At 43.7% G+C, this 144,179-nt stretch overlaps 2 protein-coding genes across 6 annotated transcripts; one reads left to right on the top strand and one right to left on the bottom strand.

Moving 5' to 3' along the window:
- The first annotated feature begins 28,052 nt into the window (after positions 1-28,052).
- Positions 28,053-47,351, top strand: mrpl19 (mitochondrial ribosomal protein L19). 2 transcript variants are annotated; one of them, XM_085997095.1, is made up of 7 exons: positions 28,053-28,145; positions 29,998-30,121; positions 34,592-34,710; positions 37,257-37,391; positions 38,471-38,652; positions 40,353-40,600; positions 46,001-47,351. In XM_085997095.1, the coding sequence occupies exons 1-6, from the start codon at positions 28,091-28,093 to the stop codon at positions 40,572-40,574; spliced, it is 837 nt and encodes a 278-aa protein (XP_085853221.1). In that variant the 5' UTR covers positions 28,053-28,090; the 3' UTR covers positions 40,575-40,600; positions 46,001-47,351. The 2 variants fall into 2 exon arrangements, with proteins under 2 accessions (XP_085853221.1, XP_085853220.1); XM_085997094.1 differs by lacking the exon at positions 46,001-47,351 and having other exon boundaries at positions 40,353-40,906.
- Positions 41,553-120,902, bottom strand: LOC147112632 (intron Large complex component GCFC2-like). 4 transcript variants are annotated; one of them, XM_085997089.1, is made up of 19 exons: positions 120,502-120,900; positions 117,444-117,554; positions 114,330-114,470; positions 110,166-110,321; positions 88,378-88,605; positions 87,436-87,536; positions 86,013-86,131; positions 79,733-79,919; positions 76,618-76,741; positions 73,944-74,025; positions 73,733-73,848; positions 57,972-58,171; positions 55,132-55,282; positions 54,769-54,890; positions 47,530-47,606; positions 45,993-46,059; positions 44,847-44,993; positions 43,550-43,701; positions 41,553-42,414 (listed from the first exon to the last, which is right to left on the bottom strand). In XM_085997089.1, the coding sequence occupies exons 1-19, from the start codon at positions 120,833-120,835 to the stop codon at positions 42,297-42,299; spliced, it is 2,733 nt and encodes a 910-aa protein (XP_085853215.1). In that variant the 5' UTR covers positions 120,836-120,900; the 3' UTR covers positions 41,553-42,296. The 4 variants fall into 4 exon arrangements, with proteins under 4 accessions (XP_085853215.1, XP_085853217.1, XP_085853218.1 ...); XM_085997091.1 differs by lacking the exon at positions 114,330-114,470; XM_085997092.1 differs by lacking the exons at positions 41,553-42,414; positions 43,550-43,701 and adding an exon at positions 47,197-47,270 and having other exon boundaries at positions 44,871-44,993; positions 120,502-120,902.
- Between the last annotated feature and the right edge of the window lie 23,277 nt (positions 120,903-144,179).

Here is a 144,179-nt window from a genome sequence, read left to right as displayed (position 1 = left end):
TCATAGGGGGAAAAATTCAGTTGTTTGTGCCTCCCGTTACTGCCTTAAGAGGGCGCTAATGGGGCGCAAAGCAACTAGCGCCTGGGCGCGGCGATGTTTGCGCCATTCGCAAAATTAACTAGACATTTTGCGGCGGCACTAAACACTACCACCACGATCTCCTGCGCCAGCAGATCATGACATCAATCGAGTGCGCAACACCCCGGTAGTGCCCCGGACCGGATACTAAGTGGCGCCCCCTGCCTTGCTGCCTGCCGCTAGCAACGACAAGTTGAGGGGAGCGTTTTGCAGTCAGAAAGGGACTGGGGGAGCGCTATTTAAAGGCGACCGCTTCCTGCCTTTTTTGTTGGTGACATTTTTGCACCACGCATTCTGAGAGAGAGAGAGAGACTTCTGGAGAGATTCAACACTGTGTGAAGGAGTTTTGGGTACTGAGCAGCACTTTGCAGGTTCATTTTGATTTGCCCTTCCTTGTATTGATTTAGAAGAGACTGTGGGGGCTGCACTCTGAGCTCTTCCCTGGGTCTCTCCATTGTTCTTTCCAGCAGATTTGATGTACAGGTCTCTCCAGGCCGAGATTCAAGGCTGCAATGAGCAGGGTGTGGATGGAGAGCAAAATCAACCCTCCCCTTTAAGATAAAAACAGAAAATGCTGGAGAAACTCAGCAGGTCAAGCAGCATCTGTGAAGAGAGAAACAGAGTTAACATTTCAGGTCGATGACCATTCATCAGAACTCCCCTTTAAGAACTGGCCGCCGCCAGTGTGTCTGTGTTCCATTGCTGACTGACATCACATGAGCTTTGCCAGCGCTCTGAGATAGCGCCTCGCTCCTCGGCCTTTGCGCCTTAAGACAGGTGTGAAGCGCCTGATTTAGCGCTCCAAAGACCTCCAGGGGTGATAAAAGCCAAGTTTTCCGTTGGAGGCAATAATTTGCGCCAGGCGCTAAACTTTGCGCACGGCCGATAATGGCGCCCCAAACGGGGCGATACTGAATTTTTCTCCCATAGAATCATAGAATGTTGCAGATATAGGCCATTTGGACCATCAAGTCTGTGCTTATGTTGTCTTCATATTAGCCACTAGTCCCCGATATCTTTATTATTCCTCTTTTCCAATTCTCTTTTTAAAAGAATTTATTGACTCTGTATCAATAATAGTTTGAGGCACATATTTTGCATTCTAACTACTTCTGTGTAGAGATTTTTTCCCAATCTCCCCTTTATTTTTTTGTGTGATTATCTTAAATATGAGCCCTCTCGTTACTGTCTTGATAAGTAGTTGAAACAAACTGTCACTATTTACCTTATCAAAACCAATAGTCAAGTCTGGAGATGACAGCTTAAATAATTTTTGTAAATAATGGATTGGAGGAGCAAATACACAGGTCATTGAAGTTGACAGCACAAATAGATAAGGCCATATAAAGACAAACAGAATCCTTGGTTTTGCACCTAGCGGCAAAGAATAGAAAAAAAAGATAATATTGAACTTAGTTAGGCCACAACTGGAATATTGTGTACAGTTATCCCTTAATTTTTCAGCTCCATTGAAAGTCTCTCTTCATTACTGTAACCTCTCATCCCTGGTAATATCCTAATTAGTCAACAATGCACCTTTTCCATTGCTTTTATATCTTTCCTACACAATTAGGTGCCCAATATTCCAGCTATGGCCTAACTAAGGTCTTGTATTAGTTCAATACTTTTTTTCTATTCTTTGCCTCTAGGTACAAAACCAAGCATTCTGTTTGTCTTTTTATTGCCTTATCTACTTGTGCTATCAACTTTAATGACCTGTGTATTTGCTCCACCAATCCATTAAAATTGTTATTATTTAAGCTGCTGAAACCCTTATACATACCTTTGTCATCTCCAGACTTGACTATTCCAATGTTCTCCTCCACCCTCCATAAACACCAATTTTTCCAAAATTCTGCCGCACGTATCCTCCTGCACTGTTTCTTTTGCCCATCACCCCTGTTCTCTACACTGGGTCTCCATCCCTAACGCATTGTATTTAAAATCCTCATCCTCATCTATAAATCCCTCCATGACCTCGCCCAACAGATCTCTGTGATCTTCTCCAGCCCTATATCCCTTCATAAACACTCTATTCCTCTGACGCTGGCTTATCATGCATCGCCCCTCCCTTTGATGGCAGAGCCTTCAACTGCTTCAGTCCTACGTTCTGGAACTCCCACCCTAAACTTCTCTACCTTTCTCTCCAGCTTTAAAAACTTCTGAAAGCCCATCTCTTCAACCCAACTTTCGGTCACTCTTCACAATCTGTTCCTTCTTGGCTCAGTGTCTGTTTCCTTGTTCTAATTTATTACATGTCTTGGATCTTTCTTAATGTTAAAGGCACTGTATAACTCCAAACTCTTGTATTTCCTTTCTCTATCCTTACTTACAAAATGTATTATTTCATAGTTTTGTACATTGAACTGCTGAACAGTTCCGTTATTTATCCTATTTGTTACTCCTCCAAGAATTCAATAAGGTTGGTGAAGCATAGCCTGACTTTTAGAAATCTATTCTGACTATCTCTGATTAACTCATGTTTCTCCAAATGCTTAGTAATGTCATCCCATACTGTAGATTATAATAGTTTATCAACAACTGAGAAAAGATTAACTGGCCTATAATTTCCTGGTTTACCCCATTTCCTTTTTTGAAGTGGGAAGTCCCATTTGCCACCCTTCATCTTTTGGTACAATTCCTCAGAAATCTTTCCTAACACAGAATTTTGGAAAATTGTAGTTGCAGCCTCCATTATTTCTTCCCTAGCTTCCTTTACAATCTTCAAATGTAAACCTCAGGCTCCCAGTGATTTGTCTACCTTAAGTTTGTGTAATTTAAGTGATCGTATTTGGAAATGGAGGCAGAAAAACAGAAAACTCAAAGTGAAACAATTTTTTACAATTTAGGGTTAAATCAGACAATCACATCTAGATTTAAGGCACATTCCAGGAGTACAATCCTCACAAGAGCAAAAACACCAGATGGGACTCCGGCTAAACAGGAGTCATCTCATATCAAATTCACCACAGGAAAATAATCATGAAGATGAATCTACCTATAATGAACAAAAGGAATCAGCCAGCCACCAAACACTTGTAATTCAGTCACAGATTACTTAAGAATGAGGCACTGAATTTGATAAGCTAGTAGAAACTGGATATTGTGCAAGATCCAGATGATTTTTGAAACTATCATTTAGAATGGACCTTTAGAGGAACTGTTTTTCAGTAAACTCATAAAAAGGGATGTAGTATTAGGTGCTACTTTAAAAAGTAGCCATGACCTCAATGCAAACTGAGGAGGTAAAAGTATTTGTAAAGTGGAGGTTGGGAGATGAATGTCTCTAGATGCCTGCATTGGTTTGCTTTAGGTAAGCCTTAATAATGTAAATAGGTAGTTGTATTAAACCTATTTAAAGTAACAGAAGTCTGACTGAGTCTTTATGCAGAATGGTTAGAATTTTCTTTGGAAGCTGCAGAGAAAATTTCAGAAGTCAATTCAAATATATGGGCCTAGAAATTCGGTTGGCTTTGCGCCCAGTTTTCGCCCAAAGAGGGCTTTTGCGCCACTTGCTAAACTTCCCCTGATATTCAGCGGTGCGGTAATGGCGGCATTAGCCAGTAGCGCTGCGCCGCCACCGATGACGTCATCGGTGTGCGCAGTGCCCCGCTACCGCCCCGCTACCGGCCCGACCGCCATATTGAGTTGCGGCCGCCTCTTCCACAGCAGCCGCAAACAGCGACCAGAAAACGGGCCTACCTGATGCGGTAGTGGGGCGAGTTAAGGCGGATGTGCGGCCGGCCGCTTTTTCGGCGGCCGCCTGCCCGCACCTCCTTCCCTGGCCTCCTCCACGCCCCCCCCCCGCGGCATTGCCGGCTGTTTTCCGGGAGCCCGGCACTTCTCCGTGGTGCCGGGCTCATTTGCCGGCACTAGCGAGCGGCGATCGCGCTGTTGCAGGCACCTCCCCCTTAAGAGAGGGAGGAAGGCCTGCAGTACCGCAGCCTGCCGCTCCGCAGCAGGTGGCGCTGCGGCACTTAGCGCGCCGATATTCAGTTTCAGCGCCCCAAGCGGGGGCGCCAAAACCCTTGATTTGCGGCCGGCTTCGACTTGGGGCGCTGAAACTGAATTTCCGGCGGGCGCAAGTGGCTCCGCGCGCAGCGGTAATTTCTGGGCGCAAGCGAGCTGGCCGCCCCAAAGTCAATTTCTAGCCCATGATGTTTTATGCAACCATTTTGAAATCAAATGGGTAAAGAACAGCCCAAAATCCCAAAGATTAACTGGGTTTGCTGTTTTCGTGCGCATGTGCATTTCTCAGTTTGGAATCCAATTAAATACAAAAATTACTATCGATTTGTCATGCCCATTAGATTGAGAATTATTCCGCATACTGATTACCAACATGGAACGTTTAATTGCTACAGGTATCACATATCAGGTTTCCATTTACCTAGTTCTTTTGAATCTACCTTTCAAATGATCCCATTAGGTAACTGCTGGCACTTTAATGTATTTCCAAGCACTCTAGAATGTCTCAGAGGACCATGTACAGCAGGCACCTCAAAGCACTGGAGAGGTACCACCAACGCTGCCTCCGCAAGATCCTGCTAATCCATTGGCAGGATAGGTGTACCAACATCAGTGTTCTTGCTCAGGCCAACATCCCCAGCATCGAAGCTTTGACCACGCTCAAGCAGCTCCGATGGATGGGTCACATTGTCCGCATGCCCGATACAAGACTCCCGAAACAAGTGCTCTACTCGGAGCTCCAGCACGATAAGAGAGCCCCAGGTGGACAGAGGAAATGCTTCAAGGACACCCTCAAAGCCTCCTTGAAGAAGTGTAACATCCCCACCGACACCTGGGAATCCCTGGCCCAGGACCGCACAAAGTGGAGGAGGAGCATCCGGGAAGGCACCGAACACCTCGAGTCTCTTCACCAGGAGCAAACAGAAGCCAAGCGCAAGGAGCGCACGTCAACCCAAGCTCCCCACCCACCCGCCCCTTCAACCACTGCCTGCCCCACCTGTGACAGTGACTGTAGGTCCCGCATTGGACTCATCAGTCACCTGCGAACTCATTTTTAATGTGGAAGCAAGTCATCCTCGGTTCCGAGGGACTGCTTAAGAAGAAGAAGAGAATTATGCTTCATTGTCCTTTGCCACTTCATTGCACATTGCCATTGTATTTTTGGATAGCTTCATTTTTAAAATAACAAAAGTTTACTTTAATTCAACTTAAGAGCCATCTCTTTTAAAACAGTAGATGCGTCATACTTTGAGATAAACATCTTCAATATGATGGATAACTTACATTCTCATGGTAAAATAGACCAGAAGGAAATGTCTGTCATCTCTAGAATAGCCCAGTAGCTAATGGTGCAGAGTAAATCCATCATGCATGCCTGGGTTTACACGTTTGGGAGTGGAGCCCATCAAGACAGACCACTCATGTCCCCTCTTCTCCCCACCCCCTTGTGCATTGCCTAGACAACAACAAATGTATTATTATGATATTTACCATAAACGGATTCTTCTACAAATCAGAATTTACGTTCTGTATATATTTTTTCTTTCTCTGTTTCTAAATATTTTAAGCACCCCCTGCACTATGCTTATTCCTAAATAAAACATCAAGTGACCTGCTTCTGGTCCACTGCCAATAGCATCTGCTAGGAGATTCAGGAAAGTAGTACAGTTCAGTCTGTCATATAACTTTCTCAATTCCACTCAGTGGTTTCCCTTATTGGCTTGGGTAAGATCTTCTTTCCAGGAGGATAATCACATGTACCGACCAGGGGATGTCAAAAGAAAGCTGCTATTCTCTTCCTAAGCCAATACGAGGAGATGTTGTGCCATGTACTCAGTTAAATATCAGCACAGCTCAGCAGGTATTGCTGCACACAGTGAATGATGTTTCCCTATCAGCAAGCAGCAATGAAATGTATGCTGATCTTCAAATTGACCAGCAGGCACAATTGCTGATGAGACCCAAGGCAGGTGCCAGGGGACTGCCTCTGCTCTTGTAAAATATCAATGGAGTAGCCAGTATGTAAAAGATTATTTTTCAGCATTAGATGTTAGTTTAATAGCATAACCTGTGGAAGACAAAAGGTGGTCATTCCATTGAGAGTACATTTTTGCAGGCATCTTCTTTCATTACCAACTCTTTGATTTTATCTAATTTTAATTTTTCTTCCATCATGATTCTATTTTAATTCATGGCATTTCTTTGTGTCCTTTTCTGATTCATTTTTGAAACTACAGAAGTACCAAATTGTAGATAATGGAACTATATGTAGTATGGAGCCATGTAGATCAGAAAGGTTCCATACCTGCACTGTGCTAAGTTAACTGATTACAGCGGGGATGGAGGCGCTTTTAAATTTTGTATTTGTACAACTGTACATCAATGGGACAGTTCAAACACTGATTGATTAGATTGCATTAAGTAAACAGATGCAGTATATCACAGGAGGTCGACTGAGTGATTAGCTGTCATGAATATGGTATGGAAATTCCCATTAAGTACAAACTAGCAAATGCAAGCCATCATTATTAGTCACCTTCCCCAGTACCACAAAGGTTGGAGTGCCCCCTGGTGAAAGCAAAACATAGCACCACAGTGTTTGAGTATTCTGTTTTGAGTGGAGGAATGTTACAAAAAACTTAAAGTCACTGCTGTCAGTGCTGCAAATCTAATGTTTCTCTTCACACCAGTTGTTCATGCTAAGATGATGTTCTGTTTCTGACTATGTGTTCAAGATCCTTCAAGGCAATAATCTCCATTTTCAAAGTATGGATTCGACACGTTGCATGAGTAGATCTTGCAATCTGAGGAGAATTTTATGATGATAAAGACTTAGCCAACTATCAAATGAATGAAATATAGTGAAATTGGCTGGGGAATTTAGGGGCTGCTTTAGGCCCCTGGAATATGTGAGCTGTTACAAACCTTTCAATTATTCTGTATAATACTTAACATACCAATAAACTAAGCAATACATTTATGTACATTAAATAGCAGGTGATGGTTCATAAATAAGTGTCATCCTGAAAGAGTCTAAGTTGGAAGGTTTGCATAAATGAGTGGCAATAGTAGGTTTACGGTTATTTTCAAAATGGAGGTAACTTCTTACAAGAACTCTTATATTTTCATAAACTATTTTTTAATTAATTGGTTTACATTTTTAATTTGTTTTGAAAGCAGTGGGTCTTTTCTGGTTTCATACTTTCTTAATTTCTATATCACTGGAAGCCTGAGCATTAACCAGGACCTGTCCCATGTTGCAACTGATCATATATAAAAATAAAAATCAGTTAAGAGTTTACAGATTTATTTGAAAATAAATTTTATATATGAAAAAAATACAATGTAACAACACAATAATGAACATTCCCTGTGCCTGAATGATGAGGCCCGAGGTGCCCACCATATTCAGCTGCGGACCTTATTTCGATGGAGCCGGATTGGCGCGAACAGGCAGCAGGCGAAGAGGAAACTAAGATCGGGCCACTGCTGACATCGTAGTGGCCCTCAGATAAGTTAAGTCAGGGGTTGGGAGATAGGTAGCCAGGAGTGAGATCAGAGGTCGGGAGGTGGAGATCAGAGGCTGGGTGTAAGGTGATAGGAGGCAGAGGGTGGAGATCAGAGGCTTGGTATAGGGTGTTAGGAGGCGAGGGGGGTGGAGATCAGAGGCTCGGTGTAGGGTGATAGGAGGCGAGGGGGGTGGAGATCAGAGGCTGGGTGTAGGGTGATAGGAGGCGAGGGGGTGGAGATCAGAGGCTGGGTGTAGGGTGATAGGAGGCGAGGGGGTGGAGATCAGAGGCTGGGTGTAGGGTGTTAGGAGGCGAGGGGGGTGGAGATCAGAGGCTGGGTGTAGGGTGATAGGAGGCGAGGGGGTGGAGATCAGAGGCTGGGTGTAGGGTGATAGGAGGCGAGGGGGTGGAGATCAGAGGCTGGGTGTAGGGTGATAGGAGGCAGAGGGTGGAGATCAGAGGCTTGGTATAGGGTGTTAGGAGGCGAGGGGGGTGGAGATCAGAGGCTCGGTGTAGGGTGATAGGAGGCGGGGGATGGAGATCAGAGGCTGGGTGTAGGGTGATAGGAGGCAGGGGGGTGGAGATCAGAGGCTGGGTGTAGGGTGATAGGAGGCAGGGGGGTGGAGATCAGAGGCTGAGTGTAGGGTGATAGGAGGCGAGGGGGTGGAGATCAGAGGCTGGGTGTAGGGTGATAGGAGGCGAGGGGGTGGAGATCAGAGGCTGGGTGTAGGGTGTTAGGAGGCAGGGGGTGGAGATCAGAGGCTGGGTGTAGGGTGATAGGAGGCAGGGGGTGGAGATCAGAGGCTTGGTATAGGGTGTTAGGAGGCAGGGGGGTGGAGATCAGAGGCTGGGTGTAGGGTGATAGGAGGCGAGGGGGTGGAGATCAGAGGCTGGGTGTAGGGTGATAGGAGGCGAGGGGGTGGAGATCAGAGGCTGGATGTAGGGGGATAGGAGGCAGGGGGGTGGAGATCAGAGGTTGGGTGTAGGGTGTTAGGAGGCAGGGGGGTGGAGATCAGAGGCTGGGTGTAGGGTGATAGGAGGCGGGGGGTGGAGATCAGAGGTTGGGTGTAGGGTGTTAGGAGGCAGGGGGGTGGAGATCAGAGGCTGGGTGTAGGGTGATAGGAGGCGATGGGGTGGAGATCAGAGGCTGGGTGTAGGGTGATAGGAGGCGGGGGGTGGAGATCAGAGGCTGGGTGTAGGGTGTTAGGAGGCAGGGGGGTGGAGATCAGAGGCTGGGTGTAGGGTGATAGGAGGCGGGGGGTGGAGATCAGAGGCTGGGTGTAGGGTGTTAGGAGGCAGGGGGGTGGAGATCAGAGGCTGGGTGTAGGGTGTTAGGAGGCAGGGGGGTGGAGATCAGAGGCTGGGTGTAGGGTGATAGGAGGCGAGGGGGTGGAGATCAGAGGCTGGGTGTAGGGTGATAGGAGGCGGGGGGTGGAGATCAGAGGCTGGGTGTAGGGTGTTAGGAGGCAGGGGGGTGGAGATCAGAGGCTGGGTGTAGGGTGATAGGAGGCGAGGGGGTGGAGATCAGAGGCTGGGTGTAGGGTGATAGGAGGCGGGGGGTGGAGATCAGAGGCTGGATGTAGGGTGATAGGAGGCAGGGGGTGGAGATCAGAGGCTGGATGTAGGGTGATAGGAGGCGGGGGGTGGAGATCAGAGGCTGGGTGTAGGGTGATAGGAGGCAGGGGCTGGAGATCAGAGGCTTGGTGTAGGGTGATAGGAGGCGGGGGGTGGAGATCAGAGGCTGGGTGTAGGGTGATAGGAGGCAGGGGGTGGAGATCAGAGGCTGGGTGTAGGGTGATAGGAGGCAGGGGGTGGAGATCAGAGGCTGGATGTAGGGTGATAGGAGGCGGGGGGTGGAGATCAGAGGCTGGGTGTAGGGTGATAGGAGGCAGGGGGTGGAGATCAGAGGCTGGATGTAGGGTGATAGGAGGCAGGGGGTGGAGATCAGAGGCTGGGTGTTGGGTGATAGGAGGCGGGTGTGGAGATCAGAGACTGGGTATAGGGTGATAGGAGGCGGGTGTGGAGACCAGAGGCTGGGTGTAGGGTGATAGGAGGCAGGGGGTGGAGATCAGAGGCTTGGTGTAGGGTGATAGGGGCCGGGTGTGGAGATCAGAGGCTGGGTGTAGGGTGATAGGAGGCGGGTGTGGAGATCAGAGGCTTGGTGTAGGGTGTTAGGAGGCAGGGGATGGAGATCAGAGGCTGGGTGTAGGGTGATAGGAGGCAGGGGGGTGGAGATCAGAGGCTGGGTGTTGGGTGATAGGAGGCAGGGGGTGGAGATCAGAGGCTTGGTGTAGGGTGATAGGAGGCAGGGGGGTGGAGATCAGAGGCTGGGTGTAGGGTGATAGGAGGCAGGGGGTGGAGATCAGAGGCTGGGTGTAGGGTGATAGGAGGCAGGGGGTGGAGATCAGAGGCTGGGTGTAGGGGGATAGGAGGCGGGGGATGGAGATCAGAGGCTGGGTGTAGGGTGATAGGAGGCGAGGGGTGGCGATCAGAGGCTGGGTGTAGGGTGATAGGAGGCGTGGGGTGGAGACCAGAGGCTGGGTGTAGGGTGTTAGGGGCCGGGTGATATGCCTATCAATTAGTCCAATAAAAGGCGACGAGTTAAGAACGTAACTGAAGGTTTTTATTAGCTAAATAACAGAGCCCACCCTCGTGGGTGATCCGATCCAACAGGGAGGAATACTAGCCAGTCAGCTACCTTTATACCTGGGCAGGTAATGGGCGGAGTCGGAGGTGGTCAGCCCAGGTATAACAGTGCGACAAGAGGCGACCTCGTGTAGTGATGTGACAGTGAGAACAGTGAGAACAATATACAGTGATAACTATAACAGTGGTTTACCACACCGGGTTTGGAGACCAGAGGCTGGGTGTAGGGTGATAGGAGGCGAGGGGGTGGAGATCAGAGGCTGGGTGTAGGGTGTTAGGGGCCGGGTGTGGAGATCAGAGGCTGGGTGTAGGGTGATAGGAGGCAGGGGGGTGGAGATCAGAGGCTGGGTGTAGGGTGATAGGAGGCAGGGGATGGAGATCAGAGGCTAGGTGTAGGGTGATAGGAGGCGGGGGTTGGAGATCAGAGGCTGGGTGTAGGGTGTTAGGGGCCGGGTTTGGAGATCAGAGGCTGGGTGTAGGGTGATAGGAGGCGGGTGTGGAGATCAGAGGCTGGGTGTAGGGTGATAGGAGGCAGGGGGGTGGAGACCAGAGGCTGGGTGTTGGGTGATAGGAGGCGAGGGTGGAGATCAGAGGCTGGGTGTAGGGTGATAGGAGGCGGGGGGTGGAGATCAGAGGCTGGGTGTAGGGTGATAGGAGGCAGAGGGTGGAGATCAGAGGCTGGGTGTAGGGTGATAGGGGCCGGTTGTGGAGATCAGAGGCTGGGTGTAGGGTGATAGGGGCCGGGTATGGAGATCAGAGGCTGGGTGTAGGGTGATAGGGGCCGGGTGTGGAGATCAGAGGCTGTGTGTAGGGTGATAGGAGGCAGGGGTTGGAGATCAGAGGCTGGGTGTAGGGTGATTGGAGGCAGGGGGTGGAGATCAGAGGCTTGGTGTAGGGTGATAGGAGGCGGGGGATGGAGATCAGAGGCTGGGTGTAGGGTGATTGGAGGCAGGGGGTGGAGATCAGAGGCTGGGTGTAGGGTGATAGGAGGCGGGGGTTGGAGATCAGAGGCTGGGTGTAGGGTGTTAGGGGCCGGGTTTGGAGATCAGAGGCTGGGTGTAGGGTGATAGGAGGCAGGGGGGTGGAGACCAGAGGCTGGGTGTTGGGTGATAGGAGGCGGGGGGTGGAGATCAGAGGCTGGGTGTAGGGTGATAGGAGGCGGGGGGTGGAGATCAGAGGCTGGGTGTAGGGTGATAGGAGGCAGGGGGTGGAGATCAGAGGCTGGATGTAGGGTGATAGGAGGCGGGGGGTGGAGATCAGAGGCTGGGTGTAGGGTGATAGGAGGTGGGGGCTGGAGATCAGAGGCTGGGTGTAGGGTGATAGGAGGCAGGGGGTGGAGATCAGAGGCTGGATGTAGGGTGATAGGAGGCGGGGGGTGGAGATCAGAGGCTGGGTGTAGGGTGATAGGAGGTGGGGGCTGGAGATCAGAGGCTGGGTGTAGGGTGATAGGAGGCAGGGGGTGAAGATCAGAGGCTTGGGGCAGGATTTTCATTCAGGAGTCGGGTTGGAGCCGGGTCTACAGCTTTCGGGATTGTAGTCCCGCCTCCATCGAGATGCGGCCAATCCACGTGATTTTAACTTGATTGACCTTGTTGAGCCCGCTGGGTGGGCTCAGCAGGCCAATTAAGGGCCACCAGGCAACAGGTGACGCCACAGACTGAAATTTCATCTGTCAAGAGGTTTTGACAGATGAAATATCAGTGTTTCACAGCTGTTTGAAGCTGTCAAACACTGACAGTCTTACTTCTAACCTGAGTCCTTCTACACAGACTCAGTTAGAAATCTCTCCTGCACAGTAAGCTGAAGGCTGTCACTTTTGACAGTTCGCAGCCATTCTGCTTTTTGTGCCGGTGAGATGAGGGACTCCCGAGGCCTGAAGGAAGGAAGGCAGAAAAGGTATGTAAAACTTATTTAATCACTTTAGACAAACCAAACACACTTACCTTTGCACTCATGCACACATCACTCACCTGAACACCGACATCTCGACCCCTCCAAGTCCTTCAACCCGATGGCCCGCCTCCTCTAACTTGGTATGGTTTGGAGCCGTCGGGAATCCCACACTTCAACCTTAAAAACAGTGATTAGGCTAAAAACTGCCTGTTAACTACCTGTTAACAGGCAGGTAATTGGCACTAATCCCTTCCCGCCTTGGGTAGGTGGGTCCCAGTGCGGGGCAGGTACCCGCCTCCTTTGAAACTGGCATGGAGGCAGGTTTGGGTGCAGGATGGGATCGGGACCCCTGATTTCGGGATTTTAACCCCCCGCACGCTTCAATCCCGACTCCACGGCCCAATGAAAATCCTGCCCTTGGTGTAGGGTGATAGAAGCAGGTGGGGGGGGTAGATCAGAGGCTTGGTGTAGGGTGATAGGAGGCAGGGGGCTGGAGATCAGAGGCTGGGTGTAGGGTGATAGGAGGCAGGGGGTGGAGATCAGAGGCTGGGTGTAGGGTGATAGGGGCCGGGTGTGGAGATCAGAGGCTGGGTGTAGGGTGATAGGAGGCTGGGGGTGGAGATCAGAGGCTGGGTGTAGGGTGATAGGAGGCAGGGGGTGGAGATCAGTGGCTGGGTGTAGGGTGATAGGGGGCGTGTGTGGAGATCAGAGGCTGGGTGTAGGGTGATAGGAGGCAGGGGGTGGAGATCAGTGGCTTGGTGTAGGGTGATAGGAGGCAGGGGGTGGAGATCAGTGGCTTGGTGTAGGGTGATAGGGGGTGTGTGTGGAGATCAGAGGCTTGGTGTAGGGTGATAGGGGCCGGGTGTGGAGATCAGAGGCTTGGTGTAGGGTGATAGGGGCCGGGTGTGGAGATCAGAGGCTGGGTGTAGGGTGATAGGAGGCAGGGGGTGGAGATCAGAGGCTTGGTGTAGGGTGATGCGGCGGGTGTGGAGATCAGAGGCTGGGTGTAGGGTGATAGGCGGGGGTGGAGATCAGAGGCTGGGCATGAGATTGGAGGCTGGACGGGAAATGGGGGCAAGGAGACTGGGTCCGAGGGGCGGGGAGGGTATCAATCAAGAGGGGAGGGGGAAGCAGTGGCCCATATTCTTGAAATGTGGAGTCGGGAAGAGTACTCCTCCTCCCAGCTCCTCATTCAGGTAAGTACAGTAAATTTCAAACACTTACCTTTTTTGTTGCAGGTGGTCCCAAGGTCTGGTCTTACACAGGGCAAACCAATCTTGTGGTAGGGGGGGCCTCAAACAGACGTTAGGCCCCTTATTTGAATAGCCAAATTTATAGGCCCTTAAGTTTTCTGAGGACTTGGCATGGGTCAGCAGTAAATATGCAAAAGAATGACAGACAACATTTTGTTGCATTCATAGTTGAAACATTTACCTAATATGATACATTTGTGTATTCATATCGTGAAAGCTTTCTTATGGTCTGTCATCTTCGGTATCTGTTCCTAGCTTCTGCTGGTTCTATACTGATGACCTTCTGGGAGGGTGACCTGGAGTGCTAAACCAGGCAACCCTCCTTACTTCCACCTCATGTAGCAGCACCTCCACCTTATACATAAAACAGGAGATTCAGGTGCTGTGTTATTCCATCACTTACCAAGATGAGTTGGGGGCGGGACTGCTGCCTTCCGGGTTCTAGTCCTGCCCCCATTGACGTGCAACGCACAGACTCTATTTTTCCCTGATTGGCCTTCTTAAGCCCGCCCTGCGGGCTTGCTGGCCAATTAAGGGAAAGCCGGTGTCAGATGTCGTCAGTAGATGACGTTTCATCTGCCAGTTTTCTTAAAGGCACATGAACCATAAATGTTTGACAAATGATTTGACAGTGTTTGACAGCATTGAGGCGTTTGACAGCATTGAGGTGCTGTCAAACACTGACAATCACTGTACAAAGGTGAGCCCTTGTACCCAGGCACTCCAATGACTCTCTCCTTAGGATAAAACAGATAGCCACTGCAGGTGAGGGTACAGAAGCGATCTGTCACTTGTCCCAATGAGGTGAGGCCACACAAACATTTCAAAGCTTGTCACCTACAGAAAAATCTAAACACATTAAAAATTACTTTCCCAACATTTCCTTACCTCTGATACTCACCAGTGTCACATTGCATCGACCTGAAACGTTAACTCTGTTTCTCTCTTCACAGATGCTGCCTGACCTGCTGAGTTTCTCCAGCATTTTCTGTTTTTATTCCTGGGAAGATTGGTTGGAGGCAGGTTGGGAGCGGGTTCAGGACCCGCTCCCATTCTTTTTGATTTTCCCAGCAGTCTCGCCTCCAACCCCGCCTCCTCAGGACTGGTAAAATCCAGCCCTCAGTTTCTTGTGTCCACATTTGTTTTGCCATCCACTGATAGTTTGCTAACCTTCTCTTTTGGTCTACACAACCTTCTGACAGGCAGCCAATGTTTTTAATCATATATGTTCATTTACTTTCATTTGCCTGCAGCCCTTTTAAAAACTACAACTGTGTTAGATAATCCACCCCCTCTCCCTTTGGCTAATTTCTGTAAAAGGTGCAACCTAGGCCAGAAGCTCATTCTGCATATCTAATTTGGGCCAAACCCAGAAGGCTTGGTAGGGTCAGCTGTTCCTATTTCCAGTGAGTGCAATGCTTGCAGCGCATCAGTCCAGTTTTTTTTATTCATTGATGGGATGTGGGCGTCGCTGGCTAGGCCTGCATTTAGTGCCCATCCCTAATTGCCCTTGAGAAGATGGTGGTGAGCCGCCTTCTTGAACCGCTGCAGTCCATATGGTGTAGGTACACCCACAATGCTGTTAGGAAGGGAGTTCCAGGATTTTGGCCCAGCAACAGTGAAGGAATGGCGATACAGGTCCAAGTCAGGATGGTGTGTGGCTTGGAGGGGAACTTGTAGGTGGTGATGTTCCCATGCGTCTGCTGCCCTTGTCCTTCTAAGTGGAAGAGGTTGCGGGTTTGGAAGGTGCTGTTGAAGGAGCTTTGGCGAGTTGCTGCAGTGCATCTTGTAGATGGTACACACTGCAGCCACAGTGCGCCGGTGGTGGAGGGAGTGAATGTTGAAGGTGGTGGATGGAGTGCCAATCAAGCGGGCTGCTTTATCCTGAATGGTGTCGAGCTTCTTGAGTGTTGTTGGAGCTGCACTCATCCAGGCAAGTGGAGAGTATTCCATCACACTCCTGACTTGTGCCTTGTAGATGGTGGAAAGGCTTTGGGGAGTCAGGAGGTGAGACACTCGCCGCAGAATTCCCAGCCTCTGGCCTGCTCTTGTAGCCACAGTATTTATATGGCTGGTCCAGTTCAGTTTCTGATCAATGGTAACCCCCAGGATGTTGATAGTGGGGGATTCAGCGATGGTAATGCCATTGAATGTCAAGGGGAGATGGTTAGAGTCTCGCTTGTTGGAGATGGTCATTGCCTGGCACTTGTGTGGTGCGAATGTTACTTGCCACTTGTCAGCCCAAGTCTGAATGTTGTCCAGGTCTTGCTGCATATGGACACGGACTGCGTCTTGAATGGTGCTGAACAGTGTGCAATCATCAGCGAACATCCCCACTTCTGACCTTATGATGGAGGGAAGGTCATTGATGAAACAGCTGAAGATGGTGGCACCAGAGAATATAGGTCTCCAATCTTAAGGTTAGAGTTGTTTCAAGATATACTACATGTTGGATATTCTAGGTGTTGCATTATTTTTATACAGTATATCATAAAAATGTCAAGGCTAACTCCTTTGGATTTAAAATGTAACCTATTTTGATGAATCGCTCTTTAAAACATAAACACAGCCAGAGAGGCCGAAAGCAGAATATAGTTGGGGGATGACAGGCTGTATAGCACAGTTGAGCCCTACAGAACAGAGCGGTGCAGGGCCAATCAAGTAAAGTACAGATAGAACTCTGGGGCGGGGGGAAGAACACAGAATAGTGAATAAGAGTGGGGGAAGTAGAGCACAGATATATGAGTTGGGTTTAAAGGCTCCTAGCACAGGAATAAGCTTCTGTAAGAAAAAACATTCCAGGAATTTACAATGCAATATTGGCAACTCTGAGAAAGAAACCAAGTTTAGAAAATTATTCAGACCAGCTGATCTCCTTACACTTGTTATAAAGTGCTGGAGAAGCTACTACTCCACAGACTAGCCCCCATCATCGAGTCAACCATTCCTAAGCAGCAAGCAGGCTTCCGGAGCGGCCGTAACTGCTGCGACGAAGTGGTAGCTTTAACAACGCACATCGAAGCAGGCTTCCAGCGCCAGCTCAAGACCGCCGTAGCACTCATGGACCCGTCAGCGGCGTATGACACAGTATGGAAGCTCTTATGTTCATTAATAAATAAACATTCTTATTATGAACACAGCTAGCTTTTGCTAGTTACTTTATTGAGCACATGTGGACTGGTACAGTATCTGTAGAGGCTTCCATCTTGACTGTTGCCTTGTGGGTAGCCTAGTGCCTCATGGGTAATGTAGTGTTAATATATATACAGCTGGGTAGTGTAGTCTTATATACAGCTCTACACAGCTCTACGGCTCCACCTAGTGTCCACTATAGAATGACATGTTATTGATCATTACATCCCCCTTTCTTTGAGGTTTAACAAAATCAATATCAATCAACTTTCAAGAAAACAATAAAGATAATATCAGTAACACTTTTGTTAGTGCTCTATAAACATAAACATTTTCAAAACAGTCAACACATTTTCAAAGCTTTACATTGTACCAAAGATTAAGTCTATCAGGCTCTTTTACTTCACGTGTGGATCTTCTCAACACGGGTAAGTCTGATGTGTCTTCATGAGATTGTTCTGGCGGTGAATGACAAGATGCAGTTGCGGCATTGTCATCAATCTGGCCTTGAATAGTCTCTTGTGTTTTTAGGAGGGAACGGCGGTTCCTCCTGAGAATCTGTCCTTCCTCAGTTCTAACAGTGTATGACCTTGGTCCTACTTCCTCAAGAACTGTAGCTTTCCTGTTCCATGCATCTGGATCCTCAATCCTGACAACATCATCCCTTGTCAATGGTTTTAGAGTTTTGGATGACTTGTCATAGTATGATTTCTGTTTCAGCTTTAACAGTTGAAGTCTCTGTCTCAGTTCCTCACTTTGCTGTTCTTTTGCACAGCAGGGTAGCGTGGTGCGCAACTTGCGACCCATTAGTAGTTCAGCAGGTGAAGAACCACAGTCTAAAGGTGAGGCTCGGTAGCTCAGCAGGGCGAGATAAGGATCAGACTTGCTTTCTGTCGCTTTCTTCAGTAGCTGCTTGAGAACTTGAACACCTTTCTCTGCCTTACCATTTGACTGAGCATACAAAGGACTGGATGTGATGTGCTGAAAGTCATAATGTGCTGCAAACTGTTGCCACTCCTTACAGTTGAAGCACGGACCATTGTCGCTAACGGCAATCCTGGGAATTTCATGTCTGGCGAAGATGGATTTCACATGCATTATGACACTGCTTGCTGTGGTGCTTGAGAGCAGCGCCATCTCAGGATAGTTAGAATAGTAGTCAATCACTATTAGATAGTCTTTACCATTTAAATGAAAAAGGTCCATACCAACCTTTTGCCATGCTGCTGTTGGTATGTCAGCTACTATCATTGGTTCCTTTGCTTGTTTGTTTTGGTGTTTCTGACATGTCTCACATTTGCCTATCATGTTCTCAATGTCCTTATTTATGCCAGGCCAATAAACAGTGTCTCTTGCTCTCCTTTTGCATTTTTCAACTCCGAGGTGTCCCTCATGAATCCTTTTGAGCATGTCTTGACGTAGAGCCTGTGGAATGACTATTCTGTTCTGTTTTAGTAATAGTCCACTTGCGACACTCAATTCTGACCTTATGTGAAAATATTTTGGACAGGAACCTTTTGGCCAACCATGATGAATGTTCTCTATTACTGTTTGTAATACTGTATCTTTTACTGTTTCTTCTGCTATTTGCTTTGATTTTGTGTCTGACACGGGCAGCGCAGCAGTGACCATACTCACATGAACATCCACGTCTTCTTCAGTAGATCTCACATGACTCATTGTGGGTGCTCGGGACAGTGCATCTGCTAACACTATGTATTTGCCTGGTGTGTAGATCAGTTCAAAGTCATATCTTTGCAGCTTCATCATGAGTCGTTGAATCCTTGGAGACATCTCATTCAGGTTTTTTTTTATGATGGCAACCAGTGGGCTGTGGTCTGTCTCAACTGTGAAGGTGGGAAGTCCATATATGTAGCCATGAAACTTTTCTAGTCCAACTACCCAGCCTAGACATTCCTTTTCAATCTGGGCGTATCGACACTCAGTATCAGTCATAGACCTGGAGGCATAGGCAACAGGCTTCCAATCTTCACCCTCTGCTCGTAGCAAGACCGCACCTAGGCCATCTTTTGATGCATCCGTTGACACTTTGATTCTTTTTGTTGGGTCAAAGAAGGTGAGTACAGGTGTGGTTGTCAGCACTGTTTTGAGGTTTATCCATTCTTGTTCATGTCTTTCTGTCCATGCAAACTCATTTGTTTTATGTAGCAGGTCTCGCAGACAGGCTGTCTTGGCTGACAAGTTAGGAATGAACTTTCCAATGAAGTTTATCATCCCCATGATGCGTAGCACTCCTTTTTTGTCAGTGGGTCGGGGCATTTTGAGTATGGCGTTTACTTCTTCCATATCTAGCTCTATTCCTTTACCAGATAGATTATCTCCTAGGAAAGTGACTTCCTGGACGCCAAACTGACACTTGGCTTTGTTGAGCTTCAGTCCATTCCGGCGTATGCTCTGTAGCACTTTAGTCAGTCTCTCATTGTGTTCTTTCAGTGTGGAGCCCCAGATGATGATGTCATCAACATAGACCCGAACTCCTTCCAGACCTTCAATTATGTGTTCCATCGCTCTATGAAAGATTTCAGATGCAGATATTATACTGAAAGGCATTCTGAGGAAACAATACCTGCCAAATGGTGTGTTGAAGGTACAGTATTTGGTGCTCTCTTCATCCAGTTTTAGTTGCCAAAATCCTTGTGAGGCATCGAGCTTTGTAAAGTATCTGGCACCTGACATTTCACTGGTGATTTCTTCTCGCTTGGGAATCTGGTAGTGTTCACATTTTATGTTTGCATTTAAGTCCTTTGGATCCATGCATATTCTTAGATCATTGTTCTTTTTCTTTACACATACCATGGAGTTAACCCAGTCTGTTGGCTCTTCGACTTTCCTGATGACTCCTAGTGTGGTCATTCTGTCCAGTTCATTCTTGAGCCGGTCACGCAGGGGTGCTGGAACTCTTCATGGAGCATGTACCACTGGCTGAGCATCCTGCTTTAGCTGGATCTTGTAAGTGAATGGTAGAACTCCAAATCCTTTGAACACAGCCTGGAAATTATTCACTACAGAATCCACCGAGTCATCTGGTCTGCTTATGGCACAGTTTATACGGTAGACTCTTTTGACCAGTTCTAAGTCCTCACAAGCTTTGTCACCCAGTAGTGAATCAAGCCTTTCAGCCACAACAGAAAACATGAGATGATGCACTTTGTCTTTGACTGTCACTTTAAGTCTGCATATACCTAAGCTATCTATTTTCTGTCCATTATAGTCCTTCAGTAGTACTGACTTTTTCTGTATTTTGGGCTTTTCTTTCATATTGTTAATGTCACTCATACTGATTAAGTTTGCTTTTGCCCCAGTGTCTAGTTTCAAGGTAACTAATGCTCCATTTACCTGCAGTGGGATCATCCATTTGTCCTCTTATACTGCATTAACTTTATGTTCAGCATTGTCCATTTCTGAGGGCTGCACATTTTCTGTATCCTTTTTGATATTGTCACATGACACCATTCCTACAAAAAATGTCCCACTTAAATCAGTGTCCTCAATTACATTAACTCGTTGCCCTTTCTTAGTTTGTACTTTTGAAAAGCATTGTTTGGCAAAGTGATTCTTTCCATTACACTTTGTGCACATTTTTCCAAACGCTGGGCATTGTCTTAACTGGTGTTTGTAACCACAGCGTTTACAATTAAAAATTTCATCCTCCGATTGCTTTTCATTTCTGTTCTGCCCATGTTTCTTCCCCTTATAGGACACAGCACCAACAGCAGCATTATCACTCGTTACAATCGCATCATTATTGATTTCACTGAAAGTCTTCACGTGCTTTCGAGCTAGCTCGCTGGCTTGGCATATTTTCACCGCATTTTCCAAATTTAGTTTGGTTTCTCTCAACAGACGTTCCCTGACTTTTTTATCATGAATACCAAACACAATCTGGTCACGAATCATGGATGCTTTGAGCTCAGAGAAATTACATGTCTGTGCTTTCAGTTTCAGCTCAGTTATAAAGCTATCAAAAGTCTCATTTTGCTGCTGTGTCCGAGAACAGAAGATGTATCTTTCATAGGTCTCATTCTTTTTGGGAGAGCAATGTGCATCAAATTTTTTTTAGCACATCTTCTAATTTTTCTCTGTTCTCCACTGGATTAAATATAAATGTATTAAAATACCCCTATCGCCTGTGGGCCTGCAACCGTAAGCAGCAACGCTATTTTTCTTGCGTCTGGCTTCGTACCGAATCCGATGGCTGCAATGTAGAGTTCGAATTGTTGTTTAAAAATCCGCCAATTGTAGTCGACATTTCCCTCGAGATTCAAACGCTCTGGTGGCTTCAAATTCTCCATTTCGCTTTTCACAATTTTCAGCAGATCTTCACCACCCTGGTACCATCTTATGTTCATTAATAAATAGACATTCTTATTATGAACACAGCTAGCTTTTGCTAGTTGCTTTATTGAGCACATGTGGACTGGTACAGTATCTGTAGAGGCTTCCATCTTGACTGTTGCCTTGTGGGTAGCCTAGTGCCTCATGGATAATGTAGTCTTAATATATATATACAGCTGGGTAGTGTAGTCTTATATACAGCTCTACACGGCTCCACCTAGTGTCCACTATAGAATGACATGTTATTGATCATTACAGAAGCATGGACTGCTTTTCAGCTCTCCACCATTTTACCCTGCAGAACAACAATCCATCTTCTCAACTCCATGCTTAGCAACCGACGCTTCCGAGTGTACTCTGGCACCCAGAAGAGCAGATATAGGACATTGAACAACGGACTCCCAAAGGGTTTTGTCCTGGTACCCATATTATTCAACGTTTACACCAGTGACCTGCCCGAAACAGAGTTCTGCAAGTTCGTATACGCTGATGACATTGCCTTGATCAGGCAAAACAAGAATCTGTCCATCACCGAGGAGACCCTGACCAGTGATTTACAAAGGATGGAGGCCTACTTCCGCCGATGGTGACTTCAGCCAAACCCGCAAAAGACTGTCACCTCAATATTCCACCTCAACACCCATCAAGCAAACCAAGCTTTGAAAGTCTCCTTTTGCGGCGCAGAGGTAAACCATGCCAAAAAAAGCCTCCTCTTTAGGAGTCACGCTTGATCACACCCTGTCAAATAGACAGCATCTCCAGAACCTTGGGAAGAAACTAAAGAGTAGGGTCAACTTGATCCAGAAACTCGCTGGATCCACATGGGGAGCAGATGCTCAAACCCTCCATACGGCAACACTCGCCCTGGTGTACGCTACAGCGGAGTACTGCTCTCCGGCATGGCTATCGAGTCTGCATGTCAAATCCGTTGATGTCTGTTGTGTATGTACCTTTAAGAGAATAACTGGTCTCAGACTGCAGTACCGGCAGTGACCACCCCTGTATAAAAGGCGCTAGTGAGCCTCTGTTGTTTTCAGTTTCACTATTGACTTCCACCAGTAAAGACTTGTTTTGTTCAACTCCTGCTGTCCGTGTCCCAATCATTCACGGACATAATACTGGCGACGAGCAGATACGAACTTACCTATAGTCTGCACCACCTCCTGGGATCCATTCCTACAGCGAAGTGAGCAGAGGTCGAGGCCAGAAAGAAAAAGAAAAAAAAAAGTAAGAAGCAGTAGAAACGGGCGTCGACCGTGGGCATCCGCCCCTGTGTTAGCGGAGTTGAAGATTGCTGGAGAAGCTGTCGAAAGCAGGGCCTGGTTCCTGTCGACGGTGCTTCAGCTAATCGGGCTGGTGGCAGGTAGTACACTGATCCTTCCTGGGCTGCGGCGGTCGCGAACTCGAGCGGGTGGCTTGCAACGGGGCCGAGCAGCGTTGTCGGGAAGAGAGAGAAAGGGTGGAGCACACAGGGCGCGGCCGGTGCTACGAAGCCGGGCTGCGTATAGACCCGAGAAGAGGGAGGCAAGAGTCCCACAGGGTTGTTCCACAACGGGAAAATAATAAAGATTTAAATTCCACAAGAGAACTCAGCATAAAGATGAGAGCAATGCTGAGTACCTTACGGAACTACGCAAGCTATCAAAGCACTGCCAGTTCGGAGAAGGACTGGCAGATACCCTACGGGACAAATTTGTCTGTGGACTCCTGAGTGAAGGAACACAGAAGAAGTTACTATCAGAGAAAGAGCTGACGCTAGATAAGGCTTTCAGCGTGGCAGTATCGTATGAAGCAGCAGCCAGGGGAGCTGCAGAAATTCAACAAAAGCCACAGGAATACGGCACCCATGAAATGACACGGGGATTTGCAAAATGTTATCGCTGCGGCAGAACTAACCATGACCAGAAGGACTGCTGGTCCAAAGGCAAAATATGCAGGCAATGCGGAAAGATGGGACACATTGCATGAGTTTGCAGGTCTGGGAAGAAGACCAGCGACAACAAAAAGGCGACTAAGGGACCGTACAAGAAAGTACAAAAGATGACGGACAGTAGTTCCGAAGACCAGATGAGCGATAGTGAATCCTGGAACAGGAGACTAAGCTGTCTCAAACTTCACAATGTAATCGCAAAAGAGGATCACCGAACCATTTGGGTCACCCTCACGATAGCAGGGTCCCAAGTTAAAATGGAATTGGATACAGGATCAGCGCTAACCGTCATGAATCGACGAGACAACGAGCGGCTATTCTCACACATACCCTTGAGAGAGACATCCATCGTCTTGACGACGTATACGGGGCAAAAAGTATACCCCAGAGGAAAAATAAGGGTGCCTGTCGAATACAACGGCAAGAAAATACGGAAATTGTATCTCTACATACTGCCAAATGGTGGACCACCGTTATTGGGACGTGAATGGATCAGGAAGATAAGCTTAGATTGGCACTCCATTCATGCAATGACGGTGGACGGTAAAAAAGATGAAGACGTCACTCCTGGACGATTGTCAACAATCTTAGCTAATGCCAAAGAGGTATTTCAACAAGAACTGGGCACGCTTAAAGGCCTCGATAAAAATAGAAGAGAATGCAGTTCCCAAGTTTTTCAAAGCAAGACCGGTACCATATGCAATTCGCCCAGCCGTCGAGTCAGAGCTGGAGAATCTGGAGAAGGCAGGCATGTTGTCTAAGGTCGACTGGAGCGAGTGGGCGACACCCATCGTTCCTGTCATGAAGAAAACGTTAAGCAATAAGTCCGGGGAGCCAAGGAAGATTCGCATCTGTGGGGATTTCAAGGTGACGGTGAACCCAGTCCTTCACACAGTACAATATCCTCTTCCAAGGATAGAAGACATCTTCGCCTCACTGTCTGGAGGGAAGCGTTTTACAAAAATTGACCTAGCACAAGCATATTTGCAGATGGAGGTTGAAGAGTCCTCTAGGAAGTATCTCACGATAAACACTCACGAAGGTCTTTACCAGTATCATCAATTGGTATTCGGAGTAGCATCGGCTCCGGCGATATGGCAAAGAGCGATGGAACAAGTCCTGCAAGGGATTCCGGGGACTCAGTGTTACTTGGACGACATCCTTGTGACAGGTGAAGATGACAGTGAACACCTTAACAACCTAGAACAGGTGCTCACTAGACTACGGGAACATGGGCTATGAGCCAACCGCCCCAAGTGCGAGTTTTTTAAGAAACAGATATTGTATTGTGGCCACGTGATTGATGAAGAGGGGTTACATAAGTCCCCTGACAAAATTGAAGCGGTTGTTAAGGCCCCAGCACCTGAAAATGTGTCGCAACTGAGGTCATTCCTCGGATTGGTGAATTACTACCATAAGTTTTTGCCGAATTTGTCGACAATTCTGCACCCACTGAACGCCCTGCTACGAATGGGGGTAGCATGGAAATGGAGCGATGATTGTAAGCGGGCCTTTCAGAAGAGTAAGGACTTAATCACTTCAAGGGAAGTATTGGCTCACTACAACCCAGCACTGCCGATCAGACTGGCGTGTGATGCGTCTCCCTACGGCATTGGGGCGGTACTGTCACGTAAATTTCTTGATGGTTTAGAGAGGCCGATAGCTTTTGCATCACGCTCGTTAACTTCTGCCGAGCGTAACTACGCCCAGATTGACAGAGAGGCCCTCAGCCTAGTGTGGGGGGTGAAGAAGTTCAATCACTACCTGCACGGTCAAAAATTTACTCTACTAACCGATCATCAACCTCTTGTCTCCATTTTCAACCCTCAGAAGGGCGTACCGATAATGACAGCACAACGGCTGCAGAGGTGGTCCCTTTTCCTAGGGGCACACCAATATGACATCGAGTACAAAGGAACTAAACAGCATGGGAATGCTGATGGATTGTCACGCCTACCGTTGCCGACGGTGGAAGAAGAAGACCTTGCAGTGGATCCAATGGAGTTATTCCACTCGACCATAGTCGAATGTCTCCCTGTGACGAATGCAAACATAGAAAAGGAAACACGGAATGACCCGACACTATCACGGGTCTATGATTTAACGGTGAAGGGATGGCCAGCACATGGCGAACCACTGCTGCCAGCATTCTCGCCAAGAAGAGAACAGCTGTCAGTGTGCAGAGGAACCTTGATGTGTGGATCCAGAGTAGTAATTCCACCTAAGTTGACGGATAGAGTGCTCAATGAGCTTCATGAGGGTCATCTGGGTGGGGTAAAAATGAAGAACTTAGCCAGAGCGTTTGTGTGGTGGCCGGGAATCGATAGAGAAATCGAAGAGATGACCAAGAGCTGTGCAGGATGCCAGAAGGTCCAAAACGCCCCACCACAAGCTCCTCTGCATCCATGGGAGTGGCCCTCATCTCCATGGCAAAGGGTGCACATTGATTTTGCTGGTCCCTTCATGGACTCGATGTTTTTAATTACGGTGGATGCACATTCAAAGTGGCCAGAGGTAATAAAAATGTCCTCAACCACCACGGAAAAAACTATCACAGTTTTACGAACCATATTCGCCAGGAATGGACTGCCTGAACAGATTTGCTCTGACAATGGACCACAGTTTATGTCTGAAGAGTTCCGGAGGTTCTTAAAGAACAATGGTGTTAAGCATTACACATCTGCCCCATATCATCCAGCCACTAATGGATTGGCCGAGAGGTTTGTCCAAACATTCAAGAAAGCTATCAAGGCAATGTGTAATGAAGATATACCCCTACAACACAAGGTGGACAACTTCTTGTTTGCCTACCGGAATGCGACACATGCGGTTACCAACCAAACTCCAGCCATAATGTTCTTCAATCGAAGACTACGATGCCGCTTGGATTTAGTTAAGCCAAACGTCCGAAGAGATGTGGAGAACAGGCAGTTTCAGAATATGAATGAAAGGCCGACCAGGAGTTTTAAGATAGGTCAACCAGTTTTGGCCCGGGACTACCGCACTGAGAAATGGCAGCCAGGAACGATTTGTACATGGCAAGGACCTCTCATGTATACCGTGGACGTTGGAGAGAGCATTGTAAGACACCATGCTGACCAGATTCTAGAGTCACTGGAAAACGTCAACTCCACACCACGATCTGATACACCTGGCAATGAAATCGACGTACCAATTGCAGCTACCGCAGAACCGGTGATATTGGAAGCAGATGAACCAAACAACGACATTGATCCCGACTCAACATTGCCAGAAGAACCTGATGCCCCAAAGAGGCGTTATTCAGACAGAATCAGGAAGCCTCCTCAAAGACTGAACTTATAATTGCTTAAACTTAACCAATGTATCTAGCAACCGTAATTGTGATTGTAATTAGTTATCATTTAGTTGTTAAATGAATGTTATGTACTGTTTATCTAAAAGGGGAGGAATTGTTGTGTATGTACCTTTAAGAGAATAACTGGTCTCAGACTGCAGTACCGGCAGTGACCACCCCTGTATAAAAGGCGCTAGTGAGCCTCTGTTGTTTTCAGTTTCACTATTGACTTCCACCAGTAAAGACTTGTTTTGTTCAACTCCTGCTGTCCGTGTCCCAATCATTCACGGACATAATAATGTCCAGCTGAATTCTACTATGAAAATTATCACCGGTACGCTTATATCGACACCAACACCTTGGCTGCCCGTGCTTGCAAACATCACACCACCACACCTACGCCGCGAATATGCAGTCTCCAGAGAATACAACCGCTACACCAACAAAGACATACCGATCCAGGCCAACTTGAACAATCTACCACCAATCCGTCTCAAATCTAGAAGGCCATTTTGGAACGTCGCCAAAGCCCTTCAGCGATCTCCCCTCAGCCTTGATGACCGATGGTGAAATGCTTGGAAGAACTGTGACATATGGAATGGATTCCTTATAGAGGACCCCACAATACAACCTGAAGGATCAAACCTTCCTCGCAAACAGTGGACAACCATCAACTGCCTCAGAACTGGTCACGGTAGATGCTGCCAGCTTCTCCATGGATGAAAGATTAAAGCATCCCCATCATGCAACTGTGGAGCTCCTAATCAGACCCTGGAGCACCTCATTGAGCTCTGCCCTCAGAGGAAATTCACAGGCAGCCTACAAGATATCCACGCTGTTACACCGGAAGCTTTGGCGTGGATATCTGGCTTAGATATTAACATTTCATTTGCTTTGCTGCCACCATACGAAAGAAGACAACTAGGAAACAGCATTGTATTCTTCTCTGTACAGACTCGTGTTTACATGCCTCCCTCTGTGTCTTGGCAACAAAAACTAAACACAGTACTCAACGTGCAGTCTTACCAGAGCACTATACAGTTTAATCATGACTTCCTCTGACTTATGTTTGACTGCTTTGATGATGTAGTTCAACATTCTATTAGTTTTGTTGATTGCTGCTCTGGCTGGACATGGTGAACACCAAATCTAGGGAAACTCCTCGGTCTCTTTCCACTTCATCATGGAGTACATGTAATGCTTTTTTTAACCTCTATGCAGTACTTTGTGATAAACATTTGGAATAATCTGCCAGGAATTTACATTTATATAGTGCATTTCACAATTTCAGAGTTTCCCTAAGCACTTCACATCTAATGAAGTACTTTTGAAGTATAGTTACTGTTGTAATCTAGGGAAACACAGCAGTCAATGTGCACACAGCAAGGCCCCACAAACAGCAATGAGATAAATAACCAAAGAATCTGTTTTAGTGACGTTGGTTGAGGGTTAAATGTTGGTCAGGACACTAGAACACCCCTGTTCTTCTTCAAATAGTGCCATGGGATCTTTTACATCCATTTGTGGATAGCTGAAAATTAACACCAGGAAGGTTGAAAATGCAGTACATTCTATTATGTGCGATTTACCCTCTTGAAGAAACCCATACTTGAATAAACAAAAGATGCTATCGGTGGGATCAGTAGGGTCTTTCTTTGTGGACTAACCAAGATAGGCTGAATGAAAACAGAAAATGTTGCAAGTCAGGCAACATCTGTAAAGAAAGGAAAATGTTGACGTTTCAGACATAGTTCTTGATCAGAACTGAATGGCCTTTCCTCGTTCTTGACTTTCCTTTGCTCTCTACATTTAATACCAGGCGATTTGGGGCGGCTTGCGTTTTTCCCTGATTGTTTTCTACTTTTCCCCAGCTCCTCCCCGTTGTTCACTGCGCAGTGGTTAAGTTGTTGATGCGCAGTCCTTGCTACTCGTCCTTTGAAAGTCTTCCTCGGGTTTGAGCCACGCCCTCCCCCCCCCCGAGTCTGCGCAGTGAAGAGTTGCGGGGAAGATGGCGGCGGTTGAAGCTGTTGTATTGGGATCTCGAGCCGCCTCCGCGAGTAAACGTGAGCGAGCGATGGTTGGAATGGAATGCAGGCGGCGCGAGGCCCCGGGGGAACCGACCGACGGACGGACGAGCTGCAGCCGTGCCACTCTGGAGAGGGTCGGCATGGCGGGAGCCCGTCCCCTGTGTTGGAGTCAGCGTTTGCTTTAGATCCAAAACTCTGGGCTGGGCTGAATATTAAGTGACCGGGTCGGTCGGGCCAGTCCGCTCATTATTTGCAGTGAGGCCCTCACTTGTGTTTGAAGGTGGCTAAACCGTCCTGAGAAATAAATACTATTTGAAGCCCATTTATTTATTGCAGTGGAGTCGCTTCTACAATATCCCAGGTGGTTGACCCCGCCCCGCACACAATTCCGGGCCCATCTTTCCCGCGACAACTCCAGTCAGGTTACTGCCCCTGACACAGCACAGAAATGGCTCTAATCAAAGTCACAAATGATATCCTCTATGACTATCCCTCCTTCGCCTCTTTACAGCCTTTGACACGATCGACCACACTGTCTTATTCCTCTCTTCCCTTGTCTGCCCTCTTTTGGTGGTAGCCAGGAATGGCATCTCCTTCTGCCCCCACACCATTATATTACCTCAGGACTCTCCCAAGGATCTTGGTCCTCTTCTGTTCCTCATCTACATGCCAGCCCTTGGCAATATTATTCTAAGACATGGGTTTCGGTTCGGCATGTACACTGATGACACCCAGTTCTAGCTCTCCCATCACCTCTCTCAACCCCTCCTCTGCCTCTGTGCTTTTAGACTGCTTGTCTGACATCCAGTCTTGGATTGTGTCCAATGTGATGGCATTTTTAATCCTCAAGCAAGAGCTGGACTTGTTTCTAGCTGGGGTGGATATCACCTCCTTAAAAAAAGTAGGTATTGCAGGGAATTCAGGGCCAGAGTGGTGATCTGGACTAGTTTTGATTGCCTAGGTGGGTCGTAGAGGAACTTTCCAGATTTTTTTTCCCCCACAAATTGGCCTGGATTTTTACCTTTCCAAGTAGATCACATGTTTTTTGGTGGGGTGGAGAGTATATTTTATATATATATATATATGGGACAGGCTGGATGGATCAGAGGGTCTTTACTTGTCCATTATTGTTTGTAAATAGCCTGGTTGAAAAGGCACAACACAGGGGATTTGGTTAGAGAAATAATGTATGGATTTAATATGAGTAGTGTAACATTTAGACTCTTTCGAATAAATTCAGCCAGTGGCTCAGTTGGTAGCACCCTTACCTCTGAGTCACAAGGTTGTGGGTTCAAGTCCCACTCCAGAGAAGAGACTTGAACACAAAAATCTAGGCTGACACTTCAATGCAGTACTGAGGGAGTGTTGAAGGTGCCGTCTTTCGGATGAGACATTAAACTGAGGCCCCCGTCTACTCTCTCAGGTGGATGTATAAGATCCCGTGGCACTATTTCGAAGAGGAGCAGGGAGTTATCCCCGGTGTCCTGGCCAATATTTACCCCTCAATCAACATCACTAAAACAGATTATCTGGTCATTATCACATTGCTGTTTGTGGGAGCTTATTGTGTGCAAATTGGCTGCCGTGTTCCCTACATTGGCTGTAAAGCGCTTTGGGACGTCCGGTGGTTGTGAAAGGCGCTATATAAATGCAAGTTTTTCTTTAAATTAACTCCAGTGACCAATGAATATTGCAGGTCTGTATTTCCTTTCACGTATAGTCTGCTCAGACTCCTCAGCTATCGTGATTTATGTTAGACAGGAATGCAAGTGCTACAGTACCTCCAGTTGGATGGAATTTAGTATTTCGAGCATCTCAATAATCAAAGCAGCAGATATTTGACATTTTCTTTTTAGGTTATGCTTATTGTCTGTCTCTTTATTTTTAGGACTTCTGTTTTCACCAGTAAGGCTTTTAAGTTCCTCTGCAGGTGATGACAGATCTTCAAAATTTCAGCCTCCACCGAAACCTGTTATCATTGACAAAACACAGTCTGCAGCAACACAAAGAAGGTAAGTTACAGAAACTATTCTATAACATGAAAATTAAATGAAATTTGCTAAAGTATGGGTATTTTCATTTAAATGTAGGATTGAATATATTAATCCCAGTAAATTCAATTTCAATATAATGCTTTTCTGTTCTATAAACTTACATGATTGAGGGTCAGAAGGGTGCTAAAAATAGATTGTATCACAAATCAGCTGGTATGCCCCCCAGAATAATAAAGGAGGATAGTGAGGAGGTAGCAGAGCATTAACCATGATTTTTGAAAAATCATGAGGTACAAGAGCTGTGGTAAATATTACACCTCCATTCAGAAAGGAGAAAGAGGTGAACCAGGCAACTCGACTGGCTGGCCTTGTGTTGTAGTAGGATAATTATTAGAGACCGTAGTTAGAGATAAAATATAACAACAGCTTGTACTTGTATAGCACCTTTAATGTAGTAAAACGTCCCAACGCGCTTCACGGGAGCATTATAAAACAAAATCTGATACAGAGTCACATAAGGAGATACTAGGGAGGATGAGAGGTAGGCTTAAGAGCGTCTTAAAGGAGGAAAGAGAGGTAGAGAGGTTTAGGGAGGGAATTCCAGAGCTTAGGGCCTTGGCAGCTGAAGGCACAGCCGCCAATGGTGGAATGATTAAAATCGGGGATGCTCAAGAGGCCAGAATTGGAGGACCACAGATAACTTGGAGGGTTATAGAGCAGGAGGAGATTACAGAGATAGGGAGGGGTGAGGCAATGGAGGGATTTGAAAACCAGGATGAGAATTTTAAAATCAAGGTGTTGCTTAACCGGGAGCCAGTGTAGGTCAGTGGACGCAGTGGTGATGGGTGAACTTGGTGCGAGTTAGGACACGGGCAGCAGATTTTACGGCAGGTAGAACGTGGGAGGCCGGCCAGGAGTGCATTGGAATAGTCTAAGTCTAGAAGTAACAGAGGTATGGATGAGGGTTTCAGCAGCAGATGAGCTGAGGCAAGGGCGGAGTTGGACGATGTTCTGGAGGTGGAAATAGATGGCCTTGGTGATGGCGCGGTTATGTGGTTAGAAGATCATTTCAGGATCAAATATGACACCAAGGTTGCGAACAGTCTGGTTCAGCCTCGGGCAGTTGCCAGGGAGAGGGATGGAGTTAGTGGCTAGGGAATGGAGTTTGTGGTGGGAACCGAAGACAATGACTTCGGTCTTCCCAGTATTTAATTGGAGGAAATTTCTGCTCATCCAGTTCTAAAGACCGTGGAGGGGTCGAAAGAATTGATGGCGAGGTAGAGCTGGGTATCGTAAGCGTACATGTGGAAACTGGCGCTGTGTTTTTGGATGATGTCGCTGAGGGACAGCATGTAGATGAGAAATAGGGGGCGGTGCAGGAGCAGGAAGAGAAGCCATTGCAGGTGAATCTTTGACTATGATAAGATAGATAAATACATACATAAATACCTGGGGCACTGACTGATGAGTGATGGTCCACATGGATTTGTGAAAGGTAGGTATTTACTGACTTGAAAGAATAATGGAAAGTATAGACTTGGGGGTGGGGGATGTAGGTGTAGGTTGTATTGATTACTGTGACAAATGCCACCTAAGAATTTGATTTGAGAAAATTAGGGCCCATGGTAATGTGGGTAGAGAAAGATGGCTGAAAGGCAGATAATATTTATAGCTTTTTTTTAAAATTGGATTTATCAAAGTTTGCTTATCATACCAAACTGAGAAGAGTAGCAAAATCTAAGGGAGAATATAGGACAACCGGTCTAGGCACATGGAGAGATAAATTCCAGATGGAGATTCTCCTTGAAAAGCCAACAAATCCCCTGGACCTGATGACCTACATCCTCAGGTTCTAAAAGAGGTGGCTGCAGAGATAGTTGATGTATTGGTTGTGATCTTCCAAAATTCCCTCGATTCTGGAACGGTCCCAATGGATTGGAAGGTAGCAAATGTAACCCCGCTATTCAAAAAGGAGGGAGAGAGAAAACGGGAAACTACAGGCCAGTTAGCCTGACATCAGTCGTTGGGAAAATGCTGGAATCCATTATTAAGGAAGTGCTAACAGGGCACTTAGAAAATCATAATATGATTAGGCAGAGTCAACATGGTTTTATGAAAGGGAAATCATGTTTGACAAATCTATTAGTTTTTTGAGGATGGACCTAGCAGGGTAGATAAGGGGGAACCAGTGGATGTAGTATCTATGGATTTTCAAAAGGCATTAGATAAGTTGCCACACGAAAGGTTGTTGCACAAGATACGGGCTCACAGAATTGGTGGTAATATATTAGCATGGTTAGAAGATTGGTTAAAGGACAGAAAAGAGAGAGTAGGAATAAACAAATCATTTTCAGGTTGGCAGGCTGTTACTAGTGGGGTGCAGCAAGGATCAGTGCTGGGGCCTCAGCTATTTATAATCTATATTAATGACTTAGATGTGGGAGAGAAAGTAAGTCTGGAGGAGGTTGTAGAGGTAGAATAGAGTGAGGCTATGGAGGGATTTGAAGATGGGTGCGAGGATTTTAAATGTAATGCATTGGGGGCAGAAAGGTATGTAGGTCTGTAAGGCCACGAGTGATGGGTTTAATGCAGACCAGAATACATCATGTTGTAATTTAAACAAGTTAGAGTTTATGGAGATTGGACGAGGGAGGGTCAGCGAGGCAAGCATGGGAATAATCAATTCTGGAAGTGATAAAAGTATGGATTATGGTTTCAGCAATGGAGGAGCTGCAATAGAGGAGGTGGACAGTGTTTCAGAATGGAAATAAGTGGTCTTGGTGATCGAGGATGTGGTGTTCAAAGCACGTCAAGGTTTCACGCAGTCTTATACAGTCTGAGAGGTGCTAGGGAGGAGGATGGAATCAGTGTTAGTGGATGCAAACAATGGCATTGGTCAACCCGATCTTCAGCTAAATTAAAATGGGGTGAAAGCTGTGAGTTATGTGGAAAGGCTCTTGAACGCAGAAGATTGAGGAGGATAATAGAGGTGTTGAAAATGATAGAAGAAATGGACAAGGTAAATATAGATTATTTCAATTGGGATGTAAATCAAAGAGAAGAGGCCATGATCTCAAGAAAAGCACTAGATAAAGGGCAGATTAGAAGAAATCTATTCAAAGTGTTAACGGAATGTGTGCTTTGCCACACGTGATCAATGCTAAACCGATTCAGCATTTGAAAAGATACTGGACAATTACTGAAAGATAAAAGGGTATGGGGAGAAAGCAGGAAAATGGGATTTATTTGGGAAGGAAATAGGACTTTGTAAAATTATCCCTTGTTATGGGCCTAATTGCACCATGGCTAAAGAGGGCTGACTGATCTCTTAAAATAACAACAGAAAACGCTGGAAAAACTCAGCAGGCCAGGCAGCATCCGTGGAGAGAGAAACAGAGTTAATGTTTCAGGTCGAAGACCTTTCGTCAGAACTGGAAAAAAGCAGGAAATGGAGCAGATTTAAAAGCAAGTTTAGGGGCTGGGAAATGGGGGAGGGGATGAAAGAACAAAAGCGAAGGTCTGTGATAGGATGGAAGGCAGGAGAAGTAAAGAGGCCTTAAGAGACATTCAAGGCAAGAGGAGATGGTAATGGGACAGGTTAAGAATCAAAGGATGGCTCCAGATGAAGTGTGAATGGCACTGGCAGAATGAAAGACAGCTGCCATGTGGGAGGGGGGAAAAAGGCACAAACAAAAAGTGTGGATAAAAAATATAAATTTGATAGGGGCTGAGGTTATGATCTGAAATTGTTGAACTCTGTGTTGAGTCTAGAGGGCTGTAAAGTGCCTAATCGAAAGATGAGGTGCTGTTCTTCGAGCTTATGCTGAGCTTCCGTGAAACAATGCAAGAGGCCGAGGACGGTGAGGTCTGAGTGGGAATGGAGCGGTGAATTAAAATGACAGGCGACCGGAAGCTCGGGGTCCCCCTTACAGACTGAACGGAGGTGTTCCGCAAAGCGGTCACCCAATCTGCGTTTGGTCTCCCCAATGTAGAGGAGACCACATCGTGAGCAGCGAATACAGTATACTAAATTGCAAGAAGTACAAGTAAATCGCTGTTTCACCTGGAAGGGGTGTTTGGGGCCCTGGACAGTGGGAAGGGGGGAGGTATAAGGGCATGTGTTGCATCTCCTGCGCTTGTACGGGAAGGTGCCAGGCGAAGGAGAAGGGGTGTTGGGGGTGATAGAGGAGTGGGCAAGGGTGTCGCGGAGGGAGCGGTCCCTACGGAATGCTGAAAGGGGAGGTGAGGGGAAGATGCATTTGGTGGTGGCGGAAATGGCGAAGGATGATCCGTTGAATGTGGAACTCTCCCTGTGCTAAAATTTCTGTTTCTTAAACAATAGATTACATTTTATCTTTGAAGTTTTAGCAGAACAGGCTTTACAGAATTAATTATTACTTCCTCTATCCTTAAGTTAAATAATGATAAATCCTGATTGATGAATATTTTCAAATAATTTAAACTAATGTAATATTCTCCAACAAACAGGTTTGTAAGTCCCGAGTTCATAATGCGAAGAGGAAGGACAAATCCCCTAAAATTCAGCATAGAGAGAAAGGATATGATTCAGAGGCGTAAAGTGCTCAACATACCAGAATTCTACGTAGGTTAGTAATATTACAACTTTAATAAATTGCACTTGTTTATATAAGTAAATTAGCTGAACGTAAAATGTAGTATTGCATTGTGAAGAACATGTTTTACTAAACTCTTTTTATGGACCATGTAATAGAAAACTGTTAGTTATACTACAGCTATGTAATTGTTGGGTCCATGTGATGTCACCTGCAGCTAATGATCACTATGTACATTTCTATTTTATATAATGCATTATTTGTACAGTGCATTGATTGCATTGCAAGCAAATTGTTGAGCACTACCTTCGTGAGAGTGGTTTTAGTGATCATTGTGACACAACTGAATTTTAGGTTGTACAACTGATGAGATCAGGGGTGGGGGTAGGAAGGATCCCAAATGCTGTCTATGTACATAGGAGCCCTCCTAAGCCACTAAATGCAGATATATTAACAATCTACCCTTGACCACTATTGTTTATGCAGTTTATTCATTGTGCTTTAATGCATCCAATCACTTTACTATATGGTGACCCTCATCTCCTGATGGGTAGCTAGTCTGTTACTAATCCATTGGCAGGATAGGCGCACCAACGTCGGTGTTCTCGCTCAGGCCAACATCCTCAGCATTGAAGCGTTGACCACGCTCAATCAACTCCGATGGACAGGTCACATTATCCGCATGCCCGATACGAGACTCCCAAAACAAGCGCTCTACTCGGAGCTCCGACACGGCAAGAGAGCCCCAGGTGGGCAGAGGAAACGCTTCAAGGACACCCTCAAAGCCTCCTTGAAAAAGTGCAACATCCCCACTGACACCTGGGCATCCCTGACCCAAGGCCGCACAAAGTGGAGGAGAAGCATCCGGGAAGGCGCCGAACACCTCGAGTCTCTTTGCCGGGAGCAAGCGCAAGTCAACCCAAGCACCCCACCCAACGCCCTTTCAACCACCATCTGCCCTACCTGTGACAGAGACTGTAGGTCCCACATTGAACTCATCAGTCACCTGTGAACTCATTTTTAATGTGGAAGCAAGTCATCCTCGGTTCCGAGGGACTGCCTAAGAGAGAAGAGAGTGAGAATAATGCACATATACTGCACTTTTTTGCATTATATTTTAAATATGTACCACTGTCCACTCAGTTCTGCCACAGTATTTTTATGTATCGTTACTCAGAAAAGTGACTTTTAGCTGCAAGCAAAGGTGTGTGAAAGAATGCTTGCAGCTGACACATTGCAGTTTCTGTTGAAAGAATTAACATAAGGTAACCCTTTTTACACTCAGCTGTTGTATACATAGTATTTCACAATGGATTTGTCACTTCCCATAAGAATGTAGTTTGCATCTTATTTTTTTGAACCCAAACAGATAAAGAATTAATTACGAATACACTCAATGTGGTACAATAGAAGCTTTAAAACGAAAATATTTGTTGGAACAAAATATATTTTAAATCAGTTAATGAGATTTAATTCATCTTTACAAAAATATTTTACTTTTGGAACATTTTTAATTGGAAGCTGAATTTTTTTTCCTAAAGTGGCAAATAGAAATGGGGACTCTATGGATTCCCACGGCCAGGGTTCCTTTTTCTTTTGCAGTAAAGGGATTTTCTAAGCAGTTGAAAATAAAATGGGGCTGTGGTTACCACAAAAGGTGTGTTAAAATTTCATTGACTTTCGTATCTTGAGTTTGGGAGTACGGTTATTGAGTTTTTCCCACAAACACATTTCTGAGTACGAGGTTGTTTGTGAAGGTTCCTAGATATGGAAATGTGTATCAGTGCTGGGCTATATTAACTGGTCCATTGGACCAGTCTCAGTCTAATGGACTCTATTTTAATCTTGGTTCTTGGCTGTTAGGCACTCTGGGTTTGTGTTACTGATGGAATAAGCACTAAGCACGTAGTTAATGAAGGAGTCATTGTAAACAATGGTAACTGTACACAACATCGCCCTTCTATACTATCCTCCTTGCACTACATTCTGTTATTTATCATCATAAGGAACACCACATTTCACTGAAATAAAAGCAGAAAATGCTGGAAATACTCAGCAGCAATGTTCCCTCTTTTTTAGTGTGCGGTCTCTTTAAACGCCTGCGTGGCCCGTTCAAATTTTCGCGCATACGCGGTTTCTCCCATAGAAAAGCCGGTGAGCGGCCTGCGCGGAACCTCCAGATCGCTGTCCGGCCGCGCAGCTTAGCAAGAACATTGCTCAGCAGGTCAGGCAGCATTTGTGGCGAGAGAAACAGAGTTAATGTTTCAGAAAGGTCATCGACCTGAAACGTTAGCTCTGTTTCTCTCTCCACGGATGCTGCCAGACCTGCTGAGTATTTCCAGCATTTTCTGCTTTTATTTCAGATTTACAGCATCCGCAGTATTTCGCTTTTGTATCACATTTCACTGCCACTTCTGTATTGCTTGTTCATGATATTGGACTGTAGTGGACAAATTTCTGAATTGAAAAGACAGTTAAAGTCCCAGATCAGGGAGATTATTTGGAATACTTTGGTTCAAACATTTAGTGAATAAGATGTCTACACTACTCTTTAACACTTGCATCTTTTTTGCCAATAGGAAGTATCCTTGCTGTTAGTATGGCAGACACACATGTTAATAGCAACGCCAACAGATTTGTTGGAATCTGCACCCAACGATCGGGAAAAGGATTAGGGGCTACTTTTGTCCTTAGAAATATCATAGATGGACAAGGTAAGTTTTTAATGTTTGTCATTAATTTTTAAATTTGTATAAAAAGCATTATGAAGGTGGTTAAAATGTTTTTGTTTTAAGAGATAACCTTTTAAAAACCTTCAGCTTATTAGTTAGAAAAGATCAGTGATGGAGTCATTTTATAGAGATGATGAAGATTGCAGTATATAAGAAACACATTAAAAATCCATTTTGAATTGAGCTTATAGAGACAATTGTCCCGCTGCTCGTGCTGAAAATATTCATCCAAACAGGAAAATGGCTTCAGAAGCTGACTGCTGAAAGTGGGCTCTGAATGGCTATAGTTGCTTCCAAGACATACATTTTTAGTAATAAATGTGAAAATCGGCTCACCATGTCTCAGCCATTTTTTCTTTACTATGAAAAGATATTTGAACCATTTCATGGTTGCCATCTTCATGTACAAGCTTTCCTATAAAAGCATCCAGCAGGTAACTTCTTTAATAAGATTGAGGCAGAGACATATCTTTCTCCCATCTTTGCTGTTACAGATACATTGTCATTTAAAAATTAACGTTTGCGGTACATGGTACCATCTTCTCGTTGTGCTCCTAGGTTAGACCAGATCATGTTTGCTTTTAATTGTGCTAAAGTGCTCCAGGTTTAATGTTGGTGTAAATCAGGTGTGAAGACCTACAATGATTCCAAAGCAGCCTCCCCGTGCTTCAACCTGGTGCCAGGTTGGCTCCCGACTCCAGACAATAACTGCAGCATTGGTGAAACTGCTTTGCATTGTCACTACAGTTTTAATGTAAATGTTTTGGTCCTTGTTTGTATGAATTTAAAAAAAAAACTGTGTTGTGCTCAGAGTAGTAAGAGCTGTCAACAGCATGGTTTTAGATTTACCAACCGAAAAAATTGGTATCCAGTGTTTCGTTTGTTTTTATGCCTTTATATGTTTTGCCAAGAAAAATGCAAGGGAGCAGCAGGACCACATCTGGTATTGGGCATATTGGCAATTATAATTTTTGATAAGGGTTGCTTTGTAGTTACTGTTTTATAATGACAATTTTGAATTAAATTTGTAGCAAATTAATGGTGTTTCTTATTCATTCTAGGTGTTGAGATCTGCTATGATCTGTATAGCCCTCGAATTCAGCAGATTGACGTGCTGAAGCTGGAAAAGAGGCTAGATGGTAACCTAATGTACCTTCGTGATGCTCTACCAGAGTACAGCACTTTTGATTTTAACATGAAGCCTGTGCCTTACCCTACTAGTTCGGAGGCCCCTGTCAATTCAGTAAGACACTGTATGCTTTTTATCAGTATGAAAGTTATGCAAGTATTAGATTTCAATATTCTAGATTCTATGTACTTTTCATAGCCATTTATCACCCAGCCTAGAATGTTTTTTAAAGTTTTGATGGACTATCAAGTTTCTACGTAAAGTTTGTGTTGGAGCTACCTTAGTGGCTCGTTTGGTAAATAGACTACATGATCTAATACTGAGCCATGTAAAGTGGGATGGTGCAGTCAGTTCATGATCTGTGCTGAGCTAGCCAGTCTCAGCCAGTGATGCAGGCACTACAATATACCATTGTGGATGCCAGTGTACCACCACACACAGGGTTCTCCCCTAGGTCCAGGAACGAGAACTCTTGGCTTAACAATGCTCTGCCACCTGGCCATCATTTGCCTTGTAAGGTGCAAACAGAAGTTTTGGGCCTTAAAAGACAAAAGAAATACTGGAGATCCAGAATACGTTCCTGGAGATTTTGCTGTGTCCTACAGGAGACAGCAGCACTCCTGCGGCATTTTGGCCCCAGATACTCTAAACTGAATAAATTCAATACCTACATGGTGTAAATTATGTCAGCTGAACTAGGTGGCTTATATTTTTCTATAAAACGCCAATCCTAAAATGCTCTATTTATACAATTTTGCAAATTAAAGTTTAAAATGCCCTGTCTGCAGAATTATCCTTAGTATAAATTTGTAGTTAGATTTGAAGAGGGTGTACAGTTCAATTTTACTATCAATCTAGCATTTGTAAAAATGCATGTATAGAATATAATGCAAGTGTTACATTTTCAAGACCGGGAATGCTGAAAGAGCCTCACTACAAATGCCAGGAAAAGGTTGTATGTTTGCATGAAAATTGCAATGCCATTATCGCAAACAAGTGAACTTGTCGATATTACCTAGTTTCTAGGGATATTTTACAACCCCGACATATCACAGAATCACAGAAACCCCACAGTGCAGATAGAGGCCATTTCGGCCCATCGAGCCTGCACCGACACATATCCCACCCGATCCCCGTAACCCCTACACCAACACATATCCCACCCTATCCCCGTAACCCCACGTATTTAATCCCCCTAACACTAAGGGTCAATTTATCATAGCCAATCAACCTAACCCGCACATCTTTGGACTGTGGGAGGAAACCGGAGCACCCGGAGAAAACCCACGCAAACACGGGGAGAATGTGCAAACTCCACACAGACAGTCGCCCGAGGCCGGATTCGAACCCGGGTCTCTGGCGCTGTGAGGCAACAGTGCTAACCACTATGCCACCGTGCTGCCCTTCAATATGTTAAGATATTAGCTCCTGATAGAGGAAAGACATCTGAATTGGTGACTAATCAAGTTGCTAATATTAGTGATTTTATTTTGGACACGACTGCTGCCAACGAACCGGAAGCGTTTGCGCGCTTCTGGTTAGTCACGGGAGCGGGCTAGTTTAAAAAAAATTAAAAGCCGGGGAGCGTGCTTGTTTATAATTTTAAAAAAAAGCAGAAACATCACACTTCCGGTTGTTGGAGTGCGCAGCTTGCTTCTGCGCAGATTCCAGTTTATTGGCAACAGTCACACTGTTTTATTTTTTAAACTACCAAAAAAAAAGGGGTGTAAATAATGAAGTGCAGTTTCTAAAATAAGTGTGCAGCTTGCCTCTTGAGCTATTGCCTTTTCTGACTTTTTTTTTAAAAAATACAGCTGAAAGTAAAAATGAAACCAAAACCATGGTCAAAACGCTGGGAACGTCCACAGTTCAAGGTGCAGGGTATACGATTTGATCTGTGCCTCACAGAAGAACAAATGGAGAAAGCCAAAAAGCACGATAAGCCCTGGCTTGAATATGATATGATGAGAGAATATGACACATCCAAGATAGAGAAAAATATCGAGTTGGACTTACAAAGAGAGCTGAATAAATGAGACTTCTAGGGAATCGAGCACTGCCAGTAAGATTGAACAATTGTCATAACTGTTGGTACCAGAGACAAAGATTAGAATAATGTAGTGTTTCATACTCAGTAATAAGTTAGTTTGTTTTTAAAACCAGCTTTCAACAGTGTTTGTCCTGTACATGGGAGAGTATATGTTATGCTCACATTTATAATTCTAAAAGAACATTCCCTGTGTTTGATCACTGAATAGAAATCAACTTGAACTGAGGGTTTGGTTGGAAAAGCCCTGACCGATCAGTCTTTAAATTGCATCACTTTCACAAAAATATGCTAATTATAAAGATGTAAAGTGCATTTAAACTGTGTAATCAGATTCTGTTCACTTTGTCCTGGCTGTCATTGTTGCCTGGGTAGTGCTATTAAGGTAAATGCAAACTTGAAAAGAAAACATTTGTTTCAAATATTTAATACACTTCAGGCAGGAGCCAGTAGAGGAGGAATTTTTTTTTTTTTTAAAAAGACAATGTAAGGTGACAGGTTAGTACGCCTGGGGACAAGGTAAAAGAAAACAAAATGTTGGCCAGGACTAGTGCAGCGACAGTGGCAAGAGGAATGCTCCACCTGGAACATACTCCCAGCAATCCTGATGTACACAGAATTAATCTTCACTTGTTGCAAGAACATGTTCAACAAGCAGGTGTCATAACTGAGCTGCAGCTGCAACAGCTCCAGTTCTAATCATTTTGCATCTTTTGAATGGGTAGTCTATGTTCCTCCTGGGTGATCTTAATTGGTGGATCATACATCTGAACAGTGACTAAAAAATTTTTTTTATGAACAGCCACAAATTTATACCATAATCCCTAGAGTACAAAGCTATACCACCATAAGGGAGGGACACGGCTCAAGTTTTCAGTCAGGAAAAATGCAATTCTTGGTCAGGATAATGAACTTCACCAATTTTCTTTTACTAAAAAATCCAAAATCACATGAAACTGCAATGGGATGTTGGAAAAAATTTGTTTAATGATCAGTATTATCTATAATTTATAATCAAAGTTGTAGTACAGTGCAATACTTTATACAAACTTAGAATTTGCTTTAGCAGTAGATAATCCACAAACTCATAAGTACTGAATACAAGATATCTTGGCAAGTTTCTATCTTTTACTTGTGTTCTAATAGTAGGATCAGAATCCACAGTAGGAAGGACAGTGATCCAACACTGACAAAAACAGATAATCTCTCTCGAGGGAGAAGACACTTGGTGACTTTTTCCCTTTTTGTGGAGGGAAGATAGAAAACTATTTTCCCCCCATGGTATTGTTCTGCTTGACAAGTTTAAACGTGTAAAGATTATACATAAATTAGCATTTACAAACAGTAAAGATGTCCTTTACAAGTGAACAATTTTTTGGGAAACTAATTTATCCCCAGGTTACTGCTGTCGTTTAGATTTAGTCTAACCATTCTATAATACAATATAGAAGAGAACATCAAATGAACTAGTGTGACACTGTAAATCAGTCTGTTTTTCCTCATACATCATTAATGATTTGGAGGTACTCTTACAAATTATGTGAATGACTTATGGTCAAGTAGATTTTTTTCCGTCTGGTTTCAAGTTATAAAAAAGACACCAGACAGCCATAGTTGAGGATCATACCATCAGTGAATGCATCACTATGGTGAAAGATTTCATTGTTCATGTATCATCTTTAAAGAACGCATGGCCGAGTTCACACACATATCAGTTTCCTTTGAAAATCCACTCCAAATCTTCTAATTTACACTCGTTGATGATGGTCTCGGTATGATCCAGGGCATGGATCAGGCCTAACATCTTAACCATTTCTTTTATTGCTTCTCTGGGGAGACAGAAAAAAAGTAATTACAAATCAAGGATTTTAAATGGTTTAGTGGTAGTTTTGCAGTCTGAGCATCACAAATGTAAGGGTAATAGGTAAACCATACATTACAACATAAACCACTATGTAGATTTATTAGGGCAGACTTAATTTTATTGAATAGGCAAGATTTCTATGGACTTTCAGTTTGAGTTCATTGTATTGAGTAGATAATATGCTCAACATAAAAACTAATTTACAGTACAATAAAACTACACAACATGCTGGTAGGGGTTCGCTGCATAGATCTCTCCCTATTTTATTTACTTTAATATGTAGATCTGCAGGAGACGGAGCACATATTAAACTCAATATGGTACCACTTTAAGTTACTTACATTAAGAAAACTTGCATTTGTATAGTGCCTTATTACATCAGGATGTCCCAAAGCAATTTACAACCACTAAATTACTTATGAAGTGTACTCAAGTTATATAAGCAAACATGGCAGCCCACACAGCAAAGGAATGAATGGTCAGATAATCTGTTTTGGTAATGGTGGCTCAGGGATTAATGTTGGCCAAGACAGTGGGAAAATCCCCTGTCCTTTAAATAGTATCACAGGATTTTTTTACACCTCTTAGCAGGCAAATGGAGCCTCAGATTAATGACTTGCAAAAGACAGCATCCTTCAATACTACACCAAAGTGTCAGCCAAAATGATGTGCTTAAGTCTGTAGTGAGGGTTGAACCTATAACCTTCTCAAAAGGTAAGAGTGCTAGCAACTGAACCAAGCTGACATTTATGGAATGCAGATTTTTGCCAAGTCATCAACAACCAAAAAGATAAAAGGATCTGCTGACGTGTTTGACATATAGTTTGATCAAACTTTGATAGCAATTGCATAGCTGTCTGTTACCCTGGAATTAGATTTTTTTGGGACTGTGGGGAAAAAGTAAATTATTTTGTAATTTTCTTACACCTCCACCTTTAGTGATGTCAATGTGGTATTGAATCATTTACCTACAACAGATGTCCTAAACACCCAAGAACACCAACTAAACAGAAATTCACTGGGGAAAATTGAACAGCATAATGAAAATAAATCAAGTTTGTTCTTTGGGTTTAGTTCCCCATCAAGAACATTTAATTCACCTGCCACTGTTCTCTGTATCTGGAATCATTGCATCATTTTCATATATGGTACGAATAGATTGCAACAGATATCTACACAGGCTTTCCAGTTGGGGAATGCTACTTCGTCTTTTCAGATTTTCAAACCAATACTTGGGAAAGCAAGCTATTATCTGCAGGGAACACAAGGGAAACAGTCAATATAATTTTTCCACTAGTTACCAAAAATATGATATTTAGCTACATCAGTTCTAGAAGCACTGAAACCACCAAGTACTACAATGTTAAAATAATTAAATAAATAAAAAAGCTATCGTTTTTGTAAAACGAAACTCCACATAATAATATGGCCATCAGATTGTGAGTTAACACCCAAGAGTCCTGACACTTACTTCAGTTCTGCTATTATAGCAAGTGGGAAAGCAGGTGATCCCTGAATGAAAAGATCAAAGAGCCAGAACACAGTGGCATCTTTAGAAGCCCAGCAACAAGTGCTTGCAGCTGGAGGTGCGTGGGGAAATTAGAACATTTCATGTGAACTAAAAGATGTTGCATTTATGAAAAGCAACGATTTAAAGTAATACACCACATTACAGTTACAAAAGTTATACTTAAGCCTTAACATCCCTTATTGCTATAACTGAGATTAGCTAACTCAGCACAGATCAAAGGTTAACCCGACACCTTACTCGTCTATATGATTCTGTTTTCCACTGAACAGTTCATTTACTCACCTACTCAACCAGAGAGAATAAACTTTTCTTAGGGTATTTTATTCTGTAATATTCCAAAATATAAAACACCGTGCATCATAGTGTCTTGATTCACTTACTCATATGATGTAAAGTGATGTTTGAGAAATCTCAAGTACTGGCTATTGGGAGAACATGCAACTACAAGAAAATGTTATTCTGAGTCAGTACTTAGATCAGCATTGAATCAGAAAGCACTCCATTATGGTGCATCATTTCGGAGAAATAAACAAGTACTGGCTGTGGGGATCCCAACACAAGGGACCACCATCAAAATACAAAAATTAAACACACTAAAAATGTAAACACATATTTAAAAATATCTGTACATTAATACCTGCCAGGGCTAGCTCACAAATAGGATTTTTGAAAGCCTTCCTGCAATACATTTTAACTCTTCACTGCAATTTTTCTTAATTAGGATTTAAGATCATAAGAATATTTATTCACAATACAGTATATTGTGACCAACTCACATTTACTGCCCAACTATACAAAGTAAATATTTGAAAACAGGTCATTCATATCTGATTTACCAAGTAATACATCCACAACCTTTTATTTACCTTTTTACACTTCTTTATCGTTTCTGGAACAGGCAGAGAAGTTTGAAGGATTAGTAAAATGTAGCGATTGAGGAGTTTGTCTAGACCCATGTCTTGTAGAATCTGGTCTGGTAACAGGCCATCCCACTGAAGAATATTACCTAATAGCTAAAAACAGATTAAATAATTTTTAAAATCCTGATAACCATATGTAAAGCATTTTAGTGAAGTATTGTCATAAATTACAAAAAAATGAAATTTTCAAAAATATATAGTGTAAAATTAGGAACAGCAAGAATATCAGTTTTATTCTATAACAAGTAGCTATAGAAATAAATTGTCTTTTATTAGATGTGGTTATGTCAAATGTTATTTAAATGATTTTCCAAAGCAGACACAAGGTGATGTACTAGAATATAGACACCTCATGACAATTTCCTCAAACTTGATTCTTTAAGATATTCCACTTTTATACCTTTTCTGACATTTACTTCCTTTCCCGATTATCACTGTTTTGTTCATTTGTCTCCCTATTTGTTCCTTTATATTTCTGACATCACTTTTATCTCTTTTTATCAATTGTTGTATTTGTGGTTTTATTTTCTCCCCGCTCTAGATCTTCTGGGCTTTACACTATTCTCAGGTCGAAAAATCAGACAGGTTAACTGTTACAAACAGACAGGACTCTGTTAAGAGCACACTGTAAATTAGCTGGAGAAAGTGCAACCGGTCTTACAAATTTTTTTCTTCCTATGGGAAGTGCCAGGTCTCCACTCTGCATTTTCCCAACCACCCTACACAGTCAAGATCACAAACGGTATTTTTATTAGTTATTGGATTGGTCTTTTTCTCTTGTTTTTTCACTATTTAATCCAGATACTGTAATATGTGCCAGGAACAGTAATTCTCTTATCCTTAAACAAAGCAGATTCTTAACACGGATGGTATATGAAGTACTTAGCAGGCAATTCTATTCAACTGGTTGCACTGACAATAGTGTGTTCAGTTATCGAAGTCCTAGGCCCCTTTATTTAAATATAATTATACATTAATGCCAGTCTGTTCACAAACATGAAAAAATGATTACATTCAACAGCTTTACTTCTGACACCCTCTAAAGAGAGTGTCTGTAAACACAATATCTTTGTCCAATAGATGCCTTCTTACCTTCACAGCTGACCAGAACTGTCTTTCCTGAAACTGAGAATGGATTGATATTCGATCTTCCAGTACACTGTCAAAATGAAGTGAAGAAGAAGTGTACCTGAAGAACTCAGATATATTGAATACACAGGTTCTACAGCACAATCTATTAATATCTGTTGTAAAAATCTAAATCTGATGCATATTTGTATTATGCTAACTACTCAATCTTCTGGGAGTAATAATGAGAGGATATATAAACTAAAGGGTAAATAAAAGGAGTAGAGGAGCAGAGATCGGATTCAGACAGACAAATCTTTAAAAGTGGGAAGAAAGTTGATATCATAAAAAAACAACTGTACGGACTCTGTTTTATAAACAGGGGCATATTATAAAGTACAAAAGCAAAGTGGTAATGCTAAACCAATATAAATTAGTTAGGCCGCAGTTAGAATATTGTATCCAGTTTTGTGCACCTTTCTTTGATATCCTTTCTAAAGTCATGGAGAGGGTATAGGGGTGATTCACGAAGATGATTCCAGAGATGAGATGTTTTAGTTCTGAGCAGAGACTAGAAAAAACTGAGGCTATCTTCATTAGAAGATTATGAGAAGATGTGATAGAGGTGTTAAAAATTGTGAGAAGTGGTAAGTAACTTCCACTGATTATTGAGTCAGTAACTAGAGGACATAAATGTAGGATCATCACCAAAAATATAAAGGGAGGTTAGGAGAATTTTTTATGCAAAGGGTTGTGAAGAATAGAATGCTCTACCAGAAACAGCGGTGGGAGAAGAATTAACTTTTAAATGGAAAAATTAAAATGTAAAAGGGTGTGGGGAAAATGCAAGGGAAAAGAATCATGGGGACAGCTGTTTGAAAGCTGGCACAGGTGTGATTGTCCTAATGGTCTCCTGTGCTGTAAAATTCTATGACTCCATAATGGCCGTTAATTATCATCTCTATTAAACTCAAAAGATTATTTAAAAATTTGCCTCCACTTGTACAACTTCTCCAAACGAATATCTGTAATTATGTCAATATTCCATTTTTTGGGACAGGTGGAGGAAATGATGTTGAAGGAGAAGGAAACTCTAGCACTAAATACTCTAAATGGCCCATTTTGCCAAATAAATTTAATAGGCAGAAAATTGTAGATGACTAAATAAAGGGGCCAGGACTTTTGTGTTTTGCCTTGTACCAGATACTGTTTATCATTATATACATACCCTGTTCACATACAACCGTGTCTGACATCTCCAAGGAAGAATTTGAAGACCTGTTATCCCGTGCTGTACGTGGGCTTTCACACAATTAACCAGAGGAAGAAAATTGACAGATTGAGCCATCATGACACAGAGAACTGTCATGACAGTCACAATAATTTTTTTTTTTTAATTAAGGTACAATGTATTTCTGGATATGATGGAATTTCCTTTCAGATAAAATGAAATACTGTTGTAAATGATTTTTAAAATTTTCCTAGAACTTCCTATCGTGCATCTGTGGTGTGTTAGAGGACATGAGGAAAGAGAGATTACTATTTCAAATATTTAACTTACCTTTTTGGATACAGAGGAATGAAAACATCCTCTTCCACAGACAGAGTTATTCTCATAACAATAGTTTTTCTCAGAATCTGTGAAGACAAAAATGCTCAATTTATTAGAAACCTACACAGCCAAACATCGATACCACCTTAAAGAAATAATAACATATTTCTGTTCAAAAGGTGACTTTTACTATACCCAGCAACAGATTAACTAGAGGCATAAAACTCTCAGGAGTTTGATCCAACACTGTTAAAACCAGTATTGCTAGTTTTGACAAGTTCAAATCATTTGATTTTCTGCCTAATTGAATCGTTCTTGTTTCTGTGCAATTTTGTGAATTTTCCTTTATTGTACACAGTTTATGAACACCCAAGTTACTCTATGTAAGGTAAGCTAGCTGTACATAAGGAACATTTCAAGACCCATGCTATTTATTAGTTAATACAACCCTGATGAAGGTTTCAAATCCCTCAATATTTGTTTCAGTAATAGCCAGTTTATCAGAATGTTACATTATCCTCCACACACCATGGATATGATGTGTTAATGCAACCAATTTGAGCCTGACCAAAACGTGCGCAACTTCTCTTTCCGTCACATCTGGCCATCCAATTATAATTATTATTTATGTCGTTATCAGCTGCTTCAGTGTTGTCTTTGGAAGCATGAATAGTGGCTTATCTAAAGTAACACACTTTATTTTGGTCGACAGATTCAAGAACTTATTTTGTAGTTACACGCAGGGCGGCCAACATTTGACACCTCCTAAATGTGAGATTTCTAGTCGCAAGACCAGAGGCATTATGCTAAAAACAAGCAAGGGTACAATTAGCAAGCTGCATTTATAATATGGGCCACAGGGGATGGCTGTCCACTATTAAATCAGTTCGCTGTCGTGACCACTCCACATTACCAATTCTCTTCCGATATTAGAATGAGCAAATAATTACAGGAAGTGCTTTCAGCCACTAACCTATCAGAAATGATACATAAGCAACTGGTATGTGTTAGATCCGTGTGTTAATGGAGACACGGAATGCAGGAGTTGATTTAACAAGTGTTTACTGAACAAAGTCTGGAGGTGAACTAACTACACAAGACGCTACACAGGCTTATATACCCGAGTGGTCACTACTGGTACTACAGTATACAGGGGCTTCAAAAACATAGTTCCTCTTAAAGGTACATACACTACAATTCCTCCCCTTTTAGATAAATAGTACATAACATTTTAAGTAATCATTAAATAACATTTTTACAAGAACAATAATATACACATTTGCTGAAGTTAATCAATTACAAATTCAGTCTCTCTGGAGGCTTCCTGACTCGGTCCGGATAACGCCTCGGTGGTGTAGTAGGTTCTTTTGGCAAGGTCGAGTCGGCTTCAATGCCAGTGTCACCGGATCGGAGGTAGATACTATGGGTATCTCTGCTTCATCACGAGGCATATAGAGTTGTGGTGTAGGTTGTCCTTTTTTGGATGACTCTATGATCTGGTCAGCATGGCGCCTTATTATGCTTTCTCCAATGTCCACGGTATACATCAGCGGTCCTAGTCGTGTGCAAATAGTTCCAGGCTGCCATTTCTCGGTACGGTAGTCCCGGGCCAAAACTGGTTGACCTATCTGGAAGGTTCTAGTTGGCCTTTCATTCATGCTTTGAAATTGCCGGTTCTCTACGTCCCTTCTGACGTTTGGCTTGACCAAATCCAGCCGGCATCTTAGGCTTCTATTGAAAAACATGGCGGGGGTTTGGTTTGTAACCACGTGTTGCATTCCTGTACGCAAACAAGAAGTTATCTACCTTATGTTGTAGATTTATGTCTTCATTACCCATGGCCTTTATGGCCTTCTTGAAGGTCTGGACAAACCTTTCAGCCAATCCATTGGTGGCGGGATGGTATGGGGTGGACGTGTAGTGCTTAACCCCATTGTTTTTTAAGAACTTCCTGAATTCTTCGGATACAAATTGCAGTCCATTATCAAAACAGATCTGTTCAGGCAGCCCATTCCTGGTGAATATGGTCCTTAATACTGTGATGGTTTTTTCCGTGGTGGTGGAGGACATCTTTATTACCTCCGGCCACTTGGAGTGTGCATCCACCGCGATTAAGAGTCCATAAATGGACCAGCAAAGTCGATATGTACCCTTTGCCATGGAGATGAGGGCCACTCCCATGGATGTAGAGGGGCTTGTGGTGGGGCGTTTTGGACCTTCTGGCATCCTAGACAGCTCTTGGTCATTTCTTCGATGTCTCCATCGATACCTGGCCACCACACAAACGCTCTGGCTAAGTTCTTCATTTTCACTCCACCCAGATGCCCCTCGTGAAGCTCCTTTAGCACTCTATCCTTGAGTTTGGGTGGAATCACCACTCTGGATCCACACATCAAGGTTCCTCGGCACACTGACAGCTGTTCTCTCCTTTGCGAGAATGCTGGCAACAGTGGTTCGCCATTTGCTGGCCATCCCTTCACCGTTAAATCGTAGACTCGTGAGAGAGTCGGGTCATTTCGCGTTTCCTTTTCAATGGTAGAATTTGTCACCGGTAGACATTCCACTATGGTCGAGTGGAACATCTCCACTGGGTCCACTGTAGGCGCCTCTTCCACCGTTGGCAACGGTAGGCGCGATAACCCGTCAGCATTCCCATGCTGTTTTGTTCCTTTGTATTCTATGTCATATTGGTGTGCCCCTAGGAAAAGGGACCACCTCTGTAGCCTTTGCGCTGTCATAATAGGAACGCCCTTTTTAGGGTTGAATATGGAGACGAGGGGTTGATGGTCAGTCAACAAGGTAAATTTTTGTCCGTGTAGGCAATGGTTGAATTTCTTCACCCCCCACACCAGGCTGAGTGCCTCCCTGTCGATCTGGACATAGTTACGCTCAGCTGAGTTCAATGAGCATGACGCAAAAGCTATCGGCCGCTCCGAGCCATCAGGGAATCTATGAGATAATACCGCTCCCACGCCGTAAGGGGATGCATCGCACGCCAGTCTGATTGGCAGTGATGGGTTGTAATGAGCCAACACTTCCCTGGACGTGATCAAGCCTTTGCATTTATGGAAGGCACGTTTACAGTCTTCGCTCCATTTCCAAACTACTCCCGTTTGTAGCGGTGCGTTAAGAGGGTGCAGAACCGTCGACAAGTTTGGTAAAAATTTATGATAGTAATTTACTAATCCCAGGAACGACCTTAATTGTGAGACATTTTCAGGCGACGGGGCCTTTACGACCGCTTCAATTTTTTCAGGTGACTTATGCAACCCTTCTTCGTTAATGACATGGCCACAATATGATATTTGTTTCTGGAAAAATTCACACTTGGGGCGATTTGCTCCTAGGCCCCGTTCTCTCAGCCTCGTGAGCACCTGCTCCAAGTTGGCAAGGTGCTCGTTGTCGTTTTCTCCTGTTACAAGGATGTCGTCTAGGTAGCATCGAGTCCCCGGAATCCCTTGCAGGACTTGCTCCATAGCTCTTTGCCAGATAGCCGGAGCTGATGCCACTCCGAAAACTAGTCGATTGTACTGGTACAGGCCTTTGTGTGTGTTTATCGTGAGATACTTTTTAGAGGCCTCCTCAACCTCCATCTGTAGATATGCCTGTGCTAAGTCAATTTTGGTGAAACGTTTCCCTCCGGATAGTGAGGCGAAAATATCTTCTATCCTCGGAAGGGGATACTGTACCGTGTGAAGAACCGGGTTTACAGTCACCTTGAAGTCCCCACAGATGCGAACTTTTCTCTGTTCTTCAGATTTATCATTATTCAACGTTTTCTTCATGACCGGGACGATGGGTGTTGCCCACTCGCTCCAATCTACCTTGGATAACACGCCTGCTTTTTCCAAATTCTCCAGCTCTGCCTCGACGGCTGGACGAATTGCGTATGGCACCGGCCTTGCCTTAAAAAACTTGGGAATTGCCGCATCTTCCACTTTTATTGAGGCGGTGGCGCCTTTCAGGGTTCCTAGTTCCTGTTGAAACACTTCTTTGGCGTTAGCCAAGATTTCTTTTAATCGTCCAGGTATGACGTCATCATCGTTTTTTTCCTTACTGGTCACCGTCAGTGCCTGAATGGAGTGCCAGTCTAAACGTATCTTTCTGATCCATTCATGTCCCAACAACGGTGGACCACCATCTTGCAGAACGTATAAATACAACTTCTGTATTTCCTTGCCGTTGTATACAACAGGCACCCTTATTTTCCCTCTGGGGTATACTTTCTGCCCCGTATATGTCTTCAAGATAATGGATGTGTCTTTCAAAGGTATATGCGGAAATAGCCGCTCGTAATCCCGTCGACTCATGACGGTCAGAGCTGATCCTGTATCTAGCTCCATTTTGACTGGGGACCCCGCTATCGTGAGGGTAACCCAAATGGTCTGGTAATCTTCTTTGGCAATTATATTATGTAATTTGAGACAGCTTAGTCTCTTGTTTCCGGAGTCGCTATCGCTCTTCTGGTCTTCGGAGCTACTGTCCGTCATCATTTGTACCTTTCTGTACTTTTCCTTATTGACCTTTTTACTGTCAGCGGATTTCTTTCCAGATCTGCATACACGTGCAATGTGTCCCATCTTTCCGCGTTGCCTGCATGCTTTGTCCTTGAACCAGCAGTCCTTCTGGTCATGGGTGGATCTGCCGCAGCGATAACATCTCTCGAAACCCCTGTCATTTCATGGGTGCCGAAGTCCTGTGGCTTTTGCTGTATCTCTGCAGCTCCTCTTGCGGCTGCTTCGTATGATACAGCCACACTGAAAGCCTTGTCCAGTGTCAAATCTTTCTCAGAAAGTAGCCTTTTCTGTGTTCCTTCACTTAGGAGACCGCAGACGAATTTGTCTCGTAGAGAATCTGCTAGTCCTGCCCCGAATTGGCAGTGCTTTGACAGCTTTCGTAATTCGGTGAGGTAATCAGCGTTACTTTCATTCTTGTGCTGATTCCTCCTGAAGAATTTGAATCGTTCCGCTATCAGCAGCGGTGTTGGGTTTAAGTGCTCCTGTAAGGTATCAACAATCTCCTTAAAATTCTTGTCCATCGGTTTGGCTGGAGTGATCAAGTTTCGTAACAGCCCGTATGTCCTTGCGCCCATCAGATTTAGAAGTACCGATGCCTTTTTATCATCCGCTACTTCATTCGCCTTGCAATATACCGCCACTCTTTCCACATGTGGTCCAATCTTCTATATCACTATTGAAAGCAGTAATATTGCCAGTCTTCGGCATCTTGAAAATCTAAAATGGCGCTTCCCGCGCTTTTCCTCCGTCCCCGATGGATCAAAATGGCGCCTCCCGCGCTTTTCTTATATATCGCTTCAATAGTTTCTCCATTACTTGGAGAACCGTTCCCGTCATGGAGCGGACCCTCTGGGACTTTCCCCTCCCTCTGCTCGGTCCGAACGCCGACCTGCTTTGCCCTGAGTGCTCCACCCTCTCTCTTTGCTTCTGCTTCCCGACTCGCTGCCCGTCCCCGTTGCAGAGCCACCCGATCGAGCTCTAGCCCACCGCAGCCCAGGAAGGATCAGTGCACTACCTGCCACCAGCCCGTTTAGCTGGTGAAACCACAGTTTTTTGCTTCGACCTTCGTCTGAGGAATCGATCCCCTTGAGGTGCTGCCGAATTGCAGGTAAGTTCGTTTCCAACTCGTCGCCACTGTTAGATCCGTGTGTTAATGGAGACACGGAATGCAGGAGTTGATTTAACAAGTGTTTACTGAACAAAGTCTGGAGGTGAACTAACTACACAAGACGCTACACAGGCTTATATACCCGAGTGGTCACTACTGGTACTACAGTATACAGGGGCTTCAAAAACATAGTTCCTCTTAAAGGTACATACACTACAGTATGAACTCGTGAAAAATATTAAGTTTTTAAAAAGGTAAAAGAAACTCTAGTGCCTACTGTACCACCATTCCTATTTTATTTATTGAAAAGGACTTAATGGTGTTAGGAACTCGCCCAGCTCCCTTTTGAACACTTGCAGTGAATCTGCTCTCTCCACGAGAGCCAGCAACTTGTTCCAAAGGTCATTGACCCGCTGAAAAGAAAAAGCTCCTGACATCTAACCTAGTTCTATGCTTACATAACTTAGATGCATGTCCTCTGCTTCTCCCAAACCTATCTAATTCAAATATTCTATCCATATGGACACAGTTTAGTCCCTTCATTTAAATTTTTTTTTTTTTTTTATAAATACAATTAAATCTACCTGCAGTATACACATTTTAGAGAGTGAAAAGATCCAGCTCTCTAAGCCTATTGTTAACTAAGGGCTTTTAAGATAGCTATTAATCTAGTGACCCTCCTCTGAAACATTTCCAGGGCCCCTATATTGCCCACCATGTGAGGGACTAAAACTGGACACAGTATCTATTCAACTTGAGTCCTAACCAATGTCTTACACAAGGACAATATGGTGCTTTTTGTTTTATATTGGATTGTCCTGGTAAAACATCCTAATACTCTCTGCTTTTGCTATGGCTTGCGGCACTGACTCCACTAGTAACCAGTTTCCACACAGAACCACTACCATCATTAAGAACCCTCTGCCTATGAGATTGCAACCAATTGCTTGTCCAACCCAAAATCAGTCCACCAATCCCACAGGACACTATCTTATAAAGTAACCTATTGTCAAAATCTTTTTGAAATTCCAAGTATATAATGTCAACTAGGTTACTTACATCCACCAATCTAGTAACTGCCTCAAAAATTCTCAGGTTGGTAAGATATGACCTTTTCCAGAAGCCATGTTGAGTGTCTAATAACCCATCTCTGTTCAAGTGGTCATGCACAATGGGGGGTAATTTTCACTGTTGGCGCAGGCATGAAAATGGAAGTTGCAGTGTGACTGCCCATTATACACCCTTTGCGATTTTCTTTTTCAATGAAGTCAATGGAAAGGAAAAAAAATTGGGATGGGGTGTATAACAGCCAGTCGAACCACAACAGCCAGTTTTCCGCCGGTGCCAAATGTGAAAATGACCCCCAGTATCTGTAATGATCCTTTCTAACTACTTGCCTGTAACCAAAGTCAAGCTAATGGACCTATATTTCCCAGTCTGACTGGTTGCCCTTATTAAATATTAGTAACATAAGCATATTTCCAGTCTGAGTATAATCCCTGACTCTAGCGATCTGTTATTAAAATATATATATGCAAGGAAAAGAAATGACATTAAAAATAAAGAGTAAACTGCTACATCAGGAAGATTCTTCAAAATGTTATGTAGCAGAGATTTGTGTACCTGTGTGACTTTACTTTGTTCATCTTTAAAAACCGCATATTCCTCTTTTAGCTTTCTGCAAATTTGTGCTAAACTCTGTGTTTGTGAGGATGACAAAGGGTCCCACACATGAATTACAAAGCCTGGGAAAAATAAAATTAAATTAAACTTTTCAGTTTTCAGAAACCTTTTGCAAATTGAGTGAGATATGTCAATTTTTTAAAAGTGTAATAATTCAATGTGAATCTGTAATATATACTATACACATTCCAACACAATTAAGTCATCACAAAACTATTTTCACGAAAAATTAAACTTAGAGAAACAGTTTGTTATAACTGTGACCTAAACCAAAGCCATGAAATTTGAATATTGTTAAATTACCTTCAATTTTAGGCATGACTGTTTTCTCAATTACTGTGAGAAGTAGTCTTGTATCAGAGTTTTCCTTTCTCTTGAATGCTTCATCTTCCATGTGACAGAACTCTTCCAATGCTAAAATCCAGGGCATTTCTGCCAAGTCCAAGCAGTCAGGCTAATAAACAGATAGAGATTAGAAATAAGTTAACGACAGCCTTTACCACTTTCACCTGATTCTAATTATTTTACACAAAGCATTGTGCACCAGAGATAAACATTCATATACTACTAGACCTTTCTGCAATATGTCTTAACAGTTTAGTTGCATCTCATTCACTCTACACAAAATCCTGACCGAAGGTACATTTCACATTTATTTTCATAGTACATGGCATGGGGAGACTGTACTATCTGTTAGCAAAAGGTTAATGGGCAACCTACTCCTAGGCCTCCGACTGTGCTGCTCTGAAATCAAGCAAGGATAGCGGCAGTGTTGATCTTTGTTCTTCCTCTGTGAACACTAACATTATTAGAGTTGTACACTGCAGAACTCAGCTGATACTGAATCTTTCTGACTCGGACATCTGTTAATAGAGTAGAAACAAGGCTGATCTGCTGGTACTGACATCTAATGAACAGCTCCCTGAAGGATGAAGTTCAAGAAGCAAAGAAACTTTGTGGAAAGAGAAGACCTAAAACCAGCAATCGCTTCCATTAATATCTAAACCATTTTGCACATTGCTTAGATGAGGGTGGTGGACAGGAGGTAAGTACTTTATATTGAAAGTTACCCAACCCATTGTATAGAAATAGAATTCTTTAGTAACTATTTTTATTTTACAGATATCCAGATCAAGGTGTAAAGTTTCTTTCCAAAGTGGTATATTTTTAAATTAGAATAAAGCTGTACGAATAATCAATAAATTACAGGCAGTAGCTCCAACAAAGAGGAAAACAGCATTTTTTCAGATTATTATTTAATGTTTTCAGATACTATGTTACAAAAGTGAATGTCAGTAAATACAGTGATGGTAAATGACAAACCAAGCACTTAAAAAAAATCTTCTCCTGTTGCAGTTGACTTTTCTTTAAATCATACTATGTAACAAAGAATAATGAATAGAAGCACTCTGAACTGTTTGTTTGCACAAAATGTTTTCCTACATTTCAGAAACTCTTTGGGGTTCCCCCTTGGCTCAATGGGACTGGGTCATACAGACTGGGAAGATCCTTTGTTGAAACCCTGATCTATGTTACTTTAGCTCATCTACGCCAGGGCAATAATGGCAGCACAACATTTAGCCTTGAAACTTCGTCAGCTATGAAGCAGAGTGATGGGGAAGAAAAAAAAAATTAAAAATCAGTCACGTTCCGGCAGCTGACAATCCAATGACCCCTGCTGTCTAGAAGGCTGCCGCTAGAACATGGGCCCAGAAATTAGGTTCGGGGGCTTGCCACACGTGCAAGCCCCCGATGTGCACTTACCCGGCGCGCCGACAGCTGAAGCCTGGGCCTGCTTGGAATTCCTGTCACTGGCCCGGTTCAGCTGTCGGCACGCTGTGCTTGCCTGATCCAGCAGCGTAGTTAGTTCGATGTGCCGGCTGGGATCAGGTGAGCACTGGGCAGCCAATCAGGGGAGGGAAAACTTCATGAGTTTGATAGTAAGAACTGTCAAACTCATGAAAACTACGGGCACCCAAAACACTACTTAAACTTTAAATAAAATTTTTAAAAACATCCCACTAATTAAATGAACTATAAATAACTTTTTAAAACTTTTAAACAAATTAATCAAATTTTTGAAAAAAATATTTTTTTTTTTTTTTTTTAAGAGATTGGGTCTAAAAATACTTGCCTTACTGTAAAGTCCTTAAAAACAATAAAGCTGTGGAAAAAATGTTATAATTTTAAATAATAGACCACTTACCTTAAAGAATCAAGTCCTTACGTCTCCTTTTTACATTTCTAAAAAGTTGAGGCCCTTACACACGGGCAAACCTGTCAAAAAGGAAGTTCAATGCGTGCGCGCAGAGTCCTGCGTGCACGCGTTGGACCTCTGAATGCGTTGGACCTCTGAACCCCTTGGAGGAAATGCCAGTTTCCCGCGCATGCGCTGTGCATGCTGAAATCCGGCACTTCCAACGGACCCACGCGTGAGTACCCCGTCCGTACTCACACGTTGGGACCGGAATTACTGGGCCATTATGTCTATCATACAACAACAACAACAAAACCTCCAGATAAAATAAATACAAAAACATGCTGGAAGGTCTAAGTGAGGTACCCTCAACCTTTGTCATAAAGATTTCCACAAGTGAAAGGATAGGCAAAGGATCATCTCCCAAATCACTGTTGATACCGATAATGGCATCCCTCTGGAAGTTTGCATAACTCAGTTTAAGATGTTCACTTCCAACTACAGGTAATAATAAATGGTAACTTCAAACAAAATTTTGACATTAAACTGTGACACTATAATGCAGGAAGATTACGTCAATGTTCAAAACAGCCACTAGACAGAACCAGTGTGTTTAACTTTGCTACATGTATATATATATTTTTTTAAGTGTGTAACTTTAAAATAAAGAACACACACTGGGTAGATAATATATGGAAAAGGCATCACTTACAACAGGGCCTACAGTGTTTGAGAGTCACTCCAATTATATTATCGACACACCATGGTCAATTAGTATACAGCCTCTACATACAGAGCTCACTAGCACAAAAGACATACTTTCCCCAACAGGGCTATCTTTTTCTAGATTATTCGACAATGAAGGTTTATAATGCAATCTGTAGTGAGAACTTTTAATGTATTGCCCACTATAAGCTCTAACTATGAATATCAATTCAACACTTACTTTAAGAGGGTTCCAGCCGATCAGCTGCATACGGATTAAAGGATTCAGAATTTTTTGGAGACAAAGTCCAATATAAGCATCATAATATGAATCAGGGAATTTCTGCCGCCACAGCCCAAACTTTGCTAAAATTCTGTCAACACTGTAAAAGTCCTTGTGTACATCTTCGAAAATCTTCTTGGATTCCTTCAAAATGCGATCTGCGTTAAATTATGGATAAGTTTGTTCAAACAAGAAAGCGGGATAAAAACCTAGCTACCAAGTTGGAACAAGAAAAGACAAAATGAAGAAAACACAAAATTACAACATTTGCAGATCAAAGCATAAAAGATCAAAGCTGTTTTAAAATGTTTATTCCCTTTATGCTTTGTCATAAGGATCTCCACAAGTGAAAAGGTGGGCAAATTACGGTCGATGCTGATAATGGCATCCACCTGGAAGTTTGCATTTGCTGTCTTCATATTTCGGCTCAATCCTTGTATGGAAACACCTGCAGAGTGTTTTCAATATTGGCCAAGATCAGGATTTCATAAAGGGAGAAAACTGCAGGTCCAAACTTAATTCTACCACTCCAGCAAGCTCAACTGACCATTGTGGTCTACAGGGAACGAAAAAACTGAAAATACCGGAAATGCACAGGTCAGTCAACACCCGAGAGACAAGTAAATGTTTCAGGGGTGATCTTCATCAGAACTGGTAGAGTCAGATTTGAGAAGCCCTCTCTCTCTACATTTCTCACTCTCTATCTTTCTAATGCTGATCGGCCTGCTGCGGGTTTCCAACATTATTCTGTACTAGGTGTTTGATCGAATTTACTACACTTTGCAATATCTAAAGACATTCTTCCTGAACTCAGACTGTCAAACTAAGCATCCACTGTAACTGTGGCAGAGAAATAATAGCTCATCATTGCTAGTGTGATTCATGGAAGATGCAGTGTTAGTTTATTTCCCCTCATCCACCTCACCAACCCCACCCTGAAAATAGCAAGTGGCAAAAACCAAGAAGCTTTGCAGGCATTTGGAATTCAACACTCAATGCTCAGATTTGTAGTACAAAACTCATGCCAGCTTAACAACAAAGGGGGAGAAATTCGGTATTGCCCCGTTTGGGGGCGGTAACTTTTGAAAGCTGTTTAAAAGACCAGTTAGCTGGTCCCCAACGGCAGCCGCGATCTGGCCCGATCAGCCCCATGCACTCCAGCAGAGTGCTGGGCTGATCGATTGCAGCCCAGGAGAATTAAAATTTTTAAAAAAATTATACAAATTTTCCTACGTACTTTGACAACCTCCCCTTTAACTTCCGCCCCCGAACTCCTGAATGCCTCCTGCAGGGGGCGGAACCGAAGTTTGGGTCCGGGGCGCTACTGGGGCAATGACATCAAGATTTCCTGGCGCAGGAGATCGTGGCACTAAGTGTTACCGCTGCCAAGTTAGCAGAAGTCGTTCATCTCGCCGCGCCCGGGCGGTAAGTCATTAGCACCCCGTTTCCCCCCCCCCCCCCCCCCCCGGACTGGGGGGGGGGGGGGGGGGGCGCTAACCCACCGAATTTCTTCCCCAAAATTCTTAAGCATTTCACTGCCCTGAGGGAGCAGTCCATATTTGCTCCTCCAGCAACTGCTTTATAACCACATTAAAATTGGGAATTTCTCTCAATTATTTTTTAAATGGAAATAAAGTACACAATTTTCCTAAAACAGGTCTCTTGCTGTATTGCTCTGGTGGGCTGACTGTTTGACCATCAACAAAATACAAAAGTACAAAAAATGTGCAAAACAAAACTGTAACCTGCCAAAAATACACGTCTATATATAATTCATTATACAGTAATTAAAGAAATGCTATTATATACAATGGGTTAGTTGGGAAAGAGAAAGACGGAATAATGTTTCAGGTAATTCCCTTCTGATGAACTCCATCAAAACATTACCTGGTATTTTGTCTTCTGGATACTGATGAACCCTGCTGCATATTTCCCGCAGTTTCTGTTTACAGTTCAAATTTTCTGCATTTGCAGTTGTCTTTTGGTATATTAGCATTTTATCACATGTATAAATTGTCATTTAATTATTGATAAAGCTGCTGTGTAATGACTATGAAGGTTTTAAAGTTCTAAAAACAGTTTACAGTACTAGTTAACAACAAAGTTTATAAATGACTGGTGGATCTGAGTTAGTCTGGGATCTAGAGAATGTTTGTGATATTTAGCTGCTAACTTGGCCTGTCCCTTTAAAGGTCAAGTATGCCCTGTGGGAAGCAGGTAACTGTAGCTATCTGTAATCGCCGAGGTCAGTTAATTGCTTATAAATTTCAGGGTCCACGCCAGAAGAATTCAGAATGAAATGCTCGTCTTTGTGTGTTTTTCAATATTTTGTATCTGTCACAAAGTGTGATGTCTGGAGTGTGACATGGATTTTGCATAGCAGAAGTGTAACACATTTTTACGTGTATGCGTTTACATACCAAACCATGTCTATATTAACACATCAACATCAATGAATACAAGATGCTCCTTCACAAAATGTTTTACTTCCTCCAATTATATATAATCATTGAGACCTACACAGATGGCACAGAAACAGGCCGGTCGACCCAACCAGTACATGCCGCCGTTTATGCTCCACTCGAGCCTCCTCCCGTCTTTCCTCATCTAACTCTATCAAGATAACCCTCTATTCCCTTCTCCCTCATATGCTTGTCTAGCCTCCCCTTAAATGCATCTATACTATTCGCTTCAACCACTCCCTGTGGTAGCGAGTTCCACATTCTCACCACTCTTTGGGTAAAGAAGTTTCTTCTGAATTCCCTATTGGATTTCTTGGTGACTATCTTATATTGATGGCCTCTAGTTTTGCTCTTCCCCAAAAGTGGAAACATTCTCTCTGTATCCACTCTATCAAAACCTTTCATCATTTTAAAGACCTCTATTAGGTCACCCCTCAGCTTTCTTTTTTCAAGAGAAAAGAGACCCAGCCTGTTCATCCTTTCCTAATGTATATACCCTCGCATTTCTGGTACCATCCTTGTGAATCTTCTCTGCACCCTCTCCAGTGCCTCTATATCCTTTTTATAATATGGCGACCAGAACTGTACGCAGTACTCCAAGTGTGGTCTAACCAAGGTTCGATACAGGTTTAGCATAACTTCCCTACTTTTCAATTCTATCCCTCTAGAAATAAACCCTAGTGCTTGCTTTGCTTTTTTTATGGCTCTGCTAACCTGTGTCGCTACTTTGTGATTTGTGTATTTGTACTCCGAGATTCCTTTGTTCCTCTACCACACCTAGACTCGCACCCTCCAAGTGATAAGTGACCTCCCTATTCTTCCTACCAAAATGTAATACCTCACATTTCTCTGTGTTGAACTTCATTTGCTAATTATATGCCCATTCTGCAAGTTTATTAATGTCCTCCTCTAGATTGTTACAGTCCAAGGGCCACTGCTTTTTTTGATATGACCTGGATGTTGGAATACAAAGTAGAATTTCTAAATCTGCCAATGACACCAAACTTGGGGGTGTGGCAAACAGTGAGGATGATACCAATCGACTGCAACAGGACATAGAAAGGCTAGCAGAATGGGCAGACATGTGGCAGATGGAATTTAATACAGAGAAGTGTGAGGTGATGCATTTTGGCAGGAGGAACAGGGAGAGGCAATATACGCTTAATGGCACAGTTTTAAAGAGTGTGCAGGGATAGAGAGACCTGGGAGTTAATGTGCATAGGTCCTTGAAGGTGGCGGGACATATTGAGAGAGTGGTTAGCAAAGCATATGGGATCTTCGGCTTCATAAATAGAGGTATTAAGTACAAAAGTAGAGAAGTTATGCTGAACCTTTATAAAGCGCTGGTTAGGCCACAACTGGAGTATTGCATCCAGTTCTGGTCACCACACTTTAGGAAGCATGTGAAGGCCCTTGAAAGGGTGCAGAGGAGATTTACCAGTATGGTTCCGGGGATGGGGGATCTTAGCTACAAGGACAGGTTGGAGAAGCTGGATTTGTTTTCATTAGAGCAAAGGAGGTTGAGAGGTGATTTGATAGAGGTGTACAAGATTATGACAGGTTTGGATAGTCATCATGGGTGACTTTAATCGACATACAGATTGGGCTAACCAAATTGGTAACAATACTGTGGAGGAGGAATTCCTGGAGTGTTTACGGGATGGTTTCTTGGACCAATATAATCGAGGAACCAACCAGAGATCAGGCCATCTTAGACTGGGTATTATGTAACGAGAAAGGATCAATTAGCAATCTTGTTGTACGAGGCCCCTTGGGTCAGAGCGATCATAATATGATCGAATTCTTCATTAAGATGGAGAATGAAGTAGTTGACACAGAGACTATGGTCCTGAACTTAAATAAAGGAAACTACGATGGTCTGAGGTGCGAGTTGGGTAGGATTGATTGGGGAATGTCACTCAAAGGGTTAACGGTGGATAGGCAATGGCATACATTCAAAGACCGCATGGATGAACTACAGAATTTGTTCATCCCAGTTTGGCATAAAAATAAAACAAAAAAGGTGACTCAACCGTGGCTAACGAGGGAAATCAGGGATAGCATAAGATCCAAGGAGAGGACATATAAATTGGCCAGAAAAAGCAGTAATCCAGAGGATTGGGAGCACTTTAGGATTCAACAAAGGAGGACAAAGGGATTCATTAAGAAAGGGAAATAGAATGAGAGTAAGCTTGCAGGGAACATAAAAACTGACTGTAAAAGCTTTTATAGATATGTGAAGAGAAAAAGATTGGTGAAGTCAAGCATAGGTCCCTTGCAGTCAGAATCAGGGGAATTTATAATGGGGAACAAAGAAATGGCAGACCAATTAAATAGATATTTTGGTTTTGTCTTCACAAAGGAGGACACAAATAACCTCCCAGAGATGTCGGGGAACATAGGGTCTGATGAAAGGGAGGAACTGAAAGAAATCAGTATTTGTAGGGAAATGGTGTTGGGGAAATTGATGGGATTGAAGGCCGATAAATCCCCAGGGCCTGATAATCTACATCCTAGGGTACTTAAGGAAGTGGCCCTAGAAATAGTAGATGCATTGCTGATCATCTTCCAACAATCGATGGAATCTGGAACAGTACCCATGGATTGGAGGGTAGCTAATGTTACCCCACTATTCAAAAAAGGTGGTAGGGAGAAAATGGGGAATTACAGACCGGTAAGCCTGACATCGGTAGTGGGAAAAAATGCTAGAGTCCATTATAAAAGATGTAATAGCAGAGCACTTGGAAAACAGTGACAGGATCGGACAAAGTCAACATGGATTTACAAAAGGTAAATCGTGCTTGACTAATCTACTGGAATTTTTTTGAGGATTTAACTAGTGTTGGAGGAAATTTTAAAATGGCACCGTAGTGCCTGCTGAAATTCTGGACATTCATTAACATTTTGCAGACACTTGCACAACAGGCAGCTGACTTGATCTGCTTACACCAAACGTGTGATGTCACTTGCACAGAACAGTAATATAATTAAGTTGTTTGCTAACGGTATAATATGATCAACTTGTTTTTGATAGAATGTGATTAAGGGTTGCTAAGCTATTGGATTGGCCAAAGTTAAAGAATGCTAAAGTGCCCGATTGGTCAAATGTAATATGGTATCTTTCCTGTTTTTAAATGGTATAAAAGGAGCACGGCTGCTATTGCAAAATTGAGAAGTTTGGCGATCACATCCATAAGGTGTTAGCGCTTCTCCCAGAGCTCTGTAGTATAATAAATACTGTTCTCCTTTGCTTGGTGTCCGTGTCCGGTTTATTTAAAGCAGAGAGTTAAGTTGGGTACGCGTCGACTTTGTATATCACTTAGTCCGCTCAGGCATCAATTAATTCTATATCAATTTGGCGCAGCGAGCAGGGTGAGTGGAAATTACGGGGGACGCTCGACGGGGTGTCTCGGGTAATTAGTAACTCATCAAAAGAATCTTAGAGGACCAGACTGCCAGAAAGGATACCAGTTTAGTATTTTAATTAAGTATAAGTTAAGGATTGTCTTTGTGAAGGATAAATGTGTAGTGTTGTTATGCCTAAATTTGTTATAGGATAAGATACGGTTGCCGGTGAGACACTGATCCCGTCTACCTAGAGACCGGACTCGTGGTGGTGAAAACACGCGATTCGTCTGAGAAACGCTCAGACTGTGATCCGTGGCCGTGAGTATTGAAGCTCGTGGTGGTGAAAACACGCGATTCGTCTGAGAAACGCTCAGACTGTGATCCGTGGCCGTGAGTATATTTTCTCTCTCAAATATGGGGAAGAAAGATAAAGAGGTCCAAAAAGGATCCGAGGGAAATCCTATGGAAGGTAAACAAGTTAAGAAGGGACCAGAAGGGACCCTGTCACACACCTTTATGACAAAAAGACAATCTACTATTAAGTGTATGCAGAAAGACGGGTGGGATATCACACAGTCTTTAGAATGCCAAAGAGTCTGGTGGAACTTCCAGACTAAAGATAAGACTAAGAAGGCAGGAGTAATGTTAGTACACCAGTTAAATGGTCTGCTAGAACAAGTAAATACAGTTAAAGAAAAGTGTAAGAGGACAGAGGAAGAAAACAAGTCTCTCGAGGAGAAAGTAAGTGACTTAAAACGAACACTTAAAGAAATGGAGGCAGGGAATAACATGTCGCTCCCGCCATACAGCAGCCTACGGCCCTCCGCCCCCTCGAATAATGAAAGTAGTGATGAGGATGAAATTAACGACATGGCTCCGGTAACAAGGGGAGGAACTACGGGAGATGGCGGCAACAACCCAAGAACAAAACATTATAATAAAACCTTCACTCCAGGTGAAAAACAACAGATAGTTGATGCCTTAGGGCCCCTAAAACCAAGAAGTAGAAATGCCCAGTTCTGGACTAAATTAGACCAGATGATACTAGCACATGACCTCCATCTCCAGGACGTACATATACTAGTCCGGGCAGCCTGTCCCGCGGATAAATGGAGATTGGTACCCCAAGATAATGCACAGCCCAATCAGGACTATTTAGGGGGTCGATGGGTAAACCAACAACCCTTGTCAGCAACCCATGAACAACAAGAAGTAGCTCGTCAGGCTTTTAAAACTGCCATACAAACAGCCCTTGGAGATTCCCCGACCAATTGGGGTAGAATAACATCAGCTAAACAAAATAAGGGAGAGGGGGCTTCTGAATTCGGAGAAAGATTGTTCCTTATTTATGAGGAGAGCTCAGGAATAGCAGGAGATATGACGCGAGATGATCCAGGCTTTGTACAAGCATACAAAGATGGACTATCAGCTGGACACCAAGCGGTCCTTAAAACCGGGTTGGTTTCACACGAACGCTATGACGAGGTGGTTCGATGGGCAACTAGACTGGAAGGACAACTTAACCAATAGGACGCAAATAAATCCGTAAAACAAGAAAAGATAGGGGCAGTATCTACGTCAGACCAAGGCGCTAAACCAAAAAGAGGACCCTGCCATAATTGTGGCAAGGCAGGGCACTTTGCGAAGGAATGCAGAGAATCCAAAGGGGGAGTTAAAAAGACCTGTGGTTATTGTGGCAAACTAGGCCACTTTGAAGCCACATGCTTTAGCAAACACGGGAAACCCACCCCAGGACCTAGTAGAGAAACCATGAGCGACAAAGATCGGGAGGAATGGAAGCAGTGGCAAAAGTTTAAAGAACAGAAGTGAAGTCCTATGGCCCCCATTAAGGCCAAAAAGGAGGGACGCATTTACGTGTCTGCACTAGTAGGGGGCCGACAATGTGAAATGTTAGTGGACACAGGCGCCTCCGTATCTGTCACCGATCTCCCACTCCCGACAACTCACCAGTCAACATGGTTACGAGGGTTGAGCGGAAACCTAACCCAAGCCTTTTTAAGTACTACCCAATTGGTAGACGTAGGAAACATGTACTTGCCCATGAGATTCTATGTGCACAGGTCTCATGAGAGAACTATATTAGGAAATGATATTATGAAAGAGTATCAAGCTCTCATAGATTGTGGAAAAGCGAAAATAACCTGGCCCCGACCTGGCGGCAGAAAAGAAAAACTAGCAAAAATAGCTAACAACCTGGGAACAGTGGGAATAGCCACTTTTACCACTAGGGATTGGAAAACAGAGGAATTTATGGACTAATTTGTGAAAATGTTCCCGGAGTATGGGCTCAGAATAAATTAGATACTGGAAAGGCTAATATAAAACCAATTAGTACTCCAGGACCGGAACATACCCCACATAAGCAATACCCAATAAAACCAGAAGCTAAAAAGGCTGTAAAAGAAATAGTAAAGGGTTTAGTAGAAAAAGGAATCTTGAGAGAAACAACAAGCACCACTAACTCACCTACCTGGCTGGTAGGAAAGCCGGACGGGAGCTTTAGGCTCACCATAGATTACACGGCTCTAAATAAAGTGACTCCGAAATTACACCCGATTTTTGCCAGTCCGGCTACAATCTTGAATGGATTGTCCCCGGAACATAAGATATTTACAGTATTGGATATAGCAAACGGATTCTGGTCCCTGCCTTTGGACCAGGAATCACAGGAAAAATTTGCCTTTACAGTGGACGGCTGCCAGTATACCTGGACCCGTTTACCGCAGGGGTTTCATAACAGCCCGGCTATATTTCACCGGGTGATGAGTAATATGTTGGCAACAATTCCCATCCCAGAGTCAAGCACAGTATTACAATATGTAGATGACATATTAATTGCTTCGGACACGGAAGAGTCACACAAAGAGGCCCTTACCCTAATATTAGAAGGTTTAGAATCAGCCGGCTTAAAAATAAGCCCCAAGAAGGCACAAATAGGACAACCTCAGGTCCTATACTTGGGTCACTTGATCTCCCAAGGACTCAAGGAAATGCCCATAGACCGAAAAGATGCGGTGCAGAAAATGCCAAGGCCCGTAACAGTAAGAGGAGTTACAAAGGTCTTGGGATTATTTAATTACAGTAGAAATTTTATCCCAGGGTTTGCTAAATTGGCAGAACCCATACAGAGATTAGTCAAGGGAGGAAAACCCGCTCTTGAATCCATAGAATGGGGATCAGAACAAGAAGAAGCTTATGATCAGTTAAAGGCAGCTTTAATCTCAGCCCCAGGATTGGGACTCCCGGATATGTGCAAGGACTTTCACATCCATTGTAATAACGAGGGAGGATTTTATTCGGCAGTAGTAACCCAGACACATGGGGATAAACGCAGACCCATAGCATATTACTCAACCGCGGAAGGACCCGTGGTTGCAGGTTTATCTAGATGTATAGCCGCTTTGGACTGCGCAGCCTGGGCGGTGAAAATCAGTGAACCTATAGTAATGACAGGAAACATCATCTTACACACCAAGCATACCTTGGTGGAAATGCTTAACACAGGAAAACTAAGGTCTGTATCAAATTTACGAAGAACAAAATGGGAGGCAGTCCTCCTCCCACCTACACAAGCTCTAACCATTGTTAGAGACATTGGCGAAAATCCAGCTGAAGGAATATTAGGGGAAGGAGAACCCCATAATTGTGGAGATGTAGATATGAATCTAGAGGAAGACAAAATTAAGGACACTCCTCTGGAACAAGTTGACGAGGAGTTGTATGTCGACGGGTCAAGAAAATATGTAGAGGGTCTACCCCGGACAGGTTGGGCAGTAGTTAACCAACAACTGGAAACCCTAGAATCAGGAAGGATAGACGGAGGACTATCAGCCCAAGTGGCTGAGTTAGAAGCCCTCACAAGAGCTTTAGAGGTCTGAAGGAAAGGTAGTAAATATCTACACAGATAGTAGGTATGCCTTTGGGGTAGTACATGACTACATGACATCTTGGGGTAGAAGAGGGTTTATAACCACAGGAGGTAATCCCATCAAACACCAGGAGAGAATTAAAAGACTCCTGGAGGCAAGTGAAAAACCAAAGCAGGTAGCAATAATTAAAATTAAGGCACACCAAAAAGAACCAGATCAGAGTAGTCCAGAATGGCCACACCACCGGGGAAACCAAGCAGCAGATCAGGCAGCGCAAGACGCTTTAGAACAATGATAGAAGCACCCATAGCCGCCTTATATAAAGAGGAAGATGAGGTGAGCTTAGCAGAGTTACACGAGGACTCCACGGATCAGGAAAAGAGTAAGTGGGAAGCACAGGGTGCCATCAAAGGAACGGATAAAGTATGGAGAAAGGAAGGTAAGGTTGTCGCCCCAGAATGTATACAACAGACGCTGTTGGAGATCAACCATGGGCTTGCCCACTCGGGCAAGGAAGCCATGACGGGGATTATTAGTAAGGAATGGTGGTGGAAGGGAATGGGACGAGACATAGCGAGGTATTGCCAAAGGTGCCTCACTTGTGCCCAACATAACCCGGGAAAACCCATCAAAATTAAGATGGGACACCAACCAAGGCCAAAGGGACCGTGGGAGCAATTGCAGATTGACTTCACGGGACCCCTTCCAAATTCTCGCGGGAAAACCTATTGTTTAGTAATAATTGATCAGTTTACCCGATGGGTGGAGGCATACCCTACTAGAAACTGCACTGCCCTGACGGTAGCCAGAATATTAGCAGAAGTAATCCCTCGGTGGGGATTGCCGGTGCAAATAGATTCAGACCAAGGAACACACTTCACTGGAAGTATAATGAAATTAACATGTCAGTTAATGGGAATTAAACAAAAATTCCACATACCCTACCACCCCAGAGCTCGGGGATGGTAGAGAGGATGAACAGAACGCTTAAAAATAGCCTAGCAAAGGCCATGGAAACATCGGGAAAAACATGGACAGAAGTCCTGCCCATCATTCTGATGAAGTTGCGTGCTATGGCAAACAGAACTACAGGATTAATGATATACCTATCAATTCATCCAATGAAAAGCGACGAGTTAAGAAAGTAACTATAGGTTTTTATTGGCTAAATAACAGAGCCCACCCTCGTGGGTGATCGGATCCAACAAGGAGGAATACCAGCCAGTCGACCACCTTTATACCTGGGCAGGTAGGTGGAGCCATGGGCGGAGTCAGCAGTGGTCAGCCCAGGTATAACAGCGTGACAAGAGGCGACCTCGTATAGTGATACAACAGTGTGAACAGTGATAACCATAGAGTAACGATATAACAGTGATAACTATAGTGTAACGATAGTGAACGACAAAAGTGGTTTACCACAATTAACCCCTTATGAACTAATGACAGGACGAGCGATGCAATTACCAGAAGGCATCATAACAGGTGGAGCCGATGTCGGCCCATTAAAGGATAAATTAAAACGATTTGTAAGGGAATTAAGTTCCCAACTTAAGGGAATGCGAAAAAACGTGGCATAGTGGTTAGCACTGTTGCCTCTCAGCGCCAGAGACCCGGGTTCAAATCCAGCCTCGGGCGACTGTCTGTGTGGAGTTTGCACATTCTCCCCGTGTTTGCGTGGGTTTTCTCCGGGTGCTCCGGTTTCCTCCCACAGTCCCAAGATGTGCGGGTTAGGTTGATTGGCTATGATAAATTGACCCTTAGTGTTAGGGGGATTAAATACGTGGGGTTAGAGGGATAGGGTGGGATATGTGTTGGTGTAGGGGTTACGGGGATCGGGTGGGATATGTATCGGTGCAGGCTCGATGGGCTGAAATGGCCTCTATCTGCACTGTGGGGTTTCTGTGATTTCTGTGATAATCAGGAAAAACAGGATGATGATCCCACCATAACACCCCAGGTCCCTTCCGCAGGGAGTAGGGTGATGCTAAAGGTCCTACCAGGAAAACCAGGGTTTGCACCGAAATGGAATGGGCCGTATGAAATTATAATTAGTGGAGACACCTGTGCCTGTCTGGACATAAGGGGAAAGGGCATATGGAAACATTGGACTCAGTTGAAGTTATATAAAGGACATGAACGTGAATAATTACCCCCACTGTTCTGAATCTGTTCCACAGAAAAAAGAGACCCCTTCGGCAATAACTGGAAGAAGAATATTGCATCAAAAACATGTATAAGTTACTGTGTATAGTTGCGTTGATACGTATTGTCACGGGAGATACGGCGACAGAACCGCGTAGAAAACGGGGATTGCATGTAAATACGTTTTTATATATGTCATATAAGTATGCCAAATGGAGTGGGATAGATGCCTGTTGGGTATGTAGCCATACTCCCACTCATGCGAAAGGAGGGATACCCTTGCGGCCAATACCCTTGAACCTCACAGATATGGCAGAATGGATAATTAATAGAAATCATACGAAACAGAAAAATACCACTTTATCCACCTTCGGAAAAACCTGGGAACAGAAATAGACTAGCCTAAGGAATGAGTTCCGGGGGGGAGGATATTCGTTAGAAAATTTTAAAGAATGGTATAAGCCAACATATAATTATACAAAAGAACCCCCCTTTTTAGTTCTTACCAATACGTCAGGAAAGGGCCAGCCGATCGGGGAAATATGTTGGGAGCGCGGCACAGAACAGACTGAAGGGATCAGAATTGATGTGGGGAAAGGTCATTGTATACAAAATTTTACCACATATAATGCAGGAAATTCCATGGAAAGCTGGTGGTTCAATACCACCAATTTGATGAATTTGACCAATAATAAACCATGGAATGGGACCAGGCGAACAAATACTGACAAACCAGATGGGTTTTACCGTCTTCCGCGCCAACATAAACCCTGAACAACCGGGACAGATAATGACAGCCTATAATGGGACATACTTCATATGCGGTCATAGAGCATACCCCTGGCTACCAGAGAATTGGGCAGGATCATGCTATTTGGGGTATGTAGTACCATATATACACCACATAAATTGAAAGACCACCACAAGCATAGTCGTACTAAAAGAGAACTTCCCACCTGGCAGGTGGTACTAGGAGCTATGTTCCCCACGGCTGGAATAATGTTTACTTCTCAAGAAATATGGTTATTGGCAACCATAATTGAGGGAGTAGCCAATGACACAGCTGAATCCCTGAGAGAGATGAGTGCCGAAATGGTAGCCCTAAGAACTGTCGCCCTACAAAATAGAATGGCACTAGATTACCTACTAGCTGCACAGGGAGGTACATGTGCCATGATCGGAGCAGAATGCTGTACATACATCCCAGACAGTTCTGAAAATATTACCAACCTAGCGGACCATATTCAAAAACAAGTAGCTTTGCTCCATCAATCCAATATTGGAGGCAGATGGTTTGATTGGTTACTGGGAGGATCAGGCTGGGGTGCGTGGCTAGTGCAAATGATATTGATCATGGTTGTGATATGTATACTGCTGTGCTGTGCATTGAGTATCATTAAAATGTGCGGTCAAACTGCTGTGAAAGCTGTGCTGCCAGTAGCTTCTGTCAAAGAATACACCGACCTCCTGCCCAGAAATATGGGTGAAGAAGAAGAAACGTATGATGACGTGGCCGGAACGGCCGGTTCTCACGAGACGAGTCAGTGGTTGTAAACCAACCCTGTGAAGAAACGAAGAACGATGGTCATCTGGGAGCAAGAGGATCGTGCTCCAGGACCAAAAGGACGGCTGTTGGAGGAAATTTTAAAATGGCACCGTAGTGCCTGCTGAAATTCTGGACATTCATTAACATTTTGCAGACACTGGCACAACAGGCAGCTGACTTGATCTGCTTACACCAAACGTGTGATGTCACTTGCACAGAACAGTAATATAATTAAGTTGTTTGCTAACGGTATAATAATATGATCAACTTGTTTTTGATAGAATGTGATTAAGGGTTGCTAAGCTATTGGATTGGCCAAAGTTAAAGAATGCTAAAGTGCCCGATTGGTCAAATGTAATATGGTATCTTTCCTGTTTTTAAATGGTGTGGAGATGCCGGAGTTGGACTGGGGTGGACAAATGTAAGAAGTCACACAACACCAGGTTATAGTCCAACAGCTTTATTTGAAATCACAAGCTTTCGGAGCGCTGCTCCTTCTTCAGGTGAAGTGGAGAAATGCATAAAGACACAGCTTATATAGTCAGAGAATCATGTCAGATGTTTACAGGTAACCTTTCCAACTGCCATTTATCACACCTCGGCAGAGAGATAATCACAGCAGTCAAAGGTGTGAATGGTGTCCAAACAGGTCAGTCAGGGAAACTTGTGATTTCAGCTTGTGATTTCAAATAAAGCTGTTGGACTATAACCTGGTGTTGTGTGACTTCTTACTGTTTTTAAATGGCTGCTATTGCAAAATTGAGAAGTTTGGCGATCACATCCATAAGGTGTTAGCGCTTCTCCCAGAGCTCTAGTATAATAAATACTGTTCTCCTTTGCTTGGTGTCTGTGTCCGGTTTATTTAAAGCAGAGTGTTAAGTTGGGTACGCGTCGACTTTGTATATCACTTAGTCCGCTCAGGCACCAATTAATTCTATATCAACTAGTAAAATAGATAAGGGAGAACCAGTGGATGTGGTGTATTTGGACTTTCAGAAGGCTTTCGATAAGGTCCTGCATAAGAGATTAGCGTGTAAAGTTAAGGCACATGGGATTGGGGGCAAGGTATTGACTTGGATAGAGAACTAGTTGGCAGATAGAAAGCAACGAGTTGGAATAAACGGGTCTTTTTCCGAGTGGCAGGCAGTGACTAGTGGGGTACCGCAGGGATCGGTCCTTGGACCCCAGCTATTCACAATATATATTAATGATCTAGACAAGGGAACTAGATGTAATATCTCCAAATTTGCAGACGACACAAAGCTGGGTGGGCGTGTGTGCTGTGAGGAGGATGCCGAGAAACTGCAGGATGATTCGGACAGGTTGGGTGATTGGACAGAAGCATGGCAGATGCAATATAACGTGGATAAATGTGAGGTTATCCACTTTGGTGGCAAAAACAGGAAGGCAGATTATTATCTGAACGGCAATAGATTGGGAGAAGGGGAAGTGCAACGAGACCTGGGTGTCCTTGTGCACCAGTCGCTGAAGGTAAGCATGCAGGTGCAGCAGGCAGTTAAGAAGGCAAATGGGATGTTGGCCTTCGTAGCGAGAGGGTTTGAGTACAGGAACAAGGATGTCTTGCTGCAGTTGTACAGGGCCTTGGTGAGACCACATCTTGAGTATTGTGTGCAGTTTTGGTCGCCTTATCTGACGAAGGATATTCTTGCCATGGAAGGAGTTCAGCAAAGATTCACCAGGCTGATACCTGGGATGGCAGGAATGACGTATGAGGAGAGATTGGGACGATTGGGCTTGTACTCACTGTAGTTTAGAAGAATGAGAGGGGATCTCATTGAAACTTATAAAATTCTGACAGGACTGGACAGACTAGATGCAGGAAGGATGTTCCCGATGGTCGGGGAGTCCAGAACCAGGGGTCACAGTCTAAAGATAAAGGGGTAAGCCATTTAGGACAGAGATGAGGAGGAATTTCTTCACCCAGAGAGTGGTGAACCTGTGGAATTCTTTACCTCAGAAGGCAGTTGAGGCCAATACATTAAATATATTCAAGAAGGAGTTGGATATATTTCTTAAGGCTAAAGGGATCTAGGGGTATGGGGATAAAGCAGGGACCGGCTACTGAACTTGGATGATCAGCCATGATCGCATTGAATGGCGGAGCAGGCTCGAGGGGCCGAATGGCCTACTTCTGCTCCTATCTTCTATGTTTCTATAGGCTAGACGGGGAAAGATTCTAGCCCCCTTCTTGAATATATGCATTACCAGATTTTATTGAAATGGCGAGTAAGAAAGGGGAGTGCAACTTATCCATCAGATTTTGTAGTACAAGAAGAGTGCGGAGAAGAAGAAAGTAGAATGTCGCCGTACCTTCTTTCTCATGGAAATCAGACATATCGGTTGGAGCTACTTCATCATCACTGGACAGACCTTTGTGATGGTCTGCTTCCTTTCCAGCTACCTTTCGCAACCGTTCTCTATGAGCCCTATGTTGGAAAAGAGTATAGTTAAAATTAATTTTGTTTCAACAAATACGTTCCGATCAAAATTGAAAGTGTGCCCAGAGTTCCAGTTTCATTACCTTCTCGCCTCTCGCTTTTCAATGCGCCGCTGTTTTGCTTTGACACAGTCTGTGTCGCTCCCACTGCTGGCATCAGTTTTGTCTGCAGAAATGAGCCATTATATTGGAACCACTTATACCTTAATGAATCATTCAGAGGAACCTCAGTAATTAATACCCATTATCACAACTACTTCCGTGACATCACTAGCCACATAGTTAAACAATAATGGCCCAGAATTTGCAGCCCTGATAAGAACATAAGAAATAGGAGCAGGAGTAGGCCATTCAGCCCCTCGAGCCTGCCCCGCCATTCAATAAGATCATGGCTGATCTGAGCTTGGCCTCAACGCCACTTTCTCGCCCGTTCCCCAAAATGCTCGACTCCCCTGTAGCTCAAATATCTGTCTATCTCCGCCTTGAATATATGCAATGACTCCGCCTCCACAGCTCTCTGGGGTAGGGAATTCCAAAGATTCACGACCCTCAGAGAAGAAATTCCTCCTCATCTCCGTTTTAAATGGGCGACCCCTTATCCTGAAACTGTGCCCCCTAATTCTAGATTCCCCCACAAGGGGAAACATCCTCCCTGCATCTACCCGGTCAAGCCCCCTCAGAATCTTATATGTTTCAATAAGATCACCTCTCATTCTTCTAAACTCTAATGAGTACAAGCACAACCTGTTCAACCTTTCCTCATAAGACAACCCCTTCATCTCAGGAATTAACCTCGTGAACCTTCTCTGAACTGCTTCTAATGCAAGTATATCTCTCTTTAAATAAGGAGACCAAAACAGCACGCAGTACTCCAGGTGTGGTCTCACGGGCACCCTGTACAGTTGTAGCAAGACTTCCCTACTGTTATACTCCATCCACCTTGCAATAAAGGCCAACATTCCATTTGCCTTCCTAGTTACTTGCTGTACCTGCATGCTGACTTTTTGTGTTTCATGTACGAGGACCCCCAGATCCCTCTGTACCGCAGCATTATGTAGTCTCTCCATTTAAATAATAATTTGCTTTTTTATTTTTCCTACCAAAGTGGATAACCTCACATTTTCCCACATTATACTCCATCTGCCAAATTTTTGCCCACTCACTTAGCCTATCTATATCCCTTTGGAGATTCTTTGTGTCCTCCTCACAACTTGCTTTCCCACCTATCTTTGTATCGTCAGCAAATATGGCAACAGTACATTCGGTCCCTTCATCCACGTCATTAATATAGATTGTAAATAGTTGAGGCCCCAGCACTGATCCCTGTGGCACCCCACTAGTTACAGTTTGCCAACCGGAAAATGATCCATTTATCCCGACTCTTTGTTTTCTGTTAGTTAGCCAATCCTCTATCCATGCTAATATATTACCCCCAACTCCGTGAGCTCTTATCTTATGCAGTAACCTTTTATGTGGCAACTTATCGAATGCCTTCTGGAAATCCAAATACCCTACATCTACTGGTTTCCCTTTATCCACCCTGCTCGTTACGTCCTCAAAGAACTTTAGTAAATGTCAAACACGATTACCCTTTCATAAAACCATGTTGATTCTGCTTGATTGTATTATGATTTTCTAAATGTCCTGCTATTACTTCCTTAATAATGGATTCCAGCATTTTCCCAATGACAGATGTTGGGCTAACTGGCCTATAGTTTCCTACTTTTTGCTTCCCTCCTTTCTTCAATAGGGGCGTTACATTTGCGGTTTTCCAATCCGCTGGGACCTCTGAAAAATGTTAACATTTCAGTACAACTCCAGAAATTGGGGGATAACATTTGAATGCAAAGCATAAAGCCACGTTTGTGATTTTAATTCTGTGCATTTGTTTATTTTAATGCAAATTACACTGTTAAGTACCTCATTAAAAGTTAGATCCTTTTGGATAAGGTGTAACTGGGGTTTTAACAGCGTATTAACTGCTAAACAAAGGTTATGGCCCCGAAAAACTAATTTTAATTTTGTGCCGTGTCAAATTTATCATTTTTAAGAAACTAGTTTTTTCGTCTTCATTTCAGGTTTGCCTTTTCCCCATGTGAGAGCCCCAGTTTTTGTTTTGCTCTCTCTAACATTTTTTAAAAGTTAGAATTTTAGAAGCTTACCCACTTCCTGGTTCGATGTCTGAGAATTCTGCATTTTTATTGGCTGCTCAGTCAGCTTGTTGACGTCAAAGCAGTTCTTCGTTGGGAATCTCCATTAACTTCCGTTGATTTGAATTATGCGTCGGAAAACCCAAAATTCTCGACACAAAGATCACGAGACCTTTGTGCGAAGCTTACTTTGGAGCCAGCGGCCAACGCCTTTGCTTCGCCGCTGACCGCATATTCCGGGCCAATGCATTTTTAAATTAAATATTTCCAGTTTATGCCTCTATAACTCAGCAATCTGTGGCTAACTCTACTAGCGTATTGCATTAAAATAAACAAATGCACAGAATTAAAATTATAAATGTGGCTTAATGCCTTGCATTCAAATGTTATCCCCCAGTCCAGAATGTTAAAATTTTTCACAATTTGTTGTAAATATATAGAACTGATAACCCACTATGGATTAAATGGTTCGGCTGAAGGTTATTGAAAGTAACCATCACAATTAAATTTCAATTGTAAAGGCGGATTGAAAGATCAGCAAAAAGAAAAGTAAGGCTTACAAGGAGAAAGGAGGAATCATGAGATTAACTATTAAAGAATACACTAACTTGAAAGTTGCCAAACATCAGTTGATTCATCTTGAACATCATCCTGTCTGCGTTGCAAAAGATTTCTTGCCTGCTGCCCCAGTAGCTGATGCATTTCGGATTCTAGTTCATCAATGACACATATCTAAAAGAAATAACTTCTATTAATGTTGTCTTTCCTCTCCACCTCAGTGCAAGCTACATAGCACAATGTTTCTGCTGCACTGTTTACTGTATTTTATGGTCATAACCTTCGCTGTCAACTGTTGTTCTAATGCATACAATCTGTGCTTCCTAGTGTAGGGTACAGGTTTTACTACCGGGTGTTTAAAACACAAACCCCACTAATAGCCATCATTTCTATTTTCTGCAATTTATATTTTGAAAGCAGCAATGCAGTGCTCTAAATTGCTGCACTACGGAATGGTAGAATCCGAGAGTTATGGTTTAAGCTTTTAATGAATCTTTGCAGCAAAAAAGCAGTTTCCATCAGCAAATTGAGTCTGCTATGAACTGAATCCTGCACCGTGTCAAATGGTGTGATATGGACAGCGTGCCAAAAACTAACAATTACCCCTTAACTACTACATATTGCACCAAAAACCATGAAGGATGCCCATCACATTCTTCTGTTTACCCTAAGAAGTGGTAAATACCACCATGTGAGACCATCAAATTCAGGCTAAAACTAAGACTTATTTGCAAGTAAAGTAATATGCAGATTAAGATAAAGCAAAATACTGATGGTACAAATCCTTAGAAAACAGTAACGCCAGAATCATTTTAAAAGGGATTACAATATCCTCTTTAGAAGGTTTTTCCTATGCAATCCAGTAACCTGCAAAATTTTCTGATGTGATTCCTAGGTCAACCTCACAAAATTTAACTTCACAAGCGATTTGAACTAAAATTGACCATCTAGAACAGTGTGTTTTTGCCAAAAGAAGCTTTTTACCTCATAGGTGTCATTGTTGAGACATTAACTGCCTTCCTCCCAAGAATATCCCCTGATGAGTCAGCCAGAGAGATAATGAATTCACTTACTTCCTCCAGTCTGCAGACTCCCATACATTAGCATTTCAAGCTCAGCTGCCAGATAAAATTTGTCGAATAGCAAAACAACCCAAATCCTTACATTGGGTTTGGTCCTACCGTTGCCCAAATCAAGTTGCGTTGTTAAGGGAGTTGAATGCCAAAGACTAGATGCTTCTTCACAGAGATGGGGAATTAGAACACGTCATACCTGACTGCTCTTGCACACTTCTTTATAGTTGGTTTCAAAAAGGAGACACCTGGAAGCAGGTTGTCTGCTTATTGCTTAGTTCTATCAGTGTATTGCCCAGTTCCGATGAAAGATCATCGACCTGAAACGTTAATTCTGTTTCTCTCTCCACAGATGCTGCCTGACCTGCTGAGTAGTTCCAGCATTTTCCGTTTTTATTTCAGATTTCCAACATCCGCAGTATATTGCTTTTGTTTTGCATATTGCTTAGTTGGGGGACAGTACATGGAGCAGGGGAAGAACACAATGACTTATCCAACAATGTCTTTACAGTTAATCTCGTGTTAAAACTAGTTTGAATAGTTGTCCGTGTAAAACCCACTGCAGTACATTAACTGGTTAGCACAAAACAGTTTCTTAATCCATGAAGGGATTTCAGTTTTTACAAACAATAGGGTCTAAATTTTATGTAGCTGATTCTGTGTAGTCATTTCCAGATTATTAAAGTTACAAAAAAAGACAATACGCTTGATAAGAAGCTAAACGTAACAGTTTAGCACATTTCAGGACAAAGGTGGAAGAAAGTCCATCTACTTATCTTCACACAGATTCTCCTGGCAATACTGCATTTCAGCAGTACTCAACATACATGACCAGTGCCCAGTGATGACTCCCTGCAATTTCCCCTCCCAATAGCATCACAGCTGAGACTGGGAATGTAGTGGAGCAGAAACAGAGCCTACACCACACTACAACACCCTCAATATTGCTTTAGGAGTGATTAAGTAATAATCAAAGTACATAAAATATATTTATGCTGAGATACTTTTACATAACGGTAAGCTCACATGGGGGGAGGGAGCAAAGAATTGTTCAGGTCATTGAGTGTAGTGATATATAAATGTATTTATAGATGTCACTGCACACAGCAGCCAGAGCAATTCTTCCCACCAGATGTCACATTTTTTGACAAATTGAACAGAGTTAACAATTTCTTTTTATCAGAATGCTAAAAACCCACATCTTAGATATTTAATCGATCAATCGCTTCCCTAATATCTATGCTATTTTGTTGGCCATGTGCAGTTGTACAAAGGTTGCTTTTTACCTTATTTTCAAGTTAAATTATGGCAACAACAGATGGTTTAAAAAAAAAAAATCTGTCCTTAGTAGGAGCACTGTGTTAACTAAATAATGTAACAATTGGCTTGTAGCGCTTTTTAGGTTAGCCAACTTTTAGTAATTTAACTAGCTCCAAGGACTCGGATTCAGTTAGACAATTTCCTCTGCAGATTCTGACTGCATCTGCCTGGAAGGTCTAATCATGACACACAAGGCCTGTGTATTGTTATGTGAATTTGATAAACTAAATATAGCAACTTTTCTTGAAGTGACCAAGTGCGATAGAACATTTTACGGTAGTAATAAATTTGAATATTTACAAAATGTAGCACTACGTTTTTTTTTAAATCGCCAACAAAAAGCAGGAAGTTAACTGATTAATCGAAATTAAGAGCCTGGTTTACTGTTGACTCCTTTTATTCATATGCAGCACTAATCAAGTTTGGTGGGGAGGAGCTAACCCAATTAACCAATCTACATGCAAAGACTCAGCTGATCTCTAAGTTTTAGTTACGCTGCAAAATGAATCCACACTCATTTATTTTAAAAGCCAATCTAACAATACGGGCCAGGTAATCAAGATCTTATGAACTCTCGCTCATCTGTACTCCAAAAGTGTCCATGCCATTAGCTTGGATGTAGAGAAGAGTGAAAGTAGAATAGTGAAAGGTAAACTAGTTAATAGGCTTAGGTCCGAAACTTAATTAGTTAGTTACTAAGTAATTTGGACTCAAAGCCCTGAACAAATAGATCAATCATAAAGTACAAGCCCTTTTTTTTTTATTCTTGTACCTTTTCATTGAAGCAGTTGATCAGATTTTGAATATAGGTTCGCATTTCTTGATAAAATTTGTAGCGATGTCCAGAGTCAGAAGTGTCTTCCAAGTGTTCAATTGTGCATCGTGAACTCTCAGCTGACACCTGGATCTTCTCATGCTCTCGGAGATGTGAGCGGTAAACTTCTCGCAGAGACTCCAATCTGAGGAAAAGATACTGAACAGTTAACAAGCCAGTACTGGAGTGAGATAGAAACAGAAAATACTACAAATGCATAGCAGTCAGCACCCAAGAGAGAAAACATTTTAAACGTGACTTCTATTTCCCAAGTTCGGTTTTTATTTCATTGTTCCAAAAGTCACATTCTTTTCACATCTGTAGAGACTGCATACGAAAGAAAAACATCCCATGGCCAAAGTATAAACTATTAAATATTAGGCAAATAAATTAAGTAATTTGCTTTCCCCACTGTAAGATACCCTATTCATGTATACATATATACATAGGATTAAGATTTGGTTTAATCTCATATAATTAAGGTTTTTGATTTCTTTTTACTTATAAATGAAATTGTACTGAAGCTAAAAATAATGAAATAGTTAAAGTTGTTAATTCCCAGGATCCTTTAGAGTTTAATGCGTCAGGGTACAATTTAGCTGACTGTGCCGTTTAGCTACTGCAGGATGTGGGATTCGTGCCTGTTTGAGTAAACTTTGTTAATACAATGGGCCCAAGGTAGCGATTGAAAGTGGAACAATAGGCCAAGATGGTAAGCAAGTTTGCATCTGGTGTTTTGTAGGAATTACCTCATTTCTGGGGGTCTTGTTCACAACAAACTCTTATCAGAACATAATGGGGCAGATTTTGCAGTGGGTATGACAAAGTACTCAGAGAACACCGTCATACCACCCTTGAAATTGACCGCAGGTTCGGGATATCCGGAGGCACTTGCACATGTGCTGAATCCTGAACTTGCGATCGGTGAAGTTACGACTTGACAGATGATCCGCACTGATGGGGAAATACTCATTGTTGCCACAGTGTTGGGCTAATTGCCCACCAACTATGGACAAAAATGTAACGGTTAGTGAAAGCAGGAGCCTGTTTCACTGCGAAAGGAGGAGCCTGTTTCACTGCGAAAGGAACCACCTTTCTGTTTTTTTGCAGGCTATTTGCGATGATTAATGAAGTCGTGTTAATGGTGAAAGAAAGTTTGTATCCAGTCAGGGTGGTTCAGCAATAGCGGAAATGCTTTAAGGAGTGCATTTTAATTTATCAAAAGTTTTTTTTCCATTTTAGACAGGCAGTAATATAATTTGATATTTTGAATAAATACGGTACAATTTATTCAATTTAATTAATGAAAAGAAAAAAAAACTATCAATTTGCATCCCTCCCATTAGATGTAAAAGCGCTCTCCTTTCTCCTCTGTCGCCTTATTCTGTAACTTTATTCCCCTGTGTACCAGTTATCATATCCTGTTGAACAATTAACTGCAGATGCCTGATGCTGGTTCCCACATATCTGTCAAGTGGAAACTTGGCGCTTCCACTGATTGGAGCACCAGGCCCACATGATCCCAGGTACACTTCCGCACACACTGTGCCCCTGGGATCCGTGGGCCATTACGCTGCCCTCGAGTACGCAAGAGCAAGTTTATTCATTTTTTTTTTTTAATATCAGGTGTCTCGAGGGGGTTTTTGGCATTGCTGTATTAGAGAGCAAGTTCGCGAAGGAGCGTCCCCATCAGGTAAGTCCGTATTCTATTCGGATGCCAGCTGCATACTCCGTAGGTATGCCGCTGACTGCAAAATCTGCCCCATTGAATCATCAAGGACAGTGTGCGTGACAAGAGGCCCATAAAGACCTTGAGATTTCCTTCACAATTTGTAGAGAGAGGAGGGATCAAAAGGATCGGCGAAGATTACATCTCTACCCAGAGGAAAAACGGGGTAATTGCGTTTATTTCTCTGTATGTCTACTGCTTAAAGACATTGCGTGCATCAAAGACTTGGTCGAACACAATAAAAGGATTACGTTGCAACCATATTTGGTATCCGATTCGAATGCTATTACACATGTAGTTTTTCTCCCTTGCTATTTTTTAAAAATTCTTTCACTTGCAGCTTTTATATATTCAGTCAGGATTTTGATTTCTCTTAATTACATTTCATGGAGCCAAATAAAGTTTCACGGATATGGAATAACCAATAAAAAAAAAATGATTTTGAAACAGGACCTAACAATTAAACAGGTGCTTTCTAGATGCCGCAACCATTTTTCTGCCATGTCCAGCACGAATACAGCAATGCCAAAAACCCTCTCAAGACACCTGATTTTTTTTTTTTTAAAAGAAATAATTATGAACAAACTTGCACTTTTCATGTCCTCAGGATGTCTCAAAGCACTTCACAGCCAATGAGTTACCTTTTTTGAACTTTAGTCACCATTATGTAGGTAAACACCGCAACCAATCTACAAACAGCAAGGTCTCGCAAAACACAATTGAGATAAATGACCAGATAATCTGTTTTTGATAGAGTTGGTTAAGGGTTAAATATTGTCATGGGATCTCTAACTGACAGCCGGGGCCTTGGTTTCATAGTTGTGTGGGGAAAAACAGCACCTGACAATGCAGCACTCCCTCAGTACTGTACTGGCGTCAGTCTAGATTGTGTGCTCAAGTCCTGGAGTGGGGCTTGAACCCACAATCTTCTGACTCAGATGCAAGAATGCCACCATGGAGCTAAGCTGCCACTTAAAGTACTTGTGTGTTCCATTAACTGTATTAAGCAGCATTTGCTTATGTAAAGATACTAAAGGGCTGCAACTGAGAACTACGACCCAGAATTTGGTTAAGGGGGAAACTCAGGAGAAAATATAAAAATTGTCATATTCAGATTAGAATATTCTTTTCAAACGTTACAAGAATACTTGCAGGTAACCAGTGGCAGAAAAAGGGATTTTATATGATTACACTTAATGTGTGGAGATTTTGACAGTTGCCCTTTAACTTTATTGCCTCCAACTTTAGCAACAAACAATGGTTAATACAGGAAACTTTCTGGTATCCGGCACTGACGGGACCGAGCTGGTGCCATTAGATCAAAACTGCCGTATAAACCAGCGCTAATGTTAAAACATAGAGCTTTTCAGGTCCGTGTGAATCAACAAACCCTGTTGCTTAGCAACAGCTTCAAAACAGTCGGCTGCAGCTGCAAGCATCTCTAGCTGAAGCTGTTGCTTAGCTACAGACCTTGCAGAGCCTGACTGGGAAAAAAAAAAAGCAACGAGAAGTAAAAAAACTTATAGAAAATGGCTCCTGAATTTTGCCGGTAGATAGAGCTTTCCGGACTTTTAACCTCCGGTTAAACGAAAGTTTCCTGTATATTTCATTACTTTGATAAGATTTAGACAATGGCCAAAATTGTTATGTAACCATTAGAGATTTAGGATTACATTGTACAATATAAACTAACAATTTCAAGCAGGAGTAGATCATTGGTCCCCATCCAACTTCCCACAAGGTATCCTCGATATATTTCTAAATCTAATAATTCTGAATCCTATTTGCTTACAGGAACTTGTCTAGATCCTTTTTGAACCCCATCATAGTTTATTGTTCTACCATTCTTGCTGGTAGGCTGACAAAGTTTTAACCATATTTCTCTTTTTTTTTTGACGTCCTTAATTCAAAAATATGATCCCTTGTTCTTAAACTTTATACGCAGAAGAACTTAACGGAATCCACATTCTCCAATCTCCATATGATATTAAGGATTTCTACCGAATCACCGCTCAGTCTTCCCATTTCAAGCATGAGGGTAGCTAATCTCTCATAGCTCTAACCCTTCGACCTGGAATTAATCAATGTATGTTATTCTGCTGCATTATTGATTTTTAAATACAAATATTGGACACAAGTTGAGTTGTTTTTGAAGTCACACTGTTTTTACTGAATAAACTTCCAAGTTTTAATTCCAAATATTACAAACAAAAATAAAATCACACACACGAGAAATAAATGCAATTAAACAGACTAAAAGCACTGTCTCGCTTATCAAGCTAAAACATAACAGCATATGACTGGCCTAAGGATTAGTGAGAGCGAGTATGAAAAGTCCAAGACCCAAGCTATACTTCCTTCACTGAGAACCTATGAAAGAAGTGCCTTGCAAACATTAGTGAAATTTAAAAATTTGGTCATTGCTACTTCATGTTTTACTGAAAATGTACCTAAGAAATCTTAGATTAATTTTCAGCTAGCTCATCTACACCACTCAGCTAAAAGAACATGGGAGAGATGAAAGCTATAAAAGTGGAAATTGTAAATTAAAAATTAAAACAAAGAATTTGCACTGTTAATTTGATAGCAAGTCTACTAAACCATTTACTCTGCTGAAATGAACAGCAACTCTGAATATCACAACTGGAGTTGTTTCAGGTTAATGAATGACAGGTAGGTTTCTCCAATCTTTAGCAATTGCATATTAAATGTCCTTGAAAAGTATGACTTTTAACTCGGAACTCTGTCCATTAATGTGTACTACGAGTGAACACGAATATAAAAAACTCAGTTGCAAGTAGCCCTGGTTAAGAGTGAATTGTCAGCCTTGGTTCAGTGGTAGCACTTTCGCCGGAGTCAGAATGTTGTGGGTTCAAGTCCCATTCCAGATATTTGAGCACATAATCTAGACCAACACTACAGCATAATATGAGGGAGTGCTGCACTGTCTGAGATGCTGTCATTCGGGTGAGATGTTAAACCGAGGCCCTATCTGCCCTCTCAGATGCACATAAAAGAGCCAATGGCACGATTCAAAGAAAAGCAGGAAAGTTCTGCCTGGTGTCCTGACTAACATTTATCCCTCAACCAACATCACTAAAACAGATTATCTGGTCATCATCTCATTGCTGTTTATTGGACCTTGCTGTGTGCAAATTGGCTGCCGCATTTCTTACATTACAACAGTGACTACACTTCAAATGTATTCATTGGCTGTAAAGCGCTTTGGGGCCTCCTGCGGTCGTGAAAGGCATTGGCCCAGAACTTGGTGTCGGGGGCTTGCCGCGTGTGCACTTACCCGGCGCGCCGACATCTGAAACCTGGCCCGCAGTGGATTTCCTGTCAGTGGCCCGGTTCTGATGTTGGCGCGCTGTGCTAACCTGACCCAGCGGCGTAGTTAGTGCGATGTGCCGGTTGGGATCAGGTGAGCACTGTTCAGCCAATCGGGGGAAGGGAAACTTCATTCATAAGTTTGAGTGTAAGAACTGTCAAACTCATGAAAAGTACTGCACCCCAAAACACTACTTAAACTTTAAATAAAATTTTAAAAAACATCCCAATCATTAAATTAAGTATAAATAAGTTTAAAAAAATTTAAACAATAATTTTTTTTTTGAAAAAAAATAAATTTTTAATAAAAAGGGTCTAAAACTAAACTTACCTTATTGTAGATTCTTTAAAATAATAAACCTGTGGAAAAAAAAATTCTAAATTGCACTAAAACACCACTTGCCTGTAAAAATAAATACTTGTGTGTGCTTTTTACAAGCGTAAAGACCGCAGGCCTTTACACATGCGCAAATCCCCCAAAACAGAGGAAATCCAAGACGCACGCGCTGCCCCCTACAGCGCACGCGCTAGCCTCTTCACCTCTTGGGTTAGAGGAGAGGAAATGCCGGTTTTCAGCGCATGCGCTGTGCATGCTGAAAACCGGCATTTCCTCCAGCCAGACGCGTGAGTACCCCTTCTGTACTCACGCATTTGGGGAGGAATTACTGCCCCGTTATATAAATGCAAGTCTTTCTGAATAGCTGAGACAGTGAATAGCAAAGCCTTATGTACCAAGAAGGTCCCACGTTGAACCTGCAATCTATCAAGTAAGCTGATTACAATGGGAGCACTGGCCTCAGCACCTCTGGGTTAAGGAGGGGGAAATTAACAAGGGTTCTGGCTCTCAATAGTTAAACAGTGATCTTTGCTGAAAGTTCATAGGTTTGGTTCACAGATGGAAGAATGGCTACTCGAGTGAGGTACCACAGGGTTCTGGCACCCATGTCACTGTACCCCAGCAAGGTGCCACAGTCTTGGGAAGAGGAGGAGGAGGAGAGCGCAGAAAATTGCTGAAAAAAGGGAGAGAATTATGTGCCCAATCCTTTAAGATCATTTCATTGCTTATTTATGATAATGCAAAAACTTTTTTTAAATTGTGAAGAGTATAATGTGCAACATATATTAGTGAATCCTTAAAAAATTGTTAACTACAAAATAAAAGAGAAAAACTTAACATACCTGTTGATCAATCTCTTTTTGAGTGTTTCCAAGTTGATTGGTGGCAGTTTTCTCAGAGTGTCCAATGTCCTACTCATAATGAGTGTATTCGGCTGACTAGCTGTCTCAATACCTGGTGACTGAGAAAAAGGGCAAAAGAGGTAAATATGCATTAAAATTAGATTTTAAACAGATGAACAGCAATACCATTTCTGCAGCTAAACAAAATGTATAATAATATCTATACACGCCTACCTACAATACTTGGAAACGCTGACTGACAACTTTAAAAAAGACAATTCAAAACAACGTACAACTGAAAAACAGCCCTGAACTAAAGCTGATGACCAAGACCACTGCCTCAAGGTGACTGAATTCATTAAATTACTTTTAATTTAATTGGAGTTCAAGATTTTTACGAGTATTTTGGGATGACATTCCACAATTCAGTTGTTTTTTTTGAGAAAAATGAAACCCAATAGCCTCACATACGACATTCAAAAAGCAGTGATAATGGGAGTGCAGTAGGGCATGAAGTTGTCATGACTTCAGCTGTACCCAATATGCTATCAATTATAGAGGGAAAAAGTAAAGTACACACAAGTGACATTTTGCAGTGTGATTTTTTTGATTGGAAATATAGCTCTGATGATGCAAAATTTCCTAGGGAAGTCTGGAGGCACGTCACCCAGGAAATTTTCACTTTTGACACTTTTTTGTTGTATTTTCCAATATTTTGAAGTGCAATGTAATTCAGCATCAAGGAGAGAGAGAGACTCAAAGTAAGCCCTGGGACGCTGAGGAGTGGGAATCTCAGCTCAGCCACTTGAACCTGTTTGCTGTGTTATGTCATGTCTCTGGAGTCTAGCTTGTGTATCACTGATCGGAGCTCAGTGACAGCAAATCCACAGCAACTAGGGGCTCCAGTGAAAGCCCCATTATGGTTGTGTTTGGTTTGCATGAGGGTGTGAATCCCACAATTCATAAAATTTGGCCCTTTTTATGTTATTGCATAAAGGACGCCTGGAGTCACAAAGGTACAAGTCCACTTGGGTCAGGTAAACATGAGATTCCCCATACAGCGACTTCTTGATCTCAACGATGCCACAGTAAATAGAGAATGTTAACCTCAGCAGATTTGAAGACCTATACACATGGAGTCCTGGTGAGTCCTGTGTCCTTGGGCCCCCAAAAAAGCCTTTCAATAGAGTGATACTGTTGTTACATTTAAATCGTGTGGTTAAGAACTCTAAATGCTAACCAGAGTCACGAAGATGACAATCATTTCACCTGAGTTCTGGTCAGCAAGGACAGGGGACCAGTGGGGATGCTCCTCACTAGTCCTCTTTATTTTGGATTTGCATATGGTAAGACAAGGTAAGAAAGATGCTTTAAGCAAGTCCGTTCTAATTAGCTGCAGAATACAAATGCATCAAACCCTTACCGGAAACAATTTTACTCTTTTAATTTGTTGCTGCTCCCATAGTTTCTGATCATCATCCTCTTCTTCACTTTTTAAACTCTCATCGTCACTTTCATTTACACCTGAAATTAGCAAGGTCATAGATTACCACAGTTAATAAGAACATAGGAAATAGGAGCAGTAGTAGGCCATATGAGTGGACATAGAATCATAAAATCTTACAACAACTTGTATTTATATAGTGCCTTTAATGTAACCTTCCCCATAGCTCGCTGTGTAAAATAAATTCTCATCTCACTTCTGGCTCTTTTGCCAATTACCTTAAATCTGTGTCCTCTGATAGCCAACCCTCCTGCCATGGTTTCTTCTAAGTTGCATGTTGCAAGTGTTTGAAGGACAGAAGAGAAATAATAGTGGGTTGGGCAGGGGTCATGATGCAATACTGCAAATGTCAGGGGAAAATGTGTCCACTTTGTATCGAGCCGTACTTGTAGAATGAAATCCTTGGGTTAGCTCCACTTGGTAAAAGACCAAGATGTCATCTTGACCGTCAGAGCAGCATATTTAAAAAGTCCGCTTCTTCAGGCTTTGGGATTTACAATTTTATTAATGAATATTGGTCATTACTCTGGGTTCTTGTACATTAGACCCAAAAACCATTAGACTATGGTCTGTATTAATTTTGATTGATAAAACAATCGATCAATCAGGAAATGAAGAGATATCAGGGATTATGTGGTCATGTATCTCTCTGCTGTTTATGGGACCTTGCTGTGCGCAATTTGGTTGCCACATTTCCCAACATTACCACAGTGGATACACTTCAAAAAGGTACTTCATTGGCTGTGAATCACTTTGGGACATCCTGAGATTGTGAAATGCGCTATATAAATGAAAGTTCGTTCTTTCTTTAACTGCCCTTCCCATTCGCAGACCTGACATCATGTGGAACTGGAGTCTTACCAATTTCTTCCGCCATTCTCTGTCTTTGTGTTTTCAGTAGTTCGGTGAAATCTATTCTCCTCTCATGATCGTCAAGCTCATCATCACTAATGAGATCTTCATCATTCAATTTAGGCACTGAAGTATCATCTCTTCCTAATGAGTGAAGGGGAATGAAGTCAGCTTGGGCTCTGGCCATCTGTCGCTTTTTACGGGCAGCATGGATGTACCTGGCATCTGGAATCTCACCTGCACTGAACAGAACATATAGTGAGGACAAGAGTCAAAAAAATACTACCATCTACTCAAAGGTTCAAAATGTAACATTTTAAAGCTAAAAACATACAACCAGGACTTTAGTTCCTTTGGCTTATATTTTGGTCGCAAATCTATACTTTTTTTGTTTAAAAGACCATGGTGACATTCTTGCTTGAACACACTTAAATCAGCTAAAACATACTACAGCTGTATAACCACTAACAGAATGCAATTACTCAGGCCAAGCTCTGCCACTTTTGTAAGTTACAACTTTTGAAAGATTTATTTGTATTGTAAATTATTTTCATTTAGACCAAACTGCACAAAATAAAAAGCACGAGACAATCCTGACTACAGAGAATATTAATATAATTTATGTTCACCTATCTTTCACAGTGAATGAGGGGTGCACCAATCAAGGTTATAGAATAACAGCTTGCATTTAACGTCGTAAAACTTCCCAAGGCACTTCACAGGAATGTAATCAGACAAATACTGACACCGAGCCAAAGAAGGAGACATTAGGACAGGTGACCAAAAGCTTGATCAAAGAGGTAGGTTTTAAGCAGCGTCTTAAAGGAGGGAGGTAGAGAGGTTAGGGGAGGAAATTCCAGAGCTTAGAGCCTAGATGGCTAATGGCACAGCCACCAATGGTGGAGTGAAGAAAATCGAAGATTCACAAGAGGCCAGAATTGGAGGAACGCAGAGATCTTGGAGGGTTCTGGAGCTGTAGGAGGTTAGAGATTGAGAGGTGCGAGGCCATGGAGGGATTTGAACACGAGGATGAGAATTTTAAATTTTAAGTGCTGGTGGACCAGAAGCCAATCAATGTTCTCGTTAAGCTGCTGCAGCGGTCTGGAGGTCCCAAGCAGGGCGGTCACTAGCTTTTGAATGGAAAAGACCGCACATGCGTGGGAATTTGATAAATGGGCCGCGCACCCAAAAGAGAGAACATTGGAGCCAATGTAGGTCAGCGAGCACAAGTATGATGGGTGGGCGGGACTTGGTATAAGTTAGGATATGGACAGCAGAGTTTTGGATGAGCTCAAGTTCATGGACTCAAGTAAAAGAAATTTTAGCACAGACAACCAGTCAGCCCACATTGCTTGTTCCAGTGGGCCTATCCAGTCAAATTTAATTTACCTGATCTTTCCTTACATCATTAAACTTTTCTAATTTCCTCCTAAATGTTGTGATTAGCTTGGCTTCAATAGCCAGTTAGAGTAGTGCAGTCCATATTTTAAGAACTCTTTGCAACCAGAGATCAGGCCATCTTAGACTGGGTATTATGTAACGAGAAAGGATTAATTAGCAATCTTGTTGTACGAGGCCCCTTGGGTCGGAGCGATCATAATATGATCAAATTCTTCATTAAAATGGAGAATGAAGTAGTTGACTCAGAGACTAGGGTCCTAAATTTAAATAAAGGAAACTACGATGGTCTGAGGCGCGAGTTGGGTAGGATTGATTGGGGAATGTCACTCAAAGGGTTAACGGTGGATAGGCAATGGCAAACATTCAAAGACCGCATGGATGAACTACAGAATTTGTTCATCCCAGTTTGGCATAAAAATAAAACAAAAAAGGTGACTCAACCGTGGCTAACAAGGGAAATTAGGGATAGCATAAGATCCAAGGAGAGGACATATAAACTGGCCAGAAAAAGTAGTAATCCTGAGGATTGGGAGCAGTTTAGGATTCAACAAAGGAGGACAAAGGGATTAATTAAGAAGGGGAAAATAGAATATGAGAGTAAGCTTGCAGGGAACATAAAAACTGACTGTAAAAGCTTTTATAGATAAGTGAAAAGAAAAAGATTGGTGAAGTCAAGCGTAGGTCCCTTGCAGTCAGAATCAGGGGAATTTATAATGGGGAACAAAGAAATGGCAGACCAACTAAATACATATTTTGGTTCCGTCTTCACAAAGGAGGACACAAATAACCTCCCAGAGATGTCGGGGAACATAGGGTCTGATGAAAGGGAGGAACTGAAAGAAATCAGTATTTGTAGGGAAATGGCGTTAGGGAAATTGATGGGATTGAAGGCCGATGAATTCCCAGGGCCTGATAATCTACATCCTAGGGTACTTAAGGAAGTGGCCCTAGAAATAGTAGATGCATTGCTGGTCATCTTCTAACATTCGATGGAATCTGGACCAGTACCCATGGATTGGAGGGTAGCTAATGTTACCCCACTATTCAAAAAAGGTAGTAGAGAGAAAACGGGGAATTACAGACCGGTAAGCCTGACATCGGTAGTGGGGAAAATGCTAGAGTCCATTATAAAAGATGTAATAGCAGAGCACTTGGAAAACAGTGACAGGATCGGACAAAGTCAACATAGATTCACAAAGGATAAATCATGTTTGACTAATCTACTGGAATTTCTTTTGAGGATGTAACTGGTAAAATAGATAAGGGAGAACCAGTGGATGTGGTGTATTTGGACTTTCAGAAGGTTTTCGATAAGGTCCCGCATAAGAGATCAGTGTGTAAGGTTAAGGCACATGGGATTGGGGGCAAGGTATTGACTTGGATAGAGAACTGGTTGGCAGATAGAAAGCAAAGAGTGGAATAAACGGGTCTTTTTCCGAGTGGCAGGCAGTGACTAGTGGGGTACCGCAGGGATCGGTCCTTGGACCCCAGCTATTCACAATATATATTAATGATCTAGACAAGGGAACTAGATGTAATATCTCCAAATTTGCAGACGACACAAAGCTGGTGGGTGTGTGTGCTGTGAGGAGGATGTCGAGAAACTCCAGGCTGATTTGGACATGTTGGGTGATTGGGCAGAAACATGGCAGATGCAGTATAACATGGATAAATGTGAGGTTATCCACTTTGGTGGCAAAAACAGGAAGGCAGATTATTATCTAAATGGCAATAGATTGGGAGAAGGGGAAGTGCAATGAGACCTGGGTGTCCTTGTGCACCAGTCGCTGAAGGTAAGCATGCAGGTGCAGCAGGCGGTTAAGAAGGCAAATGGTATGTTGGCCTTCGTAGCGAGAGGGTTTGAGTACAGGAACAAGGATGTCTTGCTGCAGTTGTACAGGGCCTTGGTGAGACCATGAGGAGAGATTGGGTCGATTGGGCTTGTACTCGCTGGAGGTTAGAAGAATGAGAGGGGATCTCATTGAAACTTATAAAATTCTGACAGGACTGGACAGTCTAGATGCAGGAAGGATGTTCCCGATGGTCGGGGAGTCCAGAACCAGGGGACACAGTCTAAGGATAAAGAGTAGGCCATTTAGGACAGAAATGAGGAGGAATTTCTTCACCCAGAGAGTGGTGAGCCTGTGGAACTCTCTACCACAGAAGGCGGGGGAGGCCCGTTCATTAAATATATTCAAGGAGGAGTTGGATATATTTCTTAAAGCTAAAGGGATCAAGGGGTATGGGGAGAAAGCAGGGACCGGGTACTGAATTTGGATGATCAGCCATGATCGCATTGAATGGCGGGGCAGGCTCGAGGGGCCGAATGGCCTACTCCTATCTTCTATGTTTCTATGTTTCTATGCATGAAAATATTTCTTCTAACATGCCCTTCTCTATGTTTTTACAACTAATTCTAAACTTGTTATTTCTAAACCCCCTTGTTACCGAGCCAATGAAAAGAATCTTTCCCACTTCTCTTCTTTCTACTCGCTGTTCTTTTTCTACTTTACACTCATCTATATTGAACTGCCTTTGCCACATATCTTCCCATTCCCCTACCTATCTATGTCTTCCTGGATTCTTCCTCAGTTTGCCATGTCCCAGTAATTCCGTGTTAACAGCAAATTTTAATCTTTGTCCCTCTATGCCCATGTCCAAATCAGTTATGAATACGCAGAACAAACGGTCTGAATACAGACCCCAAGGACACACCACGGGCTATATAATGTCAATTGAGAAACATCCGTTTACTGCTACGCTCTGCATTTCATCCTTCAGCTATCCCTCTATCTATACCACCATTTTAGCTTTTAAATATCACAGATCTGAAGGTTTGCATCAAATTTCTTGCATAGCATTTTATCAAACTTACTTTTGAAAGTCGAAATATACTACATCCATTACACTTCCTTTTTGTATTTGCTCGATAATTTTCTTGAAGAATTCAATTAATTTAGTCAAGTATGGCCTGCCCTTTTCAAATCCACACTGAGATTTGTTTCTACGTGTTCACTATTGTTATCATTAAAATAGTCTCTAGCAGTTTCCCAATACCAAAGTAAGGCCAACTGGTCCAAAATTACTTGGTTTAATTCTTTCTCCTTTTTTGAGCAGGGATGTAATATTCACTACCATCCAGTCCTTTGGTACAGCTCTTTTTGACAAAGGATTTTTGCCACTGCAGTTTAATCACTACATGCTTCAGTATTCTGGGGTGTAGACCATCGGGGTCTGCAACTTATCAATTTTACATCCCATTAACCTTAATACAGTCTCCTATGCTCCGTGATGAATTCCTCTAGTACTCTTCACCTTTCTTTGCAAATACAGAAGAAAAATACTTAAGTATCTTTGCCTTTATTCTCTAGTATAAGATTGTGATTTTCATCCTTTAATGACTCTACTCCCTCTTTGACCATCCTCTTGCTTTGGATGTGCTTATAAAAAATCTTTGCAGTGTTGACTGCCAGTCTTTTTCATACTTTTTTGCTCTTCTACCCCCTTTTTTATTTTTATTTCATGCCTTTGCTATTTCTCTTGGTTTTCTTCTCTAATATTAGGTTTCATTTTATGATAGGTTTCATTTTATGATATGTATCTTTAAGACTTAAATTGTGACCTAATCTCCTTATTCATCCATGAAACTCTGGTCTTTGCCACAACCCCTTCACCACTGATCAGAATGTTACTAGTTTACATCCTACCCACCTTGTGCATAAATACTTTCCACTGCTGAGCTGCTGTTTTATCTGCTAACTTTTCTATGCATTAATCTGTGCTGCAATCACTTCATCCCTCTAAAATTTGTTTTTTTTTCCCAGTCCAAAATCTTGGTATTTGACTCTGTTTTTTCATTATCTATTCCAAGTGCAAAACTAATTATGTAATGATCACTGTCCCCTAAATATTCTCTTATCGTCAAGTTCCTTACTTGTTCATTACCCAGAACCAGGTCTGGGACTCCATCTTTCTTCACTGGACTTGTAACATGCTGACTAAGTACAGGAAACTTTGGTTTATCCGGAGGTTAACTGTCCGGAGTGCTCAAGCCACCGGCAAAATTCAGGAGTCGGTTCAGTAAGTTTTTTTTCTTTTCGTTGCTTTTTTTTTTCACCAGTCAGGCTCTGCAAGGTCTAGCTAAAGCTGTTGCTTAGCTACAGAAACGCTTGCAAGCTACGGCCGACTGTTTAGAAGCTGTTGCTAACAGGGTTTGTTGCTAGATACGGAGCTCAAAAGCTTCCGTATGTTTTAACATTAGCGCTGGTTTGTCCGGCAGTTTTGATGGGACGGCAACAGCTTGGTCCCGTCGGTGCCGGATATCACAAAGTTTCCTGTAAACAGAATTGAATGGAGTCTATGAACCCTTCACATTTTGCCCATCAATCGTGTTATTCCAGGTTACCTCTTAAACCTTCCTTTAAAAAAAAACTAAAGACCTATTACTTCTGTAAACCTCTAAATTGTCCAGAAATTTCTTCCTCTATTTACTTTGCGCTATTTACTGGTCTATAATGGACACCCAATTTTTATTTATTTATTAATTCAATCTAAACCAGTCTGAACACCACCTTAGACAATATCCTTTCCTTCTAACGCTGTAATGTCCTTAGCTAACCTTGAGCTCTTTTTGTTTCATCTCTTAATACTTGATACACAGCATGTTTAGTTTCCAGTCCAGCTCCAGGTTGAAGCCAAATTTCAGTTAATATGGTGACCTCATGGCTTCCCATAATAACTAGTGCTTTTATTTCCCCAATTTTAATGCTAATGCTTCACGTGTTTATAAACAAACATTTCAACCCGCTCTCACTGTTACTCCTTGGTAGCCTTCTCCCTCAGTCTCAATATCCCACTGTCAAACTAACTGACTTAAAATCACTGCCACAGCTCTACCTTTTCTTGGTGCCAGGACATTGTGCTGGGTTGGTTCAGCTGGATTTTGTTCCTCTGTACAGCCACATCCTGTTTTTGATGTATTAAAAGGAGACTGCGACAAGGCTTTTTTTGCGCAAATTATTTCAGAAAAATTTGCATGCGGTCAGCCAAGCAAGACTGGATGTGTCTGAGAATTTAGGTCAAGTTTCAAAACTTCTGCACATTTTTGATTATCAGAAGTTCTACACAATGAAGTTTCTCATATTCTTTTTAATATTTGTTCTCAGATAGTTATCCTGAAGCAACTGCAGCAATACATATGAATAGCATGCTAGGCATCTTCAGAGAGCATTAGAATCATTTAGGGAAGGCAGGTTCCCTTCCCTGTAGGATATTAGTGCGAGTTTTAACTGGAAGCTTTCATGGTCATTTCTGTGACAGCTACAAATGACCAGATTTACTGAATTCAAGTGGGACTTGTATGCACGACCACTGCCTTGCAAGTCCAGCCCCATAGCCACTACACTACCATACCACTACAATACTATTAACAAGTGGGCATTTGTTTTGGTATTTTTTGGACACGATACAACTGGAAAGAGATAACTATTTCAGATTAGTATATAGTTTAACTTTTTTGTGTCAGTTTTTTGAGCATTATGCATATTAAAGCCCAAGTCTGTCAAAGACTTGATAGCGATCGCATACCTGGGTGACTTTTCTTGCACTCCTAAACACAAGAATAAAGTAAGGGAGGGCACTGATGGCAAGGGAATAAACAGAGTTGTAGAACATGAGTCTAAAAAGATGGTTAAACATAAAGAGAGGGGAAATCCTATTAAAAAATGAGTTAAACTGTCTGTACAGCAATGCACACAGTGTCCGTAATAAAACAGGGGAACTGGAGGCAATTAAACATCGTGAGGAAGCAGACATAGTAGGGATTACTGAGACAGGGAAGAGAAAAATCAGGACTGGGAATTAAACATTGTAGGGTATAACATATTTAGAAAAGATAGGGAGGGGAAAAGGGGAGGTGGAGTAGCTATACTTACTAGGAGGTAACATAATGGCAGTAGAAAAAAGTGACAGATATCAGCAAGACAAAAATAGAATCCATATGGATAGGGATAAAAGATAATAAAGGATCAATCACACCACTGTAATAGGCATAGTCTACAGACCACCTATTAGTGGAAGGGAGGTGGAGGAAGAAATATGCAGACAAATTAGGGAAATGAGTAAAAAACATAGAATAATCATGGGGGATTTCAACTACCCCAATATTATTGGACAGAAGAGGTAGGAAAAGGGAAGAAGGGAATGCAGTTCCTACAATGTGTACAGGACTCCTTTCTAACCCAATATGTAAAAAGCCCAACAAGGGAGGATTCGCTATTGGATCTACAGGAAACTTTCTGGTATCCGGCACTGACGGGATCGAGCTGGTGCCGTACCATCAAAACTGCCGTAGAAACCAGCGCTAATGTTAAAACATACAGAGCTTTTGAGCTCCGTGTGAATCAACAAACCCTGTTGCTTAGCAACAGCTTCAAAACAGTCGGCCGCAGCTTAAAAGCATCTCTGTAGCTAAGCAACAGCTTTAGCTAGACCTTGCAGAGCCTGACTGGGGAAAAAAAAGCAACGAGAAGTAAAAAAACTTATAGGAAACGGCTCCTGAATTTTGCCGGTAGATAGAGCTTTCCGGACATTTAACCAAACGAAAGTTTCCTGTAGTAATGGGGAATGAACCAGAGCAGATAAGAAGTAAAAGTAATAATGACCATAATATAATACGCTTCAAGATAATTGAGAAGGACAGAAGTATGACGAAAACCAGATTAAAAGATTGGAGAAAAGCTCATTTTGAGGGGCTGAGAATGGAACTTGGGGAAAAAAAGGGCAACAATATTGGCAAACAACGATGTAGAACAGCAATGGGAAACATTTAAAACGGTATTCAACAGAGTGCAGGAAAAATATATTCCACTGAAAGGAAAGAACAAACTAAACAATAATGAGACTCCATGGATTAATATGATAAGGCAGGATCTGGCCAAAGTGGACTGGGATCATCTTGTAGGAAAATCCACATCAGAGCAGTGGGAGTCTTTCAGAAAGGAAAGAGAGAGAGTACAACGCCAACATGTTCCCGTAAAGGTCAAGGGTGGGACCAACAAGCCCAGGGAACCCTGGATGTCAAGGGATATACAAGAATGGATTAGGAAAAAAAGGGAGGCTTTTGGCAGATACAAAAGGACTAAAAACAGTGGAAGCCCTAGAGGAGTATAGAAAGTGCAGGGGAGTACTTAAAAAAAATTAGGAGAGCGAAGAGGGGGCATGAAAAAACACTGGCGGGCAAAATAAAGGAAAATCCCAAGATGTTTTATAAGTATATTAAGGGCAAGAAGATAACCAGGGAAAGCGTAGGGCCCATTAGGGACCAAAGTGGCAATCTGTGTGTAGAGCCGGAAGATGTAGGTGAGGTTTTAAATTAATATTTTGCATCAGTGTTGCATCACTATGGAGAAGGATGATGTAGGCATAGAAATCAGGCAGGGGGTGTAATGAAATGTGTTTGGCTTGCCTGTATTCGTTTTGCACTCATGTATATTACCCTCCCCCACACGGTGTATAGTTTCACTTCCTCTTCCCTGACTTCTCTGACTCATTCCTGTGAGCCAGTGTGTTGAGATGTTAGCTCTGATCTTAGTGATTAAAAGCCAACTTGTATAAATCTATAACTTCTAGTTTTGTGGTTATTGAAGGCACATCAATTTTAATCACTAAAGAATACTAGGATGGATTGACTCCTAAAACCAGAGCGTCTGGACTTGGATCCACATTCTGCTGAAGCATCAAATCAATTTGGACACTGGCTCAAATGCTTCGAACTCTTCGCGAGGGCCTCATCCGCTAGCGAGGTAGATAAACTGAGTCTACTGACTACTCGCGTTAATCATCGGATTTATTCGTTCATCCGGGACGCCACCTCTTACACGGAGGCCATCACTATCATGAAGGCCCAATACCAGAGGCCAGTAAACGAAGTGTACGCCAGACATCTGCTGGCTACACGCAGGCAGCGATCTGAGGAATCAATGGACGATTTCTTACAGGGCCTAAAGGACTTGGTCCGGGACTGTAACTGCAAGGCCGTGATGGCCAACATGTACTCTGACGAATTGGTCCGCGATTCCTTCATCACGGGCCTCAAATCGAATTATATCCGGCAGAGACTGCTGGAGAAGGAGGTCCTGGACTTAAAAAAGGCAGTGGCCACAGCGCGATCGCTGGACGTGGCCCAGAAAAACTCTGACTCTTATTCTTCCGGCCATGCGGCCCTCACCGCCTCGTGTGCGCCGAGCGGGCCGCCATCTTGGAATCAGCCATCTTCCCCATCCAGGTCTCAGACCAGCTCTACACCACCGGAGTCCCCACACAGAAGTTCACCCAGGAGTCCTACTACAGCGGCAATGTCTCGAGGCCCGAAATGCTACTTCTGCGGCCAGGCCAAGCACCCCAGACAACGATGCCCAGCGAAGGACGCTACATGCTTCAAATGTAAGAAAAAGGGGCATTTTAGCAAAGTCTGCAGGGGGAATCCGATTTCCAACTCCGTCACTGCCTCGTGCGTGCCGTGCGGGCCGCCATCTTGGGATCCGCCATCTTTTCCCGACTCAACGGCCGCCCAAGGCCCAACAGTGGCTTCGATCACGGTGGATCAATCCAGGCCACACCCGTTGACAAAATCTATGATGGACATACAGGTAAACGGGAATTTAACTAAATGTTTAATTGACTGTGGGAGTACCGAGAGTTTTATCCACCCTAGCCTGGTACGGCGGCACTCATTAACGGTAACCCCTACACAGAGCAGAATTGCTATGACTGCTAAGCCCCACACTTCGGACATTTTGGGCTACTGTGTGGTAACACTGACTGTAAAAGGCACGGACTACAAGGATTTTAAACTCCTCGTGATGCCAGAACTCTGTGTTAATGTAATCTTGGGCCTGGACTTCCAGTGCCACCACGAAAGTGTCACGCTAGCATATGGCGGGTCCCAGCCGCCACTCACAGTCTGTGGCCTATCAACCTTAAAAATCAGCCCGCCCTCTTTATTCGCTAATCTCGCTCCGAACTGTAGGCCCATAGCGACCAAAAGTAGACGGTACAGTCTGGAAGACAGACACTTTATCAAGGCGGAAGTGGACAGACTCCTGCGGGAAGGCATTATTGAATGCAGTACCAGTCCGTGGCGTGCCCAAGTAGTCATAGTTAAAAATAGCAAAAAGAAACGGATGGTAATTGACTACAGCCAGACTGTTAGTATTTATACCCAGCTGGACGCCTACCCATTACCCCGCATATCAGAAATGGTCAACCAGATTGCGCAATACCGAGTCTTCTCGACTATCGACCTCAAATCCGCGTATCACCAGCTCCCCATTAGAACGGAGGACCGCCCATACACTGCCTTTGAGGCGAACGGACGCCTCTACCATTTTCTCAGAGTGCCCTTCGGGGTAACAAATGGGGTCTCGGTCTTCCAACGTGAGATGGACCGCATGGTTGATGAGAATAAACTACAAGCTACCTACCCCTATCTGGACAATGTCACTATCTGCGGGCACAACCAGCAAGGCCACGATCTAAATCTTGCGAGATTTTTAGAAACTGCCCTAAAGCTGAATCTAACCTACAACGCAGACAAATGTGTCTTCAACACAACCCGTCTCTGTATCCTCGGCTGTGTGGTGGAAGATGGGGTAATTGGACCGGACCCTGACCGATTACGCCCCCTAAAGGAACTGCCCCTGCCACACAATCCCAAAGCTTTAAAAAGGTGCCTGGGATTTTTTTCATATTATGCCCAATGGGTGCCCAATTACTCTGATAAGGCCCAACCCCTCATTAAATCGACGTCCTTCCCACTATCAGCTGAAGCTCGGGAGGCTTTCACCAGTATCAAACAGGACATTGAAAGGGCTGCACTGTGTGCAGTGGACGAAAGCATTCCCTTTCAAGTCGAAAGTGATGCGTCAGACTTTGCCTTAGCTGCGACCCTCAATCAGGCTGGGAGACCTGTGGCCTTCTTCTCCCGAACCCTTCAGGGACCTGAAATCAGGCACTCTTCTGTCGAGAAGGAGGCACAGGCTATAGTGGAGGCAGTGCAGCACTGGAGACACTACCTAGCCGGCAAACGTTTCACCCTGCTCACCGACCAGCGGTCGGTGGCTTTCATGTTTAATAACAAACAAAGGGGGAAAATCAAGAATGACAAAATACTCAGGTGGAGGATCGAACTATCCACGTTCGACTATGATATTATGTACAGGCCGGGAGCCCTTAATGAACCCCCAGACGCCCTATCGCGGGGAATGTGTGCCAGCATTCATACGGACAAATTACAGGGTCTCCACAACGACCTCTGTCACCCAGGGGTCACCCGACTACACCATTTTATAAAGTCCCGCAATCTGCCCCACTCCATCGAGGAGGTCAGGGCAATGACCAGAGCCTGCCGCATCTGTGCGGAATGCAAGCCTCGTTTCTACAGGCCTGACCGTGCACACCTTATCAAAGCCACACGGCCATTCGAGCGCCTAAGTCTGGACTTCAAGGGACCCCTTCCCTCTGCCAACCGTAACGTATACTTCCTCAATATCATCGATGAATATTCCCGCTTCCCCTTCGCCATTCCCTGCCCAGACATGACCAGTGCCACGGTCATCAAGTGTGTCTGTAATCAATTCTGCATGTTTGGCATGCCGAACTACATACACAGCGATAGGGGGACGTCATTTATGAGTGACGAACTGCGCCAGTTCTTGCTCTCAAAGGGGATAGCCACTAGCAGAACCACTAGCTACAACCCCCGGGGTAATGGGCAAGTGGAAAGGGAGGATGCTACTGTTTGGAAGGCTGTCACGTTAGCCTTAAAGTCAAAAGGCCTTCCGACCTCCCGCTGGCAGGAAGTCCTCCCAGACGTGCTCCACTCCATAAGGTCTCTTATGTATAGCCACTAACGCCACCCCTCACGAAAAGATGTTAGTTTTCCCCCGGAAATCTACCTCGGGCATATCTCTACCCGCGTGGCTGACGTCTCCGGGGACAGTACTATTGCGGAAGCACGTGAGAGGCCATAAAACGGACCCCCTTGTGGAAAAGGTACAGCTCCTCCATGCAAACCCTCAGTACGCCTATATCGAATACTCTGACGGGCGAGAGGACACTGTTTCCATAAAAGACCTCGCTCCCTTGGGGAGCGGAGAGAACGATGAGAGACTACCCGAGGAAGACCTACACCAAAAAGAGACAGGACGCCCAGAGGTATCAATACCCAACTTTAACCTGGAGGACACTGCAGATAACCTGGAAGACACTGCGGAGGCCCGGACAGCGGAGGAACCAGAATCCACTCCCCTAGAGGCACCCCAACCGGCTTTGCGCCGATCACTGAGAACCACAAAACCTCCTGACAGACTCACTTATACCAACTTTTAAGAAACATCACCCCGATGGACTAAATCTAAAGAAGGGGTGAATGTAATGAAATGTGTTTGGCTTGCCTGTATTCGTTTTGCAATCATGTATATTACCCTCCCCCACACGGTGTATAGTTTCACTTCCTCTTTCCTGACTTCTCTGACTCATTCCTGTGAGCCAGTCAGTCAGTGTGTTGAGATGTTAGCTCTGATCTTAGTGATTAAAAGCCAACTTGTTTAAATCTATAACTTCTAGTTTTGTGGTTATTGAAGGCACATCAGGAGGATTGTGATATACTTGAACAAATTCATATTGAAAGGGAGGTACTAGCGGTTTTAGCGGGCTTAAAAGTGGATAAATCCCCAGGCACAGACGAGATGTATCCCAGGCTGCTGTGTGATGCAAGGGAGGAGATTGCAGGGGCTCTGACACAAATTTTCAGAATCTCTCTGGCCACAGGGGAGGTGCCAGAGGACTGGAGAACAGCTAACGTAGTACTATTATTCAAGAAGGGTAGTAGGGATAAACCAGGGAATTACAGGCCAGTGAGCCTAACATCAGTGGTAGGGAAATTATTGGAAAAAATTCTGAGGGACAGAATTAGTCTCCACTTGGAGAGGCAAGGATTAATCAAGGATAGTCAGCATGGCTGTGTCAGGGGGAGATCATGCCTAACCAATTTGATTGAATTTTGAGAGGGGGTGACTAGGTGTGTGGATGAGGGTAGTGCAGTTGATGTAGTCTACATGGACTTCAGTAAGGCTTTTGACAAAGACCCCCATGGGAGACTGGTCAAGAAGGTAAGAGCCCATGGGATCCAGGGCAATTTGGCACATTGGATCCAAAATTGGCTTAGTGGCAGGAGGCAGAGGGTGATGGTCGAAAGTTGTTTTTGTGACTGGAAGCCTGTGTCCAGTGGTGTACCGCAGGCATCGGTGCTGGGTCCTTTGCTGTTTGTAGTGTACATTAATGATTAGATATGAATGCAGGAGGTATGATCAGTAAGTTCTCATATGACACGAAAATTGGTAGAGTGGTAAATAGCAAGGAGGGAAGCCTTAGGCTACAGGACAATATAGATGGATTGGTTAGATGGGCAGAACAAGTGGCAAATGGAATTTAACCCTGAAAAGTGTGAGGTGATGCATTTTGGGAGGACTAACAAGGCAAGGGAATACACAATGAATGGTAGGACCCTAGGAAGGACAGAGGATCAGAAGGACCTTGGTGTGCATATACATAGATCCCTGAAGGCAGCAGGACAGGTAGATAAGGTGGTTAAAAAGGCATATGGCATACTTGCCTTCATTAACCGAGGCATAGAATCTAAGAGCAGGGAGGTTATGATGGAGTTGTACAAAACGCTAGTTAGGCCACAGCTGGAATACTGTGTGAAGTTCTGGTTGCCACACTATAGGAAGGATGTGATTACATTGGAGAGGGTGCAGAGGAGATTCACCAGGATGTTACCTGGGCTGGAGCGCTTCAGCTATGAAGAGAGACTGGACAGGCTGGGGTTGTTTTCCTTAGAGAAGAGAAGGCTGAGGGGGGAACCTGATTGAGGTGTACAAAATTATGAGGGACATAGATAGGGTAGATAGAAGGAACTTTTCCCCTTAGTAGAGGGGTCAATAACCAGGGGGCATAGTTTCAAGATAAGGGGCAGGAGATTTAGAGGGGATTTGAGGAGAAACGTTTTCACCCAGAGGGTGGTTGGAATCTGGAACTCACTGCCTGAAAGGGTGGTAGAGGCAGGAACCCTCACAACATTCAAGAAGCATTTAGATGAGCACTTGAAACGCCATAGCATACAAGGCTACGGACCAAGTGCTGGAAAATGGGATTAGAATAGACAGGACTTGATGGCCGGCGCGGACACGATGGGCCGAACGGCCTCTTTCTGTGCTGTATAACTCTATGACTCAATCTAATAAAGCCATAAAGGAACAATTGAGGGCAAGGAAAGAGGCATACATTAAGTACAGAGACAGCAGGGGAGTGCATGATAAGGGAGAATATGGACAGATTAGGAGAGAAGTCAAAAAAACAATTAAGGAGACAAAGAGGAACGATAAAATTAAATTATCAAGGAACATAAAACAAAATAGTAAAATATTTTACAGGCACAACAATAAAAGAAGATTAGGATGGGAATAGGGCTATTAAGGGATAGACAGGATAATACCACAGGTAACGATAGAGAGATGGCAGAAATATTAAATAATTATTTCGCTTCAGTATTTACCAGGGAGATAGAACAGGTGGACATGACATTGGATGATGAGATTAGTAATGAGATCAGTGCATTTAAAATAAAAAAAAGGGTATATAATAAATAAACTAATCAAACTCAATGAAGATAAAACACCTGGTCCGGATGGACTCCATCCATGCATTTTAAAAGAATCTAGGGAAGAGATAGCAGAGGCATTACTACGCATATTTAATAATTTATGAGAAAAAGATGTAGTGCCAGAGGACTGGTGGATAGCTAACATATAATACCTATATTTAAGAAGGGAGATAGAACATTTCCAGGGAATTATAGACCAGTCAGCTTAGCATCGGTGGTAGGAAAAATAATGGAATCCCTACTAAAAGGAGAAAATAGAAGAGCATCTAGAAACCAAAAATATAATAATGAATAGTCAACATGGATTTCAAAAGGGAAAGTCTTGCTTGACCAACCTTATTGAATTTTTTGAAGAGGTAACAGAGTGAGTAGACAAGGGTAATGCAGTAGATGTAATTTATCTAGATTTTCAAAAGGCCTTCGATAAGGTACCCCATAACAGACTGATGAACAAGGTCAAAGAATGTAGAGTCAGGGGACAAGTAGCAGAATGGATAGCTAGCTGGCTTCAAGACAGAAAGCAGAGAGTAGGGGTATGGGGTAGCTATTCACAGTGGCAGAAGGTGAATAGTGGTGTTCCACAAGGATCAGTGCTGGGACCACTGTTGTTCACAATTTATATTAACGATTTAGACTTTGAAATCAAAACACAATTTCTAAATTTGCAGATGACACCAAATTTTGGGGGGGGGGAAATAGTACGAATATTGAGGAGGACTGCAACAAATTACAGGAGGACATTAATAAACTTGCAGAATGGGCATATCAGTGGCAAATTAAGTTCAACACAGATAAATGTGAATTATTACATTTTGGTAGGAAGAATAAGGAGGTCACTTATTATGTGCAGGGTGCGAGTCTGGGTGGGATAGAGGAACAAAAGGATCTCAGAGTACAAACACACAAAGGTTATGCTAAACCTGTATCGAACCTTGGTTAGACCACACTTGGAGTACTGCGTACAGTTCTGGTCGCCATATTATAAAAAGGATATAGAGGCACTGGAGAGGGTGCAGAGAAGATTTACAAGGATGATACCAGAAATGCGAGGGTATACATATCAGGAAAAGATGAACAGACCGGGTCTCTTTTCCCTTGAAAAAAGGCTGAGGGGTGACCTAATAGAGGTCTTTAAAGTTATGAAAGGTTTTGATAAGAGTGGATACAGAGAGAATGTTTCCACTTGTGGGGAAGAGCATAACTAGAGGCCATCAGTATAAGATAGTCACCAAGAAATCCAATAGGGAATTCAGAAGAAACTTCTTTACCCAAAGAGTGGTGAGAATGTGGAACTCACGACCACAGGGAGTGGTTGAAGCATTTAAGGGGAGGCTAGACAAGCATATGAGGGAGAAGGGAATAGAGGGTTATGCTGATAGAGTTGGATGAGGAAAGACGGGAGGAGGTGCGAGTGGAGCATAAACGCCGGCATGGACTGGTTGGGCCGAATGGCCTGTTTCTGTGCCATATATCCTGTGTAAAATCATCTGTGTAGGTCTCAATGATGTATAGATGCATTTAAGGGGAGGCTAGACAAGCATATGAGGGAGAAGGGAACAGAGGGTTAAGCTGATAGATTTAGATGAGGAAAGACTGGAGGAGGCTCGAGTGGAGCATAAATGCCAGCATGGACTGGTTGAGCCGAATGGCTTGTTTCTGTGCCGTATATCCTATGTAATCCAACAAAAGGTTTGTCTTCCGATAGGTGATTCATCTCTCACTCCTGCTGCTCCCTCTTTACACAGAATATACAGCACAGAAAAAGGCCATTCGGCCCAACTAGTCTGTGCTGATGCTTACACTCTGCATGAGTCTCTTCCCATTCCATCTACCTCATCTCAGCCTTTCAGCATATCTTTTTATTCCCTTTTCTCTCATGCATTTGTCTAGTTTCCTTTTGAAAACATCCAAGCGATTTGCCTCAACCGCTTCCTGTGGAAGAGTGTTCCACATTCTAATAAGAGATTAGAGTGTACAGTTAAGGCACATGGGATTGGGGGCAAGGTACTGACTTGGATAGAGAACTGGTTGGCAGACAGGAAGCAAAGAGTTGGAATAAATGGGTCTTTTTCCGAGTGGCAGGCAGTGACTAGTGGGGTACCGCAGGGATCGGTCCTAGGACCCCAGCGATTCACAATATATATTAATGATCTAGACAAGGGAACTAGATGCAATATCTCCAAGTTTGCAGATGACACAAAGCTAGGTGGGCGTGTGTGCTGTGAGGAGGATGCCGAGAAACCCCAGTATGATTTGGACAGGTTGGGTAATTATACTGCATCTGCCCAATGTGGATAAATGCGAGGTTATCCACTTTGGTGGCAAAAACAGGAAGGCAGATTATTATCTGAATGGCAATAGATTGGGAGAAGGGGAAGTGCAACGAGACCTGGGTGTCCTTGTGCACCAGTCGCTGAAGGTAAGCATGCAGGTGCAGCAGGCGGTTAAGGCGGCAAATGGTATGTTGGCCTTCGTAGCGAGAGGGTTCGAGTACAGGAACAAGGATGTCTTGCTGCAGTTGTACAGGGCCTTGGTGAGACCACATCTTGAGTATTGTGTGCAGTTTTGGTCGCCTTATCTGAGGAAGGATGTTCTTGCTTGCCATGGAGGGAGTGCAGCAAAGATTCACCAGACTGATACCTGGGATGGCAGGAATGACGTATGAGGAGAGATTTGGTCGATTGGGCTTATACTCGCTGGAGTTTACAAGAATGAGAGGGGATCTCATTGAAACTTATAAAATTCTAACAGGACCAGACAGACTGGATGCAGGAAGGATGTTCCTGATGGCGGGGGAGTCCAGAACCAGGGGTCACAGTCTAAAGATAAGGGGTAAGCCATTTAGGAGAGATGAGGAGGAATTTCTTCACCAGAGAGTGGTGAACCTGTAGTAGAACCTGTGGTAGAATTCTCTACCACAGAAGGCAGTTGAGGCCAATTCATTAAATATATTCAAGAAGGAGTTAGGTATATTTCTTAAGGCTAAAGGGATCAAGGGATGTGGGGAGAAGACAGGGACAGGGTACTGAGTTTGGATGATCAGCCATGATCTCATTGAATGGCGGAGCAGGCTCGAGCGGCCGAATGGCCTACTCCTGCTCCTATCTTCTATGTTTCTATGTAATCACTCTGAGTACAGAAATCTCTCCTAATTTTCCTATTGGATTTATTAGTAAATTATCTTGTATTTATGGCCCCTAGTTTTGGATTCTCTCCCTATCTACCCTGTCCGACCCATTCATAATTTTATAGACCTCTATTGGGTCACCTCGAAGTCTTCTCTTTTCTAAAGAAAAAAGCCCCAACCTGTTCCAGTAGCTGTAATCACTCAGTTGTGGTATCATCCTTGTAAATCTTTTTGTACTTTCTCCAGTGCTTCTATGTACTTATTACAGTAAGATCAGAACTGTGCACAGTACTCTAACTGTGGCCTGACCAGAGTCCTATACAAGTTTAACATAGCTTCATTACTTTTGAATTCTATAGCCCTAGAAATAAATCCGAGTGCTTTGTTAGCATTTTCAATTGTTTTGCTGACCTGTGATTCTGCTTTTAATGATTTGTTCACCTGTATCCCTAAAGCTCTTTGCTCTTCTACCCCATTCAGTTTCTTATTTTCTAAAGGGGTAGGTGATGTTTCTGTTTTTCCTACCAAAGCACATCACCTCACATTTATATATTTTAAAGGTAATTTGCCACTTAACTGCCCAGTCTGCAAGTTTTCTAATGTCTTCTTGCATTGTGTTGCAAGGCCTCCCTTCTTGGAAACTGTGTGTGAACAGAAAATTTAGAGATTTCTCAGTAACTTGGTTCAGAGACTATTGGCCCTGAACTTGCGATCGGAGGCTTCCCGCAGGGAAATGTTTCCGATCCGCAAATAAAATGCCCGCGTACCTGGTGGTCCGGGAGGTATGGAGACTCGCGGTCCTGGGCCTCCCCGAGTACCCGTGCGGCAGAGGCCCACATATCCCGGGGTCGCAGGCGGCTCGCGAGCACCCCTGGGATCATGTGGGCCAGCCCAATGAATGAACGAAGGGAATCCCAATTCATGCTTATGGGCATGAATTGGAATATCCCAAAAAATACATCTACATCTTCAAATATTTTTTTGAATGGCATTTAAAATGGCATTTAATTAAATATTTAAAACAAAAATGTATTTTTGAAAAATAAATTTAAATGTTTTAAAGGGGCTAAGAATAAACTTACCTTATTTCACAGGTTTTTAAATGTGTAAATTATTGATAAAATGTTATTTCTGTTTTTTAAAATTCTTACACTGGTAAAAGCAGGCCTTACGCCTGCTTTTACCCAGCGTAAGAATTTCACAGGCATTCGCAGGGCAGAAGTTTTGCAAATAGCCCAACTCTCCGCCTGCGACAGATCGCAAGTTCTGGGTTTTAGCGCATGCCTAAACTTGGAACTTGCGCGGCCCTTATGGGCACGTACACATCCGTGGGGCCACAAATTACAGCCCATTAAACTTGGTGATGGGCTTCTGTGTGTCAGACACTCGGCAGACCCAAATTAATGATTCACCCAGGTATCTCAACAATTTAAAAAGTGATCCCAAGTTTAATCCCTGGTCTGTGCTGTTGTAGTAGTAGTGGTTGCGGTACAGATGGCCTCAGTAATGGGAGAGGGTAAGGCAGAGGAAATCAGCCAAGGTTCCTGCTTATGATGTGCTATGCAGCGAACCCTGCTGGAAAACATGGGCTGAATTTTGCCGGTGCTCAGTGTGCAGGTTTGGAGGCGGGTCCGCTGTCAAAATTGAAATGATTGACAGCGGGTTGGGAACCCGCTGCGAACCCGCCTCCATGTAAGTTTCTAAAGTGTCGGGTCTGCGATTTCAGAACAGACCCGACACCAAGTGGCGAGGGAAGCATTTAACTGCTTGTTAAGTACTTGTTATCTACTATTTTGCCAGCCTTTTTCTATTTTACCACACCTTTAACAGGGTTCACATCATTCGGAGATCACATCAGGTAAGTAGGTCGGGTTCTCTACGTCTCCCCATTGCTGTGAATAGGTACAAAAGTGGTATGAAAGGTACCATTTCACAGCTGGTCACTTTCCAGTATCAGAAGCTTGAGCCTTCAGGACTTGGAAGACACTTTTGAGCTGTATGCAGTTTGGAAGTGTTTGGAGTAAACTCTCTATCCACTGTCACCTCCTTGGTGCAACCTCTCTCATCACTGACTGATCGCTTCTGTCATCACAACTTCAGCTGCCATCTATTCCAGCAGCATCGGTGCCCTTGAAAAAAATCTCACCTTGGTCCTCTGTATCCCTCCACGATCAGCCCCAACACCAACATCACCAGGCACACCAACAACAACACCAACCTTCTCCGCAATCACCTGATGCTGCACAGGACACAGGGCATCAGCACCTGACAACATTGCTGCCCGGGACACCAGGGATGGCATCACCATGGCCAGATTTACTTCACTTGACGCTGTACACCCTGGCTGCCACATGATGCGCCAGGTTACGACCACCCCACACCATCACCATAAAGCATTCCTACAATGGCCAAGCCATTCCTTTCACACTCATCACCATTGCTGGGAATACCGTTATGTCTCACCATTCACTGCAACTCACTAAGACACTTCCAAAGGTGAGCACAGATCTGCACAATAAGGCAAAGTGTTAAAAATAAAGATTTCAATGTTTGACAACACATTAACAGATAATGTCCATGAACATTGCATAAGACACCCAAATGCCTACCCTTGTGTGTTGTTAGTTGGTATGATTGCACTAGGATGAGGATGAGGGTGAGTGTGAGGGGTTGGCTAGTGAGATGGGGATGTGATAATGTAGATAGAGAGGGATGGATGGAGGTGCAAGGTAAGTTGGTATGAGTAAGGATGTGCAGAAGTAGGGTAGAGGAGGCAGAGTGATGGGGATGTGATGAGTGGCACAGCAGGATGAGGTTGAATGTGGCTTTGCAGTAACGTTTCGTGATCTACTGAGATCATTGAAAGGTTTGCGCCACTGCAGCCAGGCACTCCTGACGACATCCCTGCTTTTGCCCTCCTGTGCAATGTGCAACCAGGCTGCGTTGGTCTCCTGGGGAGGTCTCTTCCGCCCTTGGAAGGTAAGAGAACCTCCCTGCGTGCTGTGACTCCCTCCAAAAGCATATGGAGGGAGTCATGCGAGAGCCTGGGTGCAGCCGTGCACCCTTGTGCAGTGATTGTCAGTGTTTGCAGCACCTCAATGTTGCAGAACACTGACAGCACAACTGTTAAAATGAATGCAGTCATGACCCCTTTAAGGAAACCGGCTGATGACGTGTCATCAAATGACGTTATCAGGCCCACTTTCTTTTAATTGGCTGGGAACCCCGCAGGGCGGGCTTAACAAGCCCTATTAACAGAAAATCCTTTTTACAGAGTGGCTGCAGCCAGGAGCACGACTGGAACCCGCCAACCACCTCTCCCACCGCGACCCCGCCTCCGCTGGCAAAATCGCGGTCTACGTGTATATGGGCAACAAGCAAAGAGCAGGCCCAGCTATAGTAAAAAGAAAACTACAAAAGATGCCTTGAGTACAAATACTGTACTTGTCTGTGTATAAGAGCAATTGCTGTCCTATTTCCCCCTTTTACTTTACCAATCAAGGGTAGTAATATTAATGAACATTAGCTGCATTTGAAATTCCAAACCTGGTCGTATTTTGTGCTGGGTTACCCTGGAAGTCTCAGATTTATCATCTGCTGAACTAATCTCTTCATTTTCTGTATGCGTTTCCACTGTCTCCTCCTCTGAACTGCTTCCTTTTTGAATTTTTGTCAGTCTCGAAACTTGCAGAGTTTCCTCCTCTAGTCAAATAGAACACAATATACATTAGTAACAATGAAACTCTCAAAATTCACAAAACTACATAAGACAGGACATAGTCAAATGTTAGTTGATTTATTTTATACTGTGCTGCATTGTTCAGCATATGACACACAAATTTTACACAATTGTTCCTGTCCTGTGTGTAGGCATAACTGAACACAAGGAATCTTCAAACTTACCATCATTTTTCCTTAACTCCTGCTGAAGAAAGTTTCTTGCTAATCTTCCCACAGTAACCAAACTGCAGCAAGGAATAGGAGACTCAAACTAACTATATGTGACAGTTCCAATGCCAGAACGCAAGATAAAACCATTTTTTCCCCCATTTTCTTTTGAGCAAAGGTCATGGCTTCTATATCAATGAATCAACTGCTCCACTGAAATTCCAATTTAGTACCTACTTTAAGCTGTCAATTACTGAAGGCTCTGGGAAGCCAGCCTCAGAGAGGTCATGTCTGAAGGTAACAAACAGTTAATAATTGTCTCAGCAGTGGTGGGAATAACACCAGTTGATGTTTCAGAGGTGGAATTAAGCAGTCTTGGTGATGGATAATGAGTGTGGTTTAAAGGTCAGCTCAGGATGCAGCTGGATCCTGAGGGTGTATTATCACTGGTTCAGCCTGAGTGAGCAGCAGAGGAGGGGGATGGAATGGGGGGGGGGGGGGGGCGGTGAGGAGGAGGAAGACAACAGAGTTTTTGCCTGAAACCAATAAAGACACTTGCCAATATTTAACTGGCTCACCACTACTCATGTGATAGACAGACAAAACATGGAACTGGATGGTGACTTAGAGGTTAGAGAGGAAAGGGAGATTAGAGATAACTATGGAAGTTTTAGAGGACAAAGGACTTGTGAATGGACTTGTTAAGGAGGAAGATGGTAGTTTTAAAAGGAAGCCATTTACAATGTCAGCGAGCATTAAGGCAAACAAAAGTGATTTTATAGCCAGGAGTTGGGTGGAGAGGGCACCAAGGGAGGTGGGTTTCAGAGAGTCTGTTGGTGGTGGGGGAATAAAAGGATAGAGACGAGGACGGTGGGGCGGGGGAAAAAGAGAAGAGGAGGCAGCTTAGGCAGCTGCATTGACAATCTTAACCTATGTCTATATATAGGTTGGTGTTGGAGGATAGGATGGAGGCTGGGGTACTATTTGTGCAGTGTCTCTGCGCTAACAGGAGCAAGAATATCAGAACACATACTTAAACAAGGTCCAAGGACAAGTGAACTTGATTTTTTAAAACCATTCAATGTAACTGTAAAGATTATTCAGAATATAAAACCAAGTGTTAAAAGTCAAGTGCAGGGCTCTCGTGAAAGCTCAGAAACAAAGTGAGTAGCTAAGCCATGTTACCCAGATGTGACTGGTGCTAAATTAGCTGCTCTCACCCAAAGCATTGAAGTCAGCCTCAGCACCACAGGCTTAGGGAAGGGAAAGTCAGAGTTCCTGCTTCTGCTGGAAGGGTGCATGTGTGACTGTCACCTGAGATAGGGTCAGACTCAGCTGAGGTGATGAATATAGCAGCATTCACCGTCAAGGCTCACACGTGAATAACAGGTGTCCACAGGACGACCAGTGCCTAAGGAATTGTATTCAAGCAACAGTCAGCACCTTCAAGAGGGGAAGTGAGAAAACAAATATAATAAACAACTGTATATGTGTAACAACAATATAACTACAAACCAAGAATAAACTCAGCAGATTACTCCCATTAAAAACAGTAACGCAGTCTTGATAAGAACATAAGAAATAGGAGCAGGAGTAGGCCAATCGGCCCCTCGAGCCTGCTCCGCCATTCAATAAGATCATGGCTGATCTGATCCTAACCGCCAATCTACTATCACAGAACCATCTCCTGAATCTAACAGAATTAGACACATGAAATAGGAGCAGGATCAGGCTACACGGCCCCTGGGCCCGCTCCGCTACCCACAGGGCCATGTCCGATCCGAACCTAGACTCATGTCCAAATTCCTGCCCGCTCCCCGTAACCCTTAATTCCCTTTACTTCTAGGAAACTGTCTATTTCTGTTTTAAATTTATGTAATGATGTAGCTTCTACAGCTTTTTGGGGCAGCATATTCCATGGACTTACCACCCTCTGAGTGAAGTAGTTCCTCCTCATCTCAGTTTTGAAAGAGCAGCCCCTTATTCTAAGACTATGCCCCCTAGTTCTAGTTTCACCCATCATCGGGAACATCCTCCCCGCATCCACCCGATTCAACCCCTTCACAATCTTTTATGTTTCAATAAGATCACCTCTCATTCTTCTGAACTCCAATAAGTAGAGTCCCAATCTACTCAACCTCTCCTCATATGTCCATCCCCTCATCCCCGGGATTAACCGAGTGAACCTTCTTTGTACTAACTCGAGAGCAAGTATGTCCTTTCTTAAGTATGGACACCAAAACTGTATGCAGTATTCCAGGTGCGGTCTCACCAATACCTTGTACAACTGAAGCAATACCTCCCTATTTTTATATTCTATCCCCCTAGCAATGAAAGCCAACATTCCATTGGCCTTCTTAATCACTTGCTGCACCTGCATACTAACCTTTTGAGTTTCGTGCACCAGGACCCCCAGATCCCTTTGTACTTCAGTACTTCCCAGTTTCTTGCCATTAAGATAATAACTTGCTCTACGATTTTTCCTGCCAAAGTGCATAACCTAACACTTTCCAGTATTGTATTCCATCTGCCAAATCTCTGCCCACTTACTTAGCCTGTCTATGTCCCCTTGCAGGTTTTTTATGTCCTCCTCACTCACTACTTTCCCTCCCATCTTAGTATCATCTGCAAACTTTGATATGTTACACTCGGTCCCCTCCTCCAAATCGTTAATATAGATTGTAAAGAGTTGGGGACCCAGCACTGACCCCTGCGGAACACCACTAGTTACTGATTGCCAGTCTGAGAATGAACCATTTATCCCAACTCTCTGCCTTCTGTTAGATAGCCAATCCTCTATCCATGCCAGAATATTACCCCCAATCCCGTGATTTTTTATCTTAAGCAATAATCTTTTGTGTGGCACCTTGTCAAATGCCTTTTGGAAGTCTAAATACACTACGTCCACTGGTTCCCCTTTATCCACCCTATATGTTACTTCCTCAAAGAACTCCAGCAAATTTGTCAAACATGACTTCCCCTTCATAAAACCATGCTGACTTTGTCCTATTAAATTATGATTATCCAAATGTCGTTACTGTCTCCTTAATAATGGACTCCAAAATTTTACCTACCACAGATGTTAGGCTAACCGGTCTATAGTTTCCAGCCTTCTGTCTACTGCCCTTTTTAAATAAGGGTGTTACATTAGCAGTTTTCCAGTCTGCTGGGACCTTTGCTGAGTCCAGGGAGTTTTGGAAAATTATTACTAATGCATCCACAATCCCTACCGCCACTTCCCTCAAGACCCTAGGATGTAAGCCATCAGGTCCAGGTGATTTATCTGCCTTGAGTCCCATTATTTTACCGAGTACCACTTCCTTAGTGATTTTGATCATGTTTAGCTCCTCCCCTCATATAGCCCCCTGTTTGTCCAGTGTTGGGATATTCTTAGTGTCCTCTACTGTAAAGACTGATACAAAATATTCATTCAGTGTTTTTGCCATCTCCATATTTCCCACCATTAATTTCCCGGTCTCATCCTCTAAGGGACCAACATTTACTTTAGCCACCCTTTTTCTTTTTATATAACTATAAAAACTCGTACTATCTGTTTTTATATTTTTTGCTAATTTACTTTCATAATCAATCTTTTTGTTATTTTTTGCTGTCTTTTAAAGTTTTCCCAATCCTCTATCCTCCCACTAGATTTGGCTACCTTATATGCCCTTGTTTTTAGTTGAATACTATCCTTAATTTCTTTACTTAGCCACGGATGGCTGTCTTTTCTTTGACACCCTTTTCTTCTCAGTGGAATATATATTTTTTGGAAGTTGTAAAATAACTCCTTAAATGTACACCACTGAGCATGTATCGTCTTACCTTTTAATCTATTTTCCCAATCCACTCTACTCAATTCCGCTCTCATACCTTCATAGTCTCCTTTATTCAAGCTTAGCACGCTTGTTTGAGATCCAACATTCTCACCCTCTATAATTGCAAAATACTGCGGATGTTGGAAATCTGAAATAACAACAGAAAATGCTGGAAATACTCAGCAGGCCAGGCAGCATCCGTGGAGAGAGAAACAGCGATTTACTTGTCCTTCTTGCAATTTAATATACTGTATTCGCTGCTCACGATGCAGTCTCCTCTACATTGGGGAGACCAAATGCAGATTGGGCGACTGCTTTGCGGAACACCTCCGTTCAGTCCGTACGGGTGACCCTGAGCTTCCGGTCGCCTGTCACTTTAATTCACCGCTTCACTCCCACTCTGATCTCTGTCCTCGGGCTATTGCATTGTTCCAATGAAGCTTAACGTAAGCTCGAGGAACAGTACCTCATCTTTCGATTGGGCACTTTGCAGCCTGCCAGACTCAACATTGAGTTCAACAATTTCAGATACAGGTAGACGATCCTTTATCCGAACTTCCGAAAACCGAAAACCTCTAAAAACCGAAAGTTTTTTCGTTCAGCGTAAGTCGTGCGCACGACATGACCAGAGTGGCGCACGACTTACGCTCCCCCCGCCGACCCCGACCCCCCGCCGACCCCCACCCCGAACCCCCACCGACCCCCGCCGGCCCCCACCCCGACCCCCGACAAATTTCCCAGTCTTATAAAATACCTTCTGAAATCCGAAATTTTCCGAAAACCGAAACATGGCTGGTCCCGAGGTTTTCGGATAAAGGATAGTCTACCTGTAATTACCCCTGCCCCCATTTTTCATGCAGTATGATTTTTGCCATTCCCATTTGCAACATTTTATCTTTCCTGCCTCTTACAAAAGTACAGGATGTTCTTTCTATTTCTTCCTCCCCTCCTAACCACCCCCCCCTGTCTCTGCACCTGCTTAAATCTGTTACATCTCCAGCTTTTTCCAGTTCTGATGAAGGGTCCCAGACCTGAAACGTTAACTCTGTTTCTCTCTCCACGGATGCTGCCTGGCCTGCTGAGTATTTCCAGCATTTTCTGTTCTTCTCACCCTCTAATTGAATATGGAATTCAACCATGTTATGGTCACTCATTCCAAGGGGATCCTTTACTAGGACATTTTTAATTAATCCTGTCTCGTTACACAGGACCAGATCTAAGGTTGCTTGCCCCCTGGTCGGTTCAGTTACATACTGCTCAAGAAACCCATCCCTAATACACTCAATGAACTCATCCTCAAGGCAGCCCTGCCCAATTTGATTTGTCCAATTAATATGATAGTTAAAATCCCCCATAATTATAGATGTTCCCTTATTACAAGCCTCAACTATTTCCTGATTGATACTCCATCCAACAGAGTTGCAACTGTTCAGAGGCCTATAGACTATGCCCACTAGTGTTTTTTTCCCCTTATTATTCCTTATCTCCACCCAAACTGTTTCATTATCCTGATCTTTTGACCCAATATCATTTCTCTGTATTAGTGATTCCTTCCTTTATTAACATAGCCACCCCACCTCCCCTTCCTTCCTGCCTGTCCTTCCTGATCGTTAAATAACCTGGTATGTTTAATTCCCAGGCATTGTCACCCTGCAGCCATGTTTCTGTAATGGCCACAAGATCATACCCATATGTAGTTATTTGTGCCATTAACTCGTCTATTTTGTTACGAATGCTACGTGCATTCAGATAGAGAACTTTCAAATATGTTTTGTGACATTTAGTTCCTGCTTTTGCCCTTTTTATTACTTTACCTTTTACTCCATACCTTCTGCCCCTTCCTGACACGCTCTGGTTTTTAATTTCCCCTCTGCTACCTAAGTCTATGACCTTCTCGGTTGTCATTTTTATTACTTGCTCTCCAGGAACCTCCCCCCCACTAGTTAGTTTAAAGCCCTCTCTACAGCCCTAGTTATATGATCCGCCAGGACTCTAGTCCCAGCACTGGCCAAGTGAAGCCCGTCCCAACGGAACAGCTCCCTCCTGCCCCAGTACTGGTGCCAGTGTCCCAGGAAGCAAAACCCATTTCTCCCACACCAGTCTTTGAGCCACGCATTTAACTCTCTAATTTTATTTGTCCTAGCCAAATTCGCTCGTGGCTCAGGTAATAATCCAGAGATTATTACCCTTGAGGTTCTGTTTTTTTAATTTGACCCCTAGCTGCTCATACTCCTTTAACAGAACCGGCTTCCTAGTCCTATCTACGTCGTTTGCACCAACATGGACCACGACAACTGGATCCACCCCCTCCCACTGCAAGTTTCTTTCCAGCCCAGAGGAGATGTCCTTAACCCTGGCACCAGGTAGGCAACACAGCCTTCGGGACTCTCGCTCTCGGCTGCAGAGAACTCTATCTATCCCCCTAATAATACTATCCCCTACCACTACAACATTTCTATTTACTCCCCCCTCTTGAATGGCCCCCCGTTCCACGGTGCTGTGGCCAGGTTGCTCATCCTCCCTGCAGTCCCTGCTCCTATCCCCACAGGGAGTAAGAACCTCGACCCTGTTGGACAAGAGCAAGGGCTGTGGCTCCTCCAGCTCTACCTCCTGGATCCCCGTAACTGCCTCACTCGTAGTCACACCGTCCTGTCCCTGACCATGGGCTACATCTGAATTAATTAACTTCATAGGTGTGACCACCTCCTGATACACAGAGTCCAGGTACTTCTCCCCCTCCCTGATGTGTCGCAGTGTCTGAAGCTCAGACTCCAGCTCATCAACACGGAGCTGGAGTTCCTGTAGCAGCAGACACTTGTCACAGACGTAATCACCGTGAGCCTCAATGGGGTCCACCGGCTCCCACATCTCGCAACAGTAACACATCACCTGCTCCACTCTATGTAATTAATTAAATTTTTATTTCTCTGAAGTGCAAGTTACCGACAAGCACAAAAGCACCACAAAGTACTAATCATTTTACTGAGCAATAGGAGTTCAAGCACCTGTCACCATCATTAACATATACAGACAAGAAAACACCTGACTGAAAACATTATACAATAAACATTTCTACTGCTGCTAAAAGATACACTATGATTATGATTTTTATAAAGTTTACCTTTTGAGATATCCTCATCGTTTTCAACATTATTCTGCTTTTCTTTTTTCCAATGTGACGTAAATAAAATGGTGTTTCCGGTCTTTCTCACCTTAAATTCTTCTCCACCCTCTACATTTAGAAAAAAAATGTACTACAGGTTACATGGATAGCTGTTAAAATAGCGGTGTAACTAGAATAAGACTGACAGATGAAAATATCACACAGGTTCTCCTTCTCATACACCCGTATACTGGTCAGGAAACAAATACACAATTGAAACAATCAGGATCTATTACAGTATAGTGTACATAAGAAAGCAGATGCCTGCCAGTAAGATACAAGATTGAATCTGGTTAGAACTGAAATTCAGTAAATGTCTTGCATTACCACTATCAACCATTTTCAGATTCTTTCTTGCACACAGTGCTTTGAGTTTGAGTTGCTGATGGTTCAGTATTGTGTGGTGTAATACTGAGCTTACAAACCAGGAAGGTGCCAGATTCAATTTCTGTTCTGAGCTGGGTTAGGCATTGTAATGAGGGAAGGGCTGAGCCAGAGTTCTTACTTCTCATTGCAAGTCAGTGACCCCTGCTGTAGTGTGGGTGTGGGTGTGTGTCCGCGTACACATCCAGTTGAGGACAGAATTCAGTTAGACTCAAGTCACTGAAAATAGAATATTCCCACTCCCAGCTTACACTCACCATCTTGGCTCATATGAAGAATAGCTATCTGGTGAAGGGGATTGAGATATAGGACTATACTTCAAGGAGATAGCAAAAAGCTGTTTATTCTCTTTTTAAAAAAAAGACTTGATATTGGATCAGCGGCATATGATTGTAATTACTAGTAATATCAGAAGTTTTTTTGTGGGTAGGCTATTGGAAAATGTAGCATACATATTGTATCTCATACCACTGAGGTACCAGACAGGTTTACAGAACCACCTGCCAAAATTCTGCAGCAAAGTTATTCTTTAGGTTCATTGGTTTTCAGTAACTGTATTTACTGGTACTAAACTAGAAAAAGAAAACTGTTTGACACGTCAATTCCATTTTTAAGGAAGGGAATCAGTATTTGGAGTTATTTTAAAATGATATAAATGCTGTTTACAGAGTAACCCAAAAGCAGGTAGCCTCGCGTAAATTCACAAATTCCAATTAAACTGGACAGTGGTTCAAACACTAACTGAAACTGATCAAATAATAATTATGGCGTCCACCTTAGACTATACTAATGAATTGAAGACATAAGCTCAAATTGAAGGACTTAAACCAAAGCTTGATCAGATAGCTTTAACAGTGTCTCTAATACAGTTTAAAGAGTAGGAAGAAGATTATATTTGAATTCCTAAACTTTAATTTTAAATCTCCACTTTATGTCACCCAACCAGAGCTGTGCTATCACTTGCTGTTTGCTTTACAGTATACTCCTTAAGAGTAATGATGTATGTTCAGACACAAAGATTTTCCATCCAGATCTCCCTGAATCCAGGACAAAGTTTGGTTTCACAATATTGCCCATTTTGTACCATAGAGTTATGGTTCTCAAACTGGCGTCTACAGACCCCTGGGGTCAGACTTTCCAGGGGTCCGCAAAATAACATGTAAGTTACTTTCTTTCATTGATAAAAATCTTTCAGTGAGTTGCATTTTGTCCGCGACTTGAGCTGCGGGCGCCATGTGTTGGCCTCACTGAAAAAACAAAAGGCGAGTTGGATCCCAGTACAATTGGTACACTCCCCGGTAGAGCCAGTACATGATCCCCTCCCGGGCTGTGCCCCTGCCCCTACAGATACTCTGATGCAATACAAATGAGTTTAAATATATTTAAATCTTCCTTGTGAAAAACCAATATACAATTAAAGCAAATCCACAGTGAGAAAACTTCAATTAAACCCAAATTACAGGTCGGAAAGTATCAGTGCTCAATGCATTTTCTTACAATGCACCTTTCATCACTGAAGGTATGACAAGTGCCTCCATCATCATAGAATCATAGAATGATACAGCACAGGAGGAGGCCATTCGGCCCATCGTGCTTGTGCTGGCTCTTTAGTAGAGCTCTCCAACTCATCCCACTCCCCCGCTCTTTCCCCATAGCCCTGCTAATGGTTTCCCTTCAGGTATTTATCCAGTTCCCTATTGAAAGTTACTATTGAATCTGCTTCCACCACCCTTTCAAGCAGTGTATTCCAGATCACAACAATATGCTGTGTAAAATTTTTTTCCTCATGACGCCTCTGCTTCTTTTGCCAATCAGTACCCAGAATTGGTAAAAGAAGCAATGAAAGTGTTGCTACCTTTCCCAACAACATACATTTGTGAAACATCATTTTCTGCTATGACAGAAATGAAGACAAAGTACAGGTCCCGTCTGTAAGTGGAGAATTATTTACGTGAGTCAGTCAAACATCACACCAAGGATAAAAAGACTCTGCAATGAGAAGCAGGCACACCCATCTCACTGATATCTAAGTAAATACCAGTTTTCTTAAAAAGCATTATTGAAACACTCTTTACATGCAGCACTTTCATAGCATATTATTAGCATTATAATTTAGATGGGGGGGGGGGGTGTCAGTGATTACTAATCCATTTGAAAAGGGGTCCTTCAACCAAAAGTTCGAGAACCACTGCCATAGAGGGCTTTCATCAGGGAAAAACTAGGCCAATTGGGGTGCCAGTGAATTCTGGCAGAAAGGGCACCTCAATTGGATTGCAATCCCACAAAGCTGTCAACATTATGGAATGTCTGAGGAAAGGTCATCGACCTGAAACGACAACTCTGTTTCTCTCGCCACAGAGGCGGCCTGACCTGCTGAGTATTTCCAGCAATTTCTGTTTTTATTTCAGATTTCCAGCATCTGCAGTATTTTGCTTTTGTAACATTATGGAATTATTAGGAATAAAGTTTAAACAAATTGAACTTTTATTTATTTTCCCAGAGCGATATCAAAATAGTAATTTACAGTTCCAAACCAAACTAAGCGAGTTCTGACTATAAATGATTCGGGTTTAACAGATCTGCAGATGCCAACAGGTGGATTGGGGGGGGAGTATGCAACCTGTGCCATTACCTTCTCTGTCAGACCCAAAGCTGAGCAGACTCTTGTCGCGGTTACTAATGTGACTGGTGCATGTCTCAGACTCATTCTGTGCACGGCTTTTCAATTCGATTCCGGTGTCTGCAACTTCCTCGCTCTCGCTCGGAGAGGCCGAGCCGGGGCTGGCGGACTGGGCCCTGGCTGACCTGCCGGGTGCTGAGGTGGGTTTGGAGGTGCATGCGAGTCCCCAGGTGTGGCTGTGCCTTGGTATGGCGGTGAGCAGAGGCTGCTGCTGCTCCTCATTGTCCTCCTCGCTGGACTCGCTCTTCCTGCGGCGAAAATTCCGCTTCGAATGTTTTCGGAACATTCTTAACACAATCAGCGGCCGAACGTGGCCGCCGCGGCGTTCCGAACACGCACCGGAAGGGGGAAAGATTCTTCCACTGCCGATTGGGTTGGGGGGGGGGTGGGGAGTGATAAACAATTATCTTAAGCATCTCATTTTAAAATACAATATCGACACGAAATATAACTAGACACGTATAATAAAAAGCTTAGTATCAACACATTTGGCTTTACTTTTGCTAAAGTATCGCCGAAGAATTGTCTTCTACCTCTTCCCTCCCCCATCCAATATTTTAAATCAGAGATGCTGGGCTTCTGAAGCTGCTGCTGTTGCAGCCAATGTAGCTGTTGCTTGGAGAAGGAATGAGCATGTCTTTATTGCTTAGGATAATTCACAAGTCTTATCCTGCAGATTATATTGTCGAATTTTTGCTAAAATTATCCTTCTGTAATAGTAATGCATGTACTTTAATGGGTTGATCCGTTAAGGTTTGTCAGAACTGTTAACTTTGCCCCGGTCTAGCTGTGAGATTTTTAGGAGCCATGGGTATTATGGTATTTAATATGGCCTGTCACTAGCATTCTTGCCACTTGGCTCCAGATAACCCTGAATACCAGTGTTCTAATTTCATTATACAAGCCACAGCCTTATAAAAGGTGTTTGACAAAACTTTTTCTCGTTAATTTATGAAAATGGGTTGCAATGCAAACTCTCTCCCCAAGGAAAATAAGATTTCCCAAACATTTTTTTTCATGAAGATAGTGCCCCTTTAATGCACACTACCAAAATACACACTCTGCTCCTCTTAAAAACAAACTGAAACTAAGAGGAAATTAGAGGGAAAAACTGAGAACAATTGCACAGGGCCACCACTAGGTTATGGCAGTGTGATTGATCATGGTGTCAAGCTTATCTAAAATGGCCAAAAAAATTGCTGTCAAAAATGCCACAGCAACTTCAGGTGAGGACAGATGCGCGATTAAACGCGGAAATCGGGAAGTTGCTTTCGGAGATGCGCCGCTCCGCCATTAGCTTCACATTGAGCATCGTGAAGTTCCTGTACTTGCACTGTAGATCCAAAGTAAACTGGCCACAGAAAGCTAAGTCAAGTCATTTCAAGTCTAAGTACCCTTTTACTGATGTGGTAAGTGTTAATTACTTCCAATCAACCTCTCTGACACTGAAAATTAACTATTATAAGTGTGGAATCTCATTCCTTCAGCTTTTAATTGTTGTTGGAGATTTATTTTGAACATTTAAATTCATTTTTTTTACTTTTTGTTTTTTCTCTCTTAATCCAATCTTTCTTTCCTTCTCTTCATTTCTCTCTCTGGATCTGATTTGACATTGAATTCACCCACTCTAAATTACACTTCCTTGTTCAGACCGTGTGCTATTCAAATCACAATCCTTCAATTGGTTAATTGCTTGCCCTGTTCACACTGATCCCAGATGCCCTGTAGAGGGCGCCGCACCATTTCTATCTGGCACTTCCAGCAACTTGCCACGCAAAATATCATCACAATTAAATGGGCAAGGGCAAGTCTAACTATTGGCGGACGCCGTTCGTCAACCGGTTACAGGAATTTTTGGGCTAATGTGCACTATTTTGTATTGGATAATGGGCGCAAAACTCAGGCGCACACTACACATACACACACACACACATACATACATACATATGAGAGCATAGGAAACATGTGCAATGTCAAGAAGCACTTCTTCACACAAGGGGTAGTGGAAATCTGGAACACTTTCCTCCAAAAAGCTGTTGAGGCTAGGTCAATTGAAAATTTCAAAACAGATTGGTAGGTTTTTGTTAGGTGATGGTAGTAAGGGATATGGAATCAAGGCGGGTAAATGGAGTTAAGATACAGTTCAGCCATGATCTAATTGAATGGGGCAGAATGGCCTACTCCTGTTCCTATGAGACACCTGGCCAAACATCTTATGAAAATCTATACACAATACATCTATTGCATTCTCTTTATGTGTCCAATTGGTTACTTAAAAAAACTGTATTAAATTTGTCAAACATGACTTGCCTTTAACAAATCTATACTGGCTGCTTTTGGTTAACCCATATATTTCTAAATGTGCACTAATTTTATTTCAAATTATGAATTCTAAGAGTTTACCCACCATTGACATTAGACTAACTGGTCTATAGTTATCCAGTTTGTCCTTCTCTCTTCTTGAATGAAGGTGATACATGTTGGCTGTGTAAGTGTCTTTTCAGAGTAGGTTGTTCCTGGAAATGAGCCCAGCCTGAAAACTCCATATTATAGTATATTCCTTAATTATTCATAGCATGTTAAGTATTTCTTCCCTGTGAATTGAGAGAGCTGACAGATTCTTCTCAACAGTTCCTTTGTTTTAAATGAAATTAAATACGAAATAGGTTACAGGAGGACATTAATAACTTGCATAATGGACATATAATTGGCAAATTAAGTTCTACACAGATAAATGTGAGGTATTACATTTTGGTAGGAAGAAAAGGGAGGTCACTTATTACTTGGCGGGTGCGAGTCTAGGTGTGGTAGAGGAACAAAGGATCTCAGAGTACAAATACACAAATCACTAAATGTTGCGACACAGGTTAGCAAGGCCATAAAAAAGGCAAACCAAACACGAGGATTTATTTCTAGAGGCACAGAATTGAAAAGTAGGGAAGTTATGCTAAACCTGTATCGAACCTTGGTTAGACCACACTTGGAGTACTGCGTACAGTTCTGGTCGCCATATTATAAAAAGGATATAGAGGCACTGGAGAGGGTGCAGTGAAGATTTACAAGGATGATACCAGAAATGCAAGGGTATACATATTGGGGAAGGATGAACAGACCAGGTCTCTTCTCTTGAAAAAAAAAAGCTGAGGGGTGACCTAATAGAGGTCTTTAAAATTATGAAAGGCTTTGGTAGAGTGGATACAGAGAGAATGTTTCCACTTGTGGGGAAGAGCATAACTAGAGGCCATCAATATAAGATAGTCACCAAGAAATCCAATAGGGAATTCAGAAGAAACTTCTATACCCAAAGAGTGGTGAGAATGTGGAACTCGCTACCACAGGGAGTGGTTGAAGCAAAAAGTATAGATGCATTTAAGGGGAGGCTAGACAAGCATGTGACGGAGAAGGGAATAGAGGGTTATGCTGATAGATTTAAATGAGGAAAGCCGGGAGGAGGCTCGAGTGGAGCATAAACGCCAACATGGACTGGTTGGGCCGAATGACCTATTTCTGTTCCGTATATCCTATGTAATCCTATATGTTAAATTATTACATCCATCAACTGAAACAACTTGGACTGGACAGCTGTCATGTGTGAAGTAATAGATTTTGCTTCTGCCTTTAATTTGCATCTATAGGTAAATCTCCACTGAGTAATTTCAACGAGGAATAAATTATTGCCTTCTGAACTCAGAAAACATAGGCTGTGCTGCAAATGGGCAAAAAGTGTCTCTGTTTTTGTCCAAGGTTATGTTATCTTATTGCTGATGTTTGTGCAAGCTGACATAAAAACAGTCCAAAAAACTGTAAAGCTGTATTACTCTAGCCTGTAAGGCTCCACAATGACTCAGCAAGTACATCCAGTGAATAACTGAGGCATACAGAACAGGAAAATTCCAAGTTTGATCGGTGACCTTGTGAAGGAAGCAGCCATAGAACCTGTTCAGAAAAATACACCATTCTATGAAAGAATTCTGGCTTTATTAAAACAGGACAAACTGGGACCGGAAATCTAGAAACCGAACGATGAAAAATCTGTGGTAGCATTCTGGCTATAGAGATAAGATAGTTGTTGACACTGAATCAATAACCTTATTGAAACAGAAGGTTAAAGGCTCCGGCATTGCTGAACCTTTTGGAATGAAACAATGGTTCACCCTGGACAAGGTGTTCTAATTTACACTTCGTAAAGAAGCACATAAAAGTAAGAAACATCTGCCTTTGTAAAAATGACATCAAGTAAAAAACACACCTGCCGTAACACCGTTTTTTATGGTAAACTTAGAACACCTAGAGAAGAGACATAATTCTGTAATGCTACCAGCTGAGGTATAGAAACATAGAAGATAGGAGCAGGAGTAGGCCATTCGGCCCCTCGAGCCTGCTCCGCCATTCAATGAGATCATGGCTGATCATCCAAATTCAGTACCCTGTCCCTGCTTTCTCCCCATACCCCTTGATCCCTTTAGCCTTAAGAAATATATCCAACTCCTTCTTGAATATATTTAATGAACTGGCCTCCACCGCCTTCTGTGGTAGAGAATTCCACAGGTTCACCACTCTCTGGGTGAAGAAATTCCTCCTCATTTCTGTCCTAAATGGCTTACCCTTTATCCTTAGACTGTGTCCCCTGGTTCTGGACTCCCCGACCATCGGGAACATCCTTCCTGCATCTAGTCTGTCCAGTCCTGTCAGAATTTTATAAGTTTCAATGAGATCCCCTCTCATTCTTCTAAACTCTAGCGAGTACAAGCCCAGTCGACCCAATCTCTCCTCATACATCATTCCTGCCATCCCAGGTATCAGCCTGGTGAATCTTCGCTGAACTCCTTCCATGGCAAGAACATCCTTCCTTAGATAAGGTGACCAAAACTGCACACAATACTCAAGATGTGGTCTCACCAAGGTCCTGTACAACTGCAGCAAGACATCCTTGTTCCTGTACTCAAACCCTCTCGCTATGAAGGCCAAGATACCATTTGCCTTCTTTACCGCCTGCTGCACCTGCATGCTTACCTTCAGCGACTGGTGCACAAGGATGCCCAGGTCTCGTTGCACTTCCCCTTCTCCCAATCTATTGCCATTTAGATAATAATCTGCCTTCCTGTTTTTGCCACCAAAGTGGATAACCTCACATTTATCCACATTATATTGCATCTGCCATGTTTCTGCCCAATCACCCAACATGTCCAAATCATCCTGGAGTTTCTCGACATCCTCCTCACAGCACACACGCCCACCCAGCTTTGTGTCGTCTGCAAATTTGGAGATATTACATCTAGTTCCCTTGTCTAGATCATTAATATATATTGTGAATAGCTGGGGTCCAAGGACCGATCCCTGTGGTACCCCACTAGTCACTGCCTGCCACTCGGAAAAAGACCCATTTATTCCAACTCTTTGCTTTCTGTCTGCCAACCAGTTCTCTATCCAAGTCAATACCTTGCCCCCAATCCCATGTGCCTTAACTTTACACGCTAATCTCTTATGCGGGACCTTATCAAAGGCCTTCTGAAAGTCCAGATGCACCACATCCACTGGTTCTCCCTAATCTATTTTACCAGTTACATCCTCAAAAAATTCCAAGAATTGCAGGGGTCAGCAAAAAAATGACTAGAGATAATTAGCTCACATCAGCAGAAAGCCTTAAAGGAAATACCACTGGAAAAGGGTATAAATATTGAACTCTCAAATGGGATAGTAGACTCGCTTTAAAGGGGCAAAGTGATTCTCGGCTTCAGAGGCAGCTCTGTAAGTCTCCAACTCTTTGTACCTCGGGGATCAAAGGTATTTGATTTTGGTGGATATCCTGAATAGAACTTTAAGAACTGTAAAACTGTAGCGAAGTTAAGATTTGAGAGTAAGGTTCTCTGATAACAGGATTGTAGGCTTTCTCTTTTTGGAACTGTTAATGTTGCGATTGACTCACCAACTGTAAATAATATGTCGGTTCTTTAATAAATCTATATATTTTTAGAATTGTCTCACATAAGACTTCTGTATCAAAAACTCGTGAACTCAATCTCTGTATACTCTTTGGTGAGAAGTTGCAGAATTCTGGGGGAGTTTACCGGACCCTCATAATATCCGGAACATTACAGTCTAGCTAAACTTATTAAAAGTGCTATCTGGAGGACGGTAACATTTTCAGTTTGTTCCTTTCCTTTCGGGAGAGATAGTCTGGACCTTTAGACCCAATTAAGCGTCTTTAGGATTCGGCTACCTCAAACTTTAGTTGAAAGTGAACGTCTGACAAATACGCCTGATCTGGGGTAGCCCTAAAGGGGCTAGGACTAGTAATTATCCCTTCAATCTGTGCTAAGTTAGCTGAACTCACCTCAGTATCCCAGGAAGGGGAAAATCAGCCAGCGTCCCATTCTTGATTGCTATCCACCTGGAGTTTGTTCAGGGATGGCAGTAGATAGTATCAAGTTCAGCTTTGATGCTTCTTTGCTAAAGTTTCCAATGGGCGTTATCTTAATGCTGGTATTAACCCATTATAAAAAAGAAATATCACTGGTGTGTTATCAGATAATTTAGGTTTGAGTGTGAAAGCTGACAAATAATGACTATTTGGGCATCTGGTGCCCATGGATCTATACCCCAGTTGAGTCAGTGCTTTCAGGAAACAAGGGGAGGAGAGGAAATTGATGGGAAAATAAATAAAATAAAAGGTTTAGCTGTAAATTATTTGAATGGGTAAGCAGAAGAGATGGAAAAAGGTGAAGATTCCTAGTAAAACGGTTAGAAATAAATTTCTTAATGAAGGGTTGTCTCCTCTTGATAATTTTGCTACCTTTTGTTTTTCTAGATGTGTTCAAGAGTACAGATTTGATGTAATGTAATCTTCCATTCCAATCAGGAATGGGAACCCTGGCTGGTTTTCATTATATCTTAAATCATATCTCACTTGAATCCTTCCATGAACATAGTAAGGATGGTTTACCTTACAACCCAGGTAAACAAATTGTACCTGGCCATCTGAAGCCCAATTGCTGTGACACCCAATGTTGAGCTACTGGCAATATCAATCTGAAAAATGTAACACAGGAATATTGCCATGCTGTCTCAATATGTGGCAACCTTGGTGAAATTCTATATTAAGCATTAGAGTTGCTGACCACCTCATGCATTTTACCTTGTTTGGGAATATTGAATCCTGTTTAAGCCTTTTCCAAGAGAATGTTAAAACAAATATTGACTGCAGTTTGCAGTCTGTAAGGTGAACTGTGGCATTGCTCAGTATACAGTCCATATTTGCATGGTCGAACTGATCATATGGGAAATTGGGAGATTTATTGAGTGCCCCCATGAATGATTCCATAGTGTTGTATTATTGGCGGCGCTCCCTTTTCCCATGAGAATCCCAAAGAATTCCATGCCCTTTTGGGGGAGCCAGTTCGCCGCTGTATTTTTGTATCTCACGCTTTATGTGGTATATTTCTATTTGTATCATGAGAAGACAAGGAGAGGTTAGCTGACATAAATAATAAATTGTATGATATTTGTGTTACATTGTGTATTATTTTTGGAGTTTTGCTGATCTATCTCTACAGATGTATCTGACCTGCGAATGTCTCTTCTCTTTGCTGCTGTTCTGTTTCCCTCTCTTTCTGATTCTCTCTTCCCCGCACTTTTGTAGTTTTGCACTATCTTTGTTACATTGCTCCTCATTGGTGCTCTCCCTTCTCTCAGTGCTGCCTCAGGTCTGGTGCTTCTCTATCTCTGTTAATGCTGTTTTAGTCTCTGTGCTGTCTTCCCATGCTTTTTCATAACTTGTTTTCTCAGTGCTGACTCATTATGTATTATTGCTATCTTATTTCTCTATGCTACACAGTTCTCTCTTTTGCTTGCTAATTCTCACTTTGTACACTGTTCTCTATTTGTCACTCTCTATACATAGTGGTCTAGTTTTAATTTATGCAGTTTATTTTACTCTGCATTGCTCTCTATTTCTCACTGTGAATTGTTCTATGCACTTCTTTCTAATTCTTACTCTTTGTGCACTGTTCTTTGTTTTTCTACATTGTTCTCTCAGTGCATTGTTTTCTGTGGAGAAATTGACCAGGTATGTCCTGTGCACAAAAAGCAGGACAAATCCAACCCGGCTAACCAGCACCCTTTCAGCCCAATCACAATCATAAATAAAGTGATGGAAGGAGTTGTCAACAGTGATATCAAACGGCACTTGCTTATCAATAACCTGCTCACCGATGCTCAGTTTGAGTTCCACCGAGACCATTTAGCTCTTGACCTCATTACAAACTTGGTCCAAAAATGGACATGAGCTGAATCCGGAGGTGAGATGAGAGTGACTGCCCTTGACATCAAGACAGCATTTGACGGAGTGTGGCATCTAGTAAAATTGAAATCAATGGGGATCAGGGGTAAAACTCTCCAGTGACTGGAGTCATATCTGACACAGAGGAAGATAGACGTGGTTGTTGGAGGCCAATTATCTCATCCCCAGGACACCACTGCAGGAGTTCATAGACCCAATTATCTTCAGCTGCTTCATCAATGAACTTTCCTCCATCATAAGGTCAGAAGCATAGCTGTTCGCTGATGATTGCAGTGTTCAACTTTATTCGTAATTGCTCAAATAATGAAGCAGTTCGTGCCTGGGTGCAGCATGACCTGAACAACATTCAGGCCTGGCCTGATAAGTGGCAAGTAACATTTACGCTATACAAGTGCTAGACAATGAACATCTCCAACAAGATAGAGCTGATCCACCTCCTTGACATTCACTATCAACATCCTGGAGGTCACCATTGATCAGAAACACAACTGGACCAGCCACATAAGTGCCGTGGCTACTGTAGAAGGCCAGAGGCTGAGTATTCTGCTGTGTGTGGCTCACCTTCTGACTCCCTGAAAGCCTTTCTATCACTACAAGGCACAAGTCAGGTGTGTGGTGGAATACTCTCACTTGTGTTGTATCCGTGTGTTAATGAAGACACGGAATGCAGGAGTTGGTTTACAGGTGTTTACTGGACAAAGTCTGGAGGTGAACTAAAAGATACAAAACACTATACAGGCTTATATAGCCGAGTGGCCATTACCGGCATTACAGTACACAGGGGCTCTTAAAGGCACATACACCACAATTCCTCCCCTTTTAGACAACCAGTACATAACATTTTAAGTAATTGTTATTTAACATGTTTACAAGAACAATAATATACATATTGCTGCAGTTAATCAATTATAAGTCAGTCTCTCTGGAGGCTTCCTGACTCAGTCCGGATAACGCCTCGGTGGTGTAGTAGGTTCTTTTGGCAAGGTCGATTCGGCTGGAATGCCAGTGTCGGGTTCATCTGGTTCTAGCATCACCGGATTGGAGGTAGATACTATGGGTATCTCTGCTTCATCATCAGGTGTATAGAGTTGTGGTGTAGGTTGTCCCTTTTCGGATGACTCTATGATCTGGTCAGCATGGCGCCTTATTATGCTTTCTCCAATGTCCACGGTATACATCAGCGGTCCTAGTCGTGTGCAAATAGTTCCAGGCTGCCATTTCTCGGTACGGTAGTCCCGGGCCAAAACTTGTTGACCTATCTGGAAGGTTCTAGTTGGCCTTTCATTCATGCCTTGAAATTGCCGGTTCTCTACGTCCCTTCTGATGTTTGGCTTGATCAAATCCAGCCGGCATCTTAGTCTTCTATTGAAAAACATCATGGCGGGAGTCTGGTTTGTAACCATATGTGTTGAATTCCTGTATGCAAACAAGAAGTTATCTACCTTATGCTGTAGATTTATGTCTTCATTACCCATGGCCTTTATGGCCTTCTTGAAGGTCTGGACAAACCTTTCAGCCAATCCATTGGTGGCGGGATGGTATGGGGCGGATGTGTAGTGCTTAACCCCATTGTTTTTTAAGAACTTCCTGAATTCTTCGGACACAAATTGTGGTCCATTATCAGAACAGATCTGTTCAGGCAGCCCATTCCTGGCAAATATGGTCCTTAATACTGTGATAGTTTTTTCCGTGGTGGTGGAGGACACCTTTATTACCTCCGGCCACTTGGAGTGTGCATCAACCGCGATTAAGAACATTGAGTCCATAAATGGACCAGCAAAGTCGATATGTACCCTTTGCCATGGAGATGAGGGCCACTCCCATGGATGTAGAGGGGCTTGTGGTGGGGCGTTTTGGACCTTCTGGCATCCTAGACAGCCCTTGGTCATTTCTTCGATGTCTCCATTGATACCTGGCCACCACACAAATGCTCTGGCTAGGTTCTTCATTTTCACTCCACCCAGGTGCCCCTCGTGAAGCTCCTTTAGCACTTTATCCTGGAGTTTGGGTGGAATCACCACTCTGGATCCACACATCAAGGTTCCTCGGCACACTGACAGCTGTTCCCTTCTTTGCGAGAATGCTGGCAACAGTGGTTCGCCATGTGCTGGCCATCCCTTCACCGTTAAATCGTAGACTCGTGAGAGAGTCGGGTCATTTCTCGTTTCCTTTTCAATGGCAGAATTTGTTACTGGTAGACATTCTACTATGGTAGAGTGGAACATTTCCACTGGGTCCACTGTAGGTGCCTCTTCTACCGTTGGCAACGGTAGACGTGATAAACCGTCAGCATTTCCATGCTGTTTTGATCCTTTGTATTCTATGTCATATTGGTGTGCCCCTAGGAAAAGGGGCCACCTCTGCAGCCTTTGTGCTGTCATAATGGGAACGCCCTTTTTAGGGTTGAATATGGAGACGAGGGGTTGATGGTCAGTCAACAAGGTAAATTTTTGTCCGTGTAGGTAATGGTTGAATTTCTTCACTCCCCATACCAGGCTGAGTGTTTCCCTGTCGATCTGGGCATAGTTACGCTCAGCTGAGTTCAATGAGCGTGACGCAAAAGCTATCGGCCGTTCTGAGCCATCAGGGAATCTATGTGATAATACCGCTCCTACGCCGTAAGGGGATGCATCGCACGCCAGTCTGATTGGCAGTGATGGGTTGTAATGAGCCAAAACTTCCTTGGACGTGATCAAGCCTTTACATTTATGGAAGGCACGTTTACAGTCCTCGCTCCATTCCCAAATTACTCCCGTTTGTAGCAGTTCGTTAAGAGGGTGCAGAACAGTTGACAAGTTCGGTAAAAATTTATGGTAGTAATTTATCAATCCCAGGAACGACCTTAATTGTGAGACATTTTCAGGTGCTGGTGCTTTTATGACCGCTTCAATTTTCTCAGGGGACTTATGCAACCCTTCTTCATCAATTATGTGGCCACAATATGATATTTGTTTCTGGAAAAATTCGCACTTGGGGCGGTTTGCTCGTAGGCCCCGTTCTCTCAGCCTAGTGAGCACCTTCTCCAAATTGGCAAGGTGTTCATTGTCGTTTTCTCCTGTTACAAGGATGTCGTCTAGGTAGCATTGAGTCCCAGGAATCCCTTGCAGGACTTGTTCCATAGCTCTTTGCCAGATAGCTGGAGCTGATGCTATTCCGAAAACCAGTCGATTGTACTGGTACAGGCCTTTGTGTGTGTTTATTGTGAGATACTTTTTAGAGGCCTCCTCAACCTCCATCTGTAGATATGCCTATGCCAAGTCAATTTTTGTGAAACGTTTCCCTCCGGATAGTGAGGCGAAAATATCTTCTATCCTCAGAAGAGGATACTGTACCGTGTGAAGGACTGGGTTTACAGTCACCTTGAAGTCCCCACAGATGCGAATTTTTCTCTGTTCTTCAGATTTATCATTACTTAACGTTTTCTTCATGACCGGGACGATGGGTGTTGCCCACTCGCTCCAATCTGTCTTGGATAACACGCCTGTCTTTTCCAAATACTCCAGCTCTGCCTCGACTGCTGGACGAATTGCGTATGGCACCGGCCTTGCCTTAAAAAACTTGGGAATTGCCGCATCTTCCACCCTTATTGAGGCGGTGATGCCTTTCAAGGTTCCTAGTTCCTGTTGGAACACTTCTTTGGCGTTGGCCAAGATGTCTTTTAATCGTTCAGGTATGATGTCATCATAATTTTTTTTCTTACTGGTCACCATCAGTGCCTGAATGGAGTGCCAGTCTAAACGTATCTTCCTGATCCATTCATGTCCCAACAGCGGTGGACCACCATCTTGCAGAACGTATAAATACAACTTCTGTATTTCCTTGCCGTTGTATACAACAGGCACCTTTATTTTCCCTTTGGGGTATACTTTCTGCCCCGTATATGTTTTCAAGATAATGGATGTGTCTTTCAAAGGTATATGCGGAAATAGCCGCTCGTAATCCCATCTACTTATGACGGTCAGAGCTGATCCTGTATCTAGCTCCATTTTAACTGGGGACCCCGCTATCGTGAGGGTAACCCAAATGGTCTGGTAATCTTCTTTGGCAATTACATTATGTAATTTGAGAGAGCTTAGTCTCTTGTTTCCGGAGTCGCTATCGCTCTTCTGGTCTTCGGAGCTACTGTCCGTCATCATTTGTACCTTTCTGTACTTTTCCTTATTGATTTTCTTTCTGTCAGTGGATTTTTTGTTTCCAGATCGGCATACACATGTAATGTGTCCCATCTTTCCGCATTGCCTGCATGCTTTGTCCTTGAACCAGCAGTCCCTCTGGTCATGGGTGGATCTGCCGCAGCGATAACATCTCTCGAAACCCCGTGTTATTGCATGGGTGCTGAAGTCCTGTGGCTTTTGCTGTATCTCTGCAGCTCCTCTTGCTGCTGCTTCGTATGATACAGCTACACTGAAAGCCTTGTCCAGTGTCAAATCTTTCTCAGAAAGTAGCCTTTTTTGTGTTCCTTCACTTAGGAGACCGCAGACGAATTTGTCTCGTAGAGAATCTGCCAGTCCTGCCCCGAATTGGCAGTGTAGGGTATCAACAATCTCCTTAAAATTCTTGTCCATTGGTTTGGCTGGAGTGATTAAGTTTCGTAACAGCCTGTATGTCCTTGCGCCCATTAGATTTAGAAGTACCGATGCCTTTTTATCATCCTTTATTTCATTCGCTGTGCAATATACTTCCACTCTTTCCACATATGTGGCCCAATCCTCTACATCACTATCGAAAGTAGTAATGTTGCCAGTCTTAGGCATCCTTAAAAAAAAATGGCGCCTCCTGCGCTTCCCTTTCTTCCTTGCTGAAAAAAAAATGGCGCTATCCCGCCGCTGTTGCTGCTGACAACGCTGTTCTCCGCGGTTTTTATTTAGACAAATATTTTTAATAGTTGGAGACTTGTTCCCGCCGGACTCTCTGGGACTTTCTCCGCCCTCTGCGTGGTCCGAACGCCGACCTGCTTTGCAGAGCTGGCCGTCTCCCGAGTGCTCCACCCTTCGTATTTTTTTGCCTGCGCCTTCACTGCTTGGCCCCACTGTAGAGCCAGCCGATCGAGCCCCAGCTCGCCGCCCAGAAAGGATTATTGCAGTACCTGCCACCAGCCTGACTAGCTGGTGAAACCACAGTTTTTTTTCTTTTTTTTCTTCTTCCTTCGTCTGAGGAATCGATCTCCTTGAGGTGCTGCCGAATTGCAGGTAAGTCCGTTTCCAATTCGTCGCCACTGTTGTATCCGTGTGTTAATGAAGACACGGAATGCAGGAGTTGGTTTACAGGTGTTTACTGGACAAAGTCTGGAGGTGAACTAAAAGATACAAAACACTATACAGGCTTATATAGCCCGAGTGGCCATTACCAGCATTACAGTACACAGGGGCTCTTAAAGGCACATACACCACAACTTGCCTGGATGGGTGCAGCTGCAACAAGACTCAAAACATTCTTCAACATCCAGAGCAAAGCAGTCCGCTAGTCAGCTCTTCTTTCACTAGCCTAAACATCCACCCACTCCACCACCAGAGTATCATGGCTGCAATGTGTACTAACTATAGGATGCACTGCAGCAACTTTCTGAGACTTCTACGACAGCATCCCCCAAACCTGTGACCTCCACTACCGAGAAGGAGAAGGACAGCAGCTGCATGGGAACACCATCAAACATCTCCACCTTCCCCAACAAGTCACACACCATCCTGACTTTATCGCCATTCTCTTCATCATTGCTGGGTCAAAGTCACTCCCTCTGACTCCTCCCCCTCTGCTTCTCACTCCCTCTGAATTCTCCAATTCTGTTTTTCACTTCCTCTGATCCTCACTGCTCAGTTTTCCACTTCTGCTGATTCCGCCCCATTTGTTTCTCACTCGTTCTAACACCTCCCGCACTGTTTCTCACTCCTGCTGACTCCTCCCCCTCCGATTCTCACTCCCTCTGACTCCTCCCCCTCTGCTTCTCACTCCCTCTGAATCCTCCCATTCTGTTTTTCACTTCCTTTGATCCTCACTGCTCAGTTTTCCACTTCTGCTGATTCCGCCCCATTTCTTTCTCACTCCTTCTAACTCCTCCCACACTGTTTCTCACCCCTGCTGACTCCTCCACCTCTGATTTTCACTCCCTCGGACTCCTCCCCTCCTGTTTCCCACTCCCTCTGACTCCTCCCCACTCTGTTTCTCACGCTCTGACTCCTCCACCTCTTATTCTCACTCCCTCTGACTCCTCCCCGTTTCTCACTCTCTGACATCTCCCGCTCCGTTTCTCACTCTCTGACTCCTCCCCCATGTTTCTCATTCTCTGACATCTCCCTCTGTTTCTCACTCTCTCTGACTCCTCCCCCTCTAGTTCTCACTCTCTCTGACTAATCCTCCTCTGTTTCCCACTCTCTGACTCCTCCCCCTCACTCCAGGTGTGGTCTCACCAGGGCCCTATATAATTGCAATAAGACATCTTTACTCTTATACTCAAATCCTCTTGTAATAAAGGCCAACATACCATTTCCTTTCTTAATTGCTTGCTGTACCTGCATGTTAACTTTCTGTGATTCATGTACAAGGACACCCAGGTCCCTCTGAACACCAACATTTCCCAATCTCTCACCATTTGAAAATACTCTGCTTTTCTATTTTCCTACCAAAGTGGATAACTTCACATTTCTCCACATTATATTCCATTTGCCATGTTCTTGCCCACTCACTTAGCCTGTCTATATCCCCTTGAAGCCTCTTTGCATCCTCCTCACAACTCACATTCCCACCTAGCTTTGTATCATCAGCAAACTTGGATATATTACATTTGGTCCGCTCATCCAAATCATTGCTATAGATTGTGAATAGCTGAGGCCCAAGCACTGATCCTTGCGGTACCCCACTAGTTACAGCCTGCCAACCCGAAAATAACCCATTTATTCCTACTCCCTGTTTTCTGTCCGTTAACCAATTCTCAATCCATGCTAGTATATTACCTCCAATCCCATGAGTCCTAATTTTGTTTAATAACCTCTTGTGTGGCACCTTATCGAATGCCTTCTGAAAATCCAAATACACCACATCCACTAGTTCCCCCTTATCCATTCTGCTAGTTACAACCTCAAAAAACTCTAACAGATTTGTCAAACATGATTTCCCTTTCATAAATCCGTGTTGACTCGGCCCAATCCTATTATTATTTTCTAAGTGCCCTGTTACCACGTCCTTAATAATAGATTCTAGCATTTTCCCGACAACTGATATCAGGCTAACTGGTCTGTAGTTCCCTGTTTTCTCTCTCCCTCCTTTCTTAAATAGTGGGGTTACATTTGCTACCTTCCAATCCGCGGGAACCGCGTGTGTCTCAGTTAACAATCCAGAGATTAATGGAATTTTGGAAGATGACAACCAATGCATCCACTATCTCTATGGCCAACTCTTTCAAAACCCTAGGATGTAGGCCATCAGTTCCAGGGTATTTATCGGCTTTCAGTCCCATTATTTTCTCCAATTCTATCATGTTATGGTCATAAGAACATAAGAACATAAGAAATAGGAGCAGGCGTAGGCCAATCGGCCCCTCGAGCCTGCTCCACCATTCAATAAGATCATGGCTGATCTGATCCTAACCTCAAATCTACTATCACTCTCCATCCCACCCGAACCCATGTGATCTCCCGGGAGAGGCGAAAAACCAGATAAAAAACCCAATGGCCAATTTGGGAGAAAAAAATCTGGGAAATTCCTCTCCGACCCATCTAGGCAATCGAAACTTGTCCAGGAGATCACTCTGTCCCTGTATTTTCTACAGTACTTACCTTCTGTAAAGGCGATCTCCACCCCAGCCAGGAACAGGAATAAAACCATCTCCTGAAATCTAACACAGAATTAGAACACAAAAAGTAGCAGCAGAACCAGGCTACACGGCCCCTGGGCCCGCTCCACTACCCACAGGGCCATGACCATTCCGAACCTAGACTCATGTCCAATTTCCTGCCCGCTCCCCGTAACCCTTAATTCCCTTTACTTCTAGGAAACTATCTATTTCTGCTTTAAATTTATTTAATGATGTAGCTTCCAAAGCTTTCTGGGGCAGCAAATTCCACAAACCTACCACCCTCTGAGTGAAGAAGTTTCTCCTCATCTCAGTTTTGAAAGAGCAGCCCCTTATTCTAAGATTATGCCCCCTAGTTCTAGTTTCACCCAACATTGGGAACATCCTCACCGCATCCACCCGATCAAGCCCCTTCACAATCTTATATGTTTCAATAAGATCGCCTCTCATTCTTCTGAACGCCAATGAGTAGAGTCCCAATCTACTCAAACTCTCCTCACATGACCACCCCCTCATCCCTGGGATTAACCGAGTGAACCTTCTTTGTACTGACTCGAGAGCAAGTATGGCTTTTCTTAAGTATGGACACCAAAACTGTATGCAGTATTCCAGGTGCGGTCTCACCAATACCTTGTACAACTGCAGCAATACCTCCCTGTTTTTATATTCTATCCCCCTAGCAATAAAAGCCAACATTCCATTGGCCTTCTTAATCACTTGCTGCACCTGCATACTAACATTTTGAGTTTCATGCACCAGGACCCCCAGATCCCTTTGTACTACAGTACTTTCCAGTTTCTTGCCATTAAGATAATAACTTGCTCTATGATTTTTCCTGCCAAAGTGCATAACCTCACACTTTCCAGTATTGTATTCCATCTGCCAAATCTCTGCCCACTTACTTAGCCTGTCTATGTCCCTTTGCAGGTTTTTTATGTCCTCCTCACTCACTACTTTCCCTCCCATCTTTGTATCATCTGCAAACTTTGATATGTTACACTCGGCCCCCTCCTCCAAATCGTTAATATAGATTGTAAAGAGTTGGGGACCCAGCACTGACCTCTGCGGAACACCACTAGTTACTGATTGCCAGTCTGAGAACGAACCATTTATCCCAACTCTCTGCTTTCTGTTAGAGAGCCAATCCTCCACCCACGCCAGAATATTACCCCCAATCCCGTGATTTTTTATCTTGAGCAATAATCTTTTGTGTGGCACCTTGTCAAACGCCTTTTGGAAGTCTAAATACACTACGTCCACTGGTTCCCCTTTATTCACCCTGTATGTTACTTCCTCAAAGAACTCAAGCAAATTTGTCAAACATGACTTCCCCTTCATGAAACCATGCTGAGTTTGTCATATTAAATTATGTTTATCCAAATGTCCCGTTACTGTCTCCTTAATAATGGACTCTAACATTTTACCAACCACAGATGTTAGGCTAACAGGTCTATAGTTTCCAGCCTTCTGCCTACTACCCTTTTTAAATAAGAGTGTTACATTAGCAGTTTTCCAGTCTGCCGGGACCTTTGCTGAGTCCAGGGAGTTTTGGAAAATTATTACCAATGCATCCACAATCCCTAACGCCACTTCCCTCAAGACCCTAGGATGTAAGCCATCATCAGGTCCAGGGGATTTATCCGCCTTGAGTCCCATTATTTTACCAAGTACCACTTCCTTAGTGATTTTAATCGTATTTAGCTCCTCCCCCCCTTGAGCCCCCTGTTTGTCCAGTGTTGGGCTATTCTTAGTGTCCTCTACCGTAAAGACTGATACAAAATATTTGTTCAGCGTTTTTGCCATCTCCATGTTTCCCACCATTAATTTCCCGGTCTCATCCTCTAAGGGACCAACATTTACTTCCCTAAGGGCCCCTTTACTACAAGGTTTTTAATTAACCCTTTCTCATTGCACAATACTAGATCTAAAATAGCCTGTTCCCTAGTTGGTTCCTCAACATACTGATCTAGAAAACTATCTTGTATACATTCCATGAATTTGTCCTCCACACTATTACTGCAAATTTGGTTTGCCCAGTCTATGTGTAGATTAAAGTCCCCCATGATTACTGTATTACCCTTGTTACATGTGCCTCTAATTTCCTGATTTATACTCTGCTCTAAATCACAACTACTATTTGGGGGCCTATAAACAACTCCCACCAATGTTTTCTGCCACTTGCTGTTTCTTCGCTCCACTCAAACTGATTTTACTTCTTGATTTTCAGAGCCAAGATCTTTTCTCTCTACTGTCTTTATCCCATCCTTTATTAATAGGGCTACCCCTCCTCCTTTTCCATTTTGCCTATCTCTTCTAAAAGTTAAACATCCTGCAATATTTAGTTCCCAACCTTGGTCACTTTGCAACCACGTCTCCACAATGGCTATTAGATCAAACCTATTAATTTCTCTCTGTGCTATTAATTCATCTATTTTGTTGCGAATGCTTCGCACATTCAGATATAGTGCCTTTAACTTTGACTTTTTTCTATTTTTCCTTGAAGTCACCTTAGTCACTGATGCCCTATTACTTTTGTTTCTCTCTCTGTCCCTTCCTGACCCACTCTGCTTATTTTTACCCAAAACTGCTCTGCTCTAGAGCCTTGACATTTCTCTCACTGCTTTTAAATTTACTCTTTTCTGAATCCTCCCCCCCGCCTCCCCCACCCCGCCACCAACCTTCATTAGTTTAAAGCCCTATCTATTGCTCTAGTTATTCAATTTGCCAGGACACTGGTTCCAGTCCGGTTTAAGTGGAGCCCGTCCCAATGGAACAGCTCCCTCTTTCCCCAGTACTGGTGCCAGTGCCCCATGAAGCAAAATCCCTGCCTCCCACACCACTCTTTGAGCCATGCATTTAACCTTCTAATCTGCTTATCCCTATGCCAATTGACGTGTGCCTCAGGTAACAATCCAGAGATTATTTCCTTTGAGGTTCTGCTTTTTAATTTGGACCCCAACTCCTCAAACTCTCTCAGCAGAACTTAATTCCTAGTTCTACCTATGTCGTTGGATCCTACGTGGACCACGACAACTGGATCCTCCCCTTCCCACACCAAGTTCTGCTCCAGCCGCGATGATTTGTCTTTGACCCCACTTGAATGGCCTCCTGCACCATGGTGCCACGGTCAGCTTACTCATCCATCCTGCAGGCTTTTTTCTCATCTACACAGGCACCAAGAACCTCATACCTGTTGGATAAGGACAAACGCTGAGGTTCCTCCAGCACTTCACCTGGGGTACCCTAACCTGCCTGAGTTGTAGTCACGCCCTCCTGTCACTGACCACTAACCAGACCTGTACCACTACCTAACCTAAGTGGTGTGACTCCTCCCTCTGTTTCTGACCCTCTGACACCACTCACTGTTTCTGACCCTCTGACTCCTCTCCCTCTGTTTCTCACTCTCTGACTGAACTCGCTGTTTCACTCTCTGACTCCTCCCCCTGTTTCTCTCTCTGACTCCATTCGCTGTTTCACACTCTCTGACTCCTCCCCGTTTCAGTCTCTGACCCCTTCCCCTGTTCTCACTCTCTGACTCCTCCCCGTTTCTCTCTCTCTCATTCCTCCCCATTTCTCACTCTCTGACTCCTCCCCCTGTTTCTCTCTCTCTGACTCCTCCCCCTGTTTCTCTCTCTCTGACTCCTCCCCCTGTTTCTCTCTCTCTGACTCCTCCCCCTGTTTCTCTCTCTCTGACTCCTCCCCGTTTCTCACTCTCTGACTCCTCCCCCTGTTTCTCACTCTGACTCCTCCCCCTGTTTCTCTCTCTCTGACTCCTCCCCGTTTCTCTCTGATTCCTCCCCATTTCTCACTCTCTGATTCCTCCCCATTTCTCACTCTCTGACTCCTCCCCGTTTCTCACTCTCTGACTCCTCCCCGTTTCTCTCTCTCTCTGACTCCTCCCCCTGTTTCTCTCTCTCTGACTCCTCCCCCTGTTTCTCTCTCTCTGACTCCTCCCCATTTCTCACTCTCTGATTCCTCCCCATTTCTCACTCTGACTCCTACCCATTTCTCACTCTGACTCCTCCCCCTGTTTCTCTCTCTCTGACTCCTCCCCCTGTTTCTCTCTCTCTGACTCCTCCCCCTGTTTCTCACTCTGACTCCGCCCCGTTTCTCACTCTCTGACTCCTCCCCGTTTCTCTCTCTCTGACTCCTCCCCCTGTTTCTCACTCTCTGACTCCTCCCCCTGTTTCTCACTCTCTGATTCCTCCCCCTGTTTCCTCTCTCTCTGATTCCTCCCCATTTCTCACTCTGACTCCTCCCTCTGTTTCTCACTCTCTGACTCCTCCCCCTGTTTCTCACTCTCTGATTCCTCCCCGTTTCTCACACACTGATTCCTCCACCTGTTTCTCACTCTGACTCGCCCCCTCTGTTTCTCACTCTCTGACTCATCCCCCTCTGTTTCTCACTCTCTGACTCCACCCCCCATTTCTCACTCACTGACTCCTCCCCGTTTCTCACTCTCTGACTCCTCCCCGTTTCTCACTCTCTGACTCCTCCCCGTTTCTCTCTCGGACTCCTCCCCATGTCTCACTCTCTGACTCCTCCCCCTCTGTTTCTCACTCTCTGACTCCTCCCCTGTTTCTCTCTCTGACTCCTCCCCCTGTTTCTCACTCTGACTCCTTCCCCTGTTTCTCACTCTCTGACTCCTCCCCGTTTCTCACTCTCTGACTCCTCCCCCTGTTTCTCACTCTCTGACTCCTCCCCGTTTCTCACTCTCTGACTCCTCCCCCTGTTTCTCACTCTCTGACTCCTCCCCCTCTGTTTCTCACTCTCTGACTCCTCCCCGTGTCTCCCTCTCTGACACCTCCCCTTCGGTTTCTCACTCTCTGACTCCTCCCCCTTGATGCGCCTCAATAACTTCAAGACTCAAAGTTAACTGAATAAAACAAGGCTTTTATTCGCAAAGAAAGATGCCTGTGGCTTCACCTAGCTTTCTGCTGTTCTGCTGCAAGACAAGCCTGGGCTTGTCTTAAGTAGGGCCAGGTATGGGCGGAGCCGACACACAAAGGGGGCGGTGCACTATACACAATACAAGGTAAAACACCGGAGCAGGCAATACAATATATGTAGTTAACTACAGGGTCTGATGAATGACATATTTCATCACATTCACCCCTTCTACAGATTTAGTCTGTCCGGGGGTGTGATAGTCCTCTGTGACCGACGTAATGGTTGCGGTGCCGCGGGTGCCGGCTGGGTGTCCCGGGTGACCTCCTGGGTCTCTGCCGGGGGCGCCACCGGGGTTGTTGAAGGAGTAGGTGGTGGGGATAACGTTGGCTGGTGTTCTTCTGGGGGTGATGAAAGAATAGTGGGTGGAGTGGGTGGGTAATAGTTGTTGTGGTTGTTGTCGTTGTTGCTGTTGTTGTTGTAGTAGTCGTTGTCGTTGTTGCTGTTGTTACCGGCTGGGGCGAAGTCTCTTATGGACACAGTGTCCTCCCGTCCGTCGGCGTGCCGGACATACGCATATTGTGGGTTGGCGTGGAGCAGGTGCATTGGCTCCACGAGAGGGTCCGTCTTGTGGCCCCTCACATGCTTCCGCAAAAGTACCAGACCTGGGGCGGAGAGCCATGACGGTATGGATACGCCTGAGGTGGATTTCCGGGGAAACACAAACATTAGCTCATGAGGCGTGGCATTAGTGGCGGTACACAATAGTGACCGTATTGAGTGGAGCACATCTGGGAGGACTTCCTGCCAACGGGAGATAGGGAGGCCCTTGGTCCTTAGAGTTAGAGTGACTGCCCTCCATACTGTCCCGTTCTCTCGCTCCACCTGACCGTTACCCCGGGGGTTGTAGCTGGTGGTACGGCTCGTGGCAATCCCCTTGGACAGCATGTACTGGCGTAGCTCTTCACTCATGAAGGCCGCCCCCCTATCCGTGTGGATATAGCTTGGCATACCAAACAGGCAGAACAGGCTGTTGAGGCATTTAATGACCGTGGCGCTGGTCATGTCTGGGCAGGGGAAGGCGAATGGGAAACGGGAGTATTCGTCCACAATGTTCAGGAAGTAAACATTGCGGTCGACGGACGGGAGGGGGCCCTTGAAATCTAAGCTAAGCCGCTCAAAGGGCCGTGTAGCTTTGATTAGGTGGGCTCTATCAGGGCGGCAGAACCGAGGCTTGCACTCAGCGCAAGTGCGGCAGTTCCTGGTCAGAGACCAAACTTCCTCAATCGAGTAGGGTAAGTTGCGGGACTTTATGAAGTGGAACAGCCGTGTGACCCCTGGGTGGCAGAGGTCGTTGTGGAGGGTCTGTAGCTGATCCCCGGTGGTGTTGGCACACATCCCTCGTGAGAGGGCATCGGGGGATTCGTTAAGGGCCCCCGGCCGGTATATGATGTCGTACTCGAAGGTGGAGAGCTCGATCCGCCACCTAAGAATCTTATCATTTTTAATCTTCCCCCTCTGTTTATTATTGAACATAAACGCTACCGACCACTGGTCGGTAAGTAGGGTGAAGCGTTTGCCGGCTAGGTAGTGCCGCCAGTGGCGCACTGCCTCCACGATGGCTTGGGCCTCCTTTTCCACGGAGGAGTGTCTGATCTCGGGCCCTTGGAGGGTCCTTGAGAAGAAAGCTACGGGCCGCCCCGCCTGGTTGAGGGTGGCCGCCAAGGCAAAGTCAGACGCATCACTTTCCACTTGAAAGGGAGTGTTCTCGTCCACTGCCTGTAGCGTGGCCCGCTCAATATCCTGCTTAATGCTTTTGAAGGCAGCATGGGCCTCAGCAGAGAGCGGGAAAGAGGATGCTTTCAAGAGTGGGCGGGCTTTATCGGAGTAGTTAGGGGCCCATTGGGCATAATACGAGAATAACCCCAGGCACCTTTTCAGGGCTTTGGGAGTGTTGGGCAGGGGCAGCTCCCGTAGGGGGCGCAATCGGTCGGGGTCTGGTCCGATTTCCCCATTCTCCACCACGCTGCCTAGTATGCAGAGGCGCATGGTGTTGAAAACGCACTTGTCCTCGTTGTAGGTGAGGTTGAGTTTTTGTGCGGTTTTCAGAAACCTCGCGAGGTTTGAGTCGTGGTCCTGTTGGTTGTGGCCGCAGATGGTGACGTTGTCGAGATAGGGGAAGGTTGCCTGCAAGTGGTGGTCATCGACCATGCGGTCCATCTCCCTCTGAAAGACCGAGACCCCATTCGTCACCCCAAAGGGGACTCTGAGGAACTGGTAGAGGCGTCCGTTTGCCTCGAAGGTGGTGTACGAACGGTCCTCTGGTCTGATAGGGAGCTGGTGGTACGCTGACTTGAGGTCGATAGTGGAGAACACCCGGTATTGGGCGATTTAGTTCACCATCTCGGATATGCGGGGTAGCGGGTAGGCGTCTAGTTGGGTATAGATGTTGACTGTTTGACTATAGTCAATCACCATCCGTTTCTTCTCGCTACCCCTCACCACCACCACTTGGGCGCGCCACGGGCTGTTGCTGCGTTCAATAATGCGCTCCCTCAGGAGCCTGTCTACCTCGGTCGCGATAAACCGCCTGTCCTCCCAGCTGTACCTCCTGCTTTTGGTCGCTATTGGCCAGCAGTTAGGGGTAAGGTTTGCGAA

This window comes from Somniosus microcephalus, chromosome 9, assembly GCF_052327205.1.
Source record: "Somniosus microcephalus isolate GS21.2 chromosome 9, FLI_Smic_1.0, whole genome shotgun sequence".
In the NCBI taxonomy this organism is placed as follows: domain Eukaryota; kingdom Metazoa; phylum Chordata; class Chondrichthyes; order Squaliformes; family Somniosidae; genus Somniosus; species Somniosus microcephalus.
Note: the sequence above shows the minus strand (reverse complement) of the source record. Positions and strands in the feature narration are given on the sequence as shown.

Bases quoted from the DNA above. Each gene is read 5' to 3' on its own strand.
- mrpl19 (XM_085997095.1), top strand. From the start codon at position 28,091: ATGGCGGCGGTTGAAGCTGTTGTATTGGGATCTCGAGCCGCCTCCGCG. The intron at 34,711-37,256 runs GTTAGTAATATT...TTTTGCCAATAG, and splicing joins CATACCAGAATTCTACGTAG to GAAGTATCCTTGCTGTTAGT. The intron at 37,392-38,470 runs GTAAGTTTTTAA...TATTCATTCTAG, and splicing joins AAATATCATAGATGGACAAG to GTGTTGAGATCTGCTATGAT.
- LOC147112632 (XM_085997089.1), bottom strand. From the start codon at position 120,835: ATGTTCCGAAAACATTCGAAGCGGAATTTTCGCCGCAGGAAGAGCGAG. The intron at 87,537-88,377 runs GTAAGACTCCAG...TGCTAATTTCAG, and splicing joins GAGAATGGCGGAAGAAATTG to GTGTAAATGAAAGTGACGAT. The intron at 79,920-86,012 runs GTATGTTAAGTT...TCTTTTCCTCAG, and splicing joins AAAAAGAGATTGATCAACAG to ATTGGAGTCTCTGCGAGAAG.